General features: G+C 38.5%; 7 protein-coding genes across 24 annotated transcripts; 2 read left to right on the forward strand and 5 right to left on the reverse strand.

The window, feature by feature from the left end:
- Nucleotides 1-2,739: 2,739 nt before the first annotated feature.
- gpr83 (G protein-coupled receptor 83) lies at nucleotides 2,740-11,335 on the reverse strand. The gene is made up of 4 exons (XM_041036783.1): nucleotides 10,889-11,335; nucleotides 10,251-10,376; nucleotides 4,245-4,378; nucleotides 2,740-3,457 (listed from the first exon to the last, which is right to left on the reverse strand). Exons 1-4 carry the CDS (start codon nucleotides 11,333-11,335, stop codon nucleotides 2,740-2,742), a joined length of 1,425 nt encoding a protein of 474 aa, XP_040892717.1.
- A 3,740-nt stretch (nucleotides 11,336-15,075) lies between these two features.
- ankrd49 (ankyrin repeat domain 49) lies at nucleotides 15,076-31,152 on the forward strand. Of its 4 annotated transcripts, XR_005893924.1 has the most exons (6): nucleotides 15,105-15,261; nucleotides 17,540-17,786; nucleotides 21,929-22,937; nucleotides 24,877-24,931; nucleotides 30,135-30,211; nucleotides 30,886-31,152. XR_005893924.1 is itself a non-coding variant. In XM_041035264.1 (3 exons), exons 2-3 carry the CDS (start codon nucleotides 17,565-17,567, stop codon nucleotides 22,403-22,405), a joined length of 699 nt encoding a protein of 232 aa, XP_040891198.1. In that variant the 5' UTR covers nucleotides 15,076-15,110; nucleotides 17,540-17,564; the 3' UTR covers nucleotides 22,406-23,039. The 4 variants fall into 4 exon arrangements, 2 of the variants coding, with proteins under 2 accessions (XP_040891198.1, XP_040891197.1); XR_005893925.1 differs by lacking the exon at nucleotides 24,877-24,931 and having other exon boundaries at nucleotides 30,886-31,151; XM_041035264.1 differs by lacking the exons at nucleotides 24,877-24,931; nucleotides 30,135-30,211; nucleotides 30,886-31,152 and having other exon boundaries at nucleotides 15,076-15,110; nucleotides 21,929-23,039.
- A 2,263-nt stretch (nucleotides 31,153-33,415) lies between these two features.
- si:dkey-117m1.4 (serine/arginine repetitive matrix protein 1) lies at nucleotides 33,416-51,322 on the reverse strand. 3 transcript variants are annotated; one of them, XM_041037340.1, is made up of 9 exons: nucleotides 51,184-51,322; nucleotides 44,042-44,136; nucleotides 43,649-43,730; nucleotides 42,565-42,949; nucleotides 41,378-41,452; nucleotides 38,549-39,702; nucleotides 36,790-37,616; nucleotides 36,259-36,510; nucleotides 33,416-35,358 (listed from the first exon to the last, which is right to left on the reverse strand). In XM_041037340.1, exons 1-9 carry the CDS (start codon nucleotides 51,276-51,278, stop codon nucleotides 35,105-35,107), a joined length of 3,219 nt encoding a protein of 1,072 aa, XP_040893274.1. In that variant the 5' UTR covers nucleotides 51,279-51,322; the 3' UTR covers nucleotides 33,416-35,104. The 3 variants fall into 3 exon arrangements, with proteins under 3 accessions (XP_040893274.1, XP_040893275.1, XP_040893273.1); XM_041037341.1 differs by having other exon boundaries at nucleotides 36,274-36,510; nucleotides 36,790-37,619; XM_041037339.1 differs by having other exon boundaries at nucleotides 36,790-37,619.
- cntf (ciliary neurotrophic factor) lies at nucleotides 47,338-66,702 on the reverse strand. Of its 2 annotated transcripts, XR_005894009.1 has the most exons (4): nucleotides 66,282-66,702; nucleotides 63,598-63,912; nucleotides 62,888-63,500; nucleotides 47,338-47,348 (listed from the first exon to the last, which is right to left on the reverse strand). XR_005894009.1 is itself a non-coding variant. In XM_041037344.1 (3 exons), exons 1-3 carry the CDS (start codon nucleotides 66,399-66,401, stop codon nucleotides 63,327-63,329), a joined length of 609 nt encoding a protein of 202 aa, XP_040893278.1. In that variant the 5' UTR covers nucleotides 66,402-66,702; the 3' UTR covers nucleotides 59,217-63,326. The 2 variants fall into 2 exon arrangements, 1 of the variants encoding a protein (XP_040893278.1); XM_041037344.1 differs by lacking the exon at nucleotides 47,338-47,348 and having other exon boundaries at nucleotides 59,217-63,500.
- Nucleotides 57,247-76,250, reverse strand: si:ch211-113e8.10 (E3 ubiquitin-protein ligase ZFP91). Its single transcript, XM_041037342.1, has 14 exons — nucleotides 75,503-76,250; nucleotides 75,144-75,181; nucleotides 74,834-74,950; nucleotides 74,399-74,438; nucleotides 74,013-74,123; nucleotides 73,838-73,930; nucleotides 73,513-73,698; nucleotides 73,315-73,365; nucleotides 73,041-73,119; nucleotides 72,670-72,784; nucleotides 72,432-72,531; nucleotides 70,497-72,327; nucleotides 58,144-58,146; nucleotides 57,247-57,258 (listed from the first exon to the last, which is right to left on the reverse strand). Exons 1-12 carry the CDS (start codon nucleotides 75,910-75,912, stop codon nucleotides 71,322-71,324), a joined length of 2,346 nt encoding a protein of 781 aa, XP_040893276.1. The 5' UTR covers nucleotides 75,913-76,250; the 3' UTR covers nucleotides 57,247-57,258; nucleotides 58,144-58,146; nucleotides 70,497-71,321.
- Nucleotides 68,997-70,907, forward strand: si:ch211-113e8.11. The gene is made up of 2 exons (XM_041037343.1): nucleotides 68,997-69,244; nucleotides 69,378-70,907. Exons 1-2 carry the CDS (start codon nucleotides 69,171-69,173, stop codon nucleotides 70,069-70,071), a joined length of 768 nt encoding a protein of 255 aa, XP_040893277.1. The 5' UTR covers nucleotides 68,997-69,170; the 3' UTR covers nucleotides 70,072-70,907.
- A 31,511-nt stretch (nucleotides 76,251-107,761) lies between the features above and the next one.
- rbm47 (RNA binding motif protein 47) lies at nucleotides 107,762-140,306 on the reverse strand. 12 transcript variants are annotated; one of them, XM_041037226.1, is made up of 8 exons: nucleotides 140,144-140,306; nucleotides 138,313-138,473; nucleotides 115,658-116,537; nucleotides 115,208-115,538; nucleotides 114,712-114,735; nucleotides 113,971-114,180; nucleotides 111,948-112,147; nucleotides 107,762-111,074 (listed from the first exon to the last, which is right to left on the reverse strand). In XM_041037226.1, the coding sequence occupies exons 3-8, from the start codon at nucleotides 116,504-116,506 to the stop codon at nucleotides 110,823-110,825; spliced, it is 1,866 nt and encodes a 621-aa protein (XP_040893160.1). In that variant the 5' UTR covers nucleotides 116,507-116,537; nucleotides 138,313-138,473; nucleotides 140,144-140,306; the 3' UTR covers nucleotides 107,762-110,822. The 12 variants fall into 12 exon arrangements, with proteins under 12 accessions (XP_040893160.1, XP_040893159.1, XP_040893158.1 ...); XM_041037225.1 differs by having other exon boundaries at nucleotides 138,313-138,477; XM_041037224.1 differs by lacking the exon at nucleotides 140,144-140,306 and adding an exon at nucleotides 139,038-139,418.
- Between the last annotated feature and the right edge of the window lie 775 nt (nucleotides 140,307-141,081).

The raw sequence follows: 141,081 nt of genomic DNA on the forward strand, positions 1-141,081 counted from the left end.
AGAGAACTGGGAGTTTTTTGAGGGGACAACACATTGGACAAAAGCAGACACAGAAGGGTCCCATCAGTGTTTCCAACCCTGCTGTTCTTATTGGGAGATGTATACAGCAGCAGTATGCTTCATGAAATCCTGTGCAATCTTGTTACATGGCCATTCTCATTTTCTTTTGAAGGTGAATTGTGTTTGAAGTGCTGAACCACAAGCATCCACAAGAAATAAAAAAAAAAGTCTGAACATTCAAAACCAATGTTTAGAATCATGTTTAGTTGTTTTTATTTAATATTTTGCAGAAGCTAAGAGGTGACATGGTGGCAAACAGTCACAGCAAAGGACAGCAATATATTACAAAGCACAAACATTTTAAGACAAAGACAAGCACAGATAAACACAACTATTGTGTTATATATCTCTGGAAGATAAAACTAACGGAACAAAAGATTTTAATTTGCATTGTGGATCACTTCATCTGTCGCCCATGAGGCAACAAATGAACCACAAATAAAGCAACCGATTCATTAGCGACAGTGACAAAAACTCTTTTACATAACTGCACATATACAGCCCACATGGACATGCACACACATTTAGCTGTTTTTAACTTTCTTAGACATACAGTCTAACTTTTTCACTAGAAACACTGAACATTTACAACAATACATCTTCAGGGTGTTTCAGTTATTTTTGCTTTTACTGCATGAATGTGTAAACGTTTGACATGACAGTGAAGCGCTGCCTGAGAGAAAGACTGAAGTCTCCGAAACTATTTCATTTAACACTGCTGGAGCACAATACAGAAAAAAAAAGTCTGACCTAAAGTTTTTTTGTCGCCTAATCCATTTCCAGGCAGTGTTTCTAGAGTTTTATGTTAAAGCAACATGAAACAGGTGGACACAATGATAATCATAACAACATTTTCACTATTCATTAATGTTGCAAATGGGATAAAAAATAAGGTGAAAAGATCTCACAAGAAGTCACAAAAAAGACCTGCAGCTGATTTATAGTCTGCATATTAACCCGTGATCAACCTGCTACAGGAATTAAATTTCCATGAAAAGTGGTTTAGAGAAATGGTGGTTACAGAATGATACACTGCCATATTATCACAGACAGCATACATGTATATGGTATTTTAATTAACCACCCTTTAATACAGAACATCATTAAACATCAATTACTGGAGAAAGGGTAAAAGCTGAGTAGAGTGGCCTGATGAATTTTTATGGAAATCAGGATTGGATTTAGCAGGACGTGAGTGTTTCTGTGATATTCTGTATGGACTGGAAGGACTGTTGGAAACTGTCTGTCTTGACTGCAGCTTTTTGTCACTGCCCCCTGCTGCTCCCAGCCTTTGTTGGAGGCTGTTTTTGATCGTGTGTGAAACTCCAGATCGACCATGGGTGGATGTTTCTCGCGGTACAATCTATGACTACCACTTTGAATTCACAACCAAGGGTTTTAACCTGCATCTGGAGCATTGACTATACAGTCCATGGTACAGGGAATTACAGTGAGGAAGATGAGTCACCTAAACTGCTGCAGTACTTTGTCTTTTATTATTATTTTTTTCTCTGTTTATACTCTATAAACCCTTTGGCTGTATGACAGTGAATCAAAAGAACAAGGAAAAAAGTATGAGCAGCAGGACAGGTTTGAAGTGGCCTGTGACTCAATGTGAACGTGATTTCATTCACAGCATGTTCATATTCCAACTGAGATTCTGTCCTCGTAGGCAGCATGGGAAACTGAAGGTGTAAAAGCAAACCTTTTGTGAGCAGAGCCTATCACAACAGACTGATAAACTTTTATTTCACAGTTTCAGAGAGTCTGGGAGATGAATGGACTTTGTTGCTACCCCCACAGTTGTGCAGGCCTGTGAGGGGGCTATTGAAAGAAAAGACAGAGACAGTTTCATGAGAACATCAGCATCAGTGTCTGATGTTTCACAAGATATTGGACAATGAATTTAAACCATGTTCTGTCTGAACTCTGAGTTTTTCTCCCATAAGAATACAGTATTAAGAAACTTCAGTCAAAGGAGATTTATAATGAATTCATCGTATTGAATGAACCCAGTTTGCATCACATTTCATCCTTTGCAATGTGACCATTACATAAGCACACTATTTTTTGTATATTAGAAAATCTTACAAGATTGAAGATACATATATCTTAGATCTTGTCAATGATGCAACAACTTTAAGACAGTGTTCAAATACTGATCAAAAGCTCCAGGACTGCCACTGCTAAATGGACCTCACGGTGAATCTGTTTTCTCAAGTGCAGTTTCCAAGATCAGAAATGTCAGTTGTCAAGCCAACAGGGAGGAGTTCTTAAAGTGCTGGGGGAAAAAATGGAAATGTAAACATCTACAAAAACGCAGATCATGTGATAAGATCAAAAGCTCCAGAACAGCTGGACAAATGGACCTTGTGGTGAAATTGTTTTGTCTTTTTTCCATGGGCTGAGATCTTAATTCTTGACAAACAACACACCAAAAATGGAGAAAAATGTGTGAAAAGTAGTATGAAAAGAGAAAAAGACCAGACTGGTTTCTTCTAATTTTGAACCATCAGAAAAACCGTCTCCTCTCCTCTTAAAATCCTGTGTAGCCATACGTTACTGAGATTTTCAGATTTCCTGTCCTCTTTGGAACATGATGAAATCCTGGAATAGGATCAAGAATCTCAAATACTGATTCCTGCCCCCATCACAATGTATAGGATGTATTTTTTCCAGTCAGCTCACAGCCACAATGGGCTCCACTGAGAGGATGTCAGTTCTCCCTGTGAGGGCCTGTCTGGCAGTGAACAGCACATGTGTATCTTTCAGGTTGTGGGATTGACTGGAAGAAGCGTGACTCTGCTGTGAAGTGGAGTGGCCCGAGTGTGGTAAATCGTGCCCTGGCTTCGAGGACTCGCGGTTGTCCGGCCAGGCAGTCCTGTGACAAGGAGCGCAGATGGCTGCAGGGCGGCGCTCAGGCTCCAACCCAACCACCGCCCTCCGTCTCTTCCTGCACATGTCAAAGAGGAGCCGGAGCTCCTGGCGAAAGGTGGGATTCAGGCAGCAATAGATGAAGGGGTTGTAACAGGTGGAGCTCATAGCCAGCCAGTGAAAGCAGAAGTACAATGCGTTGGAGGAGTGGATGGCCTGGCTGGACAGCAGAACCACATAGCAGTTGAGGGGGAACCAGCAGACAGCGAACACCCCGACCACCAGGAGCAGCATGGCCAAAGTCCGCCGGCGCTTTCTTCTCTGGGTGGCGTGCTGAGCTGTTGTGGTGTCACCTATGGCATTGTGGCGCCACAGTCGACAGGCGACTGTGGTGTAGGAGGCCGTGATGATAAGGAGTGGCAGCATATAAAGTAATATGAAGGTCAAGAGGTCAATATACTGCCAGTAGACGTCTGATGGCTCTGGGAAGTCAGGGACGCACAGGCTGCGTTCCTTCTCCTTACTGATGAGAAGAATTAAAATACAGAGGATGCAAGAAAGGAAGACAGATTAGTGAATGAGGTGAGAAAGAAAGTGAGAATTAGATCAGGCGATCATGTGGATGGCAGGTGTACAAAGTAAATAACTGTCACCCCCAACGCTGGGGTTTGCATCCTGTCTCCTGTCTCTGCTTTGGTTAAGATTAAGGAAAATCGTGGTTTTGGTTAAATGTCAATAAACACTTTAACACTTCAAGTACCTGTAAACATTTTTCTGTATTAAACCAGACCACGATCTGTCTTTAACCTGAACCAACCATAACCATAAAAAGTTTTAACAACACTGTTGTCACTCCAAGCGGATTTTGTACTGCAAGATCTATGAGCATTTGACTGGTTTGTTCAACATTTATGATGCAGAAAAACTGCAGCAGAGACAAAAACATCCAACATTAAGATAAGCGTTACATGAGAAGAAATCAGATGATGAAAGTCAATCGTATTAGAAAATAAATGCACTTTGAGAGGTTGTGCATGACTGATCTAATATCCACTGCAAATTTAACATAGCATCTCATACATAACAAGTGCAATCATAATGAAAGTAATTTTGTGATCAAAGAAAAAAAGATTAGTTAAATAATTTAACCTTTTTTTTTTTATCCTGTGCGAAGTACGTTTTATTGCGGCTGTTTTGTTTTTCACTGTCCATGTCTTACATGAAGATCTTGCCCTCTCATTTTTTAAATTTTTTTTTATTTTTGTCTTTACTCCTCTGTGGGCTCCTTCCTGTCTGGTATGGTATTTTACCTGTACGTAAAAGTCAGGAGTTTTTGGTAGATTGCATGTGGGAGGGAGAAGCAGGTGGCCATTATCCAGATAACGGCAACCCAAACACCACCTTGAGATGGGGACATGCGAGGTCTCAACGGATGTAAAATAACCTGAAAAAAAAAAAGTCATCACACACAGAAGCAAACATGGACATTGTGGGTCAACTGAAGATCAGCTCCACTTCCTTTTCATCAGTGAACAATTACAGACACTGAAATGACTCATTTCCATTTGCAAACCCATCAATGCCCAAGGAATTAGAGTATTAACATTCAGCTTATTTAATTAAAGCATTTTACAGGCAAAACTGCAGCCAGAAGAAAACAGCATACGGTTTCTAATATTGTTTATCAACCTCTTGCTCTTTTTGTCTGTGCTATAGCAGAAACTTGTACTCTAATACGCAACATAACGAAATATCAAAAGACGAAGGTCTTTGTGTATTTGTTTACTGTCAATTAAGTGATGCCCAGAGGTGTCAAAGGAGAGACACAACATCCTTGTGGTACAGGCTATCCAGACACAGAGGACATAATAACCAAGATCCAGACAGCCAACGGATTTAATAGAAGAAGAAGAAGAAGAAAAAGCTTCTTCTCAGAAAGCAATAACAAAAATCCAGTCTAGTTTCTGTAAGCTGAAATTGCTTCATCCACAGCTAAAGACATGAGTTATTTGTATTTGTGAGAGACTTTTCCCATTATTCTTGCTCACTTTGTGTGGATGGTTTTTTTTCTAAATTAATATTTCATTTTGGTTTTAGCATCTTGTACAGTGTTGGGGTTAGGGTTAGGGTTAGCCTTTTTTTCAAAATTTTTTGGATTATGTATTTATGTAGGTGTCATGTGGTAAGGTATGCAGGGACATATCTGGCATGTACGCAGCTAAAGAGAGCAGTGGTAGAAGAAGTATTCAGATCATTTAGTGAAATGAAAGTACCAATACTATACTACAAAATTATCCAGAGAAGTGCTCCACAGCACCCTATTATACATCTGGTCAGCAGGTTTGGATCTTCACAAGGGACCTGCCTTTGTAGTTAGAGTCCTGAAAGATGTCTCCCAGACTGGTTGGCATATTCCCCATCTACAAAATCATTCACCTTGCAGTGGTGCACCTGCACCATTCCATGTCCCCTTCAGGACCCATCGCACCTTCCACGTCTACCATTAAACTAGTCAAAGAAAGCTCTCTGCAGCCTGCGTCAAGTGCCCATATTCAAGTCGAGATGTCAGGGGAGGGGGCTCCAGTACCTGGTGGGCTAAGAGGGGGGTTGTGATGATTTTTAGTTTCCGTCTGCTCATTTATCGTTTCCTTTCAGCCATTCACTCCAGTTGTTTGTGCAAACATGTTCTTATTCTGCTCTCTCTTCAGACCCTGCTATCCCCACCCTGCCTTTCCCGTCATTAGAATCACCGGACCTGCTCCTTCTCCCCACTTACCTGCTCACATGTTCCCCATTCCCTCATTTGCTCCCTTGTATATATACTTGTCTGTTTCCTTTTTGCTCTCTGCAAAATTGTCCTTGCAGAGAACAAGGACGATCTTGCTCTCTGTACCTTTGTTATGTGTATGTACCTTTGTTTTGCAGCGCTCTGCTCTTTGTCTGCTTGTTTTGATCCTGATCATGTTTTTGACCTTGACTATGTGTTTTTTTGCTTTTTTTTTTTTTTTTTTTTTGCCTCAGCAAAATCACAGTAACTGTGGTAACTCTCTTGCTATGAGGGAGGGATTAATATGTTGCCACGAATGGGATCACATGGACAAAAGCCCTATTTTTCTAAATTCACACAATCCAGCCTTTTATCTAGCTTTATGTTTGTAAATTAGCAAATAATGAAAAAAGAAGAATGTTTCTCAGCTCCGAATCAGTTGATGGTTATGGGCCACAGGAGGGAAACAGTGTGTTATAGATAATAAATTCATGCAGATACACTAAATTAAAATGAATAATTTTATTCACAATGGGTGTGGCTTATTTAATTAAGATTAATTTTTATAGTGGTTGTAAGTCCCAAACATTTGGACTTGATGTAGAGTCACAATTCAACAGAAAATGAAAATGGTACAAAGTAATTTCCCCCAGCAGCAGAGGTCATATTAGTCATTAGATTCATCATGAACAATTGGAAATACAACCGCTACTTGTGTGAAAATATTTTGATGTACTTGTACATGAAAAGCCACTAACAATCACTAAAACACTGGTAAGATCATCTATGTAATTACATTGCTGTTGAAGTGGTTGTGCCCATCTAAAGCTTTCCAAGGCTACTCACCTCAAAACCACTAAGTCACAGCTTTCTCCCTGGTCCTGGTAATTTTACATGTTATTGTAAGCCAGAATGCTTCAAGATAATATGCAACCTGAGCTGCCTAGTACTGACCAGAGCAACTTTCACAGGTGCACCCGCATCTCTAATTTCATGAGATGCCTGAATAAATAACATTTCCATTCAATCATTATTCTCAACACTGTCTTTCCCTTCAGCACCACGGACAGCTCTGACAGGAGCACACCATAGTGGTGTCCCAAACCCATAAAAATTCATTCTGAGGGGGTTTGAATGTGTATCATGTTCATGCTGGGGAATGGAAAAATAAAGTATAGGCCCAATCACATCACTCAGAGTGCCTGCTTAAATCCCTTTAATTCTGAGTATGCTTTGATGGACACTGGTCTGCCACAATGCCATGCACAAAGGAAACTGAGGAGCTGTGAAATTTTAATTTGTAGGATTTCTGTTGTTGTGTAGCAGTTCATTCACTGAGTTGAGTTGAATAATCTCACAGCTTATTTTATGCAGTACATGCTAGTTTTTGAGGCCAGGCAATGTTTAAATGGATTAACATTAACTTGTTATTTACATTTCTCCATACAGGGTGAATGAGAACAGACATGTAATTGGTTGTGGGCCAGCCTTTGTTGGTTTAACAGTCCTGATGAGCAAGGATCATCTGATGACCAACCCTTATCAGCTAAATGTCCTGACCTTGACTAGGACACTGTACTAGTCAGAGTGGGAAGAAAGTCACAAATCCTTAACTCTCCACAAGTCCTTAACTCCAACTCCATGTCAAATGAGCAAACTCAATCTCCTAGTGAAGATAATGTAAAATGACTGAAAGCTCCAGAGCACTGACTACTTTGATGTGAAACTGCATCATTGACAGCTGTTTCCAAAGTCGACTCTCTGCAGAGTATCCTCAGAAGGCTTGTCGGAGAGTTTGGTGGTGACACGTTTTTTTTTTTTTATTTATTTATTTTTTTGGAATCAGACCATTTACTATGTGTACTCTACATTTTTGTGGTTCATGTAGAGTAACATCAGTGAAGCAGAGAGCAATTTCAGGCAGAGCTATAACACAAGATTACAGTTTGCAACCTGTACAGAGTCCTCAGGTATCTTCTCTTTAAATAATAGCACTTTAGCTTTTTGCGTTTCTGTTATTACAGCTGTGGTGAAAGCAGCAAAGTGGGGCTGACAGACACAGGCTTCAATTGAGAGACACGGAAAGTGGGATGGACTCTCATGGAACTTGGAAGTTTTAACTTAACAACAGTTAAGTTCAGTCTGTAAGGGAATATTGTTGAAGGAAACTCAAACTTTCTGACCTGGCTGATAGTCAGGTGAAGGGGTCTGGGGATGGTCAGCCATTAGTCCTGTGGTGTCATGATATTGCTGTGTGTGGTGGTAGGGGGAGGGTGTCTTGTGGCGTTAAGTTTCAGTGATGCCTCTGGGGTAAAAGATGTATTTGAACCTGAAAGTGCAGGTCTTAAAGGCCCTGTAGCACCTTCCAGATAGCAGCAGAAAGAAGAGATTGTGATAAGGGTGAGCTGCAGTCTTAAGAATGCTGCTGGCTCTGTGGAGGCAGTATGATCTCAAGGTGTCTTCCACTGAGAGCACGGGGAAGTCTGGGGCGTGTTCATGTCTCCTGCTTGCTGCTGAACTGTTGCCATACCATAATGTCATAAAGCACGTCAGTACATTCTCCACAGAGCAGTGGTAGAAGAATATCATGGACAGGTTGGTTTTCCTGTGTGTCCTTAGAAACTGGAGCTGCTGTTGAGTCTTTTTTTAGAGATGTGCAGATGCAGGTAGCTCTTTCTTGAAAACAAAGATTGACAGATTGCAGGCAAGAGGAATGAGGAGGAACAGGGATTCAGCCTGGTGTGTAACTCAGGCCAAGAGTCTTCCAATTTGGCATCTAGGGACAGATCAAGCGGCTCGACAGAAATGCCAGCCTGGAAAGCCAAATTCTCATCAAGGGAATTTTCACCTTCTCCAGAGTCCACGAATCTAGGCAATGACAGGGACTGTTTATTCCAACCTAATGTGGCATGAAATTGCATTCTGGGTCGGGGGACAGAAGAGGAGGCTGCTACTGGTGAGACTCCCCTTTTGACCAGCGAGGGCAAGTGGTGACTGGTTTGGCTGCAGTAGATACAATCCCACACTCTCATTCTATTGACGCATTCAGTACAAGAAAGATGAGCAGCTCAGGGTGTGGGGAGACCAGCTTGTTCTCGCGAGAGCAGGTGAAGGGGAACGAGAAGAGGGGGAAGATGATGGATTGCTGGCTTTCTCCTTACGACATTCACGGAGGCAATTATCAAACCTGATAGGCAGGGAAATTAGTGTGTCTGTTTGTTTCATTCTGATGGCTAACTCATCCTTCACCTGATTGCTTCAAAAGTTCCTTCAAAAATAAAATGACTCATCATTCTTCTCCGAATGAGTTGCTAATGTTCTAAACTCTTCCGAACACACTGCTATCATATGGGAGCCCTGGCAAACAGAGAATAAGTGATTAGCAGTGTCTCTAATCTCAACTGCATGATCAAAGACTTTTCTCATCTCAGATATGAAACTGTCAAAAGAAGCACTTACATTAGATTGATTCTCCCACACAGCAGTAGTCCAGGCTAAAACATTAACCCCTAAGCATCCACGAAAAAAAGTGACTTTAGACTTGTCAGTGGCGTGAGTTGTTATTCAAACACCAGGGAACATTAAAGAAGAAAGACTCTGCAGTTTCCCAGTTCTCCGGTGTAATGTTCGAAGTATGGAATGTGGGGTTCTCTTGACTGGAGAGCTGGTGGAGAAGGAAGGACTTCTGGAACTGGGTGGGTAAGGAACATGGAAACTCAATCCATCTGGTTTCTAATGTATGCTACATGAGCTAATAGAGACCAGAGATTTTCAAAGACCTCCCGGGGTGTTTGTCCCAAGGACACCTTCACTGCCACGAGCTTGGTGGAGCAGCAGTAGATATACTGCTGGCCTAATGAGTGGATGGACTGCAGGTGTGCAGAATGTATTGGAGTTATGGAGTAAGAGTGTATTGTGACTCCACAGTTTTATTTTTTAATTAATTAAAAACAATTTCTGGAGCAGAATATTCATTTAGTTTAGCATTTTAATCCCTGTATAGAATTCCAAAATAGGCTAATGGATTTAATAAATATCATGTGGGGTTTAGTGACTTTACAGCACTTGTTACACCCTTTAATGACAACGCTTCCATGATATCTGGAAATATCATTGAACTGTGCTGATGCTTCCTGTCACACAGTATTCTATTGACTTTATCCACTTTTTAATGTTGAAATTTATGGTAATTTTCCTCACAATAATACTGAAACTGTTTGAATTCTGTGTTGGTAGCCATAACATATATTGCATCTTATTTTGCCAACTCAGCCTGTATGTCCTGTGCATAAAGATTATCACACCCATGGCAGTTGTAAAAAAAAAAGAAAGAAAGAAAGAAAAACAAGGTACTATGAGAATATTTTGTCACCCCCTGAGACAAAATATCATACTTTGATTATAATCAGGAAAGTAAGGGCAGAAACAGCAAAACCCTTAATGCCATAACTTCATGTTCATTGCGTAACAGATAATATCACACTGTAAAACTATGTTTCTCTCCAAGGACAGAGGAGCATCAGCGCTTCATGTCCTGATGTTGACAAACCTGTCGTCGGTCCAGTGCGATGGCAGTCAGAGTGAGAGTGGAGACGTGAAGGGAGCAGTACTGTACAAAGCGGCTGATATGACACATTGTCCTCCCAAACACCCAGGTGCTGTTCACAAATCGGACCTGAGGTAACACATACACACACACAGCTTAGATCATGTATATCTGTCAGCTTCACAATCCTATCCATCCATCCAAGATGAGAAATTAAGTTACAGTTGGTTTTTATTACATGTACATAGACACAGACATGTACATAGACACACACACATAGAGAGAGAGAGAGAGAGAGAGAGAGAGAGAGAGAGAATCTCCACCTGATGATACAAATGGCGCCATCTTTTGGTATTAGCAATCTTAACTTTCCCCAACATGTTTTTAACTAGTTTATGATTAAACTGTGTTTTTAAAAGACAGCTGGGCCTGCAACAGCTTACATGTCCACAAACATGCACTGAAAGTTTGCAAACAAATTTTGTTTCTCGAAAGTGTAAAAGTCCAAAGTAGTCTTATAGGCCCCTTTGGGCTGTGCTGTGATGATGATCTCCATTAGCCTTTGAGTAAGTGAACAACACGCACTCACACATAACACCCGTCAGCTTTCCAATATTATCCACAGTGAGAGGTGGTCTTACCAGGGTGAAGGGTGTATTGAGCACAGTGATGAAGATGTCAGCCACCGCCAGGTTCATAATAAACAAGCTGGTGGCGGACTGGGTGCGCTTGTTTTTCACCAGCACATGACACACCAGCGTGTTCCCGAACAAGGAGACCACGATGATCAAAGAGTAAGCGGCCACCAGCAGCACCTTCACGCTCCCCTCTTGCGACTCCCCGCCGCGGCGCTTCTTACTGGCCAGAGAGCGCCAGTCCTCCAGCATACCCTCGTCAAAGTCCAGGAGGAAAAAGCCTGTAGTCCGGTTATCCACCTGTCCCGAAACATTAAGTAAATCCTTCTTGTAGGAAAACATCCCATCTCCCAAAAGTGAGGAGTCGTTGAGTCTTTGTCCCGCACCTGCTGCTGCCCTATCAGAGCTGCCCATCCAGAGGACCACAGATAACCAAACACACACAGCTCTCATTCTGTCAGTATTTTCCTTTTGCTTTCCTTCGTCTCTTTGTAAATAAACGGATAATCTGTGCGGCTGCCAGCTGTGGGCAACTGTCTATGTGTAACTGTCTGTGCCTCTGTCACCGAAGAGAGGTGGAGATGAAGAGGCACAAGCAACAAGTTGTGTGAGGCGACTCAGCAGCGCGGCTGCTGTTTTTAAACCCTGAGTGTGCATATATATGCGTGCGTGCGTGCGTGTGTGTGTGTGTGTGTGCGTGCGTGCGTGCGTGCGCGCGCGCGCGCGCGATTCCTCGACTCGCACTGAGGCAATAAATATCTAAATATCCAAATATCTAATCTCATCGATCTGCACTCCTAGAACTTAATCTCGCTCAGTGTACCTTGCTGGTTATGAGCACCGCGGCGTGTTGTTCGCCTGCAAGGTGGAGCGGTAAATACCACATGCCACGAGAATCATCTAAATGTGTTCAGGTACAAAACATTAAACTTTTGTCTGGGCTGAATCATTCATTGAAACGCTTGTTCTGGCCATGGACAACCATCGGTAGCATATTTGTGATTTGTGTGTGTTAAGATGATTTCCTCCACACTTTGTTGGATCTGTCTCCGTATTGGCATCTATTCGCCCAAAGCAAACACAGCCCGTGAATGAATTCACCCTGAGGCAGGTATGCACTTTAAAATATTATGTAAAAGCGGTTTACATCTAGCTGGTGTTTATATTGCGGGGTCCCTGTAGCATCTGTCAAGTTAAATACATTAGCAGAAAACAAGACTTGATTACCAACCAGCACAGTGGGGCCTCTAGGCTTCAGCTTCACCATGCAGTAATTACTTTGTGGTGATGTAATTAATTGCAGATTTCTTTGGCAATCCTGTCAGAACCACTATAGAGCAATATAAAAACAGCACTCCACTTTTTAATATTGCTTTCATTGTGATGGACAGTTAAAAGAAAGGTCAAAATCAATGCAGATGACCCAGTGATATGGACTTTTGTTCATTCCCTGTGTTCTTCCTTGATAAAACCATGCTGTCTAATTTACCCGCAGTGCAACTCAACTGCTGGCAGTTCAGTAACACATTAGGGAAATATCAAATCTGTACCAAATCTGTTGCCATTTACATGTGGTTTTTCCACCTTCTGCTCAGGTATATGATAACATGTTGGCATAGTCTGTTTATATGTTGACCAGTGATTGATGACAGTCATCAACAAAATCTGTAAAGTGAGCCTTGGTTGTCCCCACAATGAAATCTGAAGAGTCACTCTGGGATCAGGCCCAGTCTTTAAGTCTATCCATCACATACAACTCAAGACATCACTGACACTGACTGCGTTTTAATAAAACGTGATTAATCAAATTATTTATCTCACTTACTGAACTTGAGGACTGAGTTTAAGAACTTACTGATCGAAGGCTCTCCATGTCCTCACTCCTTGATCTATGTCTGGTCTTTTCATGTCATTCAAGTTTATACAGAACTTAAGATCTTCAAGCAGAGCTTCTTCTTCTTCTTCTTCTTCTTCTTTTTTTTTTTTTTTTTTTTGTCTGTTCCAGAGTCCTGGCTTTAAACCAGAAGGAAAGAGCCTTTGTAGTCAAGGACCTAAGTCTGAGGACTGACCTGCCCAGGAGCTGGCCGAGTCAGTACCATCTTAAAACATACTTTTTTTTTTTACTTGAGTGTCTTTTTTATTTTTATTTTTTTAACTCTGTTTTACCTGAGTTGTCTATTTACGTGTTCTATTTTCTATTTGTACTTTATTATTTGTCAGTTTGCTTTTTATTTAATCAATCCTGGTCCAGTTAAGTTCTTTCATCACTTTTTAAGCAATAGTTTGACATGACACAGTTATTTGCTTCCTTGCTGAGAGTTAGATGAAGAAGACTGATGCCACTCTAATTTCTGTACAGTAAATATAAAACTACAAGCAGCAGCTGGATCAGTCAGCTTAGCAGAAAGACTGGAGGGAAAAAACTATCCTGACTCTGTCCAAATAATCAATAAATAAGTCAATAATAATAATAATAATAATAATAATAATAATAATAATAATAATAATAATAATAATAAGAGGAGATGAGAGGAGTTAATCTTCTCATCTAACTCTCAGTAAACCTGAAGTATAATATCCGAAATGTGAAGCTTTATGTTCTCTTTGCTTTGATTATTATTGATTTTAATGTGTTTCTCTCCGTGAATCACACTGTAACCTGGGTATGAAAAAGTATTCTATAAATAAAGATAATTAGAGAGATGTGTTTCTATTGGCATTTCCAAAGCAAGAACAGTTGGCCTAAGAAGAGTACTATGTTGTTTAATTTTCTGAATGTAAAGTACATCTATCTTGAACATTAACAAGTGCTTCTTCCTCTTTTAGCTTAAATTTTTTAAAAAAATGTCATTTCCCATTCCAGCTCATTGCGTGTCCATAATTTCCATGAAAGAGTTTCATCATGTCTGTATAAAGAATGAGAAATTAGTATATCTCCGTGATATTCAAGTACATCATATGTTTCATTTATGAGGATGCTATTTTTTAATTCAGTTTTATAATGGCGAGATGTGCTCTATATCGCCATAGTTTTAACATGGTGTAGATCCTTCAATTAACTGAAGGACAATGTTAATAAGCATCTTATTCCTGACGTGTCTCTTTGAGCATGATGTAATATGATGCATTGATGCTGGGTTAGTACTCTGACCGTCCTCATCCTTCGAGTGCGGAAAAACAATAACACATGACCTCAAGAGGGATCAGCAGTATCATTATGACTGCATCCACAAAACCTATGAATAGTTATGGAGCTCTACAGTGGTGGAAAAAAGTTTTCGGACAGCCTTAAAATTTTACACAATTGCAAATATTATCATGAAATATTTGACCTGGATGAGTGCAGCAGCTCCGAGCTAACCTCTGCCTCTCGCTGATCAGGGGCTTCTTAACAGCCTTGCAGGACCTTAAGCCATGATGTAGGTGTTGGCATTTTTTTTTATGTGTATGAATGTACTATGATGAAAACCCATGGGTTACTAGAAAAAAGCACCTGCAGAGTATGGTGTTCCAAGCTACATAATTTGTACCTGTTATTATGAAGTTGCTGTCATTTTTTGGATTAAAAAAAAAATGCCAGGCTGGTTCCGTCCAACTGAGCACGCTTGCTGCTGTAATGTAACATAATGTTATGTAATTACAGCCTGAGCCTGTGTCTTTCTCTTTCTCTCTCCCTCTCTTTTGCCACCTGATGTATTTCCTCTCCACACAAATCCCCTCTGGACCACTTTAATGGGGGGAAAAGCTGTGTTTTTACTTTACACCAATGTTGAGATGTGTCATAAATTATCATGCTGAGTCAATGGAAGTCTCCATCTGCAGTCTGAACCAAATATTATTTAACCATTAAAATATGTTTTAATGGTTGTATGAACGTAAAAGGCTGAATTCGGAGGTCCACAGCCCAAAGACATATCCAGACACTTCACACAGCTTGTTGTATATTAAGAAGTGATGTGATTTTTCTGCCAGGCATCATTTACGACAGCAAATGATCGACAGCAGTTGGCAGATGGCAGAAACAGTGGGACACGGCGTCTGGGCTACGGAGAATTTAGCCGACGAAGAAGAAGCACCCCCCCCCCCCCCTCAAACGCAGTGAGCAGTTATGGGTAGTCGAGTCTTTCAACAGCATGTCTCACTGACGCTAACCTGGAAAACAACTACAAATCCCATGTGTCTTCACGAGAGAATGACGTTGTTTGCTTTGAATCCACAAAATTGGAAGGTAAGAGTGAAATTGCGCTAGGTGTTATTCTTTTAAGTTGTAAAGTAGAAGTACGCGGTAAAGTCTCCCGGCTGAGTGAGAACAAAAGCGCTTCTGACACGAAAAAGCATTGCTTCGGCGGTTAGCCTCAACCGTAACACGTAACGTCAACGTAAGTTTCATACACAGAGCCGTTGGACCATACAGCACCATACAGACACAAGGCAATTCAAAGTGCCTTACAGAGGCGAAAATAAGACATTTAGCGGACGTTAAAATGGCATTTAGAAAACAATAACTTAAGTTACTGGCATAGACCGTATGGCTATAGGCGCTGATTTAAATGAGCTGAAAGTTTTAGCAGGCCTCGGGTCTTCGTGAAGCTAATGGGGAGCATAGAAACTAGAAGCTGCTTCGGCTTCTTTGGTTTTGATACTGGGAACACCCGAGTAAACCTGTCGCAGATGACCTGAGGGCTCTGGATACTTGTATTGACGAGATGTATTTAGGCCGGAGAGCACTCAGCGCTTTGTAGAGAAGTGATAGAATTTTAAAATCCATACTTTGACATACATTCCAGTGCAGTGATTTAAGGACCAGCGTAATGTGCTGCAGCTATCTGGTTGATTTTTTTCTTCGAAGACACCATTACAGTAGTCTATCCGGACGCCTGAAGACGTTTTCTGTATCTTATCTTATAATCCTTTCATTTTTGCTGTGCTTTTAAGGTGTTAATAGGCCGATTTTGTAATTGTCTTTATGTGGCTGTTGAAATTTAGGTCTAAGTCCATAACTTTACCAAGATTTGTAGCTTGATTTGTATATATTAGTGTCATGAATCCAAGGTGAGCACTAGCTTTTAATCTTTCTGCTTTGGGACCAAAAACAATTATTTCAGTTTTTTCTGTTGTAGAAATTTCTGGCACATTCACATTCATTGATTTGTTCGCTGCACGTATTCAGCAAATGTAATGGACTGTAGGTACTGTGTGTAGAGTAGTGTGTCATCTGCATAATCATAATAACCTAATGTTATAATAAACTTAGAACTGTGATGTCAAGTTAAACTTTGCTGAACATATAACTGTTTGACATTGGCTTCACCAGTCTTGTAAATTCAACCATAACTACAACTTAATGAACTGTCAGGTGTGTTCAACAATAACGTAAATAGTGTACCATAAAATGCTGTAAATTGTATTTAATGTTTGTTGAACGTAACATTAACATACTCAGACTTCTTCAAGTTATAAGCTTCAGTTTCTGTTGAGACTGTTTAACAGAGGTCTTGATTCAACTTAATGCTCAGTTTGGAGGATGTGGTATGTGGTGCTGTTGAACTGTATTTCATTGTACAGAGAGATGGTTCTAATTTGTCTCCCCTTTATTGACGGAAATGGAGTGGACAGAATATTAGAATTGGCGTGTCATGTTACTTCTTATTCCACCTAACAGCAGTTTTTTTGTTTGTACAAGGCCAAATAGAAAAATAAATGTAGAAAGTCAGAGCAAAGTTGTACATCTGCAACTAACAGTTTTCATTTTCTATTAATCTTCATTGTTGATCAGTAATTTCCTTGATTAATCATTTTATATGTCAGAAACGAATGAAAAATGTCTCTCTCTATTTCTTGTGGCCCAAGTTGACTTCATCACATTGCTTGTTTTGTCCAAACAACAGTCCAAAAGAATGAATGATGTGAAAGAAAAGCAGAAAAATGTGACATTTGAGAAGCTGGACAAGGAGAATAACTTTTTAAAATTATTTAAACAATTATCAAAATAGCTGGCTTTTCAATTCTGGTTGATTAGTTGATTATTTATTTCAGCTCTACAAAACACAAGAAAAGATCATATAATAGCAGTAGGTGTCCAGCCACAGCCAAAAAAGCAAAGATGCTTATCGATTTTTGATCATAGAGGAGTAAATGTCAGATTTTGAGCTAAATAAATACTGGAATTTCAGATTGCAGTACCTTGGTAATGAATGCTAAATTGGGCATTTGAAGTTTTTGAAAATGTTATTTGGAGGGAAGCTTGCTGGGTATCTTTATTCATTACACATATAAATATAAAAAAATCAACATAAAACAACAAAAATGAAGCAATGAAAGTTGTAAATATTCCAAACACCAGTCTGGCCCTATTCAGATTCAAGGTAACAGCTGAGAGCTGAAGAGAAAACACATCCTGAGGCAGTTCAGCTTTTCAGGGACAGTGTAAATATTTATCTTTCATATGCTGTTTTAAATGAGACACTTGATAGAAAAAAATAATAGGCACATTGAAATTATCAGTGTGGGATGGGATGGAAGCACCTCAGGTAAAGTTACTGAATTGTTTTCAACATTCTCTCATACGCTGGCCTCCATATCTGATTTTAATTTCTTAATGAGTGACGTCAGTATATCTGTCTGATTTCTCTATGTCTTTATATGTCATGGTCTCAGATTCTCGGACTAAAACAGAGCAGTGATGGAGTTTCCTGAAGACTTTAATCAGCTTGAGCTTCTGAGCACACATGGACATCTGATCCCCCGCGGGGCCAGCAGCCTATGGTCCGGAAACAAGAATAAGGAAACAGAGGAGGAGGAGGAGGAGGAGGGGGAGCACAGTGAGGAATGGTATCTCGAAAAGGAGAGAAGTCTTGAAGACAAACCAGCGGAGCTCATTCTGTGGGCAGCGGAAAACAATCGAGTAAGTGACCGAAACTTTACTTGTTTTGCCCTGCTAGTTGTAAGCAGGGGTTAAACTGAGTCATGTCTCAGTTTAACCCGTGTCTCTCATGCTCTGTCCCTTAGCCGTTGTTCTTGCATGTTCTCCTTCTCTGAACTGTGGAAAATAGCCTACATTTAATGTAAATGAATGCATGAAAATAATTAGCAAGCCAGGCAGTGTAATTTACAAAAGGATTCAGTAAAATATTTTCATGGCCATTTAGAGGCGCTGATCATGTAGTTTGAGAAATTATGCTACACAGACATTTTCATCCAGTTCTATCTGGAATAATGTGATGTGAAAGTGTTGCACTTTAAATACCCATGCTGTGAAAGCTGTGCGATGTACTGTAGGGTTGCCACTTTATTGTAATTCCAGCTACACCAAGTGCCAATTTGACCCTTAGTAAGAAAAGGTGTCTCTCTGTTTTTCATCCATTTAACAGTTTTGCTTTCTGGCCTGTAATGAGCCTCACTAGCAGAGCTATGAATTTCTAGATTTCTAGAGTTATAGAGTTATAGCGTTAGAAAGAAGTGAGCTTACAGGACCTCTGTAATAATAATAATAATATAATAATAATAATATAATCTAATGATGATGATGATGATAAGTTGAATTTAGTAATCCATTCAATGTGCAATAGGCAGCCAATACAGGGAAGCTAAGGCAAGCAGCTCAAGGCTACAGAAACCGTTACTAGCACAACACACCCCAAAATGAGGTGGAGCTATTATGGGTAATATAGGCACCAGGTTTTGACCAGAAAGAAGAATATGTAGAATAAAAAAGAAGATATCTCTTCTTCAGCTGCATTGATTGTGATCCTTTCCTGTATATTAGTGCAATGCTAATTCAGTGGACAACTGTTTTAAGTATAAAATCATTAGAATTATTATTTGAATCAGGGTCTGATCAAAGAAAAAGGAAGAAGGATTATGAATCCGACAAGACATTTAATGCTGAATCTCAGCAGATGACATTTTTTGACACCCTGCAGTAGAGACACATTTCTGTCTGTACCAAAGATCATTGTTTTGCACCATGTGTATGTCCAGGGGCTCACCTTTTCCTGTAGTAGGACTGGTACTGCTACACTGATATTAGTATTAGTATATATAATTTTTCCTGTCATCTTAATGACAGAACTTATATCTCTTTTTTGTTGTTCCTGCTTTCAGACATTATACTTAGCATCATCAACACCTTTCAGATGGTCTGTCCGTTCCCTTTTCCTTCCCTTCCCACTATTTTCCTTTTTAAAACACTTGGCTTTGGTCTGTAGCATCTGTCACTGGTAGGGGAAGTAGAATTTTCACATCTGTTCATTAATGTGACAATCGATATGCAGAGATCAGTTTTAAGCGATGTTTCTCTGATTTGTCATTTCCCGTGGGGACAGTTACCTAACATGCATTCATTGCAGCTAAATCCACCAGCGAAGGAGAATGTTTATTTGACAGGTCGGGAGGTCAAGATCAGAGAAATGCAATTAGTGATCACTTAAGCTGTTTAAACAATTTCAGCAGTTAGGCCTTTCAGCTTTTAGTACCCTGGCTTTTTTTTTTTTTGTCACAGAGCTACGTGAAATCAACCAGGTCACTCATATTATTTCAGTGAATGTTTGAGCATGAAGGACCACACATTAATATTTCCAGCACGCAGCAGAGCTCATTAAGACTCTCGCCATGTGTAATTCACATTATTTACTCCTTCTAAAGCTGCAATTCAAACAAAAAATAAAACTGAAGTGCTATATTGACAGCAATTTGTCTGATCATTTTTTAACACATTGTTTCTTGTTGTGTTGAAGAATCCAAATAGCAGCTTTTTAAAATCTGACAGATAAAAGGTTTTCAAAAGAAAAAAACCTTATTTTTGATTTCATGAATAAATTGTAAATGTTTCCTGCTGTCTAATAACAAGGTGAAAAAAATGTTTGTTTGTTTTTTAAAAATGATTTACATTACGAATATCAAGGTGTAACAAAAGCTGCTTTTAAGCACAGCAGAGACTTCCTGTATTACGCCTGTAGCCCTCTCACAATAATTTAAGAGTATTGTGCCAATTTTGTAAACATCAAAGAGAAAACTTTCCAAGACGGCCATATGGTGCTATTAAATGTAAATGAAGTTTAAACTTTTTGTTAGAGCAGAACAAGCCAGAAATGAAGCACTGTAGAGTATAGAGCTGCCCCTTGCTGCAAAGTCAACATTTAGTTTAAATAAATGCAGAAATTAGACTGAAGAATGGAAAAGCCGTGTGACTCTGCATACCACGAGGCAATAAATAGCGCAAAAGGAGAAACAGCCGACAAAGAGAAAGCACATTGTATGCACCATAGACGTCTTGAAAAAGAAAGCACCCAGTGGATAATTAAACAATGCTGGGGGGGGGGGGGGGGGGGGGGAGAAATCAGCCTCAATCTAATTTAATCACAATTCCTTATGCACAAAATAACTGTGTTTCCATGTAACAGTTTACCTCAACAAACAAAACGTTAACTGACCAAATTAATTGCGTGACGATAAAATCTAAAATTGTTCAAAGTTGATTATTTATCTATTTATCTGTGCTGCATTTTCTGTGACGTATTTAGTTTGTGATCTTAGTTGTCTTGCACGTAAACAGTGTTTCATGTCTGTTTGTTTCTGTATTACATTTGTGTCAGTCTGTGCTTTGTGATTATTTCTGCTGCTGTGACTTTGCATTCAGGTTAATTGAAGGCCCACAAGTTAAATTACTTATTCCTTAAATTACTTGTTAGGAACAGTATTTTTTCCTCTTTGGTTTGATTCAGGCAGGATACATTTTTGTTTTTACTTTCAACATCTCTCACCAAAATGCACTTATGTATGTTTTTAAAGCATTACAGTACAAACATGTTGAACGTGTACTGATTTTCAATTCATTCAGGAAGTATTCAGACTGATTTATTCTAAAATCATTTAAATTCATTTTTTCCCTCATCAATCTACACTCAATACCTCATAATGACAAAGTGAAAATGGAATTTAAAATTTTTTTATTTATTTATTTCATTTATATTTTTAAAAAATGAAATATTATAGGAATATTATAGGTATTCAGACCTTTTTCTAAGACACATTACTGACTCATTCTGCAGAAATGTGTACTCCTAGAAATGTATGTTCTTGTGCTTGGTGTGTGCATGCACATCACGTAGGCCAGACTAGTGCAGCACAAGGTACAAACAGTGTGGGACCTGCCACCAAGGCATTGTTCTAGAGCAACACTAAAGGCCAGAAATTCCACACAATACTTTTAAATGGCTACATTTCCTGCTGCAGGCATGTAAGCCAGGCTTTGGTGAAGATCAGCAAATTAGCCAAATTAATTTATCAGTCAATTAACAGAACATTTTTCTGCAAGTTTTCTTTTTGTATAATCAATTAATTGTTTAATTATTTGATTGCTATTTATCTGCAGAAATGCCAAATATTTCCAAGTTCCAGCTTCTCAGTTATGAGAATTTGCCTTTTTGTCAGCTTTGATCTTAAGCTGAATGTCTTTGGGTTTTTTGATTGTTGTCAGGCAACACAAGACATTTGATGACTTAACCTTGAGCTTTAATAAACTGTGATGGGCATTTGTCACTATTTCCTGACATTCTACAGACCAGTCGGTTAATTGAGGATGTAAGGGCAGGTTAAATATCACAGAATCATATCTTCTCTAATGCTTCTCTGATTCTCTAATAGTCCAAATGACTCATGTTTTTCCTGTTTTTCCTTTGTTACTTCCATCAAGGATCCAAGCCTGCCTCCCTCTGTGATTGGTCAGGTTTTAGCACAGTGTCCTCACCTCAGTTGTCCTGCGAATGAAGAATGAAATTTTGCTCTAAAAGCACTGATGTATTAAGCTTATGCACAGCATAAGCTTAAGTGGACAACCACAGAGGTTCTCTGGAGGATAATTATGCAGTCTGGAATTTTTAATTTACAGAGAGATAAAAATTACCCACATGAATGCTGGAACAGGGTTAAAATCATCAGAGTGATAGTAATGATTCCAATTGCATGACCTTCTTAAATAAACTGTGTCTCTACTAACTATTAGTTTGTAATTTCCTGACCCTGAGCGTTTCTGTGGTTTTCTTCTAGCTTTCAACAGTCCATAGATTGTTAACTGCTGATCCTTTGCTGGTGCACTGCTGCGATGAGGATGGTTACACGCCGCTGCACCGCGCAGCATACAGCGGTCATGTTGGTGTTGTTTCTGCTTTAATTGCTGCGGGGTCTAAAATGAACCCTCGCACCATTGACGGCTGGACGCCCCTGCACAGTGCCTGCCGTTGGAGCCGCGTCTCTGTGGTGAGTGTCCTCCTTCAGCATGGAGCCGAACTGAACACCCAGACCAACGGTGGGCTCACACCACTACACCTGGCTGCTTCCCACAGCAGCTCCTCAAAATCAGATTCTGCCCATACCTTAGAGCTGCTCCTCTCTCAGCGTCACCTGAAGCCAGGGCTCCTCAGCAGCAGCAGAGAGACGGCTAGCGAGATCGGCCGGCGTAGTGGCCCGCATCATTTCCTGTTTGAGATGGTAGAAGACTGTGTCAACGTGGTACCAGTCTCGTGAACAAAATCACAGGAGTGCACAAATTCCAGAGTGAGGTCCTGGACCTTAGGCCCACAGCTCTGTTTATTAGTTGACTAAATGTTTAATCTATAAAATGTCATGTTTGGTCAGAGCAACAATCCAGAACCCAAAAGCTTCACTGCAACCTTGAACTTTTCTAGACATTACCTGGAGGAGCTTTATGTGAGAATGCAAGAGTGCTAATCACTTAAACCAGACATCAAACAGACTTAAACCTGCCACCTCCTTAGTACAAGATCTGAGTAAATAGATCTGGTAACTGTTCAGAGAATTCACAGCAAATAACATTTTTGTTAAAGCACATGAGCACATGAGTGGATATGTTGATGATGTTTCTGTGGTGCCTCTTGCAAGATCTACCCAGGAGCCAGCCCTCACCAAGTCTGAACGGAGTATTTCCAGTAGGTGTGAACACATCTCACAAGGACAACTTCCGGTTCTCTGCTGCATGTGTGAAAACTCACAACTCCTCACAGTGTCTGGACCTGATTGAGTTCATATGTTAAAACAGGTAAAGATATTTAGTTTATTACCATGTATGGCAGAGAAAAGCACGTTTGCTTAAAAAAAATAAATGGTGGTCACATTAAATGAATGCATGTATCTTTGGTGTTAAATTGTCTTAGAATAGAATAGAATAGAATATACTTTATTGATCCCTTTGGGAGGTCCCTTGGGGAAATTTGGGTCTTCCATCACTTCTTAGAAAATCAGATGCGCACTGGCTTTTCTCTTCAGTCGTTGTGTGGTACATGCTATACTGCCAAGTGCAGAGTTTGCAGAAAATGTATTGTCTGGAACTTTTATTTTATAAGAAGGTCCTTAAACGCTTTTTCTTAAAATAGACTTCCCCAAGTTTTTATTAATTTTTCTAGTAAGCTTTTCTTCTGAGTTTTCTTTGATAAATGGCACACGGTTCTTAAGAATTCAAGCATAACACCACATTTTTGTTAAAGCATGTGAAGCTTGTGTTTTTGTTGCAGAGGTCCTTGAGATTCACATTAAGCGGCTGCCTAAAATAGGTTCTGAGTTTCCACTGCAACACTAAAAAACCTTTACTTTATATTCCTTGAATCTGAAATCTCAGTAGAACTGATCTAAATGCCACCACAAAATATCACTTATTGTTGTGAAAAGTCAGCCGTTACAACCTTAAATGAACCCAGGTTATAGTCACTGAATCATACTGATAAAATGCCATATGTGGACTATTTAAGACAGTGTTTTATGTGCTGCAATTCAGTGTGTAATGTACTGGTAATAGTGAGCCGTGTGTATGGGGTATCATCAGTGTTTTACCAATTATTTTCGTGGTTTATTTAAAAATAGTAAGAGTCCACCTCTTTTTGTATGAATCAAATTGATGCATGTTTTCTTGCTTGTCCAACCATCCAAAACCCAAAGATATTTATTAAAACACAGAAAAGTATCATATCCTCACACAGCATTTGCAAAGCTGGAGCCTTCAAATGTCTGCATTTTTTGCTTGGAAAAAAAATTTAAATAACAAATTGATTACCAAACAGTTGCAGATGAATTTTCTGTCTATCAACTAATCGATTAATCAGCTCAACAATTCAGTTTGAATTTAGGGTCACTGGGTAAAAATGGAGTGTAAACTTGGTTAGGAAGCCCATTTATAAGAAAGAGTGTTAAAAATTGACCTTTTTGACTTGACAAAGATACAACAGGGATCGAAATGTCTGTTTAAAAGACATTACATAGTTTGGAAACAGGCATCTTTCTCTTGTCCACTCACTCAGACTCACAACACATTATGATAACATTTTGGTGTCAGCAGAGATATGGTGCTGATGATGATCATCATGTCTTTCTGTGTAATTAGAAAGCTCCAACAGTGTTCAGCTTAGTCACAGATGTGGGTTGCTGTTTCGTCGTCTATTAGTTTGTGTATTCATAGCAAAAGGGACATTTGGTCACATGGTGTCTGTAAACATCTTAACCTTGAAGCTGATTCTCATCATTCATTCACTTTGCTGCTGGGGTCAGTATTTTTGTCAAGGTAACATGTACGTTTAAAGTAAAGGCAAAGATAATGTCCAGTAATCTGAATGTTTTTTTAAAAGTAATTCTTTCCCAGAGACATGGCGGTTCTGAGCTATTCATTGTGACTCCTTCACAGTCAAAATGTATCTTCAAGTAAATCACAATCCCAGGAGATGGAATTAATATCATAAAACAGAACAAAGACATCTCTACCTGCAGGGAAACTGCCCTTGCCTGTGCTCTTGCAAAAAAATGTTTCAAATTCATGCGACTAATAGGTGTGACAACCTGTTTACATGTCAAGAGTCTTTGTGGAAGATGTACATTTAGACTGTAAATTTAGCAACACTTTGATGTAGGATGCTTCTGGTGGGCAGCAGGTTTTTTACATCTCCAGCGCAGCAGGGGGTCACTTAAATCAGTCTCCCTCTTATGTTTTGTAGAGACTGACTGTACAGAAGTTGATGCTGCAAAGTGTCTGTGCAAAATCTGCCTAAGGTATGTGTGTGTGTGTGTGTGTGTGTGTGTGTGTGTGTGTGTGTGTGTGTGTGTGTGTGTGTGTGTGTGTGTGTGTGTGTGTGTGTGTGTGTGTGTGTGTGTGTGTGTGTGTGTGTGTGTATGCATGCATGTGTATGTGTGTTCCGACTGTATCTTTGCAAGGACCAGTTTGACTCTTGAGAGTGACGACATTTCTGACAAGCGACAACTCTTTGTCTTTGAAGGTGAAAGCATAGCCAGCATTACTCAAGCAACAGGAACACCATATAAACATACACACAAAAAACACAAGCACATAAAGAAATAGTCTACTGAAAGCCTCTCTGTAAAAGCAGTTTTTCAAAAGTGCATTAAACTATTTCAAAGCCTCAGATGCGTGACTGCAAAGGCACCATCAGCCGCCATACCCACCCTCGATGTACCAACACGACTGCAACGTGTTTTTGATGAGGCACTGATGAGGCTTATTTATACAATTATTTACTTTGGTGGGGGAAAAAAGGGTTGATGAATGGCTTAACATTTAATCAGCGAGGCAGCTGGTGATTCTGCACCACAACACTAATTTAAACCTGGTCACATCATTAGATTTGTCACTGCAGCTCCAGGTAGTGTGAGGACACCACATCACACAGGCTCTCATGAGGAGTTCACATATTTGCATTAAAAGCAGAGTCAAGCCAGTGAAGCAGTGTCTTTAGTTTACTCAGGTCTCCCCCACACACATAATTATTTGAGCTTTTGTCGCTCTTCAGCTTCTTCTGTGTCACTCTGTGTACTTAGAAACATAATCTAAGTAACAAAGATTTCTTTTTAAAACACAGCTTTCTTCCTGGCCTGGCATTTTGCATAGGTCAATAATTGCAGAAAAGTGACAGCATAAATGTTCTCATTCTGTTGAGTAGTCTTTGTTGATTTTCAGGTAATTAGAAAAAAAAAAAATCAAAACAGCAATCACAAGGTAATCACTTAATAGAGAGTACACAGACAGCATTAGAGCTAGTTCACGTAAATTACAGTGTGTCTGTGTTTTTTCTCTAAACCCAGGTAATCAACAAAAGAAAACAAGAATAAAAGATATGTTGAAATCGCATCTCGTTCCGTTCACAGCCACAGTTTGCCGCTGTTATAGATGTGTGCGATAATTGGTGTTATTGTCTAGAGTGAATGTGTGTGGCAAACGTTCCACGTTCTCTCATAGAAAAAGAGCTGTAGTTAAATCCTGATCAATTTTCGCATCTCTTGAGGGGCAGCTTTAAAGCACGTCATCTTCCGCGTCAAATCTTTGAGGCAGTGTGTACTGTGTAAACATGCATCCACCTGGCGATCACCACGATGCAAGTCACTTCATATTTTTACTTTTTTTTTTTTTTTTTTTTTTCTTATGTGGCTGGATTTGTGCCTTGGTTTTCTTTCTTGATAAATGTCTTCAGGTCTTTGCTTCCTGTGTATTTATATGAATTTGCAAACAACAGAGTTTTCTGCTCATGAGATAAGAAAAATATTATTCACATTTTTGCAGTTCCCTCCACAAAAATGTGATTACAGAGCTGTCTCTGTTCTTTGTGGCATAGATTTAGACCTGATAATAGCTGTGCTGTGCGGGGGAGCTCAGAGGAGCTTTAAGACTCGGCAGCAGCCCTATGACTAAATATTTTTTTTAAAAATGGAGCGTTAACAGTAAAAATGGTTGTCTGGTGTCCACATTAATGTTCACAGACAGTTGGAAGCAGGGCAACTGTGAGCATCAGGTATCTGTACATCTATTTGAAGTTTCACTGCACAACGTAAGAGCAAACAGCAAGCAAGAAAAAAATGTCTTTGCTTTGATCATGAGAAAAGAGCCACTTAGTTCAACTCTAATTTCATGACATTAGCTCTTACATAATGTTTGTAGAAGTAAAAAGCAAGCAGGGATAATGATTATTTCATTGGTAGCTTTGAGGAATTTTCTCTAATCAATATCTGAATCGGAGGATAGATATAAACCAGAGATTTAAGATCAAATAAACAGGTGTATTGAGAGGAACATTAGATCAACAGAGCTGAGTGACATCTTTGTGATAATGACGTTTTACCATAGCGAAGCAGAGCAGCAGTGTACTCAGTGACACAATCACAATGTGTCAGAGCTGGACTAATGACTTTTCAGCTGGGTAGCTCTGGATAGTTTCCGTAACGTCACAGCTAGGAATATTTTTCACCTAGCAATTTCAAATTAAACTGCAGGTAAAATAATTGGTCGGCAGTTAATTAAGCACGTGGGAGAATGAAGTCTGTGTTGTGAATGCAAATTTAGCCACGATTTCAGAGCGAGAGGAGGACTTAGAGAAGCCTCGGGTGGATGGGAGCAATGATATGGCTGCATCGTGGGTTCATTTGACTGTCACCAGAAAGCTGTTTAAATGCTGGTTTAAAGAGGAGTCATTAGGCATTGTTGTTCTTCTGTCTGGCTTTTTTTTTCTTGGTGTTTTGTGTTTGTGTGTGTATCTGCACCCATTTAATAGTTGCCACATTTGAAGAAAGCACTGCTCCAAGCACCCTAAGGTCTAGCGGCACAACATGACACAATTTGGTACAGATAAAGCACAAAAGTTCACTCTTAAGCTTGTAAATAGCAGCTTGACAAAATAATCTTCACTCACGATCTGCTTACAAGCTTTTTTGACAACCCTCAACTGCATTTCACAGTCTTCATTATCCCCGTGGCAAGCAAACAAACACTATCTGCTGACGAAGACTGTGAGATGTTGTTGAAAGCTCTGAAAAAGGCTATCAAGTAGACCTTGAGTCAGTCTTAGTTTGTCCTACTCCATATATACTGTGTGTTAAAGCATGCAAACATACTTTAAACCTGCAATGACTAATAACTGAATTGCTAATAGCTCTGTTTTTGGTCTCCACCAACTTCTGAGTGAAATATCCTGCTCTTTAGCAGCTAAATGCTTCACTATGTTCATGCTATTTGACATATATCGACATGTGGTGAGGTTATTTACCTCACACAGATTTAGTCAGCATTTGGTCTGTGATCACTCTGCATTCATTTGGAAATAACATGTTTTCACAGCCCTAATGATGTGTATTACTCATGAGAAAGAAAAGAAAATTAAATTAAAAGACCTTCATAGCTCATACTGTGTGGGTGAGAAAACATCATAGAACCACTGATTATTTGACCAAAATCAATGAAAAACCTTCTTGTTCCAGGTTTGTTCTTCCTCATTGTCCATAGCAGGCAGTGTTTTTTTTCTCCTTACATTATAGATGATGGACTCAGATGATTAAATACAACTTTACATCATTATGATGATAGCCATTCAATTTGTTATACAAGATAAAACATAAAATATTGATCTGGGTGGTAGAGGTCCCTCATACTGTACTATATTGGTTCTTTTAGAGTGAATTATCTTGTTTATGTCAAGTTTAAATGAAGAGGCGCACAGTGGCAAATTGAAGTTTTGTGAAGGGCTTGTCTCTGTTCAATAGCTTGTTTGCAGTGTTTCTTGCTGCTGGGACTCCAGCAATCCAGTTGTCTTGTTCTCTGGTGCTGCTTACTGGATGCTTATTTTAACATGAAATGTGCCTCTGACTAATTTGCATATGCATAGTTGATGCATGTTTGCACAAGGACACTGAATTATTTCACACAATTACCGATATACGTAATATTTAATGTCATGAAATGCTATTTCATCTTTCTAAGTAGCAAAATGAATTTCCCCATCATGAATGGAGCGAGCTCATTAGATGTATATAAAAACACATATTAGACACAGCACTCCGCTGAAAGTATCACTGAGATTCAGATCGTGTTTACAGACGGCTCACTCCTCCAGACTATGAGTCACACAGCCATGACTCAGTCATCTCATATGAAGGCTGCAAACAGGTTCAGATTTTTTGATTGGGCATCGGAAAGTTGTGAATTTTCTTTTAATATGTAATAAACTATTTTTTTTTCTAACAGAATGCAAAGAAATTGTTTGGATATGGATAAATAATAGTGTATGTACGATCATCACTTTAAATAAGGGTGATGACATTAACACATGGAACATTTCGTTACCTCATTGAAGTCCTGTCTCTGAGATTATAGCATAGACCCCGTATTAGCTGGGTATACAGAAGAATCACTGTCCTCTGTGTGTAGTTTGCACTGCATTCAGACACATTTCACGAACCAGTGTATTGGTGTTTTTACCCCACATCTCATCTTAACTATAAAATAAAATCATTGGCGTAATTTAGCACTTTTCCCTACAGCCACTTACATCTGTCCTCTGAGATTCCATGTCAGGATATGCAAAATATAATTTTCACAACTTCTTTTAATTGCATACATTTATACATATACAATCAGCAGGTTATTTGACCACAGTCTCTCTCAAGGGAAAGAAAGGATGCCGGCAATACTGAAGAAATTACAGTAAACAGAAGCTCATTAACACAGCTTCAGGGCAATTCAGCAGTGTGTGTGTGTGTGTTCATGAAAATGTATGTTTGAGAGCATCTAGGGATATGTCAATTTGCTTTTTCACCAGCTGACATGCAGTACCCTCTTAGGAGCTCTTATCAGTAGTAGAAAATCACAAACGTTTAATTATGTTTTTGTTCCAGTTGGCTGCAGTGGAACAACAGAGTTAGAACAAATGTAAAAGCTGATCTGATCATTAAAGCACAACTGCAACTCAAACGAGGTGCCTGAGAAACGGAGCAGTGTGCTGATATCTCTTAAATGGCCGAGGAAATAAGGGAAAAGAGCAAACATCTGCTTGAAGACTGTGATCTAAATATTTCTCCATCACTGTCATGTAGACTAGTACATCCATTTGTGGTGTTCAGTGTGACTGTGAAGCTATGATGGAAGTGACGAGAATACATTCAGAGCCTGAAAGATTCAGTCAGTGAAGCGTAGCTGCTCTGAAGCTCCTGAGACTGGGGACCATGAACATGAAAAGCCTTGCTGAAGGGCAGTTCTGGTGGATCAGAAAATCAAAAATATAAAAATTCCACGTGTTAGACACTGAAACAAAGAGCACACCTTTGGGGACATACGGATTTTTTCTATTCTACCATTCTACATTATGACTACAACTACAGCTATTCAAAATACTGTAGTGGTTTTAATCAGAAAAAAAAGGTCTGTGATATTGATTTTTGTCATTACACAGTTGACAGTTATTGTTTTGTTTTCCAGTGTCTTTGATCATCCTTGGGGAGCAGGCCAGCGATGACTATAAAGGAAGGAGAAAGCTTTCCAGGCTCCGTCCAAAGGTAACAAATAGCCAGGCACATTATGAGAAATAACGTGTTGATAAGGGAGCTTTAGAGGTGCTGGCAGGCGGTTTATGCTAAATTTGGAAAGAGCCAGTCTACCAGTGTCCCCCGTTTCCAATCTTTATGCTAAGTTAACCATTAACTGTGCTGGTTGTAGTTTCAAATGTAGAGCACAAATATAAGATTGGCGTCATCTAAATCTCTGCAAGAAATAAAATAAGTGCATATCCCAAACTGTTTTTTAGGTTGCTTGTGAAGGTAACAAAACTGGTCACTCTTGAAATTATACATATTGTAAATATTGTTAATGTCTTATTGATGAGCTGGATTGTGCTTCATGACCTTTTAAATATATATTTTTAATATCATATCCATTTTTTGTATCTCTGGTCATTTCATAATGTGAATAATGTTGATGTCCAGTCAGTGGTGAGTTTCAAACCACCAACATTTACCAATTAAATAAAAGCTGTACCTTTTTTGTTTTCCCTACCTAGAAATGTCTAAATAACATTTTGTTTTTGTAAATCCCCTTCCCCTTCCTTCACATATTACCTTCACAGAGACCTACATTTTCCAATGCCTTCATATATGTTTTATTCCAAGCAACGTAAGTGTCAGATCATGTGTTTTATCATGCACCTAATCCATTGGTCCATTTTCTTAACCAGTTTACCTTGCTCAGGATCACGGGTCCTAGAGCTAGCCATGGCATGCATCAGGTGAGAAGTGCAGAGATGCCCTGGAGAGGTCCAACATGAGGTCAGAGCAAATCTATACCACACAAACAAACAGATTCGACCTATAGGCAAGTCTTCATGTGTTTGGATTTACTGACAAAAACAAGGGAAGAATGTGCTAAATCTGCAAAGAAACACTCCAAGCAGGTCCTGGTGGGTTTCAAATCAAGGACCCTTCTCTCTGTGCGATCAGTCAGTGGTAAATAATAGAAATTCTTATCACCGTAATGGAAAAGACATCTACACAGTGTCAACAAAATTTGTGCTATAGAGAGATTATATTTCCGCCCCAAGGTCATGAGTTCATCAGCTCTTGCCATCAAGGCTCTCCCCAGAAAAGCAAATGATGTCAAAACTGTCCGCCTCGTATTCTCCTCAATGTGTCATCATTTCCCTGTGAAAGGACGAGGTGGAACAAGTTCTCAGTAGTTTTCTGTGATTTGAGTTGTAGCAGCGTGTTTTGCATAAAGGAGATGATTTTAGTTGGAGTAGCTTCCACTGAGATAAACTAAAAACAGTTCTTCTTCTAATTTGAAAGAAAGTTGTTTTATTTTTTTAGCCACTGTCACACTGGGCATCTAGAGATGGCAGTGTTGGCCTGTTTAGTTGGTTGTTCAGTCCAGCTCTTTGGATCAGATTAAAACATCTACTGGAAGGATTGCCATGGTATTTGGTACTAACAATCATGGTCCCCAGAGGATAGATCTCTCTGATTTTGTTGATCTCCTAACTTTTCAACAAGCATCATCATCAGGTCAGAAGTTTCAGTTATCTTCTTATATATCACCACACTTACTTGATGGATTGACAAATTTTGTACCGACAAATACAATTTAAGAGTCTACAGCCCTGCTTGTTCTATCACGACTTCAGTTGTGACACTGGTACATTTTCTTTTTTTCAATTTGCTGTAAAATGTGAAGGAGGTCCACATATACCATGCCTGGAACGTTAGATTAATAGCACATTCAGTGGGATCATCTTTGAAAGTTAAGAATGAATGATGATCACTAAGTCCACAAATCTGTATTCAAGGGTTTCTCACGTACTTTGACACGTGTGCCTGCTTGCTAACCTGCTCTATGTTCACCTGAGTAGGAAGAAGTTCAGAGGTTTCAACATTTACTCATTCATTGCTGGCTGTTAGATAATTGAAAACCATAATTCTGTGAAATCTATGTTTGGCGACAGTATCCAGCTCTGACATTTGACCCTAAATCTTCATTTGGATCCACAGTGGCTGCTGCACCATGGATACCATGGTATACACGTGTCATAGTGGATTGATAATGGTAAATGGCCTTCATTGATATAGTAGGTTTGTCCTAAGAGCAGCGCAAAGAGCTTTAAAATGCCTCACACTGCATGTGTGAGTGTAGGTAATGGTACAAGTAGGTAATGTTCGTATGGCAGTGACAGCTCATCTGCCACTCATGATTCACGTGGAGGTCTTTATTTATTTATTTTTATCCACATCTCAGCTGTCTCGGAGCTTAGACATAAAACTGGACCATTTGTCTTCATCATCATGTCCTTCTCTGTTATTGGTTTAGACTCCATGAGGAAAATCACATGAATAACAGCTTTTACCTTGAGTCCCCTCTTCAGTGTGATGCACCAAATGTTTTATTAAATGTTAAGTTTTGTGAAAGGTAGGACTGCAGGCGTGCACTCTGTTATTTGTGCAGCTTTTTAGAGGGCAAATATCAACCTACACTGTGTCTTATGTAAAATTATAATGGTTTAATTATGATAAGTGTATGGCCTATTTTGTCCCTTTTCTACCATCTTGTGGACCAAAGGGGAAATAGCAGTTAGTCCTGCATTTTCAAAATTAATATTATAATAATAATACTTTTTGAAAATGCATACAGATAACTGTAATATGTATGTTCCTATGCCACTTGAACACTATGAACACTTCAGTCTCAAAATCTTGTGAAAGCTTTAACATGTAATAAGGAGAAAGACATGAATCTTTTGGAAGCCAAAGTCCTTGAAAAGTAATTTTGTTGAAACCTACTAAGCTTTTACATGCAAACGATGCAAATATCTAGTATATCTTGATTGTAAACACATTCAGGAACTGTAACTGTTTATAATAATTTGTATTTGCTGCAGCTCTTGAGTTTGTTTTTTGTATTGACCTCTTTGACAGCTTTGGATGAGACTGTTTTAAATCCATAAATCAGACAGGGGGGCTGCTGGGAGATGAGATGGCTCACACCCACCCAGCCACCCCCTTGGCCCGCGGTTGCTTGTTTCTCAGAACTGTTTAAGGTTTATGAACCAACACATCCATCTAGTGGCTGTAAATCTGAACTGCACGTGGGATACAAAGCTGTTGTTGAAATTCCAATTATTTGTGATAAATTACAAATCCCTAAAATATTTTCACCCCAAAAAAAAAAAAAAATCACAAAAGATTTTAAATAAATAACCACAGCACAAGGCATTGAGCTTTAAATTTTTATAAGACTTATAAAAAAAAAAGAAAAAACATAACACAATAACCAAGGCATGTCATACATTGTGTTTTTTCTTTGTTTCTCTGAGGAGTATTTACAAACAGGCTTATGTACAGATAGCAATAACTCAGAAATGGAAAAAAGCTACATATAGTCTAGCACAAACAACCAGTTAGCATAATGATAATATATTTGTTATGTACAATGTAACTGGCAAGGCTAGAGCAAGAAAGAACATAAAGATTCTGCAAAAGATTTAAATAACTTCAAGTATCTGTCTTGAGGTTTCGTGGAGGTTTTAGTCCGATGGACGCCGATTTCCAGAAACACTGAAGAGAAAAAAATCTAGTCGAGCTGCAAACTGTGTAGTGTGGCTGGGAAAGGACAGGAGGAGCTCTAGCCGGAAAGACGACACAGACAATGCAACAAACGTGGCGACACAGAACAATCACTTCTCTGATAAATGCCCACTTTTTAAGAAACTTTTAACACAACCATATGAAATCTCCTCTCCACATATAAAGTGATATCCAGCTTATTGGCCTATAGCACCTTTTTTACTTCTCTGAATAACAAATGTGCAACAGGCAGAAAAAAAAAAACAACAAACAGGAAACATGAACATACTGTTCCTCTGGGGAAAATGGTAGCTGCTGACATTTTGAGTGTCTGTTTATGGGGAAATAAAAGGTCAACAGCTCTTAGAGTATAGTTCTTGGAGTTCGTGGTTTAACTAAACATCTTAGGTATTCATTAGTAACTTCACAACATTCTGATGCCATTTAATTTTCTCTGTCATGAAACCCACAACTCGGAAAATTATCATAATATTGTTTCATTTCAATAATAAAAAAAAAAAACTTCATAGTAACTGCAAAAGCGTATCTCATTCATCACCTAGTACCTTACATGTAAATTAAGGTCCAAATATAATGAAACCATAGTCAGAATTGCACAGTCAGCTGTATGAAAAGAAGAACTAGCTTGGTTGAGGAAAGATTGGGCTATTCTTCTAGGTTAGCATTAGTTAGGCCTACTCTAATTATAAAGCCACTATTAAGAAAAGTGTGGCCCAGGCACAGGCCATTTGTCCTATTAACGTCTCCAAGTGCATGAAACACTAATGCTACTTCACGACGTTCATATAACAACACTGTAGGGCTCAGTTGCCTCCCTTGTTTACATTTCAGTTTAGTGTATCCATTTTGGAAGGAAGAAAAAAAAGTCCATATACAACACAACACAAGGCTGCGGCCAGTGCCATGGTCTCTGAAGTCCCCCAAGGCATGTCTCAAACGGCACCCATCCAAGTACACTGCTTTTGACAAGACTTGCACTGTAACCCTGAAAACAGGAGCACCATAAAGACTCTAGTGTAATTTTTTTTTTTTTTTTAAGACCTTAAAGTAGAGCAGCGAGAAAGTTAATTGAAATTTCTGTTCTTGTGTGGCTCAAAGTAAAACTGCCATCAGGTGTCAAATCAAAAACCATGTCCAAAACAAACCACTCTACGAGAAGAGTAGAGTGAAATTTATGACTGTCCTCTCAAAATTAGTGCATTTCCTGGGCAGCAGGGTACCATTTGAGAATCTGCTCTGATCAGCTGCGCCATACCAGACATCCTTTTTCCAGGCCCCCTCCTTCCCTCACCCCCCTCCCTCCCCCGGCCCCTTCAACACTCCTCAGCAAACGGTAAGGGGCTGTGGCTCACTCTCACGCCGCTGATTTTTCTTCAGTAGCTGAATGCGGTTGTGGCAGTAGAACTTGATGGCTCGCCAGTCGCGGTGGTTGCTGACCAGGAGGGGGCACTGCTGCAGGCAGCGCTCACAGTCAGCCTTGGCGGGGACTCTGAGCTCGGTGATGTTTCGGGTCAGGTGCTCCTCGACTGCCGCGCGCTCCGCCTCTGACCACGGACGCTTCAGAACGCCTCGCTTTCCTACAAGGGAGAGAGGATGAACGGAGATTCAGATTATATGTCTTTTAACACCTTCTCTCATTTGGCATGAGGGTGGTGAAACCTCCAGTCCGGTATTATAATCTCAGTATTAGAACCAGGAATTGGAGTTTCTTCTAATGTTGATGTTTAAGTGACACTGTTGGAACACAGTTTACTGACTGATGAAGATCTAGGTCACTTCCAATCAGATCTAGGTCATTTTCAATCATGTACAACATCACTAACATTCCTCACTTCATTAATATGCATCCCTTACTTTTTTTATTTATCAGATTTACAGTTAATTAGGAATTGAAATCACTGTATTTATATATTTAAAAAAAATAGTTTTCACCTTCCAAGAACATGTCTTGAATCTTTTTCATTGTAAGCAGAGGATCCTGACCATTGTCTATACATAGTTTTTTAATTTGTTGTTTGTTTTCACAGCAGTGTGCATTTCCTGGAATTTGACCAGTGAACCTCCTCTGCTGTGATAAATATGTACTGATACACCTTGTACTTTACCCTTACATACTGACTTGCAGTCTGTCTGATGAGCCAAGGAGCTTGATCTGCCTTTGCTGTGATGCTCTTTCCCCTCTCTCTACCTTTCTGCTAATGTTGATGCCACCTTGTGGAGGGAGACATACAAGATTTCTTGTAGTGTTTTTGTTTGCTGTTCATTCTTTTATGATTGCTAGTTGTTTTGTGTGTGTTTTTCATTGTCTTTATTTCATTGACATTTTCTTGTTTTGATTTTCGCTCTTCAGGTGTGATTGCAGTGTTTTTAATCTCACTTGCACATTTGCTTAATTTATTTTGTTGTTTTCCAGCTTTTTTGTTTCCTGCTGCTCCACATCTCGTTTTTTTACACTTATACGTGAGACCCAAACAAACCTGATTTGGGCTGACCTGAGCCTCTCCTGCGGTTTGCCGGTGGAGGCGGAGGAGGCAGAGCAGGTGGGTGGGTGTTCTTGAGCTTCTTCGGTCGTCCCACCCGCCCGTTGTTCTTGCCCTTCCTGACATACAGCAGGGTGGGTGTAGGGTTCGGAGCAGCAGCAGCAGGGGCGGGCACCTCCGGCTTCTCCTTCACCTGCTCTCCTTCAGACTCTCCCTCTGAGTACGAGTCTGCAGAGTTTCCTGACATAACTGGAAAGAGAGACGGAGGAAAGGTAGTGGGGAAAGAGGAGGTAAAGAAGGAGTGGAAAGCAAGAGCAGAACTTGATTAGACTCATCTGTTACAAATCTCCAAGTTTCCGATAAAACTCCATTCACACACAAACCTACACAAAAACTGGTAGGGGGGTTATAATCCTTTTCCAGCTAGGGCTTGTTTGACACCATACAGGAAGGGGAGAAACAGCTTGTCTTGGACAACAGAACAAACCATCAATCCCACTCATACGTTCAGCCATCCATTCATCTCACCATCCAGTTCCAGGCAGATGTGGTTCAGGCTCATCCCTCTGAACAGTACTCCATCTCTCTCTCCACAAAGCACGACTCGGCCCACTCTGCCCATCAGGCCTGGGTCTTGGCCAATTCCGGCACAGTTCTGTGTCACATGGTACTCCCTCTCAAGGAAGTGCTCCAGCCTCTCCACAGCGCTGCCTCCTGGCTGCCCAGGCTCCTCTCCTTCTCCCAGAAGCAGCAGCTGAGTTAGGATTGCTACCTGGCGGCGAACCCTGGTCTGGGTTAGGGCACGGGGATTGCGGGTACCACTGGAGCGGGCCAGGCTGCGGAGTAGATCAGTGCCTCGCAGTGGTGTGGCAGGGGAGTGGTAGGGCCTGGCAAAGACATATGGGTTCGCAGGATCAACTCCTACATCCTGCCGTGTCTGCAGTAGGAGCTCCAGGCATGGCTCACAGTGAGGGGGAAGGATGAGGGGCTGGACACGTCCACGCTTACCCTGGACCCCAACTCTAGGGAGATGCGGAAGCACCAGGCGCTCAAAGGGGGACAGCGAGGCCTCTAGAGGGGTGAGAGCTGGAGGGGCGCCAGGTGGGACAGGAACGGGGCACTGGGGAGTGACACGGGCACGATATTCAGCTATGGAAAGCTTGGAGACCTCACACTCACGTCTTCGGTTGTACAGGATTAAGAGAGCCAGGCTGGAGTGGCAGAGAAGGCGCCAGGCCTCGGCTGACTGCAGCTGCCGAGACAGGGACAAGAAGGCAGAGTGCTGCAGCCGACGGAGGTAGAGCACCAGAGAGGACAAAGAGGAGAGCAGGGGCAGCATGTGGTGACGCCCCGAACTACTGAAAACAGAAAGACAGTGAGTGATTAGTTCATTTGAATAGTTTCCATTACCTTACAAAAACTTAATGAGTTTTTTTGTTTGTACAACTTTTAATGTACCAGCTGGCATGTTCCTGCGGAGCCAGGCAGGTATCACTGGTGAAATATGTGTGCTTAAATTAGTTTTTCCTTCTAAAGTTGCCAATAATTATTTTCATGACTGATTAATCTCATTTTTCTCAATTAATTATGTCTAAAAGAGGCCCACAGCCCATTGTTATGTCTTTTGTCCAACCAACAGTCCAAAAGCCAAAGATCTTCAGTTTACTATTATTTATTTTATTTTATTTATTTATTCAAATAATCACATATGAGAAGCTGAAACCAACAAGCATCAACTATTTTAAATTGTGCCCTCACCTTAAATAATAACAAATAAACAGTATTAAGTTATTGTGGCAGTTAGTATGTTCACTGCGGCCTAGCACCTATGTTTTTGTGTGGAAATACCCAAAAAGCGCAGAACTAATTTAAAACTAAGTTGGAAGACTTAAGTTAGACTAAATCTCTTTATCAACACTCTTTGCTACATCGTTTCGACAGTTTGCTGGTCATCATGGAAAAATAAACATAGTATTTGTCAGGAAACAGACAATCTAGTGTAAATTTATCTTTTTGGTTTAATGCAATTTTACTTTGATTATGACTTTGAAATACATGAATATATTTTAGGGTTTAGCTGTGAACACAATGTTGGTTTATCTTTGGCATCTCTCAAATATATGTTATGCTGTAACTGTTGATAGATGTGGAATCAAACAAATTATGCAGTTGCAGGGAACAAATTATTCATATACTGAAGGATTATAATGTTTATTTTTCAAAGATGACCAGCACTCACACTCACAATCTCACAAATTTGCTCAAAAAATAGATGACGTCATAATACCTCAGCAAATCCTTTTCCTTATCCTCTGTCCCACTTTCATCTTCTACCTCCATCACACCATTCTCCTCCTCCTCTTCTTCTTCTTCCTCATCCTCCTCATCTTCCTCTTCTTTTGGTGGCTCCATCTCTTTGGCCAACTTGATGCTGAAGGACTGAGGAGACACCACCTCTACATCCTCCTCTTTGGGTCTCTTTACCTCCACAACCTCCACATCTTCTTCATCTTCGTCCTCTTCATCCTCCTCCTCCTCCTCTTGTCTGTCTTTCTTAAGCCTCCTCATTGTTCCCTTCCTGGACTGCGTCACAGCCGTCACAGGGGGTGGGCTCCTCTTTAAGACAGAAACTGGGACTGCGTTCTGTCCTCGTGGAGGAGTCAGCACAGGTGGGGTGGAATTCCTTCCAGAGGAGGAAGGTGACTGGTTGGCTGCTGTGAGAGTGGGTGGAGACATGGAAAGGTCCTGGATGCCACCCTGTGGCAGATCTGAACTGCGGCTCTGACCCACGACCTGTGAGGACCTTGAATGTTGCTGAATGTGTGTGTGAGTTGTGGCAGGGTTTGTGTTCTGTGCATGCAGGCGGGGCATTTGTGTGTAGCGCTCAACGAGGGCAGAGCACACTTCTGGTTGGTGGGCATGATGTTTGTCTAAGTGACGTCCAAGGGAGCGGAAATGGCGTCCACAGTACTCGCAGGTTTGGCGCATGGAGTCTATAGATACTCCTCCTCTGGGGACATTCGTGTTGACGTTGCTTGTGCTGTTGGAGCCCAGTGGAGCTGGAGCTTTGAACACAGGTTTAGCTGAAGAGGAGGAAGACGAGCAGGGAGGGGAGGACTGCGCTGGAGGGTGGGATGAAGGGAGAGGACGGTTGTGATGAGGAACGCTGGCAGAGGAGACCGGTGGTGGCCGTCCGGGTGGGATCCGATGGGGGGTCTTTTTCTTTGAAGGAGTGCCGCGACGTTTCTTGCGTCGACGTAGTGCTCGCCCGCGAGGGCTAGCATTGTCCTCGTCCCCAGCATCTGAGTCACTAGCATCAGAGTGGGAGATGGGGGAGGAGGAGGGGGAGAGGGACCAAGAGGGGGTGACATACTCCTGCTGCTGCTGTTGTTGCCGCTGCTGCTGCTGCTGCTGGGCTGTCAAAGAGAAGGGCTCATCCTCCTGGAGGTGAGGGGGGAAAAAAGAACGTCACCTGCTGTTCTAATAACATATTTTTAGTATTAATATAATGATTTAAAAACAAAACTTGAATAGGTTTAAGCTCTGTTAAAGTGTGGGAAAATTTTGAATATTTTATTTAATATAGTGGTTCTCAGCCTTTTTCTATCATGCCCTCTTTTGGAAGCCAAAACAAATAATTTACCACCCAGACGTAAAGTGATTACATTTTCTATAAAACATTATCACTTGAGCTCATATCTTGCTCTTGAGCCTTGTGTCTTTGGGGTCTTGCGTGTTTCTTTGATTTGGGATTTAAGTGACAATTTGCTCAACAACAACAACAACAACCCGTTTCTTGTATTTTATGTCTTGTTTTGTCTGAATAAATCTTGCTGGTATGCCCAGCAACCGCAAATCAGCTGCTGCAATGTAAACAACAGGGCCACTGTCCACATCAAAGTCAGTCCACTAAAGTGCTCTTTTTTGCCAATGATAGGCTCAGATTATTGTGTCTATAAGTGTCTGACAGCATTATGGATAGGACTCATACAGAGTTAGACCTTTTTTAACTAAGTGAAAGATCCTTTTTGTTTAACCAGAATACAGCCATTATATCACTACCAGACTCCACTGACAAAAACAAGTTATCCTTTAATAGAAAACTTTTCAGTTTCTTCTAAAACTTCAATTTCATTTCTTTGTTTTCTACAAGAACGTCATTATTATTTACTATACTTAATGTTGTCAGTGGATTTGCAGTCAGGAGAGTCATTAAAATTCAAAGCAATAAGCAAAAGGTTACCATTACTGGCAAAATAATTGACAGTGAACTGTCTGCACAGAAAGACAACAGAGAGCATAAGCAGGTTAATGTGCTGTTTTAATTTAAAGGAGTTAAACTCGATGACATCTTATGTCATTAACACACATAATCAAACAGTTATCCAGCGGAGAGGGAGGAGGACTTTATGATAATGATTATGTTGAGTCCAACATCAGGGTTGTCCACCCACACCCAGACAGGTGGCATCCTCTAGGCACAGCAGTGCATCACAACCGCCTCAACAAGATTTGCTCTCTAATATTCTGTTTGTATTGTAAAGTGAGTCAGTGCTTCTTTTTTTTTTACTGCATATATGTTAGGCAGCCACACAGAGCACAATTAAGTATCAGGTGCAATACATGCATTTACTGTAAGTATTCATACTTTTTTAAACTTTACTAATTCCTGATGGAAATATCTGGCTCGAGCTGCTAAATACTCACTATTCTAATACTACCCTATTTTTCACCAATCAGTCTGTCTGCTGTTTGGTGCTGAGCAAGTAGAGTATATTGGGTTTTTTATCGCTTTTTTAATGAAAATATCTGCCTACTGCAGCCACAAACTATGTTTTGAGAGCAGGTAGAGTGAACCAAGAGTAGTGGGCTGGGCAGCTAAACAATGAGCTGAAACCTGCTGTAAAGGTAGATATTTGTATTTGTGTTGATAATAGTAGACTCCTATCTTTGTAAAGAAACAGGCAAATACTTAAGGGAAGTAATTTAGGAAAGTATGAAATGTTACCTTCCACAACACTGGGTGTAAGGACGGTGGTGTACATTGGTGTGCAAGTTATCGATTTTTAAATAATAAAATTGTGTGTGTTTAGAAAACGGGGTGTTTTTCTCTTACCTTTTTGATATTGTTGTTATTCTCAGTGTCAGAGTTACACTCGTGTTGAGCTGGAGACACAGTACCACGGAAACCCTGTGGGACACAGAGCAGTCACATTAAAACAGCCGGCTCACTGCTCATTAATGTTTGCCATCACAATCAGCCTAAGCCGTCACTCAGAGCACGGGAGGACACCCCTCCACAGTCGGTTGTAAGCATGGAGGTTGATTAGGAGTCCAAATCTCCCCCAAACAAGCCAAACAAACGCAGTGAAAATAGATATGCTTTCAAATGCTGTCAACATCTCATCAGTCAAAAGGAGAGGTTATCAATCAGGCTGGAATGCTAAAAATATAACAAATCAGCCAATAATAGAAACATGAAATGGTGTGTTTTAGACTTTATCTCAGCAAAATTTAAGATCTTCAAATATGCGTTCAAAGAAACTGTAAGCAACCCTGGTCACACTTAAACCTCTGATGTCAATTTCTCAATTTTCAGAATTTAATTTTCTTAAACAGATTCTCTTATCTTCATTTTGTTGAGTAAATTGATCCAATCTAATGAGATCCATTAAAGGAACAGATGTCATGTAATAACCATGGTTACTGTTGCTAAAGCACTATAGGTAGAGAGAGAGCTGGAGCTCAGCCATCACCATGGTAACCCCATGCCTTGCTTAGCAGTGTGCGTGTAGCATGAATGTGTGCACAGTGGGTGGTGTGAATGTGTGTGTGTGTGTGTGTGTGTGTGTGTGTGTGTGTGAATGTGTGTGTGTGTGTGTGTACGTATGTACGTACACACACACACGTGTGCGCGTGTGACAGACAGTGAGTGTGTGAAGCTGATCAACAGTGTGTGAATACACATATGGTTGCCTATCTGAAGTCATCAGAGATACGCACAGTGAATGAGCGTATTTTTATACTTATGAGGACCAAGTAGCCGAGGGCAGATAGTTAAAGGAAACTGAGGAAGGAGATCATTTTCATGCCTTGGCCTACTGAAGCAGTTGGTTTGGGATCAGAACTTGAGTTTAGATTTGAATTTGGAATTAGACAAAGGTTAGACAAATTAAACTATAAAATAAGAGTAAAAATCATTTTTTGGGTTACTGGTGATGGAATAAATTTCCTTAAAAGAGCTTACAGGTGTGACAGAAATACATGTGTAGTTATATTGAATATGTTTCTCAAGGCACTGACCAGGTTTTCTCCCCACTCTGTCAGACTGTAGTCCACAGTGATCTCCTCCCCCTTGGTGATGTCTCGGATGGCGATAACAACCAACCGCACCTGGCTGCCACAATGGACCTCTCGGATGCGACAATTAGGGGAGGGAGGGAAGGAGCTGGCGGTTGGGGCAGGAGCAGAGGCTGTTGGAGCTGTTGGAACTGCCGGAGCCGTGGACACGGGAGTCAGAGACGGGGCCTGAGCTGAAGTCGCCATAGCCGGGACAGGAGCTGGGACTGGTGTTGGAGTTGGGGCTGAGGAAGCAGCTGGAGCTGGAGCTGGGGCTGGTGTAGAGGCTGAGCAGGAGCTGGTCTTGGATCCAGTGGAGACTTTGTCATGAGCCTGTTCCGACGGACCGCTAGGAGGTGAAAAGGGTGGGGGATTGGAAGTAAAATTCACTATCTTCATCAGTCAACACATGCTGTTGGTCTGTTTCTATTCTATTTCCACAATATTCTGTTTTTTCATGCTTGGACTGGAAAGATCATCTGTCTGTCTGCCTTTTTAGTTCTATAACGATTAGATGACTGAGAGAATTATTTGACAATGATTTCTAGAACTGAATAACAGTTTCAATCATTTATCAAGCAAAAATACCAAATATTTACTGTTTCCAGCTTCTCAAATGAGAGTGCTGCTTTTCTATTTTAGTTTTTTAGTTTCCTATACTGTTGGTGGGACAATAGCAATTTAAAAATTTTAGCACGGCCTCTGGGTTTTTTTCCCTTTAACTTTCTGTCATCTTATTGACACAAATTGCTGTATTATTATTAAACCTACAGGCTTTGAGAGTCCTGACGACTGAGAGTCACAAGTGCTGCTCTCAGACAAAGCTGTCCTCGAGTGCTGAGTTAAGATCAGCAACCATTCATTATTTTCTAAATCTAAAACCTGAGCGAAAGAAGTGGCCTTTAGACAGGCCTCCAGGAACTCTTTAACCATTTATTAGCCTGCATACACGCACAATATCTGTATGAAATGTTTAGCATAATATGCGAACAGCAAAAATACTGTATTCTAGTCACAGTGATATAAAACCACACAAATGTTCACTCACCAGTTGTGAGGCACAGGCTCTGTGTTGCAGAATGGTCCGTCCAGTGTGGGCCGTTTATTCTCCGCTGCTTCCTTGCGATCACCTGAGAACACAGGAACAGTCAGTATAGAAGAATTACATACAAATATGCAGGGACACACACACTCACACACACATACACACACACACACACACACACACACACACACAAAGGTCATCACTCCATCTCCTGGAGCACATACACAGGTGCACATCACAGCACGCACATAGACAAGCACATACACATACACGTGCAGAAGTAGGTCACACTCACTTGCACATGCTCCACCCCCACACCAATCACACAGACACAAGCACACAGAGTTGATGGCAGCAAGAATATGGCACACAGATATAACGCACACAAACACACACCTGGGCTGAAGCTGGGTTCAGGCACACTCTCTTCCTCAGTGTGTGTAACAAAGACTTTCACGGGTGTCCCTTTCCTTTTCCTTCCACAGCCGCGTCTGCAGAGAATACACACACACACACGCAATTATCATTTAATCAATTGGCCTACTGGCCAAACTTCACATCAATCAGGTCAGAGTGATCAATAAGCTGATGGCCACCTAATGGATCAATACAAAATGCGTTTAGCCCTCCCTTACAAACAAATGAAATACCAAAAAATAAAAGCACAGAAACAAGACACAGCAACGAGACATTTACTTAAAATGCTATTTTCTTTGTATGACTGAAGCAGCAAACTCGAGTGCATGGTCTTAGATTTTACACATTCTCCACTGATTGACCTGCAGGGAATTAGTTCAGTTCAAGACCTGCAAAACTCCCAGCAAAGATATTCTTGAACGTACCGATTTTGAAACTTTGCCATCTTTCCTCACCACACATCAGGTTCAGAAATTAGAGAGAGCTCAGCACAAAAGTACACTTCAATGTTCATAAAATGCCTGAGAAGTTTTCATTTAAAGGATAAAAATGCCCCCCGGTAATTAGGAGTAACCTCTCTTGCATTTCAACCTATTCACATTTATTTCACTGAGCTGTCAAAATTTATATGTGAATACGAATATTGTCCCCTGTGACCATCATAGGAGATTCTCTGCAGTGCATTTCTAACCTTTAACCCTTAAAGAAATGTAAGTAATTATTTCACTTTTTAAATCTCAAACTGTGTACAGTCTGGACCAGAAGAAAATGTTGCCACCACACACCCAAATATATACATATACATTTACATACGTAAAAAATATATATGAACAAGATAAAAAAAAAACACTATCATATAAATAGAGCTGGGTATGATTTGAATTTTGGATACTAGTGCTGATAAGCAACTGATAAGAAAGCAATTATTTCTTCAAATCCTTATCTAGAGGAGTATAAACGCAAAACACTTCTTCACATTTAAAAAAAAAGAAACAAAATTTCTCAAATGTCAACATGTTATCCAAACACAAGCAGCCATATGAGAACTTAGCCTAAATAAAACACAGTATAAAACTAATAATGTTGTGATATAAATCAGATGCCTTTGGATCAAGCAATAAGTTAAAAAAACAGTACAAAACTCACTCACCACACATTTAATACCAGCTTTGAGTAACTGAGAGATTTAGATGCTATAGACCCATTTCAAAAAGTATCGAGGTTCATAGAAATCTCAACAACTGAGGAACAGGACAGTGAACTGGTTAGCCTGTTACTTTAGAGAGGAATGTGTGTTATATTATGACTTAAGGTAAAACAAATCCCACAAGTATGTAATGCTTCGCAGTTGATAAAAACTTCCCATGAACACAAATCCACATATTATTCTTATTACTGTAATTATTATTATTCAAATTATTTAGACAAATCAACACACTGAATCCAAACAGTAATGACCACACTGACCATAGTACAATTCTGAAATCTTGTTAGTGTTAACAGTTGAGTGCTCTGACCCCTGGATCACCACTAAGGAGTGTGCCATTACCCCAGAGAGCTCAAACGCAGCCACCTGTGTGAGCCCAGAATGGCCAAGCGAGATTATCTTCTTCAGACTAAATCCATGCCAAAACCACCTCGTACAGAAGAGCCAAACTGATCCCGCCTCTGCCGATTCTGGGCTAGTTCTGTTTCCACAGATCTCAATATTGTTTTCCGTCAGTCTATTTTTTACTCGCATGACATTGGAGGCTCTTAAAACTAGGCCATAGGAAGATCGTGCTTTGGATTTTGAAGTGTTCATTACTGTGTGTGTGTGTGTGTGTGTGTCCGTGTGCGTGTGCACTTGCATGCGTGCGTGTTTGCATGTAGACAAGAGAAAGAAAGAAAAAAACAGAGAGAAAGAAAGGAAAGAAGAAAAAAGGAATAGGAGAGAAAAAAAGTGAAGCAGCAGAAAACAGACTGAGGGAGAAAAATAGGGAAAGGGAGCAAAGGAGAAGAAAAAAGAGACACAGAGAGAACAGAGAGAGGGAGAGATACTCATTCAGCAGAGATATCAACCAGACCCACTGTCTTTGTATTGATCCACTCCACTCCCATCTGGACTCGTGATACTGTGCGAGCATGTCTGTGTGTGTTTAAGAGAGTGCGCAAGAAGAGCGTGCACCTGCATTTCTGCTCACATACGTACAGATTTTTCTTCTCCTCGTGAGAAGCTTTTCTCTGCAACAACTGACCAAACAAAAACTGGCTTTGAAAATACACTCAAAAATCAAACATGATAACTACCAAGAAATCATGATGAAGTACGAGCATTTAAATACTCATTAAAGAGTGAGAAAAGATCTACTTCAAATCAACACTAAAAATCACGACGACATAACGCACAGCTCAACAGCCATGATGACACATGGATAAGATCCTCAGCAAACAGCATCGCTCAACAACACACACTTGATGTCACAACACATTGCTGTGTTTCTGATGAATATGTTGCACATTTATATATGAAAGTGAGCTCATTTTTAGATCTGTACTCAAAAATAGGGATTTTTAATAAGGCTGAAACTGATGTAATGATATTAATAAGGATATTTTGCCTAAATTGAAAAAGTAGCCTCAAGGCAATGTCCACTTCCTAGCCTTTTACAAGAGCTCTCAACCACAACTCACTTACAAACTTAGGTACGGTGATGACAACTGAGCAAACTGCTGATTAAGAAATGAAAAGCAGTTGAAAGCTCTGTAAAAACCCAGTAAGAAGACCTTGAGGTAGCATTATTTTGTTAAATCAAGATTGTGTCCAAGCCAGTGAGCTGTCTTCCACTTTCATGCATCATCATCTATCCACATATGTTTTGTAAAACTGTCACATTATGTGGTCATATCATCACAATACAATTCCAGTGACAGGCAATAGCTTTTATATCGAATTCTTGCCCAGCCCCTGCTGTAGAAAAATAATATTACAGAGTCAGTCGTACAACAATGCTGCAACAGTTGTTCACACTTACATACATTACTCACACATCACAGCCTTAGCTCACCATCCTGAATTACACTTGATCCCAACAGGTCACCAGCTTTTCCCAGAAAAACACTGTTTTCCTCAGAGTTTATATTTTGCTGGATTATTTTGGGTCTTCTGAGTGTGTGTCTGTGTGTTGAGTTCTGGTTCAATGAGTTTCTGGGAACTTTCTTGCCAACCAAATCTGCCTCACCTCCACTCCTTCAGTGGGCTGACCCCTCAATCTCTCCCTCCATTCCTGTCTCATTCTGTCTCACCCTCCCGATCGATTCTCTCATTCTTCTCTCCCTTCTTCACTCCAACTAAAACACACACACACACACAGCCCCCTCCCGCCAACCCACATGCATGCACAAATACACAAACAAGTCCATACTCAAGACCCACATATGCGTGAGCACACATACAGACACGCACAGCTCAAGAGTCCACATCTGCACGCGCACACACACACACACACACACACACCCCTCCCCCTCTCTGGCCCACATGCATGCACAAACACACACACACACACACAAACACACACACACACACAGATACACACAGGCACGCAAACAGCCACTCACTCACACACACACCCCTCCCTCACAGGCTTACAGGCACGCAAACACACTCACTCACTCACTCACTCACACACACACACACACACAAACACACACACACACACACACACACACACAGTACACACAAATATCCTCTCTCTAGCCAAGCTCACATGCACGCACACACACACACACCCCTCCCCCTCTCTCTAAAGCTCACATGCGCACACACACACATAGGAAAGCTCACTCAAGCGCACACACACTCTCTCTCTCTCTCTCTTTCTCTCTCTCTCCCAAGTGCTCAGTTTCTCTCTCCCTCTCTCTCTCTCAAATAACCAAACCCACAGTCTCATGTTCCATCTCACACACACACACACTTTTTCCCTCTCTGACACACACACACACAAAGGCAAGCATGCACGCATACAATCTGCACATTACAGATTCTCAGACTCATGCATATCTGCTACAATATATTCTCTCCTCCTCTGTATTGCACACACACACACACACATACACACATGTTCCATCAAACACATTATTCTTTCTCAGCCACAGACAAACAAATATTACGTGTGCCTGCGGATACAAACACACAACCTCCTGTCACGCAACTGTTTCTTCTGCTCACTCCACATACGTTTGGATTACACACAAACACAATCACTCACACTCACACACACGGCACACACATGTAGAAACTCACTCAATAAGCCACACGTACACTCCGTCCTTCATGCAGAGCGTTTCTCTCTCTCCAACACACACACACACACACAGAATCCTCAATAATAAAACAGATACAAACACACACATCCACCCTCCCCCCTTCTCACATATACCATACCACCCACACACAGTGAGCACATACACACAAACATACTTTTCTTTTGAGCATGCGTACACACACACACGTACACACACTTGTACGCATACTTGCACACACACTGTCCTTTCCTCTTTCATAAACAAAGTAGATGCATAAACACTCTCTCCTTCCCTCTGTATGACACACACAAACACACTGCCCTTGTCTAGGAGCCACACACACACACACACACAAACAGATACACATACGCACACACACACACAAACCTTGTGTCTGCCTCCCCCTTGACACACACCCCTCCCTTTCTTACTGACTGCAGAACAAACACACACACTCACACACACACACACACACACAGACAGAAACAGACAGACATACATACACACACCTCTCCCTCCAGAACAAATACACAAACACAGAAAAGGCACACACAAAGACACACACACACACAGCATATGCACTAGCTACCAAGCCTTCTTTTTCAGTTTCCAAGACACACACACTCACCCTCCCCTTCTGTTTCAAAAGCTTGCACACACGCAAGTGAATGTGCACACACACACACACACACACACACACACACACACACATCCTCACTCTGTCACACACCCTCCCTTCTCTTTTCCTCTCTCTCTCTCTCTCTCTCTCACTCTCTCTTAAACACATACACACACACTCACTGTGCTCTCTCTCTCTCTGCAACACACACCCTCCATCTTCTCCTGCTCTCTCTTCTCTTTGAGACATACACACTCTGATACACACACACACACAAACACAACCTCCCCATCTCTGTTCGTCACAAACACACACACACACACATCTCTCAGTTTCTTAAAGACAGACACACTCTTTCCTTCACCACTTTCTGCATTGTTTCTACAGTACCATCTCTCACACCACAAGAAATAATTTGTTTACTTTTAAGACAACACACACACATGCACACAATTAACACAATCTAAAACATCAGATATACTCTTCCTTTACCAATCATACTTATTATTATTATTATCATTAAAAAACACACACACTGAAACCCACACACCACTTGGTTACACATAAACACAGTCCTTCATGCTCACACACAGACACACACCTCCCATCCCTCTCTGTCTCTTGCTCTCTCTCTCTCTCTCTCTCACACACACACACACACACACACAAACAAACACTCACATTCCCTCCCCCACTCTCCTAACACACACGTATGCGCAAACACACTCTCCCCTCCCCTTCCCTGTGCCTCTAACACACTTCCCCTCTATCTCTGTCTCTCACACATACACACACAAAACACACACATACACTTTTTATATGCTCCTTCTCACGTACACACACACACATGTCCTTCACAGTCTCTCACAATCCCTTCTCTCTCTGTCTCTCTCTTCTGCCACACAGTAAACACACCTTTATTCCCCACTCTTTTTCCACACACACACACACACACAATTAGTTTCTCTTTTTCTCTCTGTCTCTCTCATACACACTTTCACAAGCACAATAACAGGCATGGATGCGTGCAAACACACACTCTCTGAAAAACACATTTAAAAACACATTTTCCCTTCTCTCAAACACACCCTGTCTTCCCAACACACACACACTCTTTCTCATTGACTCAAACACACACAAACTCACAACCACACACACACTTACTTGCTCACTCACTCACTCACTCACTCACTCACTCAATACTACACACACACACACACACTCCTGTTCTCTTTGTCACACACTCCTTACACACTGTGCTCCCCCTCCCTCTCCTCATCTCACTCACACACACACACACACTGAGTGTCTGTCTCTGTCACGCACACACTCTCTCCCCCTCCCATCCCTCACACACACTCCCTCCTCCTTCCTCTGCTCTCACACAGACACACATGCAGAAACACACACACACACAGTTACACACCACCCCCCCCCTCCCCGCACACACACCACTCCCCCTCCCTCTCTCTCTCTCTCACACACACACACACACACACACACACACACAGAGCTGCTCCTTTCTCTCTCACGCTCTCTCCCCCTCCCTGTGTGTGTGTCTCTCACACAACCACATGTACGCGCACACTACACACAGGCGCGGGAGCGCACTTACTGAGACACACACACACACATAGGGAAGCTCTGACAGTGTATTAATTCCAACATTTTTATAACTTTGTAAAATTGAACAGTTGCATTTGCAGTAATGTTCCTGAAAACTTTTGTTATTTACAGTTTAAGACACAACCCACTGTTTACCTGACAAAAAGTATGAATTCAAGGTATATGACATGCTTCTGTTGAAGAAATAGTGAGTACTTGTTAAAATTGCTGCATCCTGTCAATTAAAAAACATCCAAAAGGTTAATTCAGTATCAGACGCATACACACGCGCGCAAATGTACACAGACGCGGACTCGCGCACGCGCGCACACACCTCTTTGGAGCTGCTTTGTAAGGTGGAATTAACGTTCAAAAAACAAGCTAGCATGAGACAAACACGCCACTTTCTCACATCATTTCTTCCGACTGGACTTTTACTCGCTGGCCAACTTGACAAATAACGTATGTTTACAACTTTAGCTCCATCAAAAACACCCTCACACATACATGCGCGCACACACCCACCCGAGTCTGGCTGTCATTGGAGAGGAAAACACTATCATGACACAGTTTTTCACTATTGTATATAATCATGATTAACTGACTCCCTCACCCCCGCAGTGGTGGTGCCGGTTTGACGCCTTCTCCGTCGCTGTCCAGGCTGTGTGGTTCCCGGTAGTCGAAGAGCGAGCGTACGGTCTCCGCCATGTTCACGCCAGCGATTGCTGATGTTCCGCCGCCGTACCGTTCAGCCTCTCGCTCTTCTCTCCAGCCGCTCAACTGGCTCACACCAAGGTTATTCCAGCCGCTCCCAATGCGGCGCAGCGGAGGGGTGAGCAAAGCACGACAGAAGAAAAAGAGTCCGTACTGTAGGCTATAGTGTCTTCTTAGTCAGTCAGTATCGGACGAAGGGATGAGTTTAAAACTGCGTATTTAAATAGACCCACCGTGATGGGGCAAACGTCAATTTGCGGGTCACTTTTAATAAATGAGACGATGGTAGCCACCCCTGCCGAGGAATGGACGCGCTCACCAAGCAGATGAAAAAGTAGACCGTTTCCAAGAAGAGTGATTAGCTCGCTAACTGCGAGTAGAAATTATTAAAATAAAATAATGCTGAAGAGGAGCATTAAGGTAAAGTTTGTCTTTCAAACAGAAGAATATTAAGGCATGCTAGGAAACATTTTCTAGCGCTCTTTACAAACTCGGATGTGCATCTTGTTATCAACAGGTTAACTCAATTCCCTATAAAATGTGATATGTGCACAATACAGGATTCATTAATATATTGTGTAGCCAGTGTCTTCTGTTGTTTTTCTCAACCCAGCTCCAAAAAATATCTATAATTGACTGGCACTGTTGTCTTCCGCGTTCAAATTGTAGCACAATCTGGTCGCTATCTGATCATTTATACATTTAAATGAATGATTTTTGCCAAAACGGGATCAATATGATCAATATTTTAAGTATGTTCTAAGTATGCATTTGTGAGAATGTAATCTGTGCTTAGATAAACATTTGTCAGCAATTTGTCACCTGTCAGTACCTGTATGTCTGGAAAAAAAACTGAGATTATATTAAGGAACTGACGCGTGATTTGGTGAGTTTGTAGGGTAGAGCTTCAGTGATTTGCTCCTTTACTAACAATCAATACTGACCTTAGTTTACCTTCCATCTTAACAAGAAAAAGAACCTACCTGGGTTACATACAATCCAATGGGGATTTAAAAAATCAGGATAAATCTGCTTTTGAAAGCAAGTGTCACACCATTGCACTACATGGTCTACAACAATGGCGTCCATCAACATCGCATCTAAAATGATTTGAGTAAACATATTTAGATCCTGTATGTAATCCTATGTAATTTTGTTATTTATCTGTTGTGCACTTGTTATTATATACAGCAAACCAAAGGTCAGTGTTTAAGTGGTGAGAAAACACCTGCCTTCTCTTAAAATCCTATTAGTTTATTGTTTTTGTACAAAGTACTATATGGCCCTTGTTGCTAATTAATAAGATATGTGTGGAAAACATGAATTGGATTTTTTAGAAAATGGAATAAATAAGGTTTGTGCTGGACACACACACATCGTATACAGTACATTACATTGTGTTCCAGGGGTTTGCTAATGAATTTGTAATCACTGAGGAAAGCACACTTACACTAACGCTGATTAGCCACTTTCTTCCCTCTAATTTACACACATTTTATGGTGCAAGCTCTCACGATTTCTGGAGCTGTAAGCATGAAAATCAGTGGGTAATTCACAATATAGGCCTACTAATGTTACACTGCCCACAAGAACAATAATGAAGCCAATTCTCTTCTACAAACCACTGCAAGCAAGCCATGTTGTTCATTATTGTACCTGTGTATCTGAGGAGGGAATCAAATTTTTTAATGATAAAATGATTTCTCACGACACCATGTTTTCACTGTGTTATTAAATACTACTAATTTCAGGGAGTTTTACAGAGAACTTCAATAAAATAATGCATTACAAGTGCACAGCCTTTTTAAACACATAATACACACACGACAACATGTTCATGTGCTCCACCACACAAATGTAAAATCATAAAACTGACAAAAGGCTTGGCAGTGTTTGAATATCTGCTTGTTGTGGACTCAAATCTAGTATTATTATTATTTTAAAAAATGGCAAAATTAAGAAAATAGCAAATTACTGTTCAAAATCTATATTCCAAATATCAAACAGCAATGCTTGGTATCAAAAAAAATATTGCAAGAGTGTGTGTTGATATACAGTATTGTCATATTATTTTTCCAAGAGCCCGAGAGAGCGAGAGGGTGCTATGCCTCCCAATTATCAAGGTTTTGGCTTTGTATTCAGCAGTAATTATAGTTGTTAGTGTTCTTGTATCAAACTAACACATCACTAAAAATGTCATCCCCAAGTATTCCACTAAAACAAATTAATATGAAAACTGACCAAAGACAGAATTTATTTTGACATTTTTTATTTCCTGGAACAAACATGTTTGTGGAGTCTCTTGCAACCTATAAAATTTTTCTATGTATATTTTAGCCTACAGCTTAACAGCCTTCATAACTTCAGAGAGAGCATCACTGTCTTTCTAAAAAGAATGAATAGCGTACCTAAAACAACGCTGATGGCTCTTTTTTGCTTTTGATTTAAACTGCTGTCATGATCTCAATGACAGATGAAGAGCCGTGATGTAGACAATGTAACCTGGTATATTTCTCAATGGCAGCCCATCAGACATAAGTATACTGTACAATGTTGACAATCGTACCAGTCAGACTCTTCCATCAAGCCTCTGAAAGGCCCATTAATAATGTATAAGGAAATAAACAAGAAAGAAGAGAAGAGACAACATATAAGGATATTACAAACTGAGATCAATAGTCATGTTATGTCTCGTCTTATTTAAGTTTTCATAATTTCCCCAGTATTCTGACATTAGATCGTGTAAGCTGCTTCTCTCATATTATAAATTGGTAGGTTGTATTTTTAGTGTGATATTATGTCAGATGGAGTTTGCATGAAACATGTGAAACCCGCAATGTCAAGGTAAACTCAGACCTGTATTCAGTTGGTCCATTCAAGTATTGGCAATCAGCAACTTAGTGCAATTGACTCCACACGGCAAACACACAATCCAAAGCAATCTGCACGTTTTTTAAAATAACTTACATTTTTTAAAGAAATTGTTTATTTTTTTATCTGCTTCATTCCTACCCTATAGCATCCCATTTAGCCTATGCCGCTTTACTTATGTGTTATGCTAACCTCATAATTAGTAGTGGGTCTATGTATCATTGTATGAGTGACATATTTGTAATTTATAATAAGTGGAATTTTGTGCTCATGGCCACGCTCAAGGCTCACTTTCCCACTACCTCTGCCAGCAAGAGCTACTACTAAGACATTGTGATTATGTTTTATTTATTAATCTATCGATTAATTTATTTTTATTTAATTATTTTCTCCAACTCCTGTTATTATTAGCGTTATCACTGTCTCTCTTGTTGTTACAGATTGTGGGAGGGGGTTAGGTGTCTCTCCTGAAGTCCACCACCATCTCCTTGGTCTTTTTCACATTGATGCCGAGGTTGCTGTCTCTATGCTGTGAGTCAAGGTGGAGTTTTGACTTGATCAGGTTACTAACTAGATCTAGATTAACTAGAAGAAGTAGTTCAAGCTATTAGAGCCTGACCATAATTAGGTCTTAAGACAGGTCCTAAAAAATTAATTCAGCCTAGTCAGGCCTATAAAATATAATTTGCTGTTTCTTCTTCTGCTGTAACTTCCAAATGCCATCAACAGTTATTAAAACTGTTCAGTGTACACATGCAGTGATGCATGATTAGGCAACTGTGTCACCTATTTCTTGTCCCAAACATATTAAGAATTAATTTTGGTGGATCGTTATGGAGATATTAGGAAACTCCTGCTATGTATGTGTCATGTTAATGTGTTAATGGATGAAAGAACTGTCAAAATCTGTGGTACAGTCTATTTGAAAGAACATCTGCCTCAGGATAGGTCATCCATTGCATTGCTAGAAAACAATAAGCAAAGAGATAAGTCTGACAATACTATGGAAAACGCCATACAGGCCATGTATTTGGACTGATGTCTTTTTGTCAGATTAATCTCTGACTACGAATGCTTTGAGGCTAAACCATGATCTACTGCGGTTCACCTGGTGCCCCAACAGATCCATGGAGGATCTGTTGTTCTGCATACATTAAACTGCTGTTTATTGATTAAATTTAATCTTTCAATTAACCTAGTCATCTCTAGACTGGCGTCCAAGGTGGCTGACCTGGAATTCAACACTTAGTCCTCAACTGGAGGACACCCACCAGAGAGGGGGAGAACCTGCCCTATGTCTGTATCACTGATGACCATTTTAATAGGGACTTCAAACAGAGCTGATAGAAACTCTGTCATTCTCCTGGTTAGCTGGTTTGGTTAGCAGTGGGGTTATTTCAGGTATTCAGTATTCCAGAGATGTAAGTTCATTTCATTTTGTGCATAGATAATGGTAGGTGACTGGCAATTGGAGCCCTTCCAAGCCTTGGATGGACATGAATTTCTTATGAATCATCAGTACAAAAGATGAGTAACTGTGCTAGCAAACAACCTTTAAAATAGGTGAAAGGCACAAGCCAGTTTTCACAAAAACCTAGGGAAAATCTTCTGAATCTAAAACTTTGTTGCAATAATTGCTAAAGGAGAGTGGAAGATAACAATAATACGCGGTGGAAATCAGATACCGCATTCAGTAGTTAGAATCAGGTCACTTTAGATTCTGGGTCAGTTTTGGATGAATATGGATCACTGTTTTCTTCCCAGTTGTAAACACAAAGCATTTTGAATTTGCTACTGCTCCATTGCAATGGCAGCTGAGGCTCATGGCAATTGAGTCATGTACTATATCTAACAAAGGGAAATTTTTCAGCTTTGTTTCTGATTACTCAGAAATACAAATTTATTTTTATTATTATTATTTATTATTATTTTTCCAACTTTCTTTCAAAAAAAAGTGCTGTAAGACAAACATTTTTATCCAGGAGAATTCAGTATTTCAGTCTTGAAGAACAATTAGGATTGTTCAATTTAAAAAGGTCTTAAATGGGAATTTATAATGATATACTTCCAGAATTCCTCCTACTTTGCTCTTACAGCATAGGGCTACATTAAAACTATTAGGCATTTTCAGAGGCAGTGTCAGAAATGTACTATAGCTTTAACAATGGAAATAGGAAATCCCAGTGAAAATGAGAGATTATGAGGTCAGCATATGCTTTTAACTGTACGAATCACAAAATGTCAAGGGCGGAAAATGTTCATTATCCCAGGAAGAGATCCTCCCAGTTAGCTCAGAATGCGCAATTAGCTGTTAGCTCTAGCAATCTGGTAGTTTCACACATAAACCAGCAGGGAAGAAAACCCTGTCTTAGGGTAAGACAGCTCTCACTGTTGATCTCACTATGAGTTCATTGCTGTTTATTGAATTGAGAAAACATTTGTCAGGCTCTGTGATCTATGCTTTGGTGATCAGTCTGACATGGGTTAGAGTTTCAGGGTGACAGCAGTGAAAACTGGTGGCGTTGGATCAAGCAGGTGTGCACAGTCTGTTTTCATGCTCCCATGGGACTTATGATACTTAAATCCTGTGTGGACATGAGTTCCTTGTGGATGAAGCTTTGTCTTTATATGCTGCAGTCATCTCAAATATACCTTTTTGCACTAACATGGGGAAGGTATTCTTTAAAACTCCAGTTTTCATTAACCGTTGTACTTTTGCACAATTCTTATGTGGAGTGGTAGGCCCCGGCTTTGAGTGCAGCCTACTTTGACAGCTGACCGAATCAACTGATAATAACCAATCAGTCCACATCTGTCAGTTACGGTATATTACAGATCTAAGCTCTGCTGCTGCCTGAGCTATGATTTGCACTGAAGCAAACATTTGCTTCAGTGCATTTTTTCACATATCAAAACAAAAATATAATTCAAACAAGCAAACAAGAGAAACTGCACCTGTTAACTTGCACTGAGGACCTCAGTGGACACTGCTGGAAAACTAGCCCTTGGCTGAAACTAGCTGTCGATGCCTGGTGAAGGCTGGGTGCATGCCTTTCACCAGACTTACTTTAAAACTTCCTCTAAACAAAATTTACATGACATTCTATATTTACAGATAGTGGTGAAGATCCTGAACTGGTGGAATATGGAGCTACTTGACAAATAGTAAAGTCCAGGCCCTGATACACACAGGAGGATGTAACAGTCATCAAGAAGCTTAGAAACGATGCTTAGCTGAGATAAGACAGAAGAAGAAGGATGTGAGAGAAAATGTATGGAGATCTGGGAGCTGGTGAATGAGTTTGGTTTAATTGTAATTCTGCTCTGTTTGCGTGTGCACACTATCATGAACACTTCATCACCCGCACCAATACCCCCAATATGTGTGTGTGTGTGTGTGTGTGTGTGTGTGTGTGTGTATTCGCAGACACATAAACACGCAAATACAAGCACACACATACGCACTCACATTCACACACAGATACACAACCCTTACTGAAGACAAACATTCACATGCACATGCAAGTGGTGCACATGTACAGCAACACACAATTATACAGTCCTCACAAACTACACACAGGTCCACACACACACACACGCACACACACACACACACACAGTTCCAATAAAGGACACACACCCTTTTCCACAGCACACACACTCACACACACAGACACACACACCGCATTCATTTCCCTTTCATTCAGCACAGGCACATATTGTGCTGCTGTAACACACACACACACACGCACAGACACACACACACACACACACACCATTTGCAGAGCTTGCTCCTAGCTCTCCCCACACACACACACACCCCTCCCCCTCTATCTCTGTCAGACACACACACACACACACATCACACACAAGCATACACACACTCACACAGTCACACACAAGCATTCACACACTCACACAGTCACACAAACACACACAAGTACATGCACATTCCCTCCTACGCAGGCACACACACAGCCACACACACTCCCTCTTTCCTTTCACACACACACAGACACACACACATATCTCTCATACACCCCTCCCCCACTGTTTCTCACACACACATACACACGTACATGTCCTCTCTCTCTCTCTTCCTTGATCACCCATTCACTCTCTCACCCTAACACACACACACACACACACGTAAATCCACACACATTCCCTCTCTTGCTTTGCTTCTCTCAGTCACACACACAGAGATACACACACACACAGGAACACACACGCCTGCGCAAACATTCACATTCACACACACATACACACACTCTGTCTCCTGCTTGCTCTCTCCCCTCCCTCTGTCTGTCTCTCTGTCTGTCTCTCTCTCTCTCTCTCACACACACACACACAGACACACACACACACACACACACACAGTCTCTCTCTTTCCTGCCCTCTCTCCCCTTCTCTTTTTTCATCTCTCTGTCTCTCTCAGACACACATACACCCACAAGCACATGAATGCGCAAGCACACACGGACACATGCGCACAAGCACACACAGAGCCACACAAACACACAGAGACACACACCCATTTTCTCTCAGTCTCTTTCTCTCTATCCCTGTAACACACACACATATTTTCTCTCTTGCTGCACACTCTCTCTCTCTCTCTCTCTCTCTCTCTCTCTCTCTCTCTCTCTCTCACACACACACACACACACATACAGTATACACACACACCTCCCCCCTCTTCCACAGGCATCCTGGCTGCCACTCCTTCTCTAACAACCACACACAAACGAAAAGATGCACACACACATGCACATATGCATAAACACATATAAACAAACACATGCACAAACACACACGCACACACACACCCTTTTAAACACACACCCCACCCCTTTCGCTCAAACACACATCCTGTCTTTTCTTACAGTTAAACGTGAACACACACACGCACACAGGCACAATCTCACTGCTAATATTCAAACTCAAAATGTGAACTAACAGACATTTTCACTCGCATACATTTTTCACATCTTTCACACACTCTGCTCATCACCAGCATTTGTGAGCCAATCTGTTTTTAAGTCACACAGATACATGAGGCAATTCAAAGTATAGCCAGGATCAATTTATTTCAACCCACTCAAACCCCCCCCCAAGGAATCCAATCAATAATAAATAAGTTTTTATTCCATATCAAAGTTTCAGAAAAACATAAAAGACTATACATTACTTTGATTTTTTATTCACAATGCACCAACGGATGTCCTCTCCATGATTCAAAATAAATGTAATATATTTTTTATAAGTAATCATTTAGTTCTTAAATGAAAACATAAATAAAAATAAGATGATGCCATGTCAGAAGGAAAAACGTGTCCTGGTTGCCCTGGCTATTTTCAATATGTCACTGAAAATAATAAGGTCAGTGTTTAAGCGCTAGTCTGTGTTTGACTTGTTTTAGGCCCCTTTTAGACATAAGATAATGAGTAAGACGTAAATGCTCTGCCAATTTCACATGTTGGCATTAAGTTTGAAAACAGTCTGAATCGTTTACTCAGCAACATTTCTGTGACATTTTCTTCTCCATGGCTCAAGTTGGAATAAAACATTGACAGTAAAGCCAAACTCAAGATTACAGTGTTTATACGTATGACAATTTTGAGTGTATTGTGCAATCAATCATGAGAGAGTAGGAACAAAGCTTAGAGTGCTACACTTTGATCACAGAGGATATTCTTAACCAGCAAATCTGACTTGTGAGACAATCCTGCTAACTACAAAAGCTGTTTTTTTTTTTAAATATTCTGGAAGCTAGTCCGAAGCTGAAATCAGAAAAGTGTCCGTCCACTCTGCTAACAAGATAACTAAAGAGGTTAGCAGCATGTTGCAGTAAACTGTCTTTTTCCACACACAATGTCCACAACTTGCAACATTGCTGAGCTGAAGAAACAACTTGAAACAGACAACTTAATTAAAATTTATGATCAATTGCTTCTTTAAGTCATTTTTCAGCGAACACGCTGCCAAAACTTCACACTTGTTCCAAGGTTCTAAAATATGATTATCTGCTGCATTTGTAGTCTTTAATGATGTTAAACATTTTGTAGACAAAACAAGTCATCAATCAATCGAGAAAATAATTGGTAATAAGTAATTATGAAAATAATTGTTGATGTACACTGCCAAATCCCTGATGCCAAATATCAGGCAAGCATTGCTTATCCATATATGTCTTCTCATGTGTAAACAGAGTCAAATGAGGCCTGCTGTGTGTTTGAAAGCCAGAAAGCCGGTACTTTAACAGACAGATGAACCCAGCAATGTAACAGATTTCATGCCTGAAAGGGGCTATACTATAAAAGCTCAAGGGAGGATGGTTTCTGTTCCAAAAGATAGATTAAATGTGAGACATTGTAAGACACTGTAGTCACAAATAAACTTTTTTGACTATAGTGATAAAAGGAAATAGAAAACAAATTTGTAAACCCACAGATTAAATTTAGCTTTGGTGTCTTGTCTCTCTTATGTGAACATTTTATCCAGGGCCATAATTGTATCCAGAAAGGCACAAGCAGGTCATTACACAGATAAAGCCACATTTGCGGGATAGGTATTATTGTTGCTTTCACATAAACTCCAAAGATAAACGGCAATGACACTGAAACATATCACAAGTAAATCAATACATTTGATTGACCATCAGGGATAAAGAGGGTTAATCATACATTCTTTATGATAAAGCTGACAACTCTAATGAGTGTGGCCTTTTCCTACTGTATGATTGCTGCTTATAGACAGACATGATGGTAACCTAATCCTCTCTTTGTGCTGTGAGCCATTTGTCTACAGCTAGATCGCTCTACACCAGAGGTCAAAAGAGAGGGAACTTGGTGGCATAACTAAATTTGGTTTAAGTTCTCTTTTCTTTGGCTGTTCTTGATCTGGGGCCCACCAGGCCGGCAAATCAACCAACTCATAATAGAGAACAGAGCCGAAAAATCCTTTTGGAAAAAAAAAAAAAAGGGATATTTCTGCACGGTGGAGTCCAGCAGATAGTTTATGATCAGAGTAGATGAAAAAGATCATGTACAGAACAGCAAATGCAATACATGTATTGCATTTACAGTTTATCATATTAAAAAGTACTGCATTCCAATGCATTGTTATATATTTAGGATGAATTTGTGCCACATGATGTATTTTCAATTTTCATTTAGTGCATTTATAACAGATGGAGTGAACTTTTGCACATGTATAGTAGCTCTTATTTTCTCATGGATCAAATTTAATCTGAAATTATTGATGGTGACTCAGATCAAATGACTAAATACATTTATGTTTCCTTCCAGTAACAACATCCACTTTTCAGAAGCCTGAAAACAGTATGGACTATCCTGTTTCACTCAAATATCACATAGGTTTGTTTATACTTCCAGTGCACCTAACAACAGTTTACCAACCTACAGAATGTAACAAGGCAAACATTCAATAAATAAAATCTGCAGCCCTCAACTTAAACAGAGTTTAAATGTCATATGGTCCCCTCATACTAAAAATGAAAACACTGCACGTGTCCGTTTACATAGTAACTCACTCCTCCATTACACCATTATTTGTTCTGTGCTCCACATTATCGTGGATCTTACTGGTTATCCAGGCAAGACTATTCTACATAGGATTCAGTCCCATTCACAGTATCTTCTCTTTTTTTGTCCCAAAGCGTCATGCATCATTGAAGACAATCTGAGTCTACGGCTGTTGCTAATTTAATTAGTACTACAGCACAAGTTAGAGTGACAGAGTGACCTGGGAGGGCCACTTTTGATTAGTTTACATCATCACAATTTAGCCAATCTACTACAAGTTAACTTATCAACTACAGTATATGTCGATTATTGCGGTGCGAGCTGAAACTACCCAGTAGATATATAATGGATCACATAATACACACAGACACAAATCCCTACAGCTGACCTTAATTTGGACCAAGTCAAAATAGAACGTGTCTTAAAACTTTTGTTCATAATGACCACTGTGATGCAGGGCACCATTTTTGTGTCTCTCCTACTGGGCTGTGAATAACTAACTATAATAATAATATAATGAAAATAACTTTTCATTAAAATAGTCTTTTATCACTTAAGTTTGCAGACTTTTACTATTTACACTATATTTCCACTACACTCCCCGTTTCTGTGCCCATTCATTTGCCCATGAGTTTGGACCATTGATGTTGCGGTAGCACTGCACTTATTGCTCCCTAAACTCTGTCACATAGTTGTACATGGTTTCATTGCTAACAAAGTGCCATAAAAATGTAACAAAAACCCATAAAAACACAACATAATTTAACATAATTAGGATTACTGGGGAAAATCAAGAAAGAAAAGAAGGAATATGTTATGTAATAGCAACATTTAAACACTAGAGGGTACTGTTACATATTGTTTTTCCTTCTTACAAGTGAATATCCCCAGGTAATAATCCATCTGGAATGATTTAAAGCCAAAGTATTCAAAACCACACATATCAGAGCTACAGTCTGGTGACGGTATGAATTCAAATGTTCTCATTTTCATCAGAATGTGCTCCTTGCTGACTGTCAGCCGCAGTGGACCTTGGAAGTATATATCTTAAATAATAACTTCAGCTGCATCAAAGCAGTAAGGCATACACGAAGAAAATCATGACTGTGAGTTAGGTGTTAGCTGGTGAAAAAAGTCACAATCGTGTTTTGTTTCCTCAAAACCAAAATGTCAAAGAAAGAAAGAAACTCTGAATCCAGATGATTGTTAGATTTCATCATACAATGGAAAGAATATATTTATAGATGTATTAGACACTGCCATACTTAATTTAAACTTGTTCAAACAGATGTTGTTATCAGCTCTGATGAACATGGTTAGAGACTCTGTCTGAGGCCTCTGTTCATGTGTGGGGGGCTTCATGCCCTAAAAATAACCCAACACACTCATCTCCCTGTGTCAGTAGGGATCTGTGTCTCCTCTCTCTCAGCTGGCTAGTATCACTCATCTCTTTCTTTTCTCTCTGTATCAGCCAGTTTCTCACTCATCCCCAGCTGAACTCTTTCTGCCACTCTTATCTTCTCATCCCTTTCATCCCTTCACCCTCTTACCTATCTCTCCATTTCAATCCTTTTGTTCTCTCTCTCATTATTCCTCTTCTCCCACACACACTTCTCACATCTCCTTCTCATCTCCGCGTGCTTCTCGTGCTCCTAACTCGTGTGGTCCTCGTGCGCTCCTTGGCTATCACCGAAGGCAGGCCTTGCAAGGTGGTGATGGCCGTCTTGGTCCAGTAGTCCACCTCTTTGAAGATCCGGTAAACCCAAAGCTTCAGCTCAAACAGAATGGTCGGACCGTCTAACTGCCAATGAGAAGTGGAGAAATCACCGAGCTCTGCCTTAATTTCTAACCAAAACTTTTACCATCATAACAAGATGTCTGTTGATGTCAGCACCTACCTCCAATCCCTCCAAATTGGGAGTCAGGACTGCCGTGCCGTCTACAGCTTTGAGAAGTTCTCCAGTGTTGACTAAGAGAAGGGAGAGTCTCTCCTTCACCATCTTCCTCTGGGTCTCATAGTCACCCTTCTTCCCACCACCCAGCTCCTCTTCCTCTTTGGCGATGGCTCTCTCCAGCAAGCTGCGGCACTGTAGCAGAGCAGAGTGGAGGCGCCACAGCTTGTCCCTGGTGTCCAGTTGGGATGAAGGAGGCGGGACGGACACCAGACGGCCATCAGCCACCGTAATATCTGCATTGAAACTCTCCTTCTCTCTCTTGAAGAGGAAAGAGAGAAAACAAAAAGGGTGAAAATTAAAAACAGAAGTGAGATTTGGGAAAGTATTTATGATGAAAAGGGAGAGGAGGAGAACTTGGACAGCGAAGTGCATAAGTGGAGGGTCGAAGAATGCTTTCTGTCAAGTACTAACCACACTGACGTCACTTTTGACAATAACTTGGCACCATACTGAAGATTGCTGTCTATGAGGCAAAAGGGATTTTGTCCTAATGTGATAGGAATTTGTTCAGGCTCATTTACATTGTTTCTAAAAATCAAATAGGCCCATCAGAGTAAATGGTCTTCCTTTGAGGAGGAATCAGTTTTCAACCCTGATTCCAGAAACAATTTATTAAGTAAGCAAGTTAAAGGTTAAAATGAGCTGCTTAAAATAACAGAAACAAGGAAAAGGAGAGTTCTTTTGTAGGTGCAACACATGCAATAACGCACAATACTGTACAAAAAAAATATGGTGTGATACGCTACAACTTTCAAGTAAAAGTCAACATTTGAAATACAAAATCATTAAAGCATACTGTATGATGACATTAACAAAACAGCTAAACATTTCGGCATAAATTTTACAATAAATATGAAGCTACAGCCAGCAGGCATTTAGCTTAGCATAAAGACTTAAGAGGGAAGACAGCTAGCCTGGTTAAACACAAATTTTGTTTTTAGATTTCTTTTTTCCCTACAGATTAAATAGAGATATATATTGTTAATTAGTGAATTGTGCATGAATGCGAATAATCCTAGTTCCCAAAATATCAGACTATACTATATTGTATATCCACTTTTGGTATATCCACAGAATACAAAAAGGCTGCAGCTCTGTACTTTCAAAACTATGTTATGACAAATTTGACATTATAATCTGGTTGATGATGTTGTCAGGCCACTTCACGGGCATGATTGTAGCTGGCATCAGCTTGTGAGTGAGTTGTGAATCCCAGAGGCCTCCTAGTGACATTATATTGAGGTGTTAATGTTGAACCCTGTGTGCAAGTTAGTATCAGTGTGACAGAGTGGCCTAATGTGACCTGTATGCTCTGAGAGTCGAGGGGGGGGGGGGGTGTTAATGTTTACTGCTCAGACTGCAGAGGAAATGTGATTCAGGCAGTTATGGATACCTTGGGAAGCAATAGTGGAGCCAGAAACAATATTTCTCATGGATCACTGTGAACTGCGATAGCGTGGCAAGCTCTGAAAATGATTTAAGAGCCATCAAATGGATGTTGTAAATGAGTGTTTTCCCACCCAACAAATAGGCAAGGGACAGCCCGTCTGGAAAAAATAATACTCTGCCTGAAAAATATTCAATCTGCATTTGATTCAGCTGAGACTTCCGTGCCAAAGACTAAACAAAATCCTGTATCAGAGACAATTCCTTCCAGCCAAGGAGGGAAAACATAGGAGAGAAATGTACATATACAATTTCTGTATGATAGGCTAAGGCATATCTAATCACTTCATGTTGCATTTACTGGAATGTATCTGGTGTTGTAGCTCTAAGGTTATTGCAGCAATATTTCCAAAAAGGCAAAACTATCCCCACAAAGTCAGTGATAAGTGTGTGTTGAAAACTGCCAGGAAGAAGGAAATTAAAGAAGACATGAGGGATAGAGGAAGGAAGGGTCAAAATCCTACGAGTTAAGTGGATGAAGTTATATGCCAGGCCGCTCCCTTGCTCCTAGCGAGACACATGAAAGGAAAGATGAGGCAGTGAACTGGCAGGAGACCAAGAAGTTTTAATAACCGGTAGCTCTCGCACCTATAGGCAAAGAGAGACGGAGGCTTGTGGAAAGGAGATGAAGGTTTTGTGCCCAGGCATTGATGAGCTTGTGCCAGAAAAACGCCCACCTCTGTCATTCCAACTGAGTTCACCCCCCCACCACCACCACTCTGCATTCCTACCCCCTGCTGTCCTAGACATCATTTGCTTCTCTTTAGCACACATACACACACTCTCCCTCTTATCTTGCCTTTGCACGCATCCCTTTCTCCTTTCTTGCTCTCTCTCTCTGTCTCTCTGTCTATCACACACACACAGAGACACACTTTGTCCATGTACTTCTTTCAAACACACACTGCCACACACATACACACACAGTTATAGACATGCATGCACAGGGGACACTCATGACACGCACACACATCCACACAGAAAATCTATTAATTTTCCATTTAACCTTGGCCTATTTCTCTGCCCCCCCCCCCCCCTCACACACACACACACAACCTCCCCCAACACACACACACATACAGAGGCTATATATATTTCTCTCAGTCGTCTGCTTTGAAATCATACTGTGATCTGCTGGCAGGTTGCAGCCAGTGGAAAAAAAAATAAACTCCTCTACTCACATAAAGTTCCAATAAGATGGAGCATTCGTAGTGCAGCTGCTCGGCTATAGCAGTAGCCCGGGCCGCCGTGGTCCTGCTCTGATCCGAGCCGGTCATACTTCTAGTCCGCCTGTCTGCCATTGAACCTCCAGCTGCCTTTGCCGGGAAGACACAACAGATACGCACTTTAGAGCAGCAAAGCAACAGGCCAACCCCCTTAATATACACGCCTGTGCGCCTGCCTCATCCCGACAACACCGGATTCCCGGTCATGGTTCACTTCAGCCTGCCCTTCCGTTCCCCTTTAGTGAAACCCAGTCAGTGCTGCTTTAATTAGAGCCAGAGTGCTCTTCTCTAAGGTTTCCGTAAAACGAGTTTCTCAGTTTGTCCGACCTTGTCTGCTTACTGTTAGTTACTTATGTTACAGACTTGGTGGCCAACTCTCCGCCCTTTCCCCCGAGAACCTGATGCCAGGCAGGAGGAATTTAACGGGACAAGCGGGGGCGGAGAGCCACGGCGGGGAGGAGGGAGGAGCTCATCAATCATCATTCTTGAAGACCTTATCTGAATTACTGGTCGTGACAAAAGCAAAGATGGTCTAATTTTATGTAGGATGTGGCCTTAACTATTTCCGACTGTTTCCGTATACATGTGCTTCCCTTATGATAAAAAAGTAGCCTGTAGTTAAACCACAAACAAGTCCATATAGAAATAAACTATAACAGTGGTGGAAAGTAACCAAGTACATTTACTCAAGTACAGTACTCTTACACTTTGAGGTACTTCTGCTTTACTGAGGAGACCTCTTTCTGACATCGAGGGGCATTCTGCTAAATGAGTGCTTCATTTTGCTGATAATACTTCTGTACTTTTACTTTGTTGAAGTAATATCTCAAGAGTATTTTTACCGTGTGTTCTTGCTATACTATAAAACCATTCTGCATAGTACCGCATTGTAAACAAACTGCAAGTTCCTACTAAGGACCATTACTATGATTTGACTTAATATATTGTCTTCATCAAAATAACTCTCTGTGTTAAAGGCAGAACAAAACAGCAACAATAAGAAACCACCAATGGCCTTCAATTTGGAGTAAATGTATGAACAGCATATTAAAGACCTTTCTATGGCACACTTATAATAACAGAAAAGGCACAGGTGTAATGACCTTAACGATAGCTTTGGCTCACATAAATGGAGTGCAGCTGCTGCAAATGTTAGTCTATTAGTTATCCTGTGTTTGACAAATCAGTGTACCTCTCCGGACAAATTTAGATTTTTATCATGGAACATATCCTAAACAATTTATTATAACTTTTATGACTTAGAGAGTTTAGAAATTCCACAAAGCCAAATTGCTGATTTAGAGCAGGAACAAAAATGCATGGAATTAGTTGGCTAATATGTAAGGCACAGATATGAAAGACACAAACATCACATAAATTATTAGGATAAACATTTTTTAGCAAAGGCTGTTTGAAATATTGAGTTCAGAGTGGTGTTCAATCATGTAACAACTAAGTCTGGACATTCAAAAGCATGTTGAAATCAAGAGCCTAAAGTTAGATGGCATCGTATGATGTACTGATCGTAAAGCCCTTTGAGGCAAATCTGTGATCTATAATTGGCACGGTACATTTGAAACTTCTTGAAATACATCCCAGTATACTGTGTATTTATATGTTCTAGGACAGGGGTCTTCAACGTTTTTCAGGCCAAGGACCCTGAAACTGATGGAGAGATGGAGCAGTATGTTCAATTCATGTTAACGTGTTTTTAAAGACATTTAAATTTGTGGGAAAAAATGAAAAATAGATGAAAAATTGTCTAATCAACCAAAAATTTCATGACCCCCCTGCAGTACCTCCGCGGACCCCCTGTTGAAGACCTGTGTTCTAGGATGTCTATGAGAATTTATAACAAAATTTAAGGACTGGTCACCACTCAGTTTTTAAAACAAGAAAAGAAGTTCTAAGTTATTCAAAACATATGATATATATATACAAACAAAACACCCCCCACTGCCCCCAAAAAAGGTAACTGTTGGAAGTAAATACTGATTTAATAGAGTGCCCAAACCTTTGCACTTCACAGTTATTAATTAACTTTTTCTATTTTATTGAAGTTCATGAAATTAAAATAAATAAATAAATGCTTTGCCCAGGTGTGCCCAAACCTTTGCATACAAAGTTTGTGTTGTTGTTAATTAATTGTTAATTACTGTGTAAATGTGTGATGCCTTAAATTAACCTAACCTCTAACAAGGAAAAACCTCTAATGACAGCATGTTGAGTCCCTATACACGGAAATATACTGATTTTGTTGTCATACAGCCTTTGGGTCTGTGTTTGTGGTTGGTGGCCTGGTAATGATCTGAGGGTGTAGCAGTATAATGTTGGTCTCAAATTGTTAGATCTCCCCCCTTCCGCTGATATTTTTTAAACTTTGAATTCATTTAATTTTATGTTGTTCTGTGCTGTTGTTTGATCGTTTTATTTTATCGAAATCACAAACCAAGTAATCCCATAATTTAATCTTTGTGTAAAGCACTTTGTACTAAGTGCCGAGTAAATCTTGCTGTTGCTAAATGCAATTTCCCCACTGAGGGACTAATAAAGGATTTCTTATTCTTATTCTTATTCTTATTAATTATTTGACTTGACTAGTACCACTCCTGTGCTGCAGGTGGCAGTGCAGGCAGTCAGAATGTAAACACTGAGCCGTGGCTACATGACGGCAGCTAAGACTAGTGGATGTTGAAGAAGAGGAAATGGCAGCGATTAAACATTTTCCTCTGTTGTATTTTTTATAAATCCACATGCTTATTATAAGATCCTAGTAATCCAGGAGCACGATTCGCTCGCACACCCGACAAGCTAACTAGCTTAGCTTCAGTTCATTGTAAAGGAATGAACTCTCTGGTTGGATACGGAGTGTCCTCGGAATCTGACAGCGATGGGGATGTAAACACCGGTGGAGTTGGGTAAATATTCACTTAAAAACACCTTTTACTAAAGAGAGTTAGCCGGATAATTGTGAATAATATTACACGGGCTACTGACTCATCTTTCTTCTTTTAACGTGTATTCTCCTCCTGCTTCTTTTCTGTCTTAAAGTTCTGTTAAGGAGGATAGTGATGAGGGCACAGCTGCCAGAAAGATCCGCAATTTCTTGCTGGAGTCTGGTTCAGCTTCCAGTGATTCGGGCAGTGAAGCAGAACCAGAGGAGGTGGAGGATCCAGAGCCCTCTTCATCACCACCACACCCCCTAACACCAGCACTGTCTGCGTCCTGTCAGCCTGCCCTGCCCGCACCTTCTCTGGGCTCACTCACCCAGGCTAATAAACTACCTCCTCCTTCTTTAAATGCCTGCTCTGACAGCAGTGTGTTTGCCAATCCTTTCAAGGCTCAGGCAGACCAGAAGCTCAGCGCCTTGCAGAAACATGTCCCCCTAACAATGCAGGCCAAACCCTCTCAGATAGGAGGTAAAAGGATGTGCGTGTCATACAGGAAAGACGGAAGGTGCAGGTTTGGGATCAAATGCAAGTTTGCTCATGACAGTGATCTCCAGACCCCAGTCACTCCCACTGACTGTCATCCACCTGTGAGCGATGAAGCACCAGTGTCAGAACATGTTGAGGCCCATGCGGGTGGCTCAACAGGTTCCCAGAACCTCACAGAGGAGGAAGGGTCCGGGGGGCAGCAAGTGAAGAAGAGGAGGGTTGGACTGAGTAACACCTTGATTCCTCCTAAACGAGCAATGAAGCAGTATGCCATGCACAGGGACAGAGAGCGGATCAATATGTCCTGATGGATGTTTTCTGAAATGTAGCACTGTGCTCTCATAAAGCAATAGTATGTAGGTTGGGTGAAATATGTTCTCTCAGTGTGTAGGTCTGTAGACACTGTGGACTCAACTCATAACTCAGCCTTATGGTTACATCTGGCAGCAACTCACACAGGAGCTGGAAATTGAAGGGCCAGCCTTACTATTAATGGCCGACCCCTCCACCACCTCTTAACCTGGAGATGTCCCAGTTGAATGGAAAGAAAAATTGTATGATGCTTTGGGTCCACCCCCCCCCCATCCCAAAAAAAATCTATTCTAAAACTCAATGAAAACACTTTGTTTAACTGTTAAGACATTTATTTACATCATATAAATGAACAGTTTTTGTGTTTGCGCTATCACACATCCTATATCACAGATCAGAGAGGTGCTGATTTAGTACTGACAAGGTTAGGGGCACATTTTGAGTTCAGTTGTCTAACTCATTAACCGTGCTTGCTGGGGTTTTTGGGTCTATGTGGGATTTAAAATGTCAGAGGTCACCTTCTACTTACAATGACCTAAGACTTTAGTGAGTAGTACATACATTACATGGGTTATTACTCCTTCAAAGTCAGCCAACAGCAAGGCTTAACAAACAAATGCACAAACACCACTGAAACAGGTTTAATGGCACTGCCAAAATCTCTAAAATATGCACATTTTGTGACTTTTTACAAGCCTGCGAAACATTTTTGTCTAAATCTTTCCAGGTGTTTGAATCTTTAATCTTTCTTTGTGAGTTCAGTGTTTTTGTTTTAACCATATTAAGTGAATGTTTTATAGTAGATCTGGATAATAAATCAAAAATGAGTTTTTCATTTTCATTGAGAGGGATTTTACTCACCCCACACAGATTGAGGATGTTTATAGCTTTCTAACACATTTTGTGTTTAATTCATTATATAAATTATTTCAATGTGCTGTATATTACTAAGAGGTATGCTTTATTATTGCATAATAGCAACAGCTGCGCAGCATAACCTCAGCATCAGTACACTCACTAGTTAAGTTTACAGGACTGTTATGTACAAAGGCAACAACTTACACATACAGACACAAACATATCTTTCCCTGATACAGATATTCTAAAAAACTACCAAATGTGACTATGAGTGAACATTACATAATATATTGGTGATCCTACATTTAGCTCAAACATTGCAATACAGTATATCAGGTCACTGATGACATAATCTTCCTGTTTTCTTCTTTGTGCATTCCATCCTTTTTTACATGAGGGTCTGCTGCACATGTCTCTCAGTGCTGTCAGTCAGAACTTCCCCTTGTCCCGTTTGCTCCCAGACCACGGTGTCCTCCTCCGCAGCTTCTGTCTGCTGGAGGGAGTTAGCTGACGAACAGGAGGAAGTGAGCACCGGATTGTCCAGAATAAAGCTGTCCCCATTTGTGGAGGCCGGATCCTGGGACTGGGGTTGGGATGGGGACAGGAGAGGGGGGCTCGGGGCGGCTGTCTGCAGGGTCTGAAGTTGATGAGAGGTTGCTAGGATGGGGATCTGCTGAATGTGGGTCTGGGACTGGCTGACTGGCTGGAAGGTCATCTGTAGGATTTGTGTCTGCCCCTGGCTCTGCTGCTGGGAAGAATAAGACTGAAGAGGCTGAAGCTGGGGTTGATGCTGGGTCACCACTGAGCTGGGGTGGAGGGTCAGTTGCTGGATTTGGGGCTGTTGTGGCTGCTGAGGGGCCTGCACAAACTGGACGGGCATCTGCAGCTGGAGGTGAGTCTGCTGCTGGTTGTCAGCCGGTGAAGGGGGGTCGATAGGGGACAGGGCAATCGTCACTGGCACCTGCATAGTATGGAGACTCTGGTCTTGTCCCAGTAGAACTACCTGGTGACTCACTTGTTGGGTCACATGACCCATCTGGGACACCTGAGCCACTTGCTGCCCAACTTGCCCTTCCTGGCTCAGCTGGTCCACCTGCCCATCCTGTCCTACTTGGCTCACATCCAAGCTGGTGACCTCTGCTTGCATGGGGTTTCCCGGCAGCTCCAGCAGGGAGGCAGGGGTTGTGATGAGGGCGCCAGCGTTGGCTGCCAGCGCCTCAGCAATTAGCACCTCTGGGTGACTCTTGGCCTTATGGGCAACCACACAGTCCTTTTTCTCAAACTTCTTACCACAAATGGAGCAGGAGAACTGATAGGTGGCGTCAGCGTCGTGCTTCTTCATGTGCCAGTTGAGAGACGCCTTCTGACGACAGGTGAAGCCACAGATCTCACACCTATTGGTGGAAGAAATAGAAAAGTGAGAGGAAATATATTTTTGTGATTTAAGAAAACTTTACAGAATGAATAAACATCTAATAGTGAACTGGAAAGTACTAACTGTAGGGGCTTCTCTCCTGTGTGGATCATGCGGTGCACAGCCAGGTTGTGGGAGCTCTTGAAGGCACGAGCACAGAACTCACAGATGTAATCTCTCTGGTCTGGAATCACAACACACTCAGTTATAGATGTGTTCTCTACATACTTTCATTATTAATTATTAATTAATAGTTGTTACAAGAAGTGGTCAGACACAGATGGAACCTAATGCATGTTTTATGTATGAGCTGCATGTTTACCTGTGTGGTGCTTTGCATGACGCAGCAGCTGCTTCTGTAGGCGGAAAAGCCTTCCACAAGACGGATGAGGACATACATACTTCTTCTTGAGCAAGTGCTGGTATTTTATATGGTGCTGGCAGGCAAAGCATAGAAAACGCAGAAGAAAATTTATTGGGAGTATCTGAACGTGTTAAGCAGAACCCATTATTCATTTCAGAACTGTAGTGATGTCAAACAGGGAAAATATGATGGACATTTGTAACTATTTTCAAAAGTCGTTTTTTATATACTGCTGCTGATGTTTTGAAATGTTTTAAATGGTCTATAACAAAGTTTGAAATAGATTTACACTGACTGTATTTGACGATCGCGTAATTGCTGAGACAAACCTGTAGGTAGCGAGGATGAGCCAGGACTGTCCCACATCCTTCCATTTCGCAGCGCACATATTGCACTGGGGGCTTTTTTCTGTGTGGGTGAAGCAGACGTCGTTGTAATGTCACAATACCAAATATATATCCAAATATTTACAAATCCATTGCCCAACATGTCAATCGTTAGTCACTATCATATCCTCAAATTTTATAACAGAGTGGCAACATGATGATTCTTGAAGATGATTAATTTAAGATTATAATGTCCCAATAAAGGCATCGACTTCACCTTCTCTTTGGCAGCCGTGGGGTTTTGTCATCTTTTTTCCGCCGGCCTCTCCTAACACACACAGAACAAAGAAAATTACGTAACTTGTTGCAATGGAAAATCAAAGCCATATTATATTATGTAGTATATATAAATCCTTTATGATAATGTGTTTGTCCTACTGATAACTGCATACATATGAAATGGTAGTGTGCTTACTTCCTGGGTCCATCTGGGTCCTCCACAATTTCTTCTTCAAGCTTTACTTCCTCTTCCACACTCTCCAAGTTGTCTGAACCTTCTACCTTTATCTCAGCGACCTCTTTCTCTTTTTTAGGCGGCTTCTCTTTATCCTTCTTATCCTTCTGTCTAGGAGGAGCTCTCCGCTTTGGTTTAGGGACATCCCTAAGAAGAAAATCAGAGAAATATCTAGTTACTAAAATACAGTATGGTTCATATTTCTAATCATGTCTGAGCATGGAGAAAAATACACCTAATGCAAACAGAGGTCTAATCCCAACCCTTCCCACACACATACACACACCTTTCAGCCTTCGGGTCGTAGCTCTGATCATTTAAGTCATCTCTAAAAGGAACATCTTCGTCACTGCTGAGGGCCTCTTCCTCCTCTGCCCCGCTGAAAGCAAAACAACAAAGACTTGAAACAGGATTTTACACTTTCTGCACGGGGTCAAGTGATGCATTTGAGATAAGTGTACCTCTGACTCTGTGGCTGGTAGTTGAGATCATCAGGGTCAACCTGAAACGGAGGGTCTTCATCATTCAAGACTGTTTCAGCAGCATCCTCGCTTTCCTCCTCTTTCTTTTTTCTGAGACCGCATAAGTGAAACAGAGAAGTCATGAAAACACACGTGTATATATATTGTATGTTTTTTTTGTTGTTTTGTTTTTTTCTGTCTCATTTGAAATGTCTTTTTTCACCTCATGCTGTTCAAGTTGCCCCCCCCCCCCGGGGACAGATAAAGTTCTCTGAATCTAAATCTGATTCTTGTAACAAAAAATATAGCCTCAGCACTGAGTAATTCCCTTAATGCTTGCAATGTTCATATCATGCTTTACCCAAAAGATAAAAAAATGTACTTACATTTCATACTTCTCTTTACTGTTTACCTCTCCTCCCACTGCTGTGTGACAAACAGAGAAGGAAGGACACCGAGAGTTTAAGGGAGGCACCTAAAGCAAACTTATATAAATGATGTACAAAAGGGAAAAGCATGAATACATACAACAAATCATTTCATTGCAGTTTGTTGCATTCTGTGTAGGTAAATATTTGAAAATGTAAGGAATGACAGGGAGAGATATTTAACTCAAAGGGCAGCACTAATCCATGACCACAACCAATCCATTATTATAAATACATGGAACCAGATGTCACTGATGGTCTTCTACAGAATTAACAACTTCAAGAACAGTTGTCAGCATAATGTCTCAGTGCCTCTGTGTCTGTATGATTTGATTTGTGAATTACAGGCTCTCGCGCTGAACCATGGAAGCTCTCTGTCAACAGGTTGCTCACCAGCTGGATTCTCCATTCCAGGTTCAGTCTTACACACAGGCTTGGCAGAGCTGCGGCTGGCCCTGCCAGACGGGGGCTTGGCACGAGTCTGGGCTGGGGGGCGTCTGGAGGGAAGAGCTGGAGTGAGGTAGCAGAAGCATGCCATCAAACACACTGTTTGCAATCAAGTGTGATACAGACGAGGCACAAGGTCACACACCACCTCTGTTTGAAATACACAGTAATTCAATTGCATACATAGAAATATTAAATGCAAACTGATTAAAAAGCAAACCAAGAGGCTTTTATGTAACAGTTTTTTTCTGATTACCTTGAGCATCAGTGGCAGGTTTCTTGGGGTCCTCCGAACTGCACAAAGGAGGAAAAAACACTGAGATCTGATATTTTCTCTATCTGCAGAGCGACACGCCATCTTTCATCATATCTCTGATGAGACAATGCCTTCACATGTTGCAGTACTGAATTAAATATGCCAAGTTTTGAAGCCAGGTAAGTTTCACTCCACCCTCCCCATACAGAGCTGCAGAAAGGGGACGAGCTATGCTGAAGGCGTGCTTTTGACAGGAACTGACCCCACCGACATAAACACACACGTTAAGAGTCTTGATAGGCTCATCATAAGCAAAATGTAGCGTTCCCTTAGATAGGACTATTCAATTCAAAACTTACTCTGTGCCTTGAAGGCTATCACCTACGACCCCCCCTCCAGGCTCTGTCGAACCCGCAGATTCTGAATTTTTCTTCCGCCTGGAGTTGGAAACTTTCCTCCGCTTGGACGCTCCGGTGTCCGAGCTCGGTTCCTCTTCGTCGTCACTCTTGGTGTCCTTCAGCCAAGCCGGTACTGCCCTCGTTGACCTGTCTCTTAAAACCCGTCCAGAGCTCTGCGGGCTCGACGCAGCCCCGTTGACGTCCGTTAGTGAAGCCGGAACGCCGGACCTCGGGCGGCCCGCTCCCCGCTCTCTGAGACCCCTCCGCGGTGTAACGGTCGTACTGGTGGCCGGGGTCTGATCTGCGGCCTTGTCCTCCGCCGGTTCTTCACCTTTATTTACATCCCCTGTTCGGTTGCCGACCGGTTCCATCACCGTGAGGACACTTCAACCAACCTCAAATTCCACTTAAAGTCAAGCAGGTTTATTTGCAATGAGAGGAAAAACGGACCACATCTGGTTTAAAGACGTTTTGATTGCAAGCGGCCTTTATCCAACAGTGGGACATTTTCTGTGAGTGCGCTGAGTTCGTCGCAAATTAAATGCATACATTTATTGATTAGAAATGGAAAACTTTTCTTAATTATATATTCATTAATAAACCGATATAATTTTAAAGAAGCAGACACTATTTTCGCATTCTTAAAGCTATAGTAAACCTACTTATTCGCCCGGGCCTGGAGCACAACCATTTTGTGCGCTTTGTTGCGTCTCCTTTAAGCCAAATATAAACTGAGGTTACATTCAGGAGCGCGGACGCATTTTAGCAGCTGCTGCAATCATCTGGATTTACCCCCGTGCCTTTTGCAGATCGAGTCGGCCTATCTGCATTGTTTATAAATCTGCAGAGGCTGTAGCCGCCGTGCAAAAGCAGCGCGTATACGGATGGGTGCTGGGGCATCATGGGAAGTGTAGTGTAAGTACTGATCTACAGCGCTTTGATTTTGTTTTAAGGATATTTATCTACTTATTTAGTCGTAAACTTATAGGGATAAACTGCGTATAATTAGCTATATATAGCCATATATATAGCCTATATATAGCCATATATATATATAAAGCTATATATGTATATAGCTATATATATATATATATATATATATATATATATATATTTTTTTTTTTTTTTTTTTTTTTTTTTTCCATACTCGAATAATATTTTTCATAAAACCAAGAGAAATTAAAGCTGCGATATCGGCGGGCCCTTGCACCCCTTGCGAGCCGCGGGAGTCGCAGCCAGCGCAGCGAGTCCTCCTATGTCCTCTCCTCTCTCCTGCTCTTCTCCCCAGAAAAGCACAGCAGTGTGGGGGCCACTCATTTATATATGAACACGAGTTGAGAGTGTGAAGGTCATCTTGATTATCTGTGCAGAGCAAACATGTAATTTGGTTTAATGGACAGTGTTATTTGTAAATTACTTTAGTGTTGTTTCGAGTTTGTGTAGATATTTCAATGGTGTTATTTTCAGCCACATATATGTTAAGAATACCAGAATGTCCTTGGTTAAATATATCCTGGTATTTGTGTATATATATATATATATATATATGAAAAAGTTAACTTTAATAGACATTTGTACTTTGAGTGAGTTGTGTTTATGTGACTACACGTGTAATATGGTTACAAGAAAGTTGCACATGTTAAGAAAAAGTATCATGAAGTTTGTCAGAGGATAACTCACGCAGTCAGTGTTCAGTTTAAGAGATGTTGATGAAGCCGGTTAATGGAGCCTGTTGTGTGTTTGTGTGCTCTTTACATGTCCAAATCCTTTGCTTTCTCTACTTTTCTCTACTTTCTTTTCAAATCATATACAATCATTTACATCACCACTTACCCACAGACGGAATGCAAAAATACATAACACATTATAGATTATATGCCATAAATCCATGCTTTGATTCTATAGCAGTAATACCGACATATGTGTCATATACATTATTCGAAGTAAGGTTTTCTTTCCTTCATTACAACAGCATTTCCACGAATGCCATATCTCATTCTAACTAGATATGTTGATAACACAATATTTAAGAAATGCTGTTGAAATATAGGTTTTGCTTTACCTTTACATCACTTCAAAAAGCAAAAGGCACTGGTTATGGTACACCTAGTACACTAGGGTGGGGTTCAATTCCCTGCAGTGCCCTGCTAATAGAGTGATGATGTAACATCCACACACACATCCTAAATCTACACAGCTTGTCATGACAAATCCATGTTAACACATGTAGAATGTATTTCCATTATATAGCTCACATGGAACACTGACATAAACAGACATTTATGGCTTCAAGTAAAAGGAGCTCAACTGCACTAATGCCTCAACTAGCTTCTCTTCTTTCCAGCAGCCCTAATCTCATCTGCTCTCCAGATATACAGAGACATACACACGTACAAAAGACATGTCTTCTCCCCCAGTAGGTGCTGTATGTGTGTAGCACAGTGATAATAAATATCACTGTGTTTGGTAGTTTGGTAGTTTGGTACCAAGTTTGGTAAGACCTCAAAATGTCATAAAACATGTCATACGGCCGTAAGGCGTCAAAAAATGCCAAAAAAGGTCATATTTCTGTGAGAGCTCAAAATGTCACACGGCCGTAAGGTGTCAAAAAATGCCAAAAAAGGTCATATTTTTGTAAGACCTCAAAATGTCATAAAAAACGTCATAGTATAGTAAGGCATCAAAATCGGACAAAAAAGTCAATTTTTTTTTTACCTCAAAATGTCATAAAAACGTCATAGTATAGTAAGGCGTCAAAATCGGCCACAAGAAGTGAAAATTTTTTTTTACCTCAAAATGTCATAAAAAACGTCATAGTATAGTAAGGCGTCAAAATCGGCCAAAAAAAGTGAGAACATTTTTTGACCTCAAAATGTCATAAAAAACATCATAGTATAGTAAGGTGTAAAATCGGCCAAAAAAAGTCAAAAAAAATTTTTTACCTCAAAATGTCATAAAAAACATCATAGTATAGTAAGGCGTCAAAATAGGGAAAAAAAAGTGAAAAATTTTTTCGGCCAACAAAATGTCATAAAAAACGTCATAGTATAGTAAGGCGTCAAAATCGGCCAAAAAAAGTCAAAAAAATTTTTTGACCTCAAAATGTCATAAAAAACGTCATAGTATAGTAAGGCGTCAAAATCGGCCAAAAAAAGTCAAAATTTTCTTTGACCTCAAAATGTCATAAAAAACGTCACAGTATAATAAGGCGTCAAAATCGGAAAAAAAATTTAAAATTTTTTTTGACCTCAAAATGTCATAAAAAATGTCATACTGCCGTAAGGCGTCAAAATCGGCCAAGAAAAGTGAAATTTTTTTTCGACCTCAAAATGTCATAAAAAAAGTCATAGTATAGTAAGGCGTTAAAATCGGACAAAAAAAGTCAAAAAATTTTTTGACCTCAAAATGTCACAAAAAACGTCATAGTATAGTATGGCGTTTTTTTTCGGGCAAAAAAAGTCAAAGTTTTTTTTTACCTCAAAATGTCATAAAAAACATCATAGTATAGTAAGGCGTCAAAATCGGACAAAAAAAGTCAAAATTTTTTTTGACCTCAAAATGTCACAAAAAACGTCATAGTATAGTATGGTGTTTTTTTCGGGAAAAAAAGTCAAAAAATTTTTTTACCTCAAAATGTCATTAAAAACATCATAGTATAGTAAGGCGTCAAAATCGGGCAAAAAAAGTCAAAAAATTTTTTGACCTCAAAATGTCTTAAAAAACGTCATAATATAGTAAGGCGTCAAAATCGGACAAAAAAAGTCAAAATTTTTTTCGACCTCAAAATGTCATAAAAAAAGTCATAGTATAGTATGCCGTTTTTTTCGGGCAAAAAAAGTGAAAGTTTTTTTTGACCTCAAAATGTCAAAAAAAAAATGTCATAGTATAGTATGGCGTTTTTTTCGGGCAAAAAAGGTCAACATTTTTTTGACCTCAAAATGTCATAAAAAACGTCATAGTATAGTATGGCGTCAAAATCGGACAAAAAAGTCAAAAAAATTTTTGACCTCAAAATGTCATAAAAAACATCATAGTATAGTATGGCGTTTTTTTTCCGGCAAAAAAAGTCAAAAATTTTTTTGACCTCAAAATGTCATAAAAAACGTCATAGTATAGTAAGGCGTCAAAATCGGACAAAAAAAGTCAAAATTTTTTTGACCTCAAAATGTCTTAAAAAACGTCATAGTATAGTATGGCGTTTTTTTCGGGCAAAAAAAGTCAAAAATTTTTTTGACCTCAAAATCTCATAAAAAATGTCATAGTATAGTATGGCGTTTTTTTCGGGCAAAAAAAGTCAAAAATTTTTTCGACCTCAAAATGTCATAAAAAAGTCATAGTATAGTATGGCGTTTTTTTCGGGCAAAAAAAGTCAAAAATTTTTTTGACCTCAAAATGTCATAAGAAACGTCATATAGTAAGGCGTCAAAATCAGACAAAAAAAGTCAAAAATTTTTTTGACCTCAAAATGTCACAAAAAACGTCATAGTATAGTATGGCGTTTTTTTCAGGCAAAAAAAGTCAAAAATTTTTTTTACCTCAAAATGTCATAAAAAACATCATAGTATAGTAAGGTGTCAAAATCGGACAAAAAAAGTCAAAATTTTTTTTGACCTCAAAATGTCATAAAAAACGTCATAGTAGAGTATGGCGTCAAAATCGGACAAAAAAAGTCAAAAAATTTTTTGACCTCAAAATGTCATAAAAAACATCATAGTATAGTATGGCGTTTTTTTCCGGCAAAAAAAGTCAAAAATTTTTTTGACCTCAAAATGTCATAAAAAACGTCATAGTATGGTACGGCGTCAAAATCGGACAGAAAAAGTCAAAAATTTTTTTGACCTCAAAATGTCATAAAAAACGTCATAGTATAGTATGGCGTTTTTTTCGGGCAAAAAAAGTCAAAATTTTTTTCGACCTCAAAATGTCATAAAAAAACATCATAGTATAGTAAGGCGTCAAAATCGGACAAAAAAAGTCAAAAATTTTTTTGACCTCAAAATGTCTTAAAAAACGTCATAATATAGTAAGGCGTCAAAATCGGACAAAAAAAGTCAAAATTTTTTTCGACCTCAAAATGTCATAAAAAAAGTCATAGTATAGTATGCCGTTTTTTTCGGGCAAAAAAAGTGAAAGTTTTTTTTGACCTCAAAATGTCAAAAAAAAAATGTCATAGTATAGTATGGCGTTTTTTTCGGGCAAAAAAGGTCAACATTTTTTTGACCTCAAAATGTCATAAAAAACGTCATAGTATAGTATGGCGTCAAAATCGGACAAAAAAGTCAAAAAAATTTTTGACCTCAAAATGTCATAAAAAACATCATAGTATAGTATGGCGTTTTTTTCCGGCAAAAAAAGTCAAACATTTTTTTGACCTCAAAATGTCATAAAAAACGTCATAGTATAGTAAGGCGTCAAAATCGGACAAAAAAAGTCAAAATTTTTTTGACCTCAAAATGTCTTAAAAAACGTCATAGTATAGTATGGCGTTTTTTTCGGGCAAAAAAAGTCAAAAAATTTTTTGACCTCAAAATCTCATAAAAAATGTCATAGTATAGTATGGCGTTTTTTTCGGGCAAAAAAAGTCAAAATTTTTTTCGACCTCAAAATGTCATAAAAAAGTCATAGTATAGTATGGCGTTTTTTTCGGGCAAAAAAAGTCAAAAATTTTTTTGACCTCAAAATGTCATAAGAAACGTCATATAGTAAGGCGTCAAAATCAGACAAAAAAAGTCAAAAATTTTTTTGACCTCAAAATGTCACAAAAAACGTCATAGTATAGTATGGCGTTTTTTTCAGGCAAAAAAAGTCAAAAATTTTTTTTACCTCAAAATGTCATAAAAAACATCATAGTATAGTAAGGTGTCAAAATCGGACAAAAAAAGTCAAAATTTTTTTTGACCTCAAAATGTCATAAAAAACGTCATAGTAGAGTATGGCGTCAAAATCGGACAAAAAAAGTCAAAAAAATTTTTGACCTCAAAATGTCATAAAAAACATCATAGTATAGTATGGCGTTTTTTTCCGGCAAAAAAAGTCAAAAATTTTTTTGACCTCAAAATGTCATAAAAAACGTCATAGTATGGTACGGCGTCAAAATCGGACAGAAAAAGTCAAAAATTTTTTTGACCTCAAAATGTCATAAAAAACGTCATAGTATAGTATGGCGTTTTTTTCGGGCAAAAAAAGTCAAAATTTTTTTCGACCTCAAAATGTCATAAAAAAAGTCATAGTATAGTAAGGCGTCAAAATCGGACAAAAAAAGTCAAAAATTTTTTTGACCTCAAAATGTCAGAAAAAACGTCATAGTATAGTATGGCGTTTTTTTCAGGCAAAAAAAGTCAAAAAATTTTTTTACCTCAAAATGTCATAAAAAACATCATAGTATAGTAAGGCGTCAAAATCGGACAAAAAAAGTCAAAATTTTTTTTGACCTCAAAATGTCATAAAAAACGTCATAGTATAGTATGGCGTTTTTTTCAGGCAAAAAAAGTCAAAAATTTTTTTTACCTCAAAATGTCATAAAAAACATCATAGTATAGTAAGGTGTCAAAATCGGACAAAAAAAGTCAAAATTTTTTTTGACCTCAAAATGTCATAAAAAACGTCATAGTAGAGTATGGCGTCAAAATCGGACAAAAAAAGTCAAAAAAATTTTTGACCTCAAAATGTCATAAAAAACATCATAGTATAGTATGGCGTTTTTTTCCGGCAAAAAAAGTCAAAAATTTTTTTGACCTCAAAATGTCATAAAAAACGTCATAGTATGGTACGGCGTCAAAATCGGACAGAAAAAGTCAAAAATTTTTTTGACCTCAAAATGTCATAAAAAACGTCATAGTATAGTAAGGCGTCAAAATCGGACAAAAAAAGTCAAAATTTTTTTGACCTCAAAATGTCTTAAAAAACGTCATAGTATAGTATGGCGTTTTTTTCGGGCAAAAAAAGTCAAAAAATTTTTTGACCTCAAAATCTCATAAAAAATGTCATAGTATAGTATGGCGTTTTTTTCGGGCAAAAAAAGTCAAAATTTTTTTCGACCTCAAAATGTCATAAAAAAGTCATAGTATAGTATGGCGTTTTTTTCGGGCAAAAAAAGTCAAAAATTTTTTTGACCTCAAAATGTCATAAGAAACGTCATATAGTAAGGCGTCAAAATCAGACAAAAAAAGTCAAAAATTTTTTTGACCTCAAAATGTCACAAAAAACGTCATAGTATAGTATGGCGTTTTTTTCAGGCAAAAAAAGTCAAAAATTTTTTTTACCTCAAAATGTCATAAAAAACATCATAGTATAGTAAGGTGTCAAAATCGGACAAAAAAAGTCAAAATTTTTTTTGACCTCAAAATGTCATAAAAAACGTCATAGTAGAGTATGGCGTCAAAATCGGACAAAAAAAGTCAAAAAAATTTTTGACCTCAAAATGTCATAAAAAACATCATAGTATAGTATGGCGTTTTTTTCCGGCAAAAAAAGTCAAAAATTTTTTTGACCTCAAAATGTCATAAAAAACGTCATAGTATGGTACGGCGTCAAAATCGGACAGAAAAAGTCAAAAATTTTTTTGACCTCAAAATGTCATAAAAAACGTCATAGTATAGTATGGCGTTTTTTTTCGGGCAAAAAAAGTCAAAATTTTTTTCGACCTCAAAATGTCATAAAAAAAGTCATAGTATAGTAAGGCGTCAAAATCGGACAAAAAAAGTCAAAAATTTTTTTGACCTCAAAATGTCAGAAAAAACGTCATAGTATAGTATGGCGTTTTTTTCAGGCAAAAAAAGTCAAAAATTTTTTTTACCTCAAAATGTCATAAAAAACATCATAGTATAGTAAGGCGTCAAAATCGGACAAAAAAAGTCAAAATTTTTTTTGACCTCAAAATGTCATAAAAAACGTCATAGTATAGTATGGCGTTTTTTTCAGGCAAAAAAAGTCAAAAATTTTTTTTACCTCAAAATGTCATAAAAAACATCATAGTATAGTAAGGTGTCAAAATCGGACAAAAAAAGTCAAAATTTTTTTTGACCTCAAAATGTCATAAAAAACGTCATAGTAGAGTATGGCGTCAAAATCGGACAAAAAAAGTCAAAAAAATTTTTGACCTCAAAATGTCATAAAAAACATCATAGTATAGTATGGCGTTTTTTTTCCGGCAAAAAAAGTCAAAAATTTTTTTGACCTCAAAATGTCATAAAAAACGTCATAGTATGGTACGGCGTCAAAATCGGACAGAAAAAGTCAAAAATTTTTTTGACCTCAAAATGTCATAAAAAACGTCATAGTATAGTATGGCGTTTTTTTCGGGCAAAAAAAGTCAAAATTTTTTTCGACCTCAAAATGTCATAAAAAAAGTCATAGTATAGTAAGGCGTCAAAATCGGACAAAAAAAGTCAAAAATTTTTTTGACCTCAAAATGTCAGAAAAAACGTCATAGTATAGTATGGCGTTTTTTTCAGGCAAAAAAAGTCAAAAAATTTTTTTACCTCAAAATGTCATAAAAAACATCATAGTATAGTAAGGCGTCAAAATCGGACAAAAAAAGTCAAAATTTTTTTTGACCTCAAAATGTCATAAAAAACGTCATAGTAGAGTAAGGCGTCAAAATCGGGCAAAAAAAGTCAAAATTTTCTTTGACCTCAAAATGTCTTAAAAAACGTCATAGTATAGTATGGCGTTTTTTTCGGGCAAAAAAAGTCAGTTTTTTTTTACCTCAAAATGTCATAAAAAACGTCATAGTATAGTAAGGCATCAAAATCGGACAAAAAAGTCAATTTTTTTTTTACCTCAAAATGTCATAAAAACGTCATAGTATAGTAAGGCGTCAAAATCGGCCACAAGAAGTGAAAATTTTTTTTTACCTCAAAATGTCATAAAAAACGTCATATTATAGTAAGGCGTCAAAATCGGCCAAAAAAAGTGAGAACATTTTTTGACCTCAAAATGTCATAAAAAACATCATAGTATAGTAAGGTGTAAAATCGGCCAAAAAAAGTCAAAATTTTTTTTGACCTCAAAATGTCATAAAAAACGTCATAGTAGAGTATGGCGTCAAAATCGGACAAAAAAAGTCAAAAAAATTTTTGACCTCAAAATGTCATAAAAAACATCATAGTATAGTATGGCGTTTTTTTCCGGCAAAAAAAGTCAAAAATTTTTTTGACCTCAAAATGTCATAAAAAACGTCATAGTATAGTAAGGCGTCAAAATAGGGAAAAAAAAGTGAAAATTTTTTTTCGGCCAACAAAATGTCATAAAAAACGTCATAGTATAGTAAGGCGTCAAAATCGGCCAAAAAAAGTCAAAAAAATTTTTTGACCTCAAAATGTCATAAAAAACGTCATAGTATAGTAAGGCGTCAAAATCGGCCAAAAAAAGTCAAAATTTTCTTTGACCTCAAAATGTCATAAAAAACGTCACAGTATAATAAGGCGTCAAAATCGGAAAAAAAATTTAAAATTTTTTTTGACCTCAAAATGTCATAAAAAATGTCATACTGCCGTAAGGCGTCAAAATCGGCCAAGAAAAGTGAAATTTTTTTTCGACCTCAAAATGTCATAAAAAAAGTCATAGTATAGTAAGGCGTTAAAATCGGACAAAAAAAGTCAAAAATTTTTTTGACCTCAAAATGTCACAAAAAACGTCATAGTATAGTATGGCGTTTTTTTCGGGCAAAAAAAGTCAAAGTTTTTTTTTACCTCAAAATGTCATAAAAAACATCATAGTATAGTAAGGCGTCAAAATCGGACAAAAAAAGTCAAAATTTTTTTTGACCTCAAAATGTCACAAAAAACGTCATAGTATAGTATGGTGTTTTTTTCGGGAAAAAAAAGTCAAAAAATTTTTTTACCTCAAAATGTCATTAAAAACATCATAGTATAGTAAGGCGTCAAAATCGGACAAAAAAAGTCAAAAAATTTTTTGACCTCAAAATGTCATAAAAAACGTCATAATATAGTAAGGCGTCAAAATCGGACAAAAAAAGTCAAAATTTTTTTCGACCTCAAAATGTCATAAAAAAAGTCATAGTATAGTATGCCGTTTTTTTCGGGCAAAAAAAGTGAAAGTTTTTTTTGACCTCAAAATGTCAAAAAAAAAATGTCATAGTATAGTATGGCATTTTTTTCGGGCAAAAAAGGTCAACATTTTTTTGACCTCAAAATGTCATAAAAAACGTCATAGTATAGTATAGCGTCAAAATCGGACAAAAAAGTCAAAAAAATTTTTGACCTCAAAATGTCATAAAAAACATCATAGTATAGTATGGCGTTTTTTTCCGGCAAAAAAAGTCAAAAAATTTTTTGACCTCAAAATGTCATAAAAAACGTCATAGTATAGTAAGGCGTCAAAATCGGACAAAAAAAGTCAAAATTTTTTTGACCTCAAAATGTCACAAAAAACGTCATAGTATAGTATGGCGTTTTTTTCGGGCAAAAAAAGTCAAAAATTTTTTTGAACTCACAATCTCATAAAAAATGTCATAGTATAGTATGGCGTTTTTTTCGGGCAAAAAAAGTCAAAATTTTTTTTGACCTCAAAATGTCATAAAAAACGTCATAGTAGAGTATGGCGTCAAAATCGGACAAAAAAAGTCAAAAAATTTTTTGACCTCAAAATGTCATAAAAAACATCATAGTATAGTATGGCGTTTTTTTCCGGCAAAAAAAGTCAAAAATTTTTTTGACCTCAAAATGTCATAAAAAACGTCATAGTATGGTACGGCGTCAAAATCGGACAGAAAAAGTCAAAAATTTTTTTGACCTCAAAATGTCATAAAAAACGTCATAGTATAGTATGGCGTTTTTTTCGGGCAAAAAAAGTCAGGTTTTTTTTACCTCAAAATGTCATAAAAAACGTCATAGTATAGTAAGGCGTCAAAATCGGACAAAAAAAGTCAAAATTTTTTTTGACCTCAAAATGTCTTAAAAAACGTCATAGTATAGTATGGCGTTTTTTTCGGGCAAAAAAAGTCAGGTTTTTTTTACCTCAAAATGTCATAAAAAACGTCATAGTATAGTAAGGCGTCAAAATCGGACAAAAAAAGTCAAAATTTTTTTTGACCTCAAAATGTCTTAAAAAACGTCATAGTATAGTATGGCGTTTTTTTCGGGCAAAAAAAGTCAAAATTTTTTTCGACCTCAAAATGTCATAAAAAACGTCATAGTATAGTATGGCGTTTTTTTCGGGCAAAAAAAGTCAAAGTTTTTTTCGACCTCAAAATGTCATAAAAAACGTCATAGTAGAGTAAGGCGTCAAAATCGGACAAAAAAAGTCAAAAATTTTTTTGACCTCAAAATGTCATAAAAAACGTCATAGTATAGTATGGCGTTTTTTTCGGGCAAAAAAAGTCAACGTTTTTTTTGACCTCAAAATGTCTTAAAAAACGTCATAGTATAGTATGGCGTTTTTTTCGGGCAAAAAAAGTCAGGTTTTTTTGACCTCAAAATGTCTTAAAAAACGTCATAGTATAGTAAGGCGTTTTTTTCGGGCAAAAAAAGTCAAAATTTTTTTTGACCTCAAAATGTCTTAAAAAACGTCATAGTATAGTATGGCGTTTTTTTCGGGCAAAAAAAGTCAAAGTTTTTTTTTACCTCAAAATGTCATAAAAAACGTCATAGTATAGTAAGGCGTCAAAATCGGGCAAAAAAAGTCAAAATTTTTTTGACCTCAAAATGTCAAAAAAAACGTCATAGTATAGTATGGCGTTTTTTTCGGGCAAAAAAAGTCAAAGTTTTTTTTGACCTCAAAATGTCATAAAAAACGTCATAGTGTAGTACGGCGTCAAAATCGGGCAAAAAAAGTCAAAATTTTTTTCGACCTCAAAATGTCATAAAAAAAGTCATAGTATAGTATGGCGTTTTTTTCGGGCAAAAAAAGTCAAAATTTTTTTAGACCTCAAAATGTCATAAAAAACGTCATAGTATAGTATGGCGTTTTTTTCGGGCAAAAAAAGTGAAAATTTTTTTGACCTCAAAATGTCAAAAAAAACGTCATAGTATAGTATGGCGTTTTTTTCGGGCAAAAAAAGTCAAAGTTTTTTTTGACCTCAAAATGTCTTAAAAAACATCATAGTATAGTAAGGCGTCAAAATCGGACAAAAAAAGTCAACATTTTTTTTTACCTCAAAATGTCATAAAAAAAGTCATAGTATAGTAAGGTGTCAAAATCGGACAAAAAAAGTCAAATTTTTTTTGACCTCAAAATGTCTTAAAAAACATCATAGTATAGTATGGCGTTTTTTTCGGGCAAAAAAAGTCAAAAATTTTTTTGACCTCAAAATGTCATAAAAAACATCATAGTATAGTAAGGCTTCAAAATCGGACAAAAAAAGTCAAAAAATTTTTTGACCTCAAAATGTCATAAAAAACGTCATAGTATAGTATGCCGTTTTTTTCGGGCAAAAAAAGTCAAAAAAATTTTTTGACCTCAAAATGTCATAAAAAACATCATAGTATAGTAAGGCGTCAAAATCGGACAAAAAAAGTCAAAATTTTTTTTGACCTCAAAATGTCATAAAAAACGTCATAGTATAGTATGGCGTTTTTTTCGGGCAAAAAAAGTCACATTTTTTTTTACCTCAAAATGTCTTAAAAAACGTCATAGTATAGTATGGCGTTTTTTTCGGGCAAAAAAAGTCAACATTTTTTTTGACCTCAAAATGTCATAAAAAACGTCATAGTATAGTATGGCGTTTTTTTCGGGCAAAAAAAGTCAAAATTTTTTTTGACCTCAAAATGTCTTAAAAAACGTCATAGTATAGTATGGCGTTTTTTTCGGGCAAAAAAAGTCAGTTTTTTTTTACCTCAAAATGTCATAAAAAACGTCATAGTATAGTAAGGCGTCAAAATCGGACAAAAAAAGTCAAAATTTTTTTTGACCTCAAAATGTCTTAAAAAACGTCATAGTATAGTATGGCGTTTTTTTCGGGCAAAAAAAGTCAAAATTTTTTTCGACCTCAAAATGTCTTAAAAAAAGTCATAGTATAGTATGGCGTTTTTTTCGGGCAAAAAAAGTCAAAAATTTTTTTGACCTCAAAATGTCATAAAAAACGTCATAGTATAGTAAGGCGTCAAAATCGGACAAAAAAAGTCAAAAATTTTTTTGACCTCAAAATGTCATAGAAATAGTCATAGTATAGTAAGGCGTCAAAATCGGACAAAAAAAGTCAAACATTTTTTTGACCTCAAAATGTCATAAAAAACGTCATAGTATAGTAAGGCGTCAAAATCGGACAAAAAAAGTCAAAATTTTTTTTTACCTCAAAATGTCATAAAAAAAAGTCATAGTATAGTAAGGCGTCAAAATCGGACAAAAAAAGTCCAAAAAATTTTTGACCTCAAAATGTCATAAAAAACGTCATAGTAGAGTAAGGCGTCAAAATCGGACAAAAAAAGTCAAAAATTTTTTTGACCTCAAAATGTCATAAAACACGTCATAGTATAGTATGGCATCAAAATCGGACAAAAAAAGTCCAAAAATTTTTTGACCTCAAAATGTCTTAAAAAACGTCATAGTATAGTATGGCGTTTTTTTCGGGCAAAAAAAGTCAAAATTTTTTTTGACCTCAAAATGTCATAAAAAACGTCATAGTATAGTATGGCGTTTTTTTTTGGGCAAAAAAAGTCAAAGTTTTTTTCGACCTCAAAATGTCATAAGAAACGTCATAGTATAGTATGGCGTTTTTTTGGGGCAAAAAAAGTCAAAGTTTTTTTCGACCTCAAAATGTCATAAAAAACGTCATAGTAGAGTAAGGCGTCAAAATCGGACAAAAAAAGTCAAAAATTTTTTTGACCTCAAAATGTCATAAAAAACGTCATAGTATAGTATGGCGTTTTTTTCGGGCAAAAAAAGTCAAAGTTTTTTTTGACCTCAAAATGTCATAAAAAACGTCATAGTGTAATATGGCGTTTTTTTCGGGCAAAAAAAGTCAAAGTTTTTTTCGACCTCAAAATGTCATAAAAAACGTCATAGTAGAGTAAGGCGTCAAAATCGGACAAAAAAAGTCAAAAATTTTTTTGACCTCAAAATGTCATAAAAAACGTCATAGTATAGTATGGCGTTTTTTTCGGGCAAAAAAAGTCAAAGTTTTTTTTGACCTCAAAATGTCATAAAAAACGTCATAGTGTAGTATGGCGTTTTTTTCGGGCAAAAAAAGTCAAAATTTTTTTCGACCTCAAAATGTCATAAAAAAAGTAATAGTGTAGTATGGCGTTTTTTTCGGGCAAAAAAAGTCAAAATTTTTTTAGACCTCAAAATGTCATAAAAAACATCATAGTATAGTATGGCGTTTTTTTCGGGCAAAAAAAGTGAAAATTTTTTTGACCTCAAAATGTCAAAAAAAACGTCATAGTATAGTATGGCGTTTTTTTCGGGCAAAAAAAGTCAAAGTTTTTTTTGACCTCAAAATGTCTTAAAAAAACATCATAGTATAGTAAGGCGTCAAAATCGGACAAAAAAAGTCAACATTTTTTTTTACCTCAAAATGTCATAAAAAAAGTCATAGTATAGTAAGGTGTCAAAATCGGACAAAAAAAGTCAAAATTTTTTTGACCTCAAAATGTCTTAAAAAACATCATAGTATAGTATGGCGTTTTTTTCGGGCAAAAAAAGTGAAAATTTTTTTGACCTCAAAATGTCATAAAAAAAGTCATAGTATAGTATGGCGTTTTTTTCGGGCAAAAAAAGTCAAAATTTTTTTAGACCTCAAAATGTCATAAAAAACGTCATAGTATAGTATGGCGTTTTTTTCGGGCAAAAAAAGTGAAAATTTTTTTGACCTCAAAATGTCAAAAAAAACGTCATAGTATAGTATGGCGTTTTTTTCGGGCAAAAAAAGTCAAAGTTTTTTTTGACCTCAAAATGTCTTAAAAAACATCATAGTATAGTAAGGCGTCAAAATCGGACAAAAAAAGTCAACATTTTTTTTTACCTCAAAATGTCATAAAAAAAGTCATAGTATAGTAAGGTGTCAAAATCGGACAAAAAAAGTCAAAAATTTTTTTGACCTCAAAATGTCATAAAAAACATCATAGTATAGTAAGGCTTCAAAATCGGACAAAAAAAGTCAAAAAATTTTTTGACCTCAAAATGTCATAAAAAACGTCATAGTATAGTATGCCGTTTTTTTCGGGCAAAAAAAGTCAAAAAAATTTTTTGACCTCAAAATGTCATAAAAAACATCATAGTATAGTAAGGCGTCAAAATCGGACAAAAAAAGTCAAAATTTTTTTTGACCTCAAAATGTCATAAAAAACGTCATAGTATAGTATGGCGTTTTTTTCGGGCAAAAAAAGTCACATTTTTTTTGACCTCAAAATGTCTTAAAAAACGTCATAGTATAGTATGGCGTTTTTTTCGGGCAAAAAAAGTCAACATTTTTTTTGACCTCAAAATGTCATAAAAAACGTCATAGTATAGTATGGCGTTTTTTTCGGGCAAAAAAAGTCAAAATTTTTTTTGACCTCAAAATGTCTTAAAAAACGTCATAGTATAGTATGGCGTTTTTTTCGGGCAAAAAAAGTCAGTTTTTTTTACCTCAAAATGTCATAAAAAACGTCATAGTATAGTAAGGCGTCAAAATCGGACAAAAAAAGTCAAAATTTTTTTTGACCTCAAAATGTCTTAAAAAACGTCATAGTATAGTATGGCGTTTTTTTCGGGCAAAAAAAGTCAAAATTTTTTTCGACCTCAAAATGTCTTAAAAAAAGTCATAGTATAGTATGGCGTTTTTTTCGGGCAAAAAAAGTCAAAAATTTTTTTGACCTCAAAATGTCATAAAAAACGTCATAGTATAGTAAGGCGTCAAAATCGGACAAAAAAAGTCAAAATTTTTTTTGACCTCAAAATGTCATAAAAAAAAGTCATAGTATAGTAAGGCGTCAAAATCGGACAAAAAAAGTCCAAAAAATTTTTGACCTCAAAATGTCATAAAAAACGTCATAGTAGAGTAAGGCGTCAAAATCGGACAAAAAAAGTCAAAAATTTTTTTGACCTCAAAATGTCATAAAACACGTCATAGTATAGTATGGCGTCAAAATCGGACAAAAAAAGTCCAAAAATTTTTTGACCTCAAAATGTCTTAAAAAACGTCATAGTATAGTATGGCGTTTTTTTCGGGCAAAAAAAGTCAAAATTTTTTTTGACCTCAAAATGTCATAAAAAACGTCATAGTATAGTATGGCGTTTTATTTGGGCAAAAAAAGTCAAAGTTTTTTTCGACCTCAAAATGTCATAAGAAACGTCATAGTATAGTATGGCGTTTTTTTGGGGCAAAAAAAGTCAAAGTTTTTTTCGACCTCAAAATGTCATAAAAAACGTCATAGTAGAGTAAGGCGTCAAAATCGGACAAAAAAAGTCAAAAATTTTTTTGACCTCAAAATGTCATAAAAAACGTCATAGTATAGTATGGCGTTTTTTTCGGGCAAAAAAAGTCAAAGTTTTTTTTGACCTCAAAATGTCATAAAAAACGTCATAGTGTAATATGGCGTTTTTTTCGGGCAAAAAAAGTCAAAGTTTTTTTCGACCTCAAAATGTCATAAAAAACGTCATAGTAGAGTAAGGCGTCAAAATCGGACAAAAAAAGTCAAAACTTTTTTTGACCTCAAAATGTCATAAAAAACGTCATAGTATAGTATGGCGTTTTTTTCGGGCAAAAAAAGTCAAAGTTTTTTTTGACCTCAAAATGTCATAAAAAACGTCATAGTGTAGTATGGCGTTTTTTTCGGGCAAAAAAAGTCAAAATTTTTTTCGACCTCAAAATGTCATAAAAAAAGTAATAGTGTAGTATGGCGTTTTTTTCGGGCAAAAAAAGTCAAAATTTTTTTAGACCTCAAAATGTCATAAAAAACATCATAGTATAGTATGGCGTTTTTTTCGGGCAAAAAAAGTGAAAATTTTTTTGACCTCAAAATGTCAAAAAAAACGTCATAGTATAGTATGGCGTTTTTTTCGGGCAAAAAAAGTCAAAGTTTTTTTTGACCTCAAAATGTCTTAAAAAAACATCATAGTATAGTAAGGCGTCAAAATCGGACAAAAAAAGTCAACATTTTTTTTTACCTCAAAATGTCATAAAAAAAGTCATAGTATAGTAAGGTGTCAAAATCGGACAAAAAAAGTCAAAATTTTTTTGACCTCAAAATGTCTTAAAAAACACCATAGTATAGTATGGCGTTTTTTTCGGGCAAAAAAAGTCAAAAATTTTTTTGACCTCAAAATGTCATAAAAAACATCATAGTATAGTAAGGCTTCAAAATCGGACAAAAAAAGTCAAAAATTTTTTTGACCTCAAAATGTCATAAAAAACGTCATAGTATAGTATGCCGTTTTTTTCGGGCAAAAAAAGTCAAAAAAATTTTTTGACCTCAAAATGTCATAAAAAACATCATAGTATAGTAAGGCGTCAAAATCGGACAAAAAAAGTCAAAAATTTTTTTGACCTCAAAATGTCTTAAAAAACGTCATAGTATAGTATGGCGTTTTTTTCGCGCAAAAAAAGTCAAAATTTTTTTCGACCTCAAAATGTCATAAAAAACATCATAGTATAGTAAGGCTTCAAAATCGGACAAAAAAAGTCAAAAATTTTTTTGACCTCAAAATGTCTTAAAAAACGTCATAGTATAGTATGGCGTTTTTTTCGGGCAAAAAAAGTCAAAATTTTTTTCGACCTCAAAATGTCATAAAAAACATCATAGTATAGTAAGGCTTCAAAATCGGACAAAAAAAGTCAAAAATTTTTTTGACCTCAAAATGTCTTAAAAAACGTCATAGTCTAGTATGGCGTTTTTTTCGGGCAAAAAAAGTCAAAATTTTTTTTGACCTCAAAATGTCTTAAAAAACGTCATAGTATAGTATGGCGTTTTTTTCGGGCAAAAAAAGTCAGGTTTTTTTGACCTCAAAATGTAATAAAAAACGTCATAGTATAGTAAGGCGTTTTTTTCGGGCAAAAAAAGTCAAAATTTTTTTTGACCTCAAAATGTCTTAAAAAACGTCATAGTATAGTATGGCGTTTTTTTCGGGCAAAAAAAGTCAAAGTTTTTTTTTACCTCAAAATGTCATAAAAAACGTCATAGTATAGTAAGGCGTCAAAATCGGACAAAAAAAGTCAAAAATTTTTTTGACCTCAAAATGTCACAAAAAACGTCATAGTATAGTATGGCGTTTTTTTCGGGCAAAAAAAGTCAAAATTTTTTTGACCTCAAAATGTCATAAAAAACATCATAGTATAGTAAGGCTTCAAAATCGGACAAAAAAAGTCAAAAATTTTTTTGACCTCAAAATGTCTTAAAAAACGTCATAGTATAGTATGGCGTTTTTTTCGGGCAAAAAAAGTCAAAATTTTTTTCGACCTCAAAATGTCATAAAAAACGTCATAGTATAGTATGGCGTTTTTTTCGGGCAAAAAAAGTCAAAATTTTTTTTGACCTCAAAATATCTTAAAAAACGTCATAGTATAGTATGGCGTTTTTTTCGGGCAAAAAAAGTCAGTTTTTTTTTACCTCAAAATGTCATAAAAAACGTCATAGTATAGTAAGGCGTCAAAATCGGACAAAAAAGTCAAAAATTTTTTTGACCTCAAAATGTCTTAAAAAACGTCATAGTATAGTATGGCGTTTTTTTCGGGCAAAAAAAGTCAAAATTTTTTTCGACCTCAAAATGTCTTAAAAAAAGTCATAGTATAGTATGGCGTTTTTTTCGGGCAAAAAAAGTCAAAAATTTTTTTGACCTCAAAATGTCATAAAAAACGTCATAGTATAGTATGGCGTTTTTTTCGGGCAAAAAAAGTGAAAATTTTTTTTGACCTCAAAATGTCATAAAAAACGTCATAGTAGAGTAAGGCGTCAAAATCGGACAAAAAAAGTCAACATTTTTTTTTACCTCAAAATGTCATAAAAAAAGTCATAGTATAGTAAGGTGTCAAAATCGGACAAAAAAAGTCAAAATTTTTTTGACCTCAAAATGTCTTAAAAAACACCATAGTATAGTATGGCGTTTTTTTCGGGCAAAAAAAGTCAAAAATTTTTTTGACCTCAAAATGTCATAAAAAACATCATAGTATAGTAAGGCTTCAAAATCGGACAAAAAAAGTCAAAAATTTTTTTGACCTCAAAATGTCATAAAAAACGTCATAGTATAGTATGCCGTTTTTTTCGGGCAAAAAAAGTCAAAAAAATTTTTTGACCTCAAAATGTCATAAAAAACATCATAGTATAGTAAGGCGTCAAAATCGGACAAAAAAAGTCAAAAATTTTTTTGACCTCAAAATGTCTTAAAAAACGTCATAGTATAGTATGGCGTTTTTTTCGCGCAAAAAAAGTCAAAATTTTTTTCGACCTCAAAATGTCATAAAAAACATCATAGTATAGTAAGGCTTCAAAATCGGACAAAAAAAGTCAAAAATTTTTTTGACCTCAAAATGTCTTAAAAAACGTCATAGTATAGTATGGCGTTTTTTTCGGGCAAAAAAAGTCAAAATTTTTTTCGACCTCAAAATGTCATAAAAAACATCATAGTATAGTAAGGCTTCAAAATCGGACAAAAAAAGTCAAAAATTTTTTTGACCTCAAAATGTCTTAAAAAACGTCATAGTCTAGTATGGCGTTTTTTTCGGGCAAAAAAAGTCAAAATTTTTTTTGACCTCAAAATGTCTTAAAAAACGTCATAGTATAGTATGGCGTTTTTTTCGGGCAAAAAAAGTCAGGTTTTTTTGACCTCAAAATGTAATAAAAAACGTCATAGTATAGTAAGGCGTTTTTTTCGGGCAAAAAAAGTCAAAATTTTTTTTGACCTCAAAATGTCTTAAAAAACGTCATAGTATAGTATGGCGTTTTTTTCGGGCAAAAAAAGTCAAAGTTTTTTTTTACCTCAAAATGTCATAAAAAACGTCATAGTATAGTAAGGCGTCAAAATCGGACAAAAAAAGTCAAAAATTTTTTTGACCTCAAAATGTCACAAAAAACGTCATAGTATAGTATGGCGTTTTTTTCGGGCAAAAAAAGTCAAAATTTTTTTGACCTCAAAATGTCATAAAAAACATCATAGTATAGTAAGGCTTCAAAATCGGACAAAAAAAGTCAAAAATTTTTTTGACCTCAAAATGTCTTAAAAAACGTCATAGTATAGTATGGCGTTTTTTTCGGGCAAAAAAAGTCAAAATTTTTTTCGACCTCAAAATGTCATAAAAAACGTCATAGTATAGTATGGCGTTTTTTTCGGGCAAAAAAAGTCAAAATTTTTTTTGACCTCAAAATATCTTAAAAAACGTCATAGTATAGTATGGCGTTTTTTTCGGGCAAAAAAAGTCAGTTTTTTTTTACCTCAAAATGTCATAAAAAACGTCATAGTATAGTAAGGCGTCAAAATCGGACAAAAAAGTCAAAAATTTTTTTGACCTCAAAATGTCTTAAAAAACGTCATAGTATAGTATGGCGTTTTTTTCGGGCAAAAAAAGTCAAAATTTTTTTCGACCTCAAAATGTCTTAAAAAAAGTCATAGTATAGTATGGCGTTTTTTTCGGGCAAAAAAAGTCAAAAATTTTTTTGACCTCAAAATGTCATAAAAAACGTCATAGTATAGTATGGCGTTTTTTTCGGGCAAAAAAAGTGAAAATTTTTTTTGACCTCAAAATGTCATAAAAAACGTCATAGTAGAGTAAGGCGTCAAAATCGGACAAAAAAAGTCAAATTTTTTTTTGACCTCAAAATGTCATAAAAAACGTCATAGTATAGTATGGCGTTTTTTTCGGGCAAAAAAAGTCAACATTTTTTTTGACCTCAAAATGTCTTAAAAAACGTCATAGTATAGTATGGCGTTTTTTTCGGGCAAAAAAAGTCAGTTTTTTTTTTACCTCAAAATGTCATAAAAGACGTCATAGTATAGTAAGGCGTCAAAATCGGACAAAAAAAGTCAAAAATTTTTTGACCTCAAAATGTCATAAAAAACGTCATAGTAGAGTAACGCGTCAAAATCGGACAAAAAAAGTCAAAAATTTTTTTGACCTCAAAATGTCATAAAAAACGTCATAGTAGAGTAAGGCGTCAAAATCGGACAGAAAAAGTCAAAATTTTTTTTTACCTCAAAATGTCATAAAAAACGTCATAGTATAGTAAGGCGTCAAAATCGGACAAAAAAAGTCAAAAATTTTTTTGACCTCAAAATGTCATAAAACACGTCATAGTATAGTATGGCGTCAAAATCGGACAAAAAAAGTCCAAAAATTTTTTGACCTCAAAATGTCATAAAAAACGTCATAGTAGAGTAAGGCGTCAAAATCGGACAAAAAAAGTCAAAATTTTTTTTGACCTCAAAATGTCATAAAAAACGTCATAGTATAGTAAGGCGTCAAAATCGGACAAAAAAAGTCAAAATTTTTTTTGACCTCAAAATGTCTTAAAAAACGTCATAGTATAGTATGGCGTTTTTTTCGGGCAAAAAAAGTCAGTTTTTTTTTACCTCAAAATGTCATAAAAAACGTCATAGTATAGTAAGGCGTCAAAATCGGACAAAAAAAGTCAAAAAATTTTTTTCGACCTCAAAATGTCATAAAAAACGTCATAGTATAGTAAGGCGTCAAAATCGGACAAAAAAAGTCCAAAAAATTTTTGACCTCAAAATGTCATAAAAAATGTCATAGTAGAGTAAGGCGTCAAAATCGGACAAAAAAAGTCAACATTTTTTTTTACCTCAAAATGTCATAAAAAACGTCATAGTATAGTATGGCGTCAAAATCGGACAAAAAAAGTCAAAAATTTTTTTGACCTCAAAATGTCATAAAACACGTCATAGTATAGTATGGCGTCAAAATCGGACAAAAAAAGTCCAAAAATTTTTTGACCTCAAAATGTCATAAAAAACGTCATAGTAGAGTAAGGCGTCAAAATCGGACAAAAAAAGTCAAAATTTTTTTTGACCTCAAAATGTCATGAAAAACGTCATAGTATAGTATGGCGTTTTTTTCGGGCAAAAAAAGTCAGTTTTTTTTTACCTCAAAATGTCATAAAAAACGTCATAGTATATTAAGGCGTCAAAATCGGACAAAAAAAGTCAAAAATTTTTTTTACCTCAAAATGTCTTAAAAAACGTCATAGTATAGTATGGCGTTTTTTTCCGGCAAAAAAAGTGAAAATTTTTTTCGACCTCAAAATGTCATAAAAAAAGTCATAGTATAGTATGGCGTTTTTTTCGGGCAAAAAAAGTCAAAATTTTTTTAGACCTCAAAATGTCATAAGAAACGTCATAGTATAGTACGGCGTTTTTTTCGGGCAAAAAAAGTCAAAGTTTTTTTCGACCTCAAAATGTCATAAAAAACGTCATAGTAGAGTAAGGCGTCAAAATCGGACAAAAAAAGTCAAAAATTTTTTTGACCTCAAAATGTCATAAAAAACGTCATAGTATAGTATGGCGTTTTTTTCGGGCAAAAAAAGTCAAAGTTTTTTTTGACCTCAAAATGTCATAAAAAACGTCATAGTGTAGTATGGCGTTTTTTTCTGGCAAAAAAAGTCAAAATTTTTTTCGACCTCAAAATGTCATAAAAAAAGTCATAGTATAGTATGGCGTTTTTTTCGGGCAAAAAAAGTCAAAATTTTTTTAGACCTCAAAATGTCATAAAAAACGTCATAGTATAGTATGGCGTTTTTTTCGGGCAAAAAAAGTGAAAATTTTTTTGACCTCAAAATGTCAAAAAAAACGTCATAGTATAGTATGGCGTTTTTTTCGGGCAAAAAAAGTCAAAGTTTTTTTTGACCTCAAAATGTCTTAAAAAACATCATAGTATAGTAAGGCGTCAAAATCGGACAAAAAAAGTCAACATTTTTTTTGACCTCAAAATGTCATAAAAAAAGTCATAGTATAGTAAGGTGTCAAAATCGGACAAAAAAAGTCAAATTTTTTTTTACCTCAAAATGTCTTAAAAAACATCATAGTATAGTATGGCGTTTCTTTCGGGCACAAAAAGTCAAAAATTTTTTTGACCTCAAAATGTCATAAAAAACATCATAGTATAGTAAGGCTTCAAAATCGGACAAAAAAAGTCAAAAATTTTTTTGACCTCAAAATGTCATAAAAAACGTCATAGTATAGTATGCCGTTTTTTTCGGGCAAAAAAAGTCAAAAAAATTTTTTGACCTCAAAATGTCATAAAAAACATCATAGTATAGTAAGGCGTCAAAATCGGACAAAAAAAGTCAAAATTTTTTTTGACCTCAAAATGTCTTAAAAAACGTCATAGTATAGTATGGCGTTTTTTTCGGGCAAAAAAAGTCAGTTTTTTTTTACCTTAAAATGTCATAAAAAACGTCATAGTATAGTAAGGCGTCAAAATCGGACAAAAAAAGTCAAAATTTTTTTTGACCTCAAAATGTCTTAAAAAACGTCATAGTATAGTATGGCGTTTTTTTCAGGCAAAAAAAGTCAAAATTTATTTCGACCTCAAAATGTCATAAAAAACGTCATAGTATAGTATGGCGTTTTTTTCGGGCAAAAAAAGTCAAAATTTTTTTTGACCTCAAAATGTCATAAAAAACGTCATAGTATAGTATGGCGTTTTTTTCGGGCAAAAAAAGTCAAAGTTTTTTTCGACCTCAAAATGTCATAAAAAACGTCATAGTAGAGTAAGGCGTCAAAATCGGACAAAAAAAGTCAAAAATTTTTTTGACCTCAAAATGTCATAAAAAACGTCATAGTATAGTATGGCGTTTTTTTCGGGCAAAAAAAGTCAAAGTTTTTTTTGACCTCAAAATGTCATAAAAAACGTCATAGTGTAGTAAGGCGTCAAAATCGGACAAAAAAAGTCCAAAAAATTTTTGACCTCAAAATGTCATAAAAAACGTCATAGTAGAGTAAGGCGTCAAAATCGGACAAAAAAAGTCAAAAAAATTTTTTACCTCAAAATGTCATAAAACACGTCATAGTATAGTAAGGCGTCAAAATCGGACAAAAAAAGTCAAAAATTTTTTTGACCTCAAAATGTCATAAAAAACGTCATAGTATAGTATGGCGTCAAAATCGGACAAAAAAAGTCCAAAAATTTTTTGACCTCAAAATGTCATAAAAAACGTCATAGTAGAGTAAGGCGTCAAAATCGGACAAAAAAAGTCAAAAATTTTTTTGACCTCAAAATGTCATAAAAAACGTCATAGTATAGTATGGCGTTTTTTTCGGGCAAAAAAAGTCAAAATTTTTTTCGACCTCAAAATGTCATAAAAAACATCATAGTATAGTAAGGCTTCAAAATCGGACAAAAAAAGTCAAAAATTTTTTTGACCTCAAAATGTCTTAAAAAACATCATAGTATAGTATGGCGTTTTTTTCGGGCAAAAAAAGTCAAAAATTTTTTTGACCTCAAAATGTCATAAAAAACATCATAGTATAGTAAGGCTTCAAAATCGGACAAAAAAAGTCAAAAATTTTTTTGACCTCAAAATGTCATAAAAAACGTCATAGTATAGTATGCCGTTTTTTTCGGGCAAAAAAAGTCAAAAAAATTTTTTGACCTCAAAATGTCATAAAAAACGTCATAGTATAGTAAGGCGTCAAAATCGGACAAAAAAAGTCAAAATTTTTTTTGACCTCAAAATGTCTTAAAAAACGTCATAGTATAGTATGGCGTTTTTTTCGGGCAAAAAAAGTCAGTTTTTTTTTACCCTAAAATGTCATAAAAAACGTCATAGTATAGTAAGGCGTCAAAATCGGACAAAAAAAGTCAAAATTTTTTTCGACCTCAAAATGTCATAAAAAACGTCATAGTATAGTATGGCGTTTTTTTCGGGCAAAAAAAGTCAAAATTTTTTTCGACCTCAAAATGTCATAAAAAACATCATAGTATAGTAAGGCGTCAAAATCGGACAAAAAAAGTCAAAATTTTTTTTGACCTCAAAATGTCTTAAAAAACGTCATAGTATAGTATGGCGTTTTTTTCGGGCAAAAAAAGTCAGTTTTTTTTTACCTTAAAATGTCATAAAAAACGTCATAGTATAGTAAGGCGTCAAAATCGGACAAAAAAAGTCAAAATTTTTTTTGACCTCAAAATGTCTTGAAAAACGTCATAGTATAGTATGGCGTTTTTTTTCGGGCAAAAAAAGTCAAAATTTTTTTCGACCTCAAAATGTCATAAAAAACGTCATAGTATAGTATGGCGTTTTTTTCGGGCAAAAAAAGTCAAGATTTTTTTTGACCTCAAAATGTCATAAAAAACGTCATAGTATAGTATGGCGTTTTTTTCGGGCAAAAAAAGTCAAAGTTTTTTTCGACCTCAAAATGTCATAAAAAACGTCATAGTAGAGTAAGGCGTCAAAATCGGACAAAAAAAGTCAAAAATTTTTTTGACCTCAAAATGTCTTAAAAAACGTCATAGTATAGTATGGCGTTTTTTTCGGGCAAAAAAAGTCAAAGTTTTTTTTGACCTCAAAATGTCATAAAAAACATCATAGTATAGTAAGGCTTCAAAATCGGACAAAAAAAGTCAAAAATTTTTTTGACCTCAAAATGTCTTAAAAAACGTCATAGTATAGTATGGCGTTTTTTTCGGGCAAAAAAAGTCAAAATTTTTTTTGACCTCAAAATGTCTTAAAAAACGTCATAGTATAGTATGGCGTTTTTTTCGGGCAAAAAAAGTCAGGTTTTTTTGACCTCAAAATGTAATAAAAAACGTCATAGTATAGTAAGGCGTTTTTTTCGGGCAAAAAAAGTCAAAATTTTTTTTGACCTCAAAATGTCTTAAAAAACGTCATAGTATAGTATGGCGTTTTTTTCGGGCAAAAAAAGTCAAAGTTTTTTTTTACCTCAAAATTTCATAAAAAACGTCATAGTATAGTAAGGCGTCAAAATCGGACAAAAAAAGTCAAAATTTTTTTTGACCTCAAAATGTCATAGAAATAGTCATAGTATAGTAAGGCGTCAAAATCGGACAAAAAAAGTCAAAATTTTTTTTGACCTCAAAATGTCATAAAAAACGTCATAGTATAGTATGGCGTTTTTTTCGGGCAAAAAAAGTCAGTTTTTTTTTACCTCAAAATGTCATAAAAAACGTCATAGTATAGTAAGGCGTCAAAATCGGACAAAAAAAGTCAAAAATTTTTTTGACCTCAAAATGTCATAAAAAACGTCATAGTATAGTAAGGCGTCAAAATCGGACAAAAAAAGTCCAAAAAATTTTTGACCTCAAAATGTCATAAAAAACGTCATAGTAGAGTAAGGCGTCAAAATTGGACAAAAAAAGTCAAAATTTTTTTTTACCTCAAAATGTCATAAAAAACGTCATAGTATAGTAAGGCGTCAAAATCGGACAAAAAAAGTCAAAATTTTTTTTGACCTCAAAATGTCACAAAAAACGTCATAGTATAGTATGGCGTTTTTTTCGGGCAAAAAAAGTCAAAGTTTTTTTTGACCTCAAAATTTTTTAAAAAAACGTCATAGTATAGTATGGCGTCAAAATCGGACAAAAAAAGTCAAAATTTTTTTGACCTCAAAATGTCTTAAAAAACGTCATAGTATAGTAAGGCGTCAAAATCGGACAAAAAAAGTCAAAATTTTTTTGACCTCAAAATCTCATAAAAAACGTCATAGTATAGTAAGGCGTCAAAATCGGACAAAAAAAGTCAAAATTTTTTTGACCTCAAAATGTCATAAAAAACATCATAGTATAGTAAGGCTTCAAAATCGGACAAAAAAACTCAAAAATTTTTTTGATCTCAAAATGTCATAAAAAACGTCAGTATAGTATGGCGTTTTTTTCGGGCAAAAAAAGTCAAAGTTTTTTTTGACCTCAAAATTTTTTAAAAAAACGTCATAGTATAGTATGGCGTTTTTTTCGGGCAAAAAAAGTCAACATTGTTTTTGACCTCAAAATGTCTTAAAAAACGTCATAGTATAGTAAGGCGTCAAAATCGGACAAAAAAAGTCAAAAATTTTTTTGACCTCAAAATCTCATAAAAAACGTCATAGTATAGTATGGCGTTTTTTTCGGGCAAAAAAAGTCAAAATTTTTTTCGACCTCAAAATGTCATAAAAAAAGTCATAGTATAGTATGGCGTTTTTTTCGGGCAAAAAAAGTCAAAAAATTTTTTGACCTCAAAATGTCATAAAAAAACGTCATAGTATAGTAAGGCGTCAAAATCGGACAAAAAAAGTCAAAATTTTTTTGACCTCAAAATCTCATAAAAAACGTCATAGTATAGTATGGCGTTTTTTTCGGGCAAAAAAAGTCAAAATTTTTTTTGACCTCAAAATGTCATAAAAAACGTCATAGTATAGTATGGCGTTTTTTTTCGGGCAAAAAAAGTCAAAAATTTTTTTGACCTCAAAATGTCATAAAAAACGTCATAGTATAGTATGGCGTTTTTTTCGGGCAAAAAAAGTCAAAGTTTTTTTTGACCTCAAAATGTCATAAAAAACATCATAGTAGAGTAAGGCGTCAAAATCGGACAAAAAAAGTCAAAATTTTTTTTGACCTCAAAATGTCATAAAAAACGTCATAGTATAGTATGGCGTTTTTTTCGGGCAAAAAAAGTCAAAGTTTTTTTTTACCTCAAAATGTCATAAAAAAAAGTCATAGTATAGTAAGGCGTCAAAATAGGACAAAAAAAGTCAAAAAATTTTTTTACCTCAAAATGTCATAAAAACATCATGGTATAGTAAGGCGTCAAAATCGGACAAAAAAAGTCAACATTTTTTTTGACCTCAAAATGTCATAAAAAACATCATACTATAGTAAGGCTTCAAAATCGGAAAAAAAAAGTCAAAAATTTTTTTGACGTCAAAATGTCTTAAAAAACGTCATAGTATAGTATGGCGTTTTTTTCGGGCAAAAAAGGTCAAAAATTTTTTTGACCTCAAAATGTCATAAAAAACGTCATAGTATAGTAAGGCGTCAAAATCGGACAAAAAAAGTCAAAATTTTTTTTGACCTCAAAATGTCATAAAAAACATCATAGTATAGTAAGGCGTCAAAATCGGACAAAAAAAGTCAAAATTCTTTTTGACCTCAAAATGTCTTTAAAAAAGTCATAGTATAGTAAGGCGTCAAAATCGGACAAAAAAAGTCAAAATTCTTTTTGACGTCAAAATGTCTTTAAAAACGTCATAGTATAGTATGCCGTTTTTTTCGGGCAAAAAAGGTCAAAATTTTTTTTGACCTCAAAATGTCACAAAAAACGTCATAGTATAGTATGGCGTTTTTTTCGGGCAAAAAAAGTCAACATTTTTTTTGACCTCAAAATGTCATAAAAAACGTCATAGTATAGCAAGGCGTCAAAATCGGACAAAAAAAGTCAAAATTTTTTTTGACCTCAAAATGTCATAAAAAACGTCATAGTATAGTATGGCGTTTTTTTCGGGCAAAAAAAGTCAAAATTTTTTTTACCTCAAAATGTCATAAAAAACATCATAGTATAGTAAGGCGTCAAAATCCGACAAAAAAAGTCAAAAAATTTTTTGACCTCAAAATGTCATAAAAAACGTCATAGTATAGTAAGGCGTCAAAATCGGACAAAAAAAGTCAAAATTTTTTTTGACCTCAAAATCTCATAAAAAACGTCATAGTATAGTAAGGCGTCAAAATCGGACAAAAAAAGTCAAAAATTTTTTTTGACCTCAAAATGTCATTTAAAACGTCATAGTAGAGTAAGGCGTCAAAATCGGACAAAAAAAGTCAAAATTTTTTTTGACCTCAAAATGTCTTAAAAAACGTCATAGTATAGTAAGGCGTCAAAATCGGACAAAAAAAGTCAAAAATTTTTTTGACCTCAAAATGTCATAAAAAACGTCATAGTATAGTAAGGCGTCAAAATCGGACAAAAAAAGTCAAAATTTTTTTTGACCTCAAAATGTCATAAAAAACGTCATAGTGTATAGTAAGGCGCTTTTTTCGGGCAAAAAAAGTCAAAAATTTTTTTGACCTCAAAATGTCACAAAAAACGTCATAGTATAGTATGGCGTTTTTTTCGGGCAAAAAAAGTCAAAATTTTTTTTGACCTCAAAATGTCTTTAAAAACGTCATAGTATAGTAAGGCGTCAAAATCGGACAAAAAAAGTCAAAATTTTTTTTGACCTCAAAATGTCATAAAAAACGTCATAGTATAGTAAGGCGTCAAAATCGGACAAAAAAAGTCAAAAAATTTTTTGACCTCAAAATGTCATAAAAACGTTTTTTTTCGGGCAAAAAAAGTCAAAATTTTTTTTGACCTCAAAATGTCAGAAAAAACATCATAGTATAGTAAGTCGTCAAAATCGGACAAAAAAAATTCAAAAATTTTTTTAACCTCAAAATGTCACAAAAAACTTCATAGTATAGTATGGCGTTTTTTTCGGGCAAAAAAAGTCAAAATTTTTTTTGACCTCAAAATGTCTTAAAAAACGTCATAGTATAGTAAGGCGTCAAAATCGGACAAAAAAAGTCAAAATTTTTTTTGACCTCAAAATCTCATAAAAAACGTCATAGTATAGTATGGCGTTTTTTTCGGGCAAAAAAAGTCAAAATTTTTTTCGACCTCAAAATGTCATAAAAAAAGTAATAGTATAGTATGGCGTTTTTTTCGGGCAAAAAAAGTCAAAAATTTTTTTGACCTCAAAATGTCATAAAAAACGTCATAGTATAGTAAGGCGTCAAAATCGGACAACAAAAGTCAAAAATTTTTTTGACCTCAAAATGTCATAAAAAACATCATGGCATAGTATGGCGTTTTTTTCGGGCAAAAAAAGTCAAAATTTTTTTAGACCTCAAAATGTCATAAAAAACGTCATAGTACAGTAAGGCATCAAAAAATGCCAAAAAAAGTTAAAAAATTTTTTGACCTCAAAATGTCATAAAAAACATCATATTATATAGTAAGGAGTCAAAATCGGGGAAAAAAAGTGAAATTTTTTTTCTGCCTCAAAATGTCATAAAAAACGTCATACGGCCGTAATGCGTCAAAAAATGCCAAAAAAAGTAAACTTTTTTTTTAGCCACAAAATGTCATAAAAAACGTCATACTATGGTAAGGCGTCAAAAAATGACAAAAAAACTCATATTTTTGGAAGACCAATGTTAAAAAAAAAAAAAAAACGTCATACTATAGTAAGGCGTCGAAAAATGTCAAAAAAGTCAAACTTTTTTTCAGTCTGAAAATGACATATAAAAGACCATACAGCCGTAAGGCGTGAAAAAAAATGCCAAAAAAAGTCAAAAATTTTTTTAGCCTCAAAATGTCATAAAAAACATCAGACGGCCGTAAGGTGTCAAAAAATGCCAAAAAAATTCAAATTTTTTTTTAGCCTCAAAATGTCATAAAAAACATCATACGGCCGTAAGGCGTCAAAAAATGAAGGGCGATAACATGGACAGTGTCAAACAAAAATTTTAGTCGGGGTACCATTTTGGGCAATGTTTGGTCGGTCAACATTCAAATTAACCGAAGAATAACAATCCCTTCAATTACAATAGGGCTTTACACGAGTTTTCATGCTCGGGCCCTAATGACTGTTTTCAGTGTAATCTATTCCTAGCCTTCAAAAATGTTGTGTTCTATGCTAAAGAAATTAAAATTAATAAAATTATATTTACACCCAGACTGTATGGTAAATATCTCGGTCATGCAAGAGAAAATAAGAAATATTAAATATGGCTTATGTTTCCTGCAATACTGTACAGTGATGACTGTGGAGCTAACATGGCTGCCACTGAAAACCTGCACTGTTTGGTCTGAACTGTAGCTCTGCTGCAGGCTGCTCTGATGAAGTGCGTTTGCCACCAGATGGCAACATTATCTTAAATTATACCCTCGAGTTCACTCTATCTGCATGGGGTATCCAGCTAGGATTAAAATTGTACTTTCTCATGTTTAGAATGATAAAGTAGTTGTGGTGTGGTGATGTGTTTATTATTGCAGTATGTTGGAGATGATATTCCTAGGAAATAAATTCACTTTTCCAGTAGCCTGGCAGAGTCTGTAAAGGTTTTATTAATCATCCACTTATCATGAACACAAAGCTCCCTGGTGACAGTTTAAAATGTGTTTTTTGATCCAATACTAAATAATACCAGGGCCGGAATAGTCAGTGAACTTTAGTTCTCTTTTCTAGTTCCTGGGTGAATTGTACATCAACATCCCTTCTGTTATTGTAGGGGTTGAAGATATATAGTTCTTCAAAATTGTATGACAAAAACTAAAAATAATTGCTCTGTTTCAGCATCGCAGCTGGTATAAAAATGTGTGTACTGAACTTGTCTGGGGTTGGTGTTAATTGATCTGTATGAGCTACATTACCCACCCTTCTGGCAATTATTTGGCAACATAATAGCACACACCATCAGAATGTAACATACATGTTAACAGCTGGATTTTAAAGCCACTTATTTACATAATAGGCATCTAGCTATTTGTACTCAGATGTCAAATATGGTCTGAAAAATCTACTGAGAAGTTTGGAAAATTTGTAGGAACCCTGTTAATCACTTAATCAATTACTTAACACATAACATTTATATGTTATTAGTGTCAAATAAATGTTTGTTGTAAATTCTCTGAACTACAGAGGTGATCATTAGGCACCTGCACACAACAGCAGCACAGAATTAAGTGTTCATGTGCTCACAACATGATCTAACTTGAGATGGCTTGAACTACATTTTTTGGTGCCACTCCTATTAATGACAGTATTGGTACTCAAAACAAGACTTAGCAGTGTTAATACATTAGGTGACAATCTACCTATCCCTAATATATAGGGTTAATGCTTTTCCTGCAACCTGTCACCTGTTTTACATTTTCATAGTAAAACAGGTGACCACTTAGATGAAAGGTGGCAACATTGTATAAAAGCACCATCTACCTGTGATTGCCCTCTTGCACATATATTGTACTGCATGACGGAGGCTACTTATGTTCTTAAAATCCTGCCTGAACTCCTTGCTGGGGCACAACATGTTTCTAGAGTAAAGTTGAGCCGCCACAGAGAAGTTTATGAAACCTTCTCCAAACACTGTGCACTCTCTCCTCTCTCTACCCTGAGACGTTGCTTAATAATAGCTGATGTATGAGGTCAGGGTTGGGTTTCCATTCACAGAGGTTGAAGTCAAAGTCCTCTGAATCTGAACCTTTCAAGAAACCTCTGACCCTTTCTAGCACTTTCACAGTTATGCAGTTTAATCTAAAACTAAACCAAGTTTACATGGTTTAGACAGTTTCAGTGTGGTAGGACACAGGGAAATACATAAGCAGAAAAAATAAAGCACTACATCCTGCATTTTGAAAATGCTTTTATTAATCTACTTTATCACTATAAATATGACAATGCCGAACAAGCTTTTTTTTTTTTAAACAAACCTTCAGATAGAAAATAGTCTGCATAGATCTACAAAGGAATGGCAAAGGGCACATCTTGGCAATAAGGCACACACTAAGAAGAGTTTAAATGGTAACACCTACATTAAACAAGGCATTAAACACCCACACCTACTGCTGTAGTGTGGGTGAAATGCAGGCAATAGAGAGTAAAGCAGGTGTTTTGAGTGGGAGGCAGAACAATAAGGACACAATTGTCTGCTGTCTAACTCACGACTGCTAAACCATGATTAGACCTTTGATAGCTTAGCCAAAACTGACAAGCAGAGTTGCAACACCAACAGCTCAAAGTGCCACTGGGTCGTCATGCTTCAGTGGGCCAGTTTTAGCCTTGGTTGATAATATGAAGCAGAAAAAGAAGTCCTTTGTGTTCCCACTCATAACATCAAATCTGGTTCAAAATAGCAAATGCAATATTACACATAACAAAAACACATTAACCTTGAATGTTTAAAAACTATTGGACACTTTGGCAAAAAAAAAAAGTTATTTTTTTCTACTTTTGTTACTCTGACTTTTTATCCCTAAACAAGGTGTAAATAAAGAAAAGAAATATGTTTTTGAATATATTATACCTTTTCTTCTCACTTCATACACAACACACGTATTGAATATATTAAATATATCCTGACTTTTTGTCATCATACAAGAAAATAATATGAGCAGTTAACAGCAGTTTGCTTTCTAAGTGAAATCCAGTTTCAGAGGGGAGAGAAGAGACAAAATGTTTGCTGTGGGTGATCAGACTTTTCATTTAACTTTCTGTGACCCTTTTCACAACCTCAAAATCCAGGGCATCACCAGAGTCAAACTGACAAACTGAGGAGTTGATGGAAAATTTGCAACTATAATCCCCTCAAACACAGTGAATGAAAAAAAATTGGGATTGCAACATTTAAAACTACTAGTTGTTTACTACTGGTTTACAAATACAAGCCAGCATACAAATGTTTTGTATGTTTATATAAATATAAAGGTGGATGTTGTGGAGTGTGACTTCATGATCAGTGACTTCTTGCATCTGTTGTGTTTGTGTGTTGTAGTACATACAATACATGCATAGCTACTTGTATATTTCAGCATGAGGTATTGCTCCAGTTATTCCCAGTTCAGTTTTACACTTGTTTTCAACACACTGCAGAGTTTTAAAAGTGCCTTCTAAACATTCATAGGGGTTATTTTCTGTTTCCTGCTTTATCTGCGACACAGACAGTGAGAAACGCCAACTAGCCCTGTTCACACATGAATTCATGCTCAGTATTTAATATCTCTTCATCTGAAAGTGGCAATCTCTTGCCTTTCATAAATACGTTTAAGTGCACCTCGGTCAAGCACAGTTTGGAGGACAAGAAATAAAGAGGAGAAAAAATACGGAGTGTTACTGCAGGATCTTCCAGAGAGGAGACTACAGGAGAGAGGTAGCCTTGTCACATCCGACTGCAGAGATTGAAACCTACTTGTCTCACCAAAATACAGTAATACCACAAATTTGTTTCATTAAAAATATGAATGGAAAAGACTCTGGTGCTTTGCACAGATGGAAGTCTTTTCCTCTTAGTGCCAACCACACAGACTTAGCTTTGTTATGAAAGGCACAGTGAAAAGAATAGAATAGCACATACATGCAGATGTAAGGCACTGTAGTCAGGCCAAGAGAAGTTTTCTAATGTCATAAGACTGGAGTGTATGTAGCCATAAGTTCTTTTGGTTAGCAGTGGCAAATGCAGGAGCACTTCATGAGACAGAGTGCTCCAGTCCATATAGAAAAATGTCTCTCATTTCTGTCCATATTTGTTCACCTTACAAGAGTCAAACAATTCAAAAACAATAATAAAAACATATATAAATGAGAAAAAAACATCTAATAACGGTTCAGTCTTAGTCCCCTGCCAGCGTAGTTTCAGAGGACGGGAAACATCTCCATGTACATGATGTCACTTTCAATAAGGCTTATACATAAGCCACGTAGCCCATTATTGAAAAAAAGTTTTCTTTCTCTATTATTTCTCCCCCAGGGAATCTGTCACGATAATATTAGTAAGCCGGCTACTTTTCTTTGAACAAACCAAGATATACTATGTGTTTCCAAAAGTTAAAGCGGAGACATAAAAATAAGCAAACTAATTATAGGCAAAAACCTTCATTTAAAACAACCAAAAACACAAATAAAAACTAAATAAACCAAAAAGTACCAGACAGGTGTGTTTGAAGCATACACATTCAACCAGCATGGACGGACAGCATCACCTACAGCATGTAAAACTGGCTAGAACGCTATATATTAATGAAAAAAAAAAACAAAAAAAAAAAACATTAGTATATCCAAAGACAGCTGTCTTCAATTATATCCTCATTTGTCAGTAGTTCCTGTTGTATTTTAACTTCCTTTCAATTAACTTTTCCTTCTCCCCTGCCTCCAAAGTTTTTACACTTTTCAATTTTTTTTAGACATAGTGTAAAAGTCTGTCTGTCCTGCTTCTGAAAACAAATACTACTACCCCAAAGTAAAAAGAGAGACCTGCAATGAACAGAACCTTAAATATGTATCTTCTCTTCATAAATACTTGAAAGTATCTTCAGCGTTCTCGTTGCCATAGCAACAAGGTGTTGACAGCCAGAGAGCGAGGGGGTTGTATTATTTGTGTTGTTGTTGTGAGCAATGCATATTGTTGGGGGACTGTTGTAGCTACATACAGGTAGGTTTCCTCAGTGACTGCACTGTCTTCTACTTGTGTTATACTATTCAGCAGAGAACAGTGATGCTGCATAATTAAGCCTGTCCTATGGCTGCCTTGGGTCCTGGATATACTGGGTCCAGAAGGCGGGACACATATGAGATGTCAGATTGTCATTTTGTCACTGTCTGTGTTCTGAACATTTGCTTCAAAGGGCATTCCTTTAGAGACAGACACTTTTGAGATGTTGCGGTGGTCGTTCAGTCACAGGCAGGATAACTTTTTTGTCGTTTTCTTTTTTCAGTATGTCTGATAGACATCGTGGATGGGCAGCTGGAAGGCCGTGGCGGGGAAGGCCTGCGGCACAGCATAGCCGGTGTAGCCACCATATGCTGCAGCTGCCACCGCTGCATTCTTCTGCAGAGCAGCTAGAGCTGCTGTGTTGGCAGCATAGTTAGTGATGGGAACGTATCCAGCTCCATACAGGCCACCAGCTGCTGGGATACGCTGTACATTGTGGGCCATGGCATAAACAGGAGTGATTGGACGCCCCTGGGAAATGTGAGGGAAAAAAGAGCAATGCAGAGGATTTTTAAAGCATGTCCTCAATGACTATACTCAGTGTATGCTGAATTGATTCATTAAAGGAATCTATTCAAAGGTGAGTTGTTTAATCTTGAAAAGTTCCAGGTTCCAGGTTCCCAGAGAGCAAACAGTGTGTCATAGAATATAAAAAAGTCCTACTTGTCTCACCAATTTAATTAGAAATATGAATGGAGAAGACTGGGTAACCCAAATCTTTATTTTGGTATGTTCTTTGTAAATGTAAAGAAAAATTATTCTTTTTGTAGTCTGTGATAAGAACATTTATGTTTTTTGTAGTTTTTGTGCACAGTTAGTTGGTTAGTTGTAGCAGCCCCCAATTCCTGTGGTTAGAATTAAATTTTACCCACCAGCTTAAAAACAGTCATTACACAGGTTTAAGTTCACAGGTTAACAATGCTGTTTAGACGACTTATTTAGAAGGAACACAACCAATACATCTTTTATGACTGCCTAATGCACTGTGAAATGTCTGTATGCACAATAACCTTTTAATTATCATAAATGTAATCTTCTTTCACTTCCTAATGTGTGGTTGATATGCTTATTGTCAGGTTGTGCTTCCTTTGTCTGCTCTTTAGTTTTTCCTGCATCAGTTTTGATAACTTTTTAAACTGTCCAGCAAGTAAATATACAGCAATGCAATGCTAACCTGGGGGAGCAATCTTTCAAGCTCTGTGAGGAATCTGGTGTAAAATCATGCTGTAACAATGGGGAACTTATTACAGCACCAAACAACATGCCATGAGACGGACGGAACATCTTCATGAGCATTAATCATTCAAACATTTGTGAGACATATAACAGTGTCATTGTGCACACCTGGAAAGGTGGGGGGGTAGAGACCGCAGGTAGGACGGTAGCAGCAGCAGCAGCAGCAGTAGCGGAGGCGTGTTCGGGGTGTTGCATGGCCAGAGGGTTGATAAGGTGCTCCACCGTGTGCACCTTCCCCTCTTCCATTAGCTTGGCTGCAGGAGCCGCACTGAACACCGGGTACTGCCCACTCAGAGTCGGCAATGCCACTGTACATAGACAGAACACAAGAATGAGAGCTTGGATAACAGAAAGGACCACAGCAGACAACAGAGTACAGCAAGAGATGGTTAAAATGTTTGTATTCAAAATACAGGAAATAAGAGGAGGAGACGAGCACACATGCAACAGGCATACCTAGATGTGAATGAAATCTATGGAAGGAGAGAGAAAACGGAGGCAATGAAGGATAAACAAGAGAGAGACAGGTTGAAGGATACAATTTAGGCAAAGGGAAAGGGAAGGGGAAAAATAATAAGTTACACAAGTTGGCATTGGGGTGTGATTCGGATTATGTTGGTGCTCAACTGTGGATTAACCCCAAAGTTCCACACACACACACACACACACACACACAGAGTGAACACAACATCAGTCATTGTTTCAGATGGACAAAAGTCTTTTCAATCTGGTGGTGATCCTGTGATTCCACACAGACCGAGACTGAGACCGAGCTCCAGACTGGGGTCAAATCGTTGCAGAGAGAGCATCAAGAAAGACCTCTTTACAAAATTCACCTCTGATCAGCAACTACATGACATTAATTGTAATGGGTAGTTCAACATAAATTATAAGCTTAACAAACCATTATCCAATCTGGTAGGTTTAGTAACTTTTGTGAGACTGAAGAATAAAACCAGTGTGCTTTTTAATTTTAATTTTCTATCACTGAAGTTTAAGCATTTAATTCTTGTAGAAGATGAAGACATTTTCAAATCTTATTTCTGTGATAGCTTTTGTTTTGTCATGTCCTTTTGTGAGTTGGGCTTTTGTTTTCCTCTTCTGTCACATTCTTTTTAGCTGGGACAGCAATTAATGTCATTACAATTACACGTACTATAATTATTCTGTAGACCTTGCAAAACGAAAAATGAGCAGATGCACACAGCATGCATTGCAAAATGAGATGGGCAACAACTCTCCACAACACTGGTTTTATCCTTTCAGCGATCAGAGTAGACACAAAAGATGATCAATTCCATTCTTGATTGAAACGCAACAAAATAGCTAAAGCAGCTGCTACTGCCCGCTCTGTGTTTCAACATCCATCATTCATTTTGTGAAAAATAAAATGGAAATCTTTTGAGATACTTTTTGTTTTTTCATGCATATTGTTTTCGGCCATTTTTTCTGTCAGCCATGTTTCAGTCAAAAGTTGGAATTGAGTTTATGTGTATAGCTATGACCATGTTCAGACAGAAAGCAGCACTGCATGAAAAAACACGGCTGCCTCGTTTTGCCAGATAACCATTGTGTCATCTGGCAACCAAAAAAAAAAAAAAAAAAAGCTGGTCATCTTCATGATAGAAGGTTAAATGATTGCCACGGTATTGGAGTGCTGCAGTGATAGAATTGTAAAAAACCTTACTAATAGTATTTTAAAATATTGAGCAGTGTTTTGGCATCTGATGGCCTCATGGATGTATTACTGCCCTTCCTGGAACGTATTTCATCGTCTCACCAGTACACCCGCAATGACGCAGTCCTTTTTGTTCTTTAAACACAGTGCTGTATTCTGTCTGAACAGATAAATTTCTGATACCAAGGAAAAAGCAAAGAATGAGGAACAAAGCATAGAAGTTACTTTTTGGCCATGCTAGAAAGGACATTCATTTAGTGTCATTATTTCTTACTAAAAAGAGAAAGCGAAAGTCCTTTTGCACATAACCATCTAGCAACAACCATTACCTTGATTAACAAAAAGTTCCTCAAACCACAAGGGACTGAGAGAGACAGAAATTATGAGCTGGAAGGTTTAGTAAAGGCTTTTAAGGTGGGCGAGGATATGGATGGATATATCTATCTCACTGACTTGTGCCAGGTTTGATGCCAACTGGGTTGACAGAGGCAGCGAGCTCCAGACTGGGCATCAGCTCATAGGACTTTTCGGGCTGCTTGGTCTTGCCCTCATGGTAGCGGCTGTAGATGCCACGACCGGCAGAGTAACCCCCCAGGTATGACCCCCTTGGCCCAGGGGTACGGTTACCTGCAGCAGCACGACCACGACCTCGCACAGTACCTGCTTAAAATACAATTAAAGTAGTATGATGACAGGGGTTGTAGTTTAGGACTTGGGCAGCAGGGGAAGCTTGTACTTAAAGTTGTATACAACAACACGTGAGGCAAGATTTTACGACGAGTTTAGAACTTCCTTGAAAGTTCCTTTCAAGATAACAGGACTTGGATAGCAAGGAGACTCTTTTAGCACTAATTTAAGGGAATAACATAAAGCTCATAAAGTGCAGTTGCTACTGGAAATTTCTCAGCAATATCTTTTTAAGCTTAGGGTTTTTTTTTTGAGTTCTTTAGGTCCAGTTTGATCTCTTTCTTGAACATTGTTCTGACTCTTAGTTATGTAAGTTCATGGCAACTGTGAAATGGTATTCCAAGACGTTTATAGGTTTGTTGTGATCTCGGCAATAACCCAGCATGAAATGGGAGGTGATAGCGTAGCAGGAAAAGGATGATGTTAGAAAATTTATAGTACATCAAATGGCAAGAAAGCTCATTGTTCATTAAAGGAATGAGTAGGAATAAGGATGTGAGAGATTACCATTGTTCTGTATCATTGGGGATCCTTTGGAGAGAAAACCAAAACACAATGATTGTTGAAAGTCAAATAGATTGTCCTGCTACCACCCAAAGACCATATTTAATCAATCAAAGGTAATGGGATTAGCATTCATTGGTCCATCACCTTGTTCTGTCTTTGCCTTTAAACAACAAATCTCTGATTTTAAGCCACAAACCCTCATCAAGTTAAAGACTTTAAAAAAAATGTCATCAAATGAAACTCTACTCATCAGAGATTAAATCATTATCTTGTCATCATGACCATTTCAAATCATAGCTCCTCACTGATGGTGTGTTTGTCATTGCTTCTACAATAGCATCTGATGAATGTCATTGTGAGATCTTTAGCAGTGCATTGGCCCAAAGAGTTTCTCCTGACATCAACATTTACAATAGTTATGTTGGCTTTCGGAGAAACATTATGGCTTTTGCACCTGATCATCACCAGAACATAAACAGAAAAAATGAATTCTAACCTTTGACGAAGTAGTCCCTGTTGGGTCCAATGAGGGTGTTGTAGGGATAACCATAGTAAGCCAATGTGTAGGGATCACACTGGTATACGTAGTTCTGCTGAGTAGCCTCTGGAGTGGCAGCAGCTCCACCCTTAGAGGCCTTCTGACGTGAGTATTGCTCTTTGTCAACTGGCTTAGCGAGCGTCACCTCGATACAGGACCCTTCCACCTCTGTCCCATTGAGGTGGTCCATGGCCAGGACGGCATCATCCCGGGAGGTAAAGTGGACAAAGGCATAGTCACGGATTTTCTTCACGCGCTCAACACATCCAGGGTTCCACTGGCTGAATACCTGTGTGACAGAGAAAATATGGTTAGCCTTGGTGAATACTCAAAAACAATTTCTTTCATGTCAGATATCATTTTTACCTAATAAATTAATTTATAGTGAAACCTCTAAACAAACCTGACCTGTCTAATAGTCTCCTCACTGGTCTCCATCATTAGATTCCTGACGTAGAGGATCTTCACTGTCTCCATCACGTCTTCGTCCACATCAATCTCTGGTTCAGCCCAGTCCACTGCGATCTGGTGACCCCACAGCTGAATACGTCCAGGCATCAGCTTCCTGCGAGCCATGGCGGCCGCACGATGTGACTCATACTCTACAAAGGCAAAGCCACGGTTCTTCATCTTGTCTGCAGCGCTGGCATAAACTATCACATCCAGTACACCTTCCGTCACCTTAGAAACTTCCTCCAGAATCTCCTCACGCTTTTTGGTCTTGGGGATGCCACCAATGAAAAGACGGCAGTTGTCCACAGAGGAGCAGACCCCCAGTAGCCGCCCGGGCCGCACCTCATAGTTGTTGAGCTCCCGCACAGCACGTTTGGCCTCATGTTTCTCTGTGTACATCACAAATGCATACCCTCGGTTCTTCCCATCAAAGTCCATCATCAGCCGCATCTCATAGATACGTCCTACGGACTCAAACACCGGGACAAGCTCATCCTCATAAACGTCCCGCGGGATTTTGCCCACAAAGATTTCACATCCCCGTGGAGGAGATGGAGCACTCCAGCCAGGAGGAGGGCCATATTTACGCTGACCATTTTCTTGGACCATACTGTAGCCAGTGCGCTCCATCAGGGCCACCAGTGCAGCCTCATTGGGAGCACCTGCAACACCCTCAGGGATGTTGATCTGTCCATGGAGAGAGTGATGGGAGGCACCAGAGGAGGGTTTGGAGGGTTTTGAAGGCTTGGAGGGGGCAGAGTTATTGCTCATGGTCAAGGAGGAAGCAGGATCTTCGGCTGTCATTCTGACAAAACCCTCCAATCAGATCTGGGGCCTGAGGAGGGCAAAGAGAAACAGGTTTATCAAATTATGTGAAATTTTATCAACCATGACTGTTATCCGAGAGAGAACAGAAAATACAAGGAGGAAGAAAAATAAGATGAAAGGGTTGAGGCTCAGAAGGTGCATTTTAATCAACAAAAGGCCATATTATGGCTGCTTGTTAAAACTAAATGATTATCAGTTTGCAGGCATAATCACATACAAGATTACCTACCCAACAAACTAACCAACGCACATAATGTGACCTGGACAGAACAGTGAAAATACAGCATCTATAAATCCCCAGGGCGCCTTCCCTTATCAGGGGTTTTACAACCTTGTTTTGTTGAGTTCTTCAGATCCCTTGCTGACCTCTGACCCCCATCAGGGAGAATGAAGGGCTGTAAACCCTGAAAACCCCAGCTCAAGGTTCACTGAGTACAACTAGGTCACATGCTCATTATGTGTGTGTGTCAGAAGTAAATTAGACAAGTTGGAGTTAAGCTATATGCGTGGTTCTGTGTAAAATGTGACTCCACACTGTGACAAAAGCTGTGCACATTAATTCCTCTCACACAGGCACCTGTTGCACACACACACTCACCACGAGATGGTGTTGGACTTTCAACTTCCTTATCAATATGAATGTTATACAGTGTGTGGGTGCAGCTTTCTCTGTGTATGTGTTTGTGTGTCTCTGTGTGTGTGCCACTTCATTAAGAGCTGCAGCTCTATAAGAGGAACAGAGAACAATCAGAAATCGGCTTCCCAAGCATAAACCTCTTATTCTGTTATTTTCCAGCACTGCCAGTATTCAGAACGGAAAAATCCACAGCATTTTAAATCCCCAAATCTCCACGCTGCATACAACACTGAAGCAACAAATCACAGCAGCCCACAGAGCAAACTCCTTTTTGTCGGACTAAACGTCATGTAAGCAAATAGGCCAAATAAAAAACAACCTCTTGTTAGTTAGGCAAGCAATGAGTGTGTGTGTTTTTGTGCGTCATAAGATTGCCTGGACTTTGATGGAGATAGGTGAGGCAGTCAACAAAGGTAAAACCCCACAAAGCCAAGCAACCATGGTAACGCACACACTCATTTGACCTGACCCAATATCCCACTCTTCCACACACACACACACACACACACACACCTGTTCACTTGTTAGTTCGCCCAAGGCTGGAGGGCTTAGAATTACCTGCAAACTAGTTCACACCTCTTCCACAAATGGACCAAAAAGGATGCAAATGTCAGATTGATAGAATAAAAAGAGAGATACTTCAGATATCATAAAAAATGTAGAGTGGACATACAATACAAATTTAAACATTACATTTCTGGTTGAAGTAAACATTTATTTTATTCACTTACTGCTATGTACAGAGGACAATAATGCCAAAACATGGGAACAGGGGAAAACAAAGCAACAAAAACCAAGACTGAAACACAGGATGCTGTTTCCTCCACCTATCTTTAGTCTGTATAAGGTTGGTGCATGTTGACACAGGTCAAGATGACATTAGATTATCTAAAAATACTGTTATAGGCAAAGCTAGAGGGACATCTAGTATGAAGAGACACATTTTGGCTGTGCTCAGCAAGGCTGCAGTTCCTTTTATTGCACAAAAGAAACATCACTCAAGGTTTTCCCAGTAGCTTGCAACATTAAAACAGCTTTTTTATTACTGGTTTCTATGTTGCTTTCCCTCTCTGCTTCTATAGCTCAGTGTGCCCTACCTCTGTTCCTACTATCATGTGAAGTGCTAGCATGACTCCATCTCTTATCAGCCTTATCTTGCCAGACTAATGACAAAGGGAGGACAATATTCACTTTGGGAGCTCTGCTCAGTGATAAAAAGAAGTCAGGGTGAGACTCTCTTTTATTCTGTGTGTGTAAAAAAATATGACACGTTCAGTGATCAGTCTTAGCGTGGGGTCACCTACTTCCTGCTTTTGACCACTTGGAGATAGTCCTAACTTCCTCAGTGCTGACCACTGTTGTGCTGAGGTTTTCCTTTCTTAGGAGAGAATCAGGAAATCACAGCAATCAATGTGTCCGAGGTGAAGCAAAACTCACAGGATCTGTTATAATCTCTCTTCCTTTGCAAAAAAACAAGAAAAAACTTTAAAATAGGGAGTGCATATGTATCTGAAAAAGTGTGCTGCCAGAAAAATAAAGATAACATGGGGCAATAAAAGAAGTGGGAAGTAACGCAGCATGAAAGAGGAAATAGAGAAAATAATATTAAGAGACAAAAAACAATAGACAGCTCTGACATTATACATAAGTATATATGTGTGTGTGAGAGAGAGAGAGAGAGTGAGAGGAAGAAATCTGAGGCAGGGACAGGTTAATGATTAACACTGGTGAAGACAAATCCCAGCCTTTACTCACAGTGCGCATAAAGATTTACAGATGATGTCTCAGTGAGTAAAAAACTCAAATTTTAGAAAGAAACCTAACGTAGTTAGTGTAAGTCATGACCACTTACATTATGTGTGTCCTCTGCCCTGATTTTACCTCTTTTGTTGCAAAACAACACTGACAGCTAGCAGCTATTAGGGAAAACATGGTCTCAGCTCAGACAGAGAGTTCACCTGGTCAAAGGTTATGAACTCAGAAAAGCACAGGAGGGAAGGACCAGCTAGCCTGCGCACAGCAAGTGAAGGAAGTTAAAGAGCAAGGATTTGATTGTGTTCCGGTAACTGTTGCAGAAATTGTCCACGACACTGTGTTTATGATTGATAGAAGCACCTGATTCTCTACCTATTAACAGCATGTTATTGGGGGCTGAATTGTTTTATGAGTAGGCAAAAAAGCTTTTACTGGCTTCCTCCGGATCCTACCATAAAATGACTGCTGCTGGCAAATTCCGTCTTTTTCCTCAAATAAGCAAATGAACCATGGCGTTATTAAAGCATAGCTACTCACAGCGAGAAAGAGGAAGAACATCTGATTCTTTATGTCACTGACCTGATGCTAAGTCAACAATGTTGTCATGTTTTCTTCACAGGTGAATGCACAGATCATGTTCAAACATCTCTTTGAGTTCGCAGTTTAACTGCAGATTATGGAGCAAAGAAAATCCAAGTGTATGTTCAACAGTATGGAACAATGCAGCTCTCAGTTTGCTGTTCTATCCTGAGTGACAGTGATCCAGTGTGCCGAAGAAAACTAGGCCTAAGGAAGCTGCCATATTAGCCACACACGTGAACACGTGGAGGCGACTGACTCACAGCATCCACCCGGCCGCCCCTAACAACAGGGTCACAAGGCATCAGAACAGGATCAGTGAAAACACCAATGCTTAAAAACACTCAAATCCTGCTTTTTCTTAACACTTAGCACACACCCAACAGATAACATTACAGCAGCTGAAATGACTCATGTAAATACCGTTTAAGCCACCCTTCACATCTGAGACATATTCATAGACATAACCATTAAAATCATATTCTTTACACACCACACTCCACTACACCTTCAAGTTGTAGAAAGTCATCATTTAAAGAAGAATCTCTCCAAAACCAAAGGCAATCAGAGAGAGAGAGAGAGAGAGAGAGAGAGAGAGAGAGAGAGAGAGAGAGAGAGAGAGAAGGAAGTGAGACTGAAACAGAGCAGAAATATTGAGAAAGATATCATAGCAGAGGGATGGTGGTGGAGAAGAGAAGGGGAAGGAGAAGCAGACAGTGGTCAGATGGGAGGATAGCTACCCCTGTTGCTTCACAGCGCTCCACTGCTTGGCAGCCTGCTCTGGGAGTGTTAGTCCACCTCCATGAGAGACAGGTACAGCAGGGCACTGAGCAGAGAGGCCAGCCTCCTCTGCACACACACGTATACAAACACACACACACAAGCATTCACACACACACACACTGAACCAAAGCTGCAAGCATGGGAGTTGATGAGGGTGGAGCTAAAACAGGTACTTTGTGTGAGTGTGTATGTGGGCAGATCCCAGCCCTAATTCTGAAGAAACCGGTTACTTTAAAATGATTTATTTATTTATTTTCTGAAGTACTGCAATTAAGAAGAATTTCATAGTTCTTGTATTTTACTCGAGTATTTCCATTTTATGCCACTTTATACATAATACTGTTCATTACATTCATCTGATAGGTGTAGTTTCTAGTGTCTTTTCAGATTTTATATTTTAAAAATATAATAGAATTTTTCGTAACGAATTAAACCAGTGTTTCCCAGACCTTTTGGCGTGCAACCACAAAAACACATTGTTAAGTTGAGGCCTCATTTGAATTGTTAGCAGTCAAGAGCTGCAGAACCAAAGAAATTTCCCCTCTAAACTTCTCAGGTAGTTGCATGTAAATAATTAAATTTGAGGCCCAAAAAGGTAAAACTGTCTATCAAAAATTCAAATCAAATTCATATTGAAGGATTTTGTTTTTCAACAATTTATTAACATCACATATAAAAGTATATCAGCCACTCAAGCCATTTGTTCTGCAGAACGAGAACTTTTACTTTTGACAGTTTATGTACGTTTTGCTGTACTTTTACTGCACTTTCTGTAGGATTTTGAGTGAAGGACATTTACTTTTGATGTAATTTGTGAGTTTACATTAGTGCATTTGCATGCACACTGTTGCACAAACCTGCAAAACTTGTCACTATGGAAGACACAGCAGGTGATGTGAGTGGGAGGAGAGGGGACTGATGGGAAATAGGGTCTTGATGGATTTTAAGTTTTCTGCTTAGAGTTGCAGAAATGGGAAAAACAGCCAGAAAGGTTCAGACTTGGGTTTTAATACTTCCTCATGCTGTTGTCTTTTTGCAAAAGGACATTTGGAAATTCTGATTAGGAGTTACCACTAGAGTTATTTATGTCATGTCAGCACAAGACTACACTGTGTATAAGTCGTGTGTGTGTGTGTGTGTGTGTGTGTGGGGGGGGGGGGGGGGGGGGGCATGTGCATGTGCTTTTTTTGTGCATAACACCGGTGAACATGTTCCTATCACAGCTTAACTTAAGCAAACAACACACACCTTCCTGGGCAGTCAAGAGAGCAGATAAAGAGACGACTGAAAGAAGAAAAAAAACTGCCAGATGAGAGTTTCTGTTAAAAAAAAACTTCCCTCAGGGCTCTGAAAAGAGCAAAAAAAAGAGAGAGAGAGAGAGAGTGAGGGAAGGAGAGAGCAGATGGGGTGAAAGGGACAGAGAGATGAAAGTCACAGTGTGTGGTCAACAGTGCGCTGAGTTTCAGCTGCTATTGAAACCAGTTCTGCTCCTTAACGACTGAGTAAACAGGCAAGAAGAAAGTCTATTTAGCATACAGACCAGAGATTGGTGGATGAACAAAAAGAAGAGATTAAAGCACAAATGAAAAATAGAAAGCTATGTACGGACTGTAGCGCCTTTAATTTGTTTGCATAATGAAATGCCAATGATACAACTGTCAAATCAATTACCATGGCATCAGAAGGCGTGAACTGCATATAAATTACAGCAAAAAGGTGTGTCCATAAAGGTGTGTATGTGTAAAAATATGTATGCGAAGACGTCTGTGTTTTTGTGAGCACACTGTGTAATCTGTGAGCATGTGCGCAAAAGCAAGGAAAGCACAGATTGTTGGGGAGCAGGGTCAGAAAAATCCAGCCCTCATCTAAGCCAAGGGGGTCAGTCTAAAAATTAAAGATTAACTGTCAGTGCTTAGTGAGAGCCAATCAGGAGACAAAGACATGTCAAAGGGTTCAAGCGTTCTGGTGACCGCACAACTGGACCGTCAATTCATCAAGGAAATGGTTAACCGTTAAACCCCCACAGGAAGATCCGAGAGAGGGACGTGAAGTACATTTACTGTCTTTTGCCCCTTAATCATTGCACATATTGCTTAATTTGTGGATTACAGTTTACTTTTTAAATTTGAAAGAGTAAATGAATTTAACTTGTGTTGAAGGACACAACATGTCCTTCAAGATGTCAGTGAATCCCATGAAATACATTAGTGCATTACTCACATCACTCACAGTCACTCAGCCTGAAGTCCGTTCTTTGAAGGCAGATACATTTTTTAATAGCGAGTATGAAATATATACATTTTTTTGGGGCTCAGTAATTTCCCACACCAGCTGGGCACTGTAGGTTACTCAAACAGGTGAAAATAGCACATTTGTTGGGGACAGTGGCAGATTAATACACAGTCAGTGCCTTAGTGAGTATTTACGACAACAGAACTATAGTTGTGGGACTGATTCGAAAGAAGCCACAGTGTTCCACAAGGATCAGTTTAATGAAGAAACATGTCACTTAGTGCAGCACTGTGGCTCACTGATGTGTTTTTAGTAGTTTTGGGACAACAGCTGAGCTCTATGGCACAGAGGAGTAAGGCCCATTGTACTCGCTAGTGGGATCAATCAATCATTGCTTTGGATCTTTTAATGGGATTTAAGAAAAGTACAGAACATACTTTGTTCTTTAAACTGATGTAAATAATTCAACATACATCATGGCTTGTGATTGATTTTTGTCCACAGTGGCAGGCTGGAAATCCTTCACATCTGAGAGTTAGTTAAACTTTATTTAACAATTTAACACTGACACTGACATTGTGTGTAAGCTGAAACACACTAACGTGGAACTAAATCATAAGTAATCACATTAGATAGTGCTCCTTAGACTTTGTTGGTTGTCTCTGATAAGCTGATTCTCTGTTAAGGCCGGGGTCACATACACACGCACACACACGTTTGTACATCTATCTTTGTGAGGACACTCTTTGACATAATGCATTCCCCAGCCCCTTACTCTCAAACAGCCATTTTAAGGTATGTCAGAAAGTGAGGACCAGGCAAAATGTCCTCACTTTCCCAAAATGTCCTAACTTCAGTGGTTTGAGATTCAAACCGGTCCTCACACTGTCTAGCCATACACATATACACACAGAACACACACAACACACACACACATACAGTGGAATCTGCCACATAAGCAAAAACCTTGAATAAGCAGGAATAAAGTCAGCAGTAAAGTAGTGCTGGTAATCAGTATCTTGACCAGAGAGGCAGTATGACTGCCATCTATTATTACAAGTCACCCATATAAGTAAATGAGTAGCATGTCACAAGACCAGAGACTCCTGCTGTGTATTTCTGTAGAGTGATATGACCTGTAGAGTACACCACCCTGTTTAGTCCTACACTGTGCTTTTCTGGAAGCAGTTCCTCTCAGACAAGCAACAAACAACTGAAAAAAAAAAAGCTTTTTTGCTTTCTCCAGCAGTCTGATTGTTAGTTTTCACAACTTTACTGTCTTAAAGAATTACTTGCTCACATGATTTTTATCCTTGAAAATGCTCAGTAGTATAACGTAAAGCAGCATAAAAGAGTCTTTTGCACACGTACAGTACGTTATCAAAGTCAGCTGCAGTAGGAGACCAAAAGCCTACAAAACAATGAACTTTATGAAAGAGAAGTGAGAACTGTGGCTGACCCCTCAGGACACATGATGTCCTCACACCGTGGTTCACGCAGCTCAACTGTCAGCATGCTGCCTGCAACAGCAGGAAGCAGGGACAGGACGGAAAATCAAGTCACACTGCCAATACAGGAGATGGAAGCTGTGACATCTTGAGATTTCTGTTTTCTATCCAATCATATAGTTACCGAGGGGCTTTAATGCCCACGACAACATTCCAGACCCCAGGGTGATGTCTTCGCCCTGGGGTCTGGTCCTCACCTTTTTATCAGTCCAAAACCCCCCAAAAAAGCCTTAAAGAAATTATTTACATTTAAAAAGCTAACCTTAGCATGTTCCTCTGAAAAACTTAAACCATTAGTTGAGCAACAGGACACTGACATTTCTGCTGCTCTCAACTTTTAACCCATTCAGCTCCTTTTCAGTGCTTACAGTTCCACTAGTTTAATTTCTTATTGTGTAACCAAGAGTTCGTCTGCTTTCAGTGATCACACTTCAACTGATACTTCATCTCCGCTCAACACTGCCACTTCAACTTCTTTCAGTATTTCAGCTTTTTTCAAATATTTTAACTTAGAATTTTCACTTTCTAGGTGAGAATCAAAACTGTTGCAGATCATTGTCTGTTGATTGACGTATTGATTAATTGTTTTAACTCAAAACAAGGCTGTTTCAGAGGCTTTACTCAATTAGAATCTACATTTTCCAAAATCTGTGAGCCCCCTCCCCCTCATTTTTGTCCCCTGCCGCTGTTCCCTACTTCTCTTCACTTTTCTTTTCTTTTCTTTTCTTCTCTTATTTTCTCTCCCTCCATCCATGTACCTGTCACCCTCATTCCTCTGGTTCACTCAAGCTCCAAGAAGTGCAGCAGGGAGGGGGAGAAATGAGGAAGGTGCAGAGAGGAGGCCAAACCAAGACGGAGAAGGGCATGGAGGGGGAAGAAATGAAGAGAAGAGAATTGAAAAGAGGAGGGGGAGTGAGTGTAAGCATGTATTGGGGGGCACTGAAGAGAAAAAGACCAGATGGAGAGGAGCGAGAGAGACTAACGAACGGAGGGGACCAAATGTTCCCTCTGCAATCTCCTCATGCAGGCCTCCCTGACTCAGTGTTAGAAAGCCCTTCAAAGTGAAACTGGCCCGAAGAATTTCAGGTCAGACGGAGTGCGTAAGTGACCGCCTCCAACCCACCCCAACTACTCGCCACTGAGGGATGATTCCAGTTCATTTACTCTGAGAGCCCCCCTGCCTTCAGGAACCTTCACATTTGTCCGCTCAAAACTCCACGATTGTGCTCAAATGCCATCATTTTAAGAAACACAACAAAGAGCCTGCATCTTAACATTTTCTATGTAAAATTATCAGCATTGAGGAAGACTAAAACTTTAACATCAATCAGTCCACGCACTGATTATACACAGAAGGGCTTTGACTTCAGTCTTAATATACAGCATGACACGATAGAAAGGTCTATTGCTGCACATGTCTGTTCACAGCCACGCAGTCATTACTAATCATAAGAGCTGCTTTAGCTTTAGCATTAGCTGGAAGGGGCTTTGCTTCCTTAGGCAAACACATTCCTCAGGCTAATCAACTAGCCTGTTCAAGGCCATAGCAGGTTGTTTCAGACAATTATTACTGACGTTGATAGTGTCACACTCTCGTGATAAGGGCATCAGCAGGCCGCTGTGTGTGTGTGTGTGTGTGTGTGTGTGTGTGTGTGTGTGTGTGTGTGTGTGTGTGTGTGTGTGTGTGTGTGTGTGTGTGTGTGTGTGTGAGGAGTAAACCAGCAAGACTGGAGATTTGGTGATATTTGACACACTACACAAAAAAGACCCAAACACATTGCACCTCACACTACATGGGCTGACAAAAGAGCCAGCCCTCATACACACTTTTATAGTCAAACAAGGGTCCACCCTGTTGACAAACAGTTAAGAGAGAGTGTGTCGGGCTCCTACAATGGCAGAACTACAGAAACGTGCAGCTGAAATAACATTTCTGTCAATACAATTATTTAAATGTTTAAATTGTATCTCAGAGAATCTACAATTAAAAAAGTGAACTGAACCATAGAAAACAGCAAATATTATAATTTTTTTTCACCACATCTAGCCTCAAACGCAACTTAAATTTATTAAAATTTACACACACACACACACACACACACACACACACACACACACACACACACACACACACACAAAACAAACAGCTCACCTTAACCAGGGTAAAAGTCCACAAATTATATGACGAAGAACCCGGAAGTCTATAGGTAATAATACCAGCCTCTCCAGGTAGTCACTGAGACATTTTTTATCCCCCACCCTAAACACACACACACACACACACACAAACACAGTGCCATGCCACTCCACTGGTTCCACTGGTTTCGTTGTAAGGACATCTTGATCTCCATTCTAATCACTGATTGGTTTAAGTGCTTTTGTTGTCTGTTTCCAGTCATTTTTGTGGTGAAACAGGGAAGTCTGGTAAACTGTAACTCTGTCCAGAGATGGCAGAATGCCAGATATCCTCAGAGAAAAAAGAGAGAATAAGCAACGAGAAAAAAAATCACAGAGCAAAAAGCTGTTTCCTCTAGATTGCCTCCATCAGAAGACTGTAAGGTTTGGACATAGCAAGGTTCATAAAGTCAAACCTTTTAACAAGGACGGCAGAGGCAAGATCCAAAGTACTGAGGTCGTCACAGTTTCAGAACAATATTTTTGTTCCAGAAAATCATATGTTTTTAAGGTTAATTAAATGAGATTTTGCAGTGATAAAAAAAAACAGAGTGAAAGAGCAAAAAGAAGCAATTGTAGGTTTTAAGCTTAAACAAAGTTCAAACAACAGCTCAAACAAAGTTTTCTGCGCAGACACCTTCAGAAAGACAGATGTTGACACTGTACCTGTATCCCAAACTGAGGAGCGCGGATGTCAACGAGGGGGCCAAGGAGATGCAGTTGTTGTGTTTCGTTTTTGGGACTCACTCTGGGCATTCACATTTGTCTAAAACACACTTTGTCTCTGTCCATTCACTCTCCTTTGGCGTTGACAGGCTGCAGAAGTAAGAGAGTCTCCTCGCCTGCTGTGTCTGGGCGTTTGAGTGTGGAGGTAAGCAAAGGTGGTTTAGTGTTTGCTCACTCTCAATGGCCAGAAGAGAGAGGTGGGGCCACTCAGTAAGGTAACCCCCCCACCTTTTTTTTTCCTTCTTCAATCTCACTCTCTCAGCTGATAAGGAATAAGACAAAAGGGAAGGGTAGGAATAAAAGAACAGAGGGTGTGACGAAAGGTGATGATTGACAACAATCAGGGAAGAGTCATGAGGCATTTGTGTTTGAGTGTGAAGGCATATTCACAGGTATACTCTGTACATGTGTGCTCACCTCTCATTATTAAATACAATCTCAGAAAAATCCCATCTAAGCCTGAATTCAAACAATGGAGAAAAACACTGGAGAAATGTCTTGCGGGAATACGCTGTTTTTCCTCTCAGTGACATTCACAAGAAATTTCCCAAATTCCAGCTTTTCTGTCCAAGAGGACAACATCAGCAGAAACCCTTTATCACAAGCTCCTCAGTCAAAGCAAATGAAGGTTTATTTTTAACTCAGAAATTTACGAAACAAGACCACCGTGCGCCTAACTCAAAACTTTAGGCAGGCGCTCAACTGCACAGCGTCTTGATAACTGTCAGAGAAATCAAGCAACAGCTCTGTGCTGCATAACCATCACACAAGTGCTCCTGAGTCTTTGCAAACTTTTATGCTTATTTACTGCCCACATTTATGAAACATGGCATTGAGTGCAGCTATGCTATCGGCTCCTTTTCCATCATCTATCTATTGTAATCTCTGTAATAAAGGCATTTAAAAAAGTCATCCTCATGGCTAATCCATCCAATAGCTTTTGAGATATTTCAGCCTGAACCAAAATGGTGGACAGACCCACATTGCCATCCTTTGATCCATGCCAACAGTCTGGCTAAGAATATTCCCTTGCTCCACCAACAAGTGACAACACATCATCTGAAGTAAAGCTAAAAGACTGAGGGAAGGTCAAAGTCAACTCGATCTGTCACTTCAGTCGTCATCATTTGTCTGAGAGCACTGTTGTGTTTCATCAAACCAAATATTTGCTTTTTTGTATCCTCAGACATATTAGGAAAAAACGAGCTTGTGGGTCAATATAGACTCAAAATAATTCAAACAGAGCCTAGAAGGACAACACCTGAGGCGTTTTAGCATAAATCTGTTGAGGGCTGAATCTGACAGATTTTTTTTTCTGTGAACACTTTGGATTTTTCAGCTGGTTTGAAAACCCCAGTGGCTTGGAAATCATAGTATTTTATCAGCACAACAGTCAAAGCTTTCTCAAGTTCAAACAAGCTTTCCTCTACAAGCTAGTTTTTCCAGAAGTCAACTACACATTTCTTACTTTGTCACGGAGCACAAATAGACTTCTCCTGAAAATGATGATTTTGTTTCAGCAGCGTTAATAAGCTTCGTTTCTGCAGGTTGCATTACGTATGGTTTCAAAGTCACTTTGCTGGCAACACACTGATAAATACATCAGAGATAAAGAGAATACAGACTAGACTGAAGCTGTCACATTCCAGTCATATTTGCCAGAAACACAGTGAGGGTCAGAGAGAATAGGAAGGAGACCACACCGACAATGTGTGGAAGTGTACATAACCTTAAACAACCCTTAAAGAGAACAGGGCCTATACTCTTATCTGTCGGGGTGCCATTCTACTCCAGCTTAAGTGTGTTTGTGAGTGCAAATGCCATAGCACAAGTGACACATTAACCAATGACTCTGTTAATGAAGGACGTGCAATCACTGATTCTCACCTTTTTGGCAGCACACACACACACACAGTATATGTAGATAGCCAGTTCAAAGTTTACAGATGGAGAAATCTATTCTCGCCCCAAAAGGGTGTAAAAAAGGTTGAAGTACACAGCCATAAACTTTTTTTTTCAAAGGTGGAGGAGAGCACAATTCAAACACGAAGATGACTTTATTACCAGCATACTGTATCACACCAGCACTCACCCACACACACAAGTCAAGACAAGTTTATTTGTATAGCCCAATATCAGATAGGACGGTCTTCCATGGCCCTCACAAGCTCACATCAGTGGTTCCCAACCCTGATCAAAATCCAGCACAAGACAAGGAAAAACCTCTTGAAAATGTAAAACATAAGTACAAAATATATTTTTTAAAAATGTAAAATTTTAAATTTAAGCCCCTCCTGCCACTATCTAGCATTCACAAGCAGCATTTAAACATTGTGATGATATGAAACACACTACAATGTGTTTTTATTACAAAAAATAGTGAAAATTGTGAAAATTGATAAAACTGATAAAATCACAAAAAGATGCCTGAGAAATGTGTCCAGTAACAACCTCCTCACACACGCCACAAAAACACAAAGTCATGCAACTAACAGCAGTTAGCCCTCACTCTGTGGAACTGGCCCTGCAGGTCTGAAATGAACCCATACATGACTTTAAGAAGCTGTACACAAACAGCTTAACAACGGTCACAGAGACAGTTGGATGAATGTTAAAGACTGAAGAGGAGCCTGGCGTGTTTGTTGCCAACCAAACTGAGAGTAACACACTCATAGTTGAGCTAAACTCAGCTCACATGTTCACATACATCACATGCTCACGTATATATCGATACGTGCAGAGGTTAATATCAACTGATCTCAGCCAACTGCAGATATATCAACTATATGATTATTCAACTTTTCCCAGTTCAAGATAAATATGGTCTTATTTATTTTTTCATTGTTATATTTTTCCAATAATTAATTTTTTACTGTTCAAAACTTACTGTTGTTTCATTTACATTAAATCTTTGTCAGACAATGTTTGCTATGTAAGAAAAACAATAATTCTTGCCAGTATTTTGTTGTAATTTTTCTTCTTCATGGGGTTTCGATAAGAGTATTAGTCAGGCTCTAGCATACACACCTACGCGTCCACACACTCAAGCTCATAAACGCACATTCACATGCTATATTGTGTGTCAGTTTCCATTTGGTATCAGCAGCCTTTCAAACTGATAATTCTGTTTAAAAAGCGATTAAAATTGGGGTCATAGAAACTTCTGTGAAGCAAGCGGTTGTTCGCCTCAGCACCTATGGTTATTAACTATGATCTACAAGGCAGTTCACATCAGTGCTACATTTTTAGAACATGTGAGATTTACTGTAAGCATCGAGTCACACATCATATCATCGCAAGCAAATTTGTTTGCAGAAACACTGAATGAAACAAAGTCACTATTGAGAGGTGTAGTGTTGTATTGTATGTCAACTTTACTGGCTGTTAATGCAAACATAAACGTCAGAGAAATGTGTATGACATGAAATGTGCATTGGCCCTGCAGGGCATGTGACACAACTGACGAGCCTCGACAGCGCAATGCGTTTGTCAGGGAAATAGATTACACCTTCACCCGAAGTCAGCCGCACATCATATATGAGCATCTGTGTTTGTGTGTGTGTGTGTGTCTGGTGTGTGTGGTTGTTACTAAAGTGTCCTAAAAGTTTTGCTGTGACATTGACCATAAACTTTGTCTGACTAATGTTCCCTCTTGTTCTGCTTCCACTGCACTTTTATTATTATTATTACAAATGAAAAATGACATAAGGACTAAAAATGTCTTTTTAAAAAAGCAACAACCGACAAGACCGAAAGGCTACAACTGATTCAACATGAAATAACCGATTTAAAAAGAAATGTGATGCAGATCTCAAAAATGAAAGATCGCATTCATTTCCACAAAATGAAAACCGAAACTAAACCTGTTAATGTGACTTGAACCAACTAAACCAAAACTTGAATTTAAATTGAACATTCAAAATTGACACTCATGGGAGTGCATTGTGGACTGGGCAGCAGTCGCCCCCGTGACCTGGGCCCAGACCCAGATAAGCGGCAGATGACGTGACATTCAAAACTGAATGAAAATGTTAAAAAATAATAAGCAATTAATGCCCTGTTCCAAAGTTTTTTTTACTGATATCAAACAACTACATAATATATTAAGAGTCAGTGTCAAACTGAAATGAATATTTCATTCGTCAGTGCATAAGCACTGAAAATTGAAGACTCAAAAAACAATCTAAACTGGATCCTGAGCCTCAGCTGACCCTCTCGTCAAAGTCCCAACAGAGGGAGCAAACACTGCAGGGTGTCACACACTTGTATTTATCTGAACACACACAACTCGAGGATCATAGTGCATATGTTTGTGTGTCTGTGGAAGGATGAAAGGACATCACCTGTCCAAGTGTGAACTTTCTGCTCTACTTAAAAAAACTCTTAGACAGTAAAGTCTTCACTTGTGAACCTCTGGCTCTGTTCTGTTGTTACACTTCCTCATTCAAAGGTTCACTACTGTTAACCAATCCCAGCGTCCCACTTATGATTAACGACTATGAGTCAGCACAAAAAGAGAGCCTTTCTGCCCTGTTACCACACACACAATCTGACATTAAACTCCTACTTTTTTTTTTCCCTTCCATACTGATGAAAGCAGTTTCCCCTTTTGCCTAGAATGTGGTCAGCTGACAATCCAGTCATGTGGCTTGTCACTAACCAATGGCAGAGCAGGGGCATTGTGTGTTTAGGTGCTTCAATCACAGCCAAGGTCAAGGACACACGGAAGGAGAGACAGAGGGAGAGGGGTAGGAAGGAAAGATTTGAAGACGCTAGAAAACTTGAATACACAATGGAAAAAGAAACAGACTCATCCTCATGACTTATAACCACAGTGAAGCCACTTATTATCTGGCGAGTGACCAGTAACCATTGTAACGTCAACATGGATGACTGTCCTCTCCCTCAGAGGACAGTCATGTGATAGTGTGTAAGTAGAATGTGGATGAAAAAATAGAATATAACAGAACAGATCCTGCTGAAATCTGAGCGGAGGTCTTAGGTGATTTTTTTTTTTTTTTTTACAACTAAGGTCTTGCTATTGCAGTTTTGGTTTTATATTGTTATATCATTATCATTATTATACGTAACATGCCATCTTCATTGATGTGGGGACACTACTAGACATTCGGCAGTACAGTCCAGACAGGCAGGCTGTAAATAAACCCACAGTTAAATCCACACTTCAGCCACAGTATGTAAATCACTTATCTGGAAATGCAAGAAAAAAATCACATGCACGCACACATGCAGTCTCGCAAAGCAACTGATGGTTGTAATGTGTGTTTTTAAATGACTTGGTTTCAATAATATGGCTGAATTTTGGATTTGTTCACCTTTCTCATCATCTGGCCACTTCTTGTGCTGGTGGTATCTCACGTGTGAAGGTGCTGAGTGAGATGTACATGTAAAAAAAGTAAGTAAGTTTAGCTTCAGCTAAAACATGTACTATCTTAAAACTCAGTCTGAGATTTTCCTGCAGTGAATGCTGCCCATTGCTGTAAGTTTCTGAAATAGAGCCTGTGTTAGAAATAACCCACTCACTGTGCCTTACACAGAGAGTAAACGCTAACTGCTACTCAGTAGGGACACTTATGAATAATGATCATTTTGTCCCATCACTTACAGATCTACTGTTGCATCTGTAATTGTCATGCCTACAAAATGTGACGCTTTGTAGAAAGTAGAGTGCATGCCATGTACGCTACTTCCTTCGTGCCATTGTGGGAATTTTGAGGACACTATATAGTGGTTAAACTCACACTCAGAATTCAGACACTTCAAATGACAGAAAGTATATGAAGTCCACTATGCAGTAAAGAGAGAGACAAAGTGCTACCCCACACAACTTATTGTCCAGGTGTGCAGAGGAGAGGCCATGGGGGCAGGATTTTAACTTCTCTCTCAAACTCTCTTTTTTAATCCTTCACGTAACAATTTCATTTTTTTTTTTTTTTGAGATTGAAACTGAGGGTTACATTTGAAACAATTGTAAACACTTGTTTCTATGGATGTGGAAAGATAAGACTAAAACAAACCTAAATGATGTCAGCATAATGCTTTGTATGGGATTTATACATCAGCTGTAAACCTGAATGGATGCTGTTCAATCACAGCTTCTGACCGATCCTGTCTCTGCTGCGTGTAGTATCTTTTTTATTAAATGGCAGGATGACTACTCAGCATACAGTATGTGTATTTACAAGTGTGTAAACAACAAAAGAGTATATCATGAAGCACTGACTAGTAATTGGAATCTCACCCAACACACGCAAATATGTTCAAAATGTACAGACATTTTTTTTTTTTTCTGGTAATCTTACACCTGCAATTTTCAACATCCTATGTTTCCTGGAAAGACAAATTGTTCTCAAGCACACCCATACACGCACACACACACACACACACACACACACACACACACACACACACACACACACACACACACACACACACACACACACACACACACACACACACACACACACACAGAGGGAGAGATAGAGAGAACAGGAAAATGAGAAGGCAACAGGCAGATAGGAGATGAATCTAAGGCTCGTGGAATCCAGCCAACTCTGTCTAACGCCTCCTAAATACAGGATCCCAGAACTGACAATAGCTAAACTGCTAAACACTGTCACGCACACCACACTGAAACAGGGGTTTTGTGACAAGAAACAACAACAACAAAAAAAATCAGCTGGACAAAATAAAACGCTGTGTAATCAACCTGCTCACCTGCTCTCGCACAATGACTGGCTGAAACTACTCATGAAACAAAGAAGAGCGAAGAAGGAAAAAGGAAAAGGGAGTGTGAGAACCTAAGAGAGAGGGAAGATGTGTGAAGGAGATGAGGGAGAGATGAGCCTGATTGTCTGGATATGCAAGCGTGTGAATGTGTGTGTGTGTGGCCAAAGGATGCCTACTTTGTGCCATTTTGTGAATGGGTTCACAGAGTCAGTCTCGGCCGAAGGAACATTCCATTCTGGCAGGGTGGGGGCAGATGTGTGTGTGTGTGTGTGTGTGTGTGTTTCTGTGTGCATGTTTGTGTGCATGTGTTTTGGGGTTGGGCCTTATCATTAGCTGCAGTGTGGTGGTGGTAGTACTCTCTCTACTCACTTCCACATGCTCACACACTCCTCAACACCATCCACATTTGCTTGTCTTCCCTGCCAGAATCAAACCACCCACTGCACACACACACACACACGCACACACTCTCTCTCTCTCTCTCTCTCTCTCTCACACACACACACACACACACACACACACCTTGCCTCTTGGCCTGCTGTCCAGACAACTAGCCCATTGTGTGTAGCAACAGGTATGCAGAGAAGAGCCTGTTTGAGAACAGGCTATTGGATGCTTGGTGTGCATGTGTGTGTGTGTGTGAGCGAGCTAAAGGATAGGTTCAAATTTTTTCCTGTCTAATTTAAAACAAAAGTCACATACTCACATGATAAAATACTTATGAGCCGCTGCAATTGTTCCTCCTGTCCATAATGTCTATGACTTCCTAAAGCAATTGTTATGTCAGTGTCCTCATTCTATCACTTATGCTGAAGTTACATTAGGAAGGGATCTCTTCACAATTCAACAGTAACAGCAACAAACAATGCTTTTAATGTAGACATAGGCATGTAAGTATTATCCTTTAACATGCCTATATTCTCTATTGATGTAACCCTAAAAAAAAAAAAAAACCTCCATCCAGCTAAAGGAGTCCAGAGACACAGGAAGAAACTAGCAGTGAAATGAAGCATAATAACAGCATTAGCGTACAAGCAGGTTGGAGGAGAGAGGAGGGAAGGAGGGAGGCGAGCAGGATAGGAGGAGAGGATGGAGGGTTCAGCAGTGTCACCACATGGGGGGGGGTTACGCAGGGGTCGAAGGTTGACCGGCAGAAGGCGGGGGAGTAAGGAGAAAAGGGGGAGGGGGAGTGTTGATCCAGCCTTCACAGTGAGTGGATGTCACCTGTTTACACACTCAACAGTGTCGGTCCTGCCATGTTCTCAGAAGAGAGACAGTTGCACAATGTCCCATCTCAGTGTGTTTTCCCCCAAAAACTGTGTTTTCGCCCTTAAGTTTTGTGGTTTCAGTCCCTGCAGATAGTTTGTTTGCGCTTCCAGCATTACAGAACACCACTCACTATAATACTTTCCCAGTTACTTAGGTAATAGGTCCTATTTTCATCCTGAGTCCCGCATGTGATTGGGTTTAGGCAGCAAAAGCTCTTTGGTTAAGGTCAGGGAAAGACTGTGGTTTTGGTTAAGTGCTAATACAGTAAACATGTTGTGTCTCACACTTCAAATCACTGCAGACTTTTTCTGTATCAAACCAAAATTTTTCCTTAACCTTGGTCAAGTGCTGTGAGTGCCTAAACATGGTGATTGATAGGTTTAGTTTCAGCTGTTTCAAGCTGGTGTGGTTTTTAGGGGTATATATTCTGTTGCACATTAATAGCAGGTAAGCACTTTATTCTGGACAGCGTTGCACCTGTCCAGAGTAATGTGAATTAATTCTAAATAGAGATGTTGCTTCTGTGTATCTGAATCAAAAAAATTCTATTCAGTTCCTGCTGTGTTGTTGTGCTAGTAAAAAATAATAATAATATCAGATATCTCAAAACTTAGAAACAAACAAAACAAATTAGAGACTGTCCTCAGCAAAAAAAATAAAAAATTGACAAAATTGGTCATCTTTTCAAAACAAACTATGCTTGCGTGTCTCAAATGAGGACCTCTTGTGGTCTTGCGGTTGTGTGAACAATGACTGCTGTCTGCTATAGGAGCAAAGGCGTGACGTTGTTGTCCCACCACAAAACCTCTTATGGAGGAAGTCAGGGACAGTAGTTTGGTCAGTAAAGCGTGTGACTTAGATATGAGGGTACAACACACTGGAGACCCTTGTTATGGAGCCCATTTCCTACAAACAGTGAGTGTTGGATCCTTCTAGCAATGACCATAGTCTTTTCCTAAAGACAGATCAGACAACTACAACATAAGTCATAATTTTTCTTATTTATCATCGTTTCTTAGTTATCAAAGCAAAATTCCAAACTACGTCATCCTGCCAATCAACAAACCAATCCTTTAAGTAAATGACACAACAACGTATTTTTATGTTCAAGTGGCATAGCCTCTCTAGTGGCCACAAAGTCTGCACAGTTAGGAGGTTGGGGTGGTTGAAGTTATCAACAAAACATTGACTTAAACATGAAATGCTCTTTGTTTTCCCGTTTCAAACCAACAGTCAGCGTTGGTTTCTTTTAAAGCATGAACACGATCTTTCTATAATCTCAACGATGTGTTTCTTTATCACTGTAACCTTGATGACAACGCTAACGCTAATAGATTGTTCCCCAGAATATTTTTTCCAAGTCCCGTCCTTCAAAATAAAAACACCATCCTTTCATCCTACTTCCTACCTAATCTTTTAGAGCTCATTTTGCCTCTGCATTTGTTCTCAAACTGAGCATATTAATAATACTGAACCCTCCTTTTTCTCAGTGTATGCGCGACCCTAATTTTTACCTGTTTCAACTTCTCCTTGACTCGCTGCTGTTCAGAGTTTGGTCCAATCAGAGGGGAGGTAAAGAGGGAGGTGAAGGGTGGGGGGGAGGCGAAAGAAGGGAAGAATGTGACCATTGTGCTTTCCAGGTATGTGTGTGTTTGTGACAAACAGAAAGAGGGAGAGAGGAGAGAGAGGGTGATCAGATCTTGTTACAGGTGTTTCATAAACACAATAGCACTAACAGGTTCTCTCTCTTTCTCTCTCTTCATTCTGCAGCTTTAGATTTCTGCCTCGGTGTTGGTGGATTAGGCTTATGGCTTTGTCACACACACACACTATAATGAATCTATGCTTCCCCATCATGAGCATGAGATGGTCATGTGACAGTCATGTGACAGACCATGTACTCTGTGTGTGTGTGTGTGTGTGTGTAATTCATGCTGTTTCTCTTCCTTAACCATGAGGTTTCCTGAACAATAATTTCCCATCAGCTTCCTGCTTTAAAAAAAAATCAGTTTAACATTTGTCAAGAAACAAAACAGATCTTTTATTTAGCTTCCTGTTGCACCGTGTTTCTCTAACGTTGTCTGTCTTCCTGAAACTAGAGCTGGCCCAAACACGATACCACTAAGGTCACGCAAAAAAAAAAAACTCTAACTCACAAATTCCTGTCTGTCCTTTTTTTTTTTTTTGCAAATGTAGAATGTGATACAGTGCTTTGAGAGATAACCATCATTCTGAAAAATGGTTCACCTCTTGAACCTACTTGCGCAATCAGTTATGAATCCATAGCCACTATGGGACAGACTCACACACACACACAGAGGCAGACATACAGGTCCATTTGAATAATTATCACATACGAACCATTTAACTGGTATCTATTTTTGGTTTTGGTTTTTGCATGAGGCAGTTTGAAGAAACCATGTGTCATCACTTCATCAGGTCTGACCAGCACTTCAACACACACACACCTTTTACACGCCTTAAACTTGTGGAAGTATTTGCAGTATTCACAAGGAAGCCAGTCGTCTGATGAGATAGAGGACACGCACATACACACGCATACACATGCATACACACGTACTCAGAAGAGTGTATTAGAGGTGAAAGTCCCTGTGCACCTCCCTGTCCTCCATCTCCACAGGTGATTCTCAGAACAGAGTATGTTTTAACAGTAAGTGAAACTATAACTTATCTCACACCTCAGCACCTTCAAGCCATCAGCATTCTTCAACATCTACTAAAATTAGATTAAATGTAATCTTGTAATCACACAGACATTGCGAAGAGTCTGGGCTGAGTGTCAGAGAGGCAGCTGATCTTGGAAAAAAAATTTAAAAGTCTGCTGGTTGTGAACCTTCATACACAGACACACATACTGCAACTGCACAAAAATGGAAACATATATGAACAGGCATGTGTATCCATACATTTATACGCTCACAGAATAACAACAGGACACCCAAGGCTAACTGGCACCCTGCTCAACCAGTTTCTGAAACACACACACACACACACACAGAAGATGACTAGACAAGAGAGAAACCGATCACATACACACACATCCACACAAAAAAATAAACATCGAGTCCTCGTCCCACAACCTTGTAGTGAAGGTTACAGCAGTCAGCTGGGTCAGAGTGAACACAGGGCCAGCTGAAGAAATGTCCTTCCAGATACCCACTGTGTGTGTGTGTATGTGAACGTGTACGTGTTTGTGTATATGAATGTGTGTGTTCTTAGTACTCCAGGTGAAAAAACACACCATGTCCCTCAACTAGCCTCATAGCAGTAGTGTTAAACGTGAAGATTAAAATGAGAAACAGGCAGAAAGGACAGAAAAAGAGACACATGACAAGTCCCCAGCCAACCTGTAGGATGATGGGACGTGTAGTCGCTGTAGGTTGTTCTGCTACCGTTCAAAAGCAACGATCCAGCCTGTCACTTTCTCATCTTTCCTTCCTCTTCCTCTCCTCCTTTGCGCTTGTCTGTCAGGTTCTCTCCGGCCTCTCGTTCGCTATCAGGGTGCCTCCTTTCTTCAATGACAGGTCCCCCAAAGCACAATCAGAAGAGATCTCAGACACGTCTAACAAACACAGTGCATACACACATTCACACACATATACTAAGAGAGAGGACAAGTCAGAGTTTCTGTTCTCCTTTTGGTGTTTTTTTGGATTCTGACTCAGATCCTCTCTGTTTGTTCTCTCCTCTGCTCCAGTCACGACAGTGCTTGTAGACGCAACAGCGGGAGACAGGGGGTGGGCGGGTGCGGGGTGCACAAGGTCTAGAAGTGGAGGAGAGAGCAGAAGGTGGCGGAGGTGAAGGAAAGAGCTAGAGAGAGAAAGAGAGGAGCGAGGTGAGGGAGAGATGGAGGGAGGAAGGGCAGTGGTAATTAGTGAGTCCGTACCTGACTCTCACTGACATAAGCCCCACATTCCTCAGAACTGAGGAGGGGGAGAGGCGAGGGAAGGAGGGAGAAAGAACAGAGAAGAAAAAAGTTCTGAAAACACACACCAACACACTAATGATCCCAGGAAACCCATCAGAGAATACCCTCTTCATCCAGAAAGAAACAAAAACCTGTCTTCCTTACAGCACACCATAGCTGACGCGTCATCCAAGTCAGGGTTGCATGATGGTAAGTGAAGCTGCTGCTGCTGCTGCTGCTGGAGCTTCGCTGTCCGTCACTTAAACTTTCCAAACACTTTAACTCGTGTTCAGGTACTTAGTCCTTGCTTCCGTCTCTTTTCATGTCAGAGAACCTCTCTTTATCTTCCACTCCGTCTGTCCGTCTCTCTGTCTCTGTCTCTCTCTCTCTCTCTCTCTCTCTCTCTCTCCCTCTCTTGATCTGTGTATGGTGTACACACTGCCGTCTCCTAAAACTCACCAAACCAGAATCTGACTGCCCAAACCCCCAACACACCTCCCTTTCTCCCTCCCTCCTATCATTCCGGATGGGAAATGCTATCCTTCTGTGTCCAATCTTTGTGTGTGTGTGTGTGTGTGTGTGTGTGTGTGTGCAAACAGCTAGACCTGAATCATAGCAGCCTGAGCAGCATTCCTCTAAAGGACTTTCCTGCACACCTAGTCCAATGCCTCACACCGCATTATCACATCCACCACATGCTTATTACTGATGATCACACACAAGCCAGCATGTGCTCATTCACAAATATATATACACCCCTGAGGTCACGATGACATGCTGTCTTTATGTTATAGTGACGTACACACTGTAGATCCCTCTGTAATGACATCTCTCAGTAATAACAACTCACTCACTCACTCACTCACTCACTCACTCACTCTCAGATTTCTAGTGTTTAACTGTCAGCATGAAGGCGACATAGACACTACTGACAGCTGAAGGGGAAAGCTGAAACTTTAAATGTCTAATACAAACAGTTTCTCTCTTTTGTTAAACAGGCTCCTGCTGTAAACCTGAAGTGAAAGTAAAACAGTGAAGATAACCCAAACTACACTGGCTCAACTGGTGTTTCTTATTCTCCACCTTCAGATTTCTTTCCCACCCCACCCGAATCTTTTTATTCTCTTTCAGTTTTGGCAATATCATACTTGTTTGATCATGTAGAGAAGTTTCAACACTCCAGACCTCCAGCATTCACCTCTCATTCAACACTGTGTATGTGTGAGGTTTTCTGTGTGTGTGTGTGTGTGTGTGTGTGTATGTATGCCTACCCGAATTCCCTGCAGAAGTCAGTGTTGGGCGGAGCCAGGTACTTCCTTCTTCCTGATCTCAGGTGCTTGGTGAGCGCAACGTCTTCGTGACAGCCAGTTGTCATGGAGACAATGTCTGAGAGAGAGGGAGAGAGCTGTGCTGAACAGAAACAACCATGGTCAGTGAACTGACTAAGGACAAAAGAGAGAAGTGAGGAAGCTGGATTTCTGTTTAGAGTAACAACATACACACACACACACGCACGCACACACACACAGACGCACTAACACACACATATACATTCAGAAAAAGTCCCTGTACACACACTGCACCCACACCCGGTAGGGAACTTGCAAGTGTGTGTGTGTAGGAAACTGAGATTGAGTCAGACGTGCTCACACAGAGAAATAACGTTTCAACACAGCGGCTGAACACTGGTTGGGAGGAGGCCGGGGCCGTTGAATGTGTTGCTCAACACATTTGACTTTAATGCTTACTTAACAGATCTCACAGGCCTCGAATAAAGTTTGCAAACACTCAAGTACATATAAGATAATAGGTTAAGTTTCTACAAATGTACTGTAACAGGTGAGCTACAGAGGTGAGTTCAGAGGCCAAAAGAGATCATGCAAAAAATTTATCTTTAATGTCACAAAGTTTCTTGGTGTTCAGTTCATTATTTGAGTGACAGTGTGTAGGCAGATACGGCTTATGGTATTTAAATGGGCGTGACAACAATATCCAGTGTTTTTCCATATTTTTGCTAAATGACTTAATTATATTTATTCATTATTACTGCTGACAGTTTTCCAAAATTAACCACAGTGTTTTAGACTGGCAATTGTGTTTATTCCCAACAATCAGAACTGCTGGTTTTCAGTCATTTCCTTAAAATATAAAAATCCAATTGCAGAGACTGGCTTAAGTTAGGCAATACATCGCTGTGAAAATTGTGTCT

Source organism: Toxotes jaculatrix, chromosome 4 (genome assembly GCF_017976425.1).
Source record: "Toxotes jaculatrix isolate fToxJac2 chromosome 4, fToxJac2.pri, whole genome shotgun sequence".
Classification (NCBI taxonomy): Eukaryota; Metazoa; Chordata; class Actinopteri; family Toxotidae; genus Toxotes; species Toxotes jaculatrix.

Bases quoted from the DNA above. Each gene is read 5' to 3' on its own strand.
- gpr83 (XM_041036783.1), bottom strand. From the start codon at position 11,335: ATGAGAGCTGTGTGTGTTTGGTTATCTGTGGTCCTCTGGATGGGCAGC. The intron at 10,377-10,888 runs GTAAGACCACCT...GTGTTACCTCAG, and splicing joins TCAATACACCCTTCACCCTG to GTCCGATTTGTGAACAGCAC. The intron at 3,458-4,244 runs GTAAAATACCAT...TCTTCTCATCAG, and splicing joins CTCCTGACTTTTACGTACAG to TAAGGAGAAGGAACGCAGCC.
- ankrd49 (XM_041035264.1), top strand. From the start codon at position 17,565: ATGGAGTTTCCTGAAGACTTTAATCAGCTTGAGCTTCTGAGCACACAT. The intron at 17,787-21,928 runs GTAAGTGACCGA...GTTTTCTTCTAG, and splicing joins GGGCAGCGGAAAACAATCGA to CTTTCAACAGTCCATAGATT.
- rbm47 (XM_041037226.1), bottom strand. From the start codon at position 116,506: ATGACAGCCGAAGATCCTGCTTCCTCCTTGACCATGAGCAATAACTCT. The intron at 114,736-115,207 runs GTTAGAATTCAT...TTCTCTCCAAAG, and splicing joins CAGGGACTACTTCGTCAAAG to GATCCCCAATGATACAGAAC. The intron at 111,075-111,947 runs GTGTGCACAATG...CACATTTCCCAG, and splicing joins CTACCCCCCCACCTTTCCAG to GGGCGTCCAATCACTCCTGT.
- si:ch211-113e8.10 (XM_041037342.1), bottom strand. From the start codon at position 75,912: ATGGAACCGGTCGGCAACCGAACAGGGGATGTAAATAAAGGTGAAGAA. The intron at 75,182-75,502 runs GTAAGTTTTGAA...TCCTTTGTGCAG, and splicing joins GATAGCCTTCAAGGCACAGA to TTCGGAGGACCCCAAGAAAC. The intron at 73,931-74,012 runs GTACACTTATCT...TTTTGCTTTCAG, and splicing joins TACCAGCCACAGAGTCAGAG to CGGGGCAGAGGAGGAAGAGG.
- cntf (XM_041037344.1), bottom strand. From the start codon at position 66,401: ATGGCAGACAGGCGGACTAGAAGTATGACCGGCTCGGATCAGAGCAGG. The intron at 63,913-66,281 runs GTGAGTAGAGGA...TTCCTCTTCAAG, and splicing joins CCATCTTATTGGAACTTTAT to AGAGAGAAGGAGAGTTTCAA. The intron at 63,501-63,597 runs GTAGGTGCTGAC...TCTCATTGGCAG, and splicing joins CCAATTTGGAGGGATTGGAG to TTAGACGGTCCGACCATTCT.
- si:dkey-117m1.4 (XM_041037339.1), bottom strand. From the start codon at position 51,278: ATGGCGGAGACCGTACGCTCGCTCTTCGACTACCGGGAACCACACAGC. The intron at 43,731-44,041 runs GTGTGTGTTTGT...CTGTGTTCTCAG, and splicing joins TGAACCCAGCTTCAGCCCAG to GTGATCGCAAGGAAGCAGCG. The intron at 37,620-38,548 runs GTATTATGACGT...TTCTGTTTTCAG, and splicing joins AAGGAAAAGGATTTGCTGAG to TAGTTCGGGGCGTCACCACA.
- si:ch211-113e8.11 (XM_041037343.1), top strand. From the start codon at position 69,171: ATGAACTCTCTGGTTGGATACGGAGTGTCCTCGGAATCTGACAGCGAT. The intron at 69,245-69,377 runs GTAAATATTCAC...TCTGTCTTAAAG, and splicing joins GTAAACACCGGTGGAGTTGG to TTCTGTTAAGGAGGATAGTG.